The following is a 144,179-nucleotide window of genomic DNA, read 5'->3' on the forward strand; positions in this document are numbered from 1 at the left end:
GTGTTGGTAAAATAACCACGCAACCCGGGGCTGAGGGGGCGGGGTGAGCCAGGCTGGAGTGTAAGAAAGCAGATGTCCCCGCTGGCAGCAGCCTCAGCCTCCAGGGAAAGCTGCACGGGGTTGGGGGGGAGGGTGAGGGGGGGGGACGGGGGGCCCTCCCGAGGACATTCACCTCCCACTTCTCAGGCATCCTGCTCACAACTGCCTCGCCTCGGCGGGGGTGGTTTTTTCAGACTCAGCGTTTCGCGTGTGAAGCTTTTTTACCTGGGAGCTGTTCTTACCCGGCCACGCGTAGCAGATGCCAAGATGCAGCCCCTACACGACTCAGGATTAAGAGAGGAGACCCGGCGGGTGCCCGTTCCACTTATCAGGCTGCAGACAGCGCCACCTCTGCAGCGCCGGCTTGGAGCCTGGCTTTCCAGGCGGCCTGTCCCTTGGCCCGAGAAGGCCTCTGAACCTTACAAGTTGGAGCTTGGGGTAGCACTGGAACCTAGCAAAAAACAAGAGTTCCCCGCCTACTATAAGTGGTGGAGGTGGGAAAAGGGTGGACTGGAGGAGTCAGTGATACACTCTGAGTCCCTTTCTGGGCCATAATCTCCTTCCCTTGTCAGTAGGCTAGTAGATGTCAACTGTGAGAGAGGAACTCCTCCTCACCTAGGAAAAGAGAAGGGAAAAGAATCCCCTTTCACCAGATAGATGCAGTGGTATATTCTGGCTGGAACACGTTGGGGAGTTTTTTTTAATTTTGCGTGTGTGTGGGAGGAGTGAGTGAGAGGGGAGTTGGGTGGGCGGGAGGTAGGGGGAAGGGAAGAGACTTGGATAATTGTCTAGGCATTTCCATTCAGCTCCAGTGGCAATGAAAGAAAGATGGACATGGCTCAGAACCCTTCACAGTGAATGCCTAATAATCACTGTCACCTTGGTGAGGAAGATGTCAGTGTGATGTGCTTCGCACCCTGAGAAGTCGAGGCACCACTCTCATTCTTCCACAAGCTAAGGCCCTTCACTGAGGCACAGGTGAAATAGGAACAAACTGCTCCAAGCCCTTATCAGAAACCCTCCCTCCAGCTTTCTAAAACACTTGCTCCCAAGAAGGCTTAAATTTCTGTTTTGAGAGTTGCAAATCAGTGTTTACTTCATAAAAGAGAAGCCATGCCTCAAACATTTAAAAAAATTGAGAGTGGGGTGGGGGAGGGAAGAGAAACCTAAATGACAAGAATCATAGGGAAGTCTCATTTTAAACAAAATTCTGCAGTCTTCTGAATTTGGTATCCTCTCTCTTAAATATTCTCCACTGGTCATCAATCAGGCTGCTAACAATGAATTAACAATTTCTCAACAAGAATGTGAACATTTCTAATATAAATTAATAAATATGAATAATCCTTACAAGGTTTTATATTTGCTCCCATTAAAGACAAATGTGTTCCTTTAGAAAGTTTATCCTGAAAAATAATTTTAAATTTCAGTGTGATCTATTAGTTGTAATAAAATGTCACCAGATCTGGTATCACCCTTCTCTCAGATTACTGGAAAGAAACATGAATTTTATGAATTTTCCCCAAATGTGATTTATTTTTTATTCAGGAACAAAGAACACATTAACTATCACAACATAAGTAACTCTTAATATTTAACTAACTTCATCATGTAGCTATACATACAGAAAAAATTAAACCTATGTCTATTATTAAAGAAAAAGAACACTAAAGTCTTTAAATAATCCCACCAGTGATTTTTATCACTGAGCAACTAATGTTTTAAGTTTGGTATTTACTCAGATATTTATCTTGTCTGCTATTCTCTATTATAGGTTTATTCAAAAAGAACACCCAATGCATAAATAATCTAAATTTTAAAATGAAAACAAATTTAAAAAACCCTATAAACATTTGACATCACCACATTCAATAGTTCTAACTAGAAACCCAAGCAATAAGCTTAGACATTTGAAAAAACATAAATTATTGTTACACAATTGCATAATCCCATAATAAACACTGTAAACATGAATACAATGAATTACAGCTTTGTACAAAACAATCTTTTAAAAGGCAATAAAAGACAGTTACAATATTGTTTAGAAATTCAAATAGCAGTGACTGGATTTTTCAGTAAATGATCTTGAGCTAAGTTTGCAATCAAGTATTAATATATAATATTACAAACCCAAAATCATCACGTAGAACTTGACATGTCTGTTTTCAATGCATCTTAAGTCTCCCCATTAAAGTGTGAATTAAGATGCCGGAGGAAATCCCCCCTGGATGTAATGGATGGTGGGAAAACTGCTTGACAGAATTCACATACGCGAGGTATATGCAGTTCGGAGCCTGTGCCACTTAGTACCGATAAGTCACTGTCTTGATTAGGAAAGGGCTTCCAAATGGGCTGCAGGAAACAAATAAAAACATCTTCTGTTATTTGTATTTAAAATCAACTTGCACTGAATTTCAAATTCAAATTTTTTGAATGGGATATATAATATATATGAAATTCCCTAATATGAAAGCAAATTACCTTTCCATAGAATTAGCATGAGGACATGACTCAATTCTCTTTTTCATAAAGGGTATAGCTTAACTTAAAGAATCACTTAAAATACACATTCACACACTTTATCTTCACAAACTAAAAAACTTTCAGTTTTAACACCAGCATGTTTTTAATACCCATTATCACAGTGATAATAGTTTTGGAGCAACAGTCAATACTGAGACTTTAAAAAAATTAAAATTCTATCTTTTTTAATTGGAAACTTTCAGTTATAGGACCTTTATTAGTACACAGCACACTAGACCTGATGTGTGTGAACATGCATTTTGATCAAGAGTAATTTAAATTTTACTACTATTTACCAGCAAATCCACAATGAATAAATCATAGAAATAAGTACTTTAATTTTTGAAAATAATTTTTTTAAGTATGAAATGAATTTTATTGATCAGTTCTTTTTTGAAACCTCAAATATTTAATCATTCAACAAAACCCAACACTGGATGCATTTTTTTGACTTCTTATTTTGCCTCCATTATACAGTGCATACTTTGGCCTTCTTACCCTTTCTTGTGGCTCAATAAAGTGAAGCCTGTCAACAGTTGCCCAATTGAAGAATTATGGAAAAGCATAATTCAACAGAACTACCTCCAGTATAATAAGCAGCATATACATACTCTTAACTGTATTTACTATTAAAAAAATATTTAGAAGGGCAAGAGAAGGCATTTAGTTCAGAGTAGGTGCTCTGTTAATGTTTGTTGACTAGAATATCTTATTTTCCTGAAATGCTATAAGCCTAATTATTTCTAAAATTTGCTTTCTTATCTTAAAATATCTAAACTCTGGCACTTTGAGGAAAATCACCTCAAAAAGCCAACTTAAAGAGATCCCTTTGTGCTCCTATTACTAATTTGCTCTTAAAATAACAACCTGATCCAACTCTTGACACAGTGTTAGTTTTCATTCCTTTAACCAATCTCTTTCATCCTGGTTAGCCAATCATTATGTAAACAGTATATTACTAATTGAAGCATTTGGGGTTCACATCATCACTGTCTTCTTATAAACATTTTACTGGACAGCTGTGTACAGTTGGTGTAAATATACAAAGTCTGTCTAAGCATCCAGATACATTCAAGTATCAGTACAGAGGGCTTATAACATTGACTCAAATCCTTTTGTGAGAAGTGGCAATTTTATAACAAAAAACAGTAATATTTAAAATACATATTTGAAATTTGGAGTGAAATCATTTCCTTTCTCCCATGATAAAAGAAAAGCAGTACTAACTGTGAGTACGTAAGAGTTAACTAGACTTAAATTTTAGTGTTGGCAGTTTAAACAAAAAGTACAACTAAAATAGGTACCATTCTAATGGGAAATTGATATGGGTACAAATAAAAGATTATTAAGTTAAAGATACTTTTAATTAAAATATGTAAAATAGTAACAGGCTCAGGAGCAAACAGTTGATAAGCCAATCTTCTACTGCCAGTTTATTTTCAAAGTCCATACTTATCCTTCTCTGTTAGGAGCTATTAGTTCAGATTTGATCTTTTCACAGAATTTGGTTGGGACCCCAATGACTGACTCAGCAAAAGTAGGAAGAAAAGAAAATCACATAGAGCAAAATAAATAGCTATACTTTAGACTTTATTATGATAGCTGAATATATAAAAAAGTAACTGTTAAGTAGTAATGATATAAAAGTAAAAATCTGAATTATGAAACCAAAATTTCACTTCCTTTTGTTATCAACAACTCAAGAATTCTGTATTCCTCATAGTAGCTTTACTAAAGTAAATAAAACAAAATGTTTTAAAAAACCCATTTTAAGAAATATCCTTTGAATCCTAAACTGTAACACAGCATTCAAAACAGACGAATTTCTCTGCCTTTTCTGCCAAAATATCAATTATCTAACCTTATGCCCCATGTCTTGTGACAGCTCAACACCAATTCTCCTGCATTTTTTAAGCTGAATACTTTTCCATCAAGTTGTAATCACATACCAGCTGTTTCCCTTGCTGCAGCATAGAAAGCAAATGCACAATGCAGGGTGCCATCTACTGAAACATGACTGTACAGACTAGTAAAAGAACAAGCAGGAGATATAATGGAGAAAAAGTAACAAGCATTAGAACTGATGCACTTCACAGCTCCACAGGAATTCTACTTGCAATAAACGAAATTGTGTAATTTGTTTCATTAAGTAGTAACTATAACTGTGACTATGATGTAAAATAAGGTACAATGTAGAACATAAGTGAGTCAATAATTAAAGCTTATTGTCAGAGCTGCCTCCTTTTCTCCACTGCTAAACTATACCACAGCTTGACTATTGCCTTCTTTGTATGTGGATTTAAAAGTCTATAACCTATAAAAATACTGACAAAGCCAAAGAGTATTAATCAAGTTGTTGGTGTGTTTTGGTTTTCAGTACAATATCTCAAAGCAAAGGGAAATCAAACAAATGTCCTCAATTTGTTTTAGACACTTGTAGCAATCTGGATTTTTAAAAACAAGCTTCTGTTTATTTTAACAACTGTATATTTTTCAGTTGTCTTCAGGCATTAAACACCGCCCCCCCCATTTTTTTTAAACTTAAAGAATCATTTTGTAATAGCACCTGAATAAAAGGGAGGGTAGGAGGGGACTGGGGTGGCATTAAGGATGGGCTGTAAGTAGTCTGCAAGCTTTAGAAACATTAAAGAATTTGATAAAATTTATATATATGTAGAGACTATTTAAAAAATATATTAGGCTGCATGTTCAGGGCCAGATTAGAAACCAAAACCAAACCCTCCAGATCCTAAGTACTGTATAAATGAGACTGCACAAAAGTATTATTTGAAAGACATTTCACTTATTTTCAGAAATAGAAACATACAATGTGATTATTTACTTATTAAAAAATGATGCATTCTTATAAAGGTAAGTATAACATATACAAGTTTTTGATAAAAAATGACATCTGCTTCACAGAATGAAATTTAATAAAGAATCTTATTATAACAATGGTACTGAGTAAACATCTGAGTAAGGGACTATGTAAGATAATGACACACACTAGATATAGATAAGGTTACATGTATTTTAAAATGTGCCATAAATTTTAAGGTATTTTATAACAGACCTTTGCCATAATCATCTTTTAAATTTCATGTCATTTATTACAAGACCTGGATTTTGTTAGTTGAAAGCTTAACTTTGGCTAGTCAGTAGTTTAAAAAAGATGTCTGATAACCTGAAAGAGATGCGTATCTGTGCATGCATGGCAAAATGTGTGTTCACACATAATATATTTGTTAATGCAAAACAGTTACCTGCTGTGGTCCTCGGATAGCTTTTCCTGGGGAATCGAGTGAAGGAAAAGGTGCATCAGATGGGTCCTGAAGTGGGAATGTATTTACAAATAATGCATTATGGTCTCCAGGTGGCAAACACGGAGCTCTATCCAGAGATGTCCTAATACAAGTATTTGAGGGTTTTGTTTTGTCAGTTGTTTTAAGGTTTTGTATAGCTGAAGCTATGGGGTCAATTCCCTGAATTTCAAATAAAGTTTCTTCTGTTTTGACAAAGTTTCCTGGATTGTCTCTGGGCTCCATATTAAATTGATCCTGGCACACAGTCTCAGATGTGACAGAACCAAGGACATCGGGTCTTTCTGGAGTGCTATGTAAGAAAGTAGAGTCATTGTCTGTAGGTGGAAACTTGACATTGAGTTTAGAAAGTGATTCAAAAGATGTGTCTTCCTCATCTTGGCCCAGTCCTCTTGGTGTGACAGATGTGATGCACGGTGCACCTCTATTTATATCATCTTTTGCCTGAGGCTTAAACAGCACTTCTTGTTTATCTGTTTTATCCGTACACTGTATAGGCATAGAGCACTGTGTCTCTGCAGGGAAAAAAACACAGAAGGAAAACAGTCGCATTTCAATCATTCTTACAAATCTGAATGTTCAATTAGCTCTGGATAGATGAGTATTACTTTTTCTATTGGTTTTTATAGTAAGTGAAGACAACTGGCATTTTTTTTACATTTGCGACCATCTTACACAGAAATATTAGCAGTCTCCAGTGTGTGAACTGGAATATAACGTACTAATCACAGTTTAACCACTTTGTCTTTTCCTAGGTCTTGTGCTGTAAGCCTTGAGTCTTGTTCACAGTTATTCTGCTCTACACTTAAAAACATTTGCTTATAGTATATACATTTCAACATTTTGTCAGTAATGGAAGCTGCAACTGTTAGCTTGCTTAGACAAGTAAGTTATTAAAAGGGAAACTCCTTACCAGTCATATATATATTAATATACTGTCCAGGTTAAGAATCTATATGAATTAGGTCATTTACTCCCCTATAACATGTCTGTGTGACAAATATCAATATATCACCAATCAGCTTAGTCACTGTCTACTCTATGTGAGGGAGTAGTGGTGGTGGTGGGTGTTAGGGAGAGAAAAGATTGGAAGCAACCAAGAAGGATGAAATTTTAGGATGCATGTTCAGAAAACTCTACGTGAAGATAGGATTTTCTCATTTAGAAAAGGCCTCTCTAGATAACAGGTAGTTATCAGGTATATATTAGAAACTCCGAAGCTCATTTATCTAGAAGATACTTTTCCAACAAATTCAGCTCTCAAGGACACAGGCAAAAGCTAGAAAATAAGAAAATAGTGCTTTTGAGGAGTCAGGTTTAGAGCCACAAGGCCCACAGATGAATTTTGCTCTTATTCTTATTTTAGATTCATTCTAACAAGCTTGATGATGTCTGCCTGGTTCATAGCTGGTTAGAAGCAGCAAACTACAAGGTATGGACCTGAGTTGTTAAAAGCAGATGCAGTTATCAGTAAGAGCTGAAAGCATGAGACAAGAAAAACAAAAAAGCAGAACTCAGAAAATACTACAGTTCAGCATAGGGCCAACAAGGGCTACGTTTTTCAATGCAAAAAAATAATGATCAAAGCACTCTCCATTGTTGATGATATTGAGAGATTAGAAAAAGCTAAATTATGCCCCACAATGTTATTTCTAGAAGACAGTGAAATTGGAGGCTGGTAATATGTGTATTTTCATTAAATGGACAAATGGTAAAAAAAAAAATTTTTTTTTTTTTTAAGTGAAAGTGAAGTCGCTCAGTTGTGTCCAACTCTTTGTAACCCCATGGACTGTATGTAGCCCACCAGGCTCCTCCATCCATGGAATTTTCCAGGCAAGAGTACTAGAGTGGGTTGCCATTTCCTTCACCACTGGATCTTCCTGACCCAGGGACTGGACTCAGGTCTCCTGCATTGCAGACAGACGCTTTATCGTCTGAGCCACCAGGGAAGCTTGGTGATTTTTTTTTAAATCAGCATGCTAAAAAGGTAGTCATCAGTGAAGCTGTACATTAACCAATGATGCCAATTTAAGCAGACAGGGTATAGAGAGCACTGTGCAATACAGCGTTTGCCCAGATCAGTAAGCACTTAACAAATGTCATTCTTTTCCTTTCCTTTTGGTGTTTACAGTCTCATAACACCTTTCTCTTCTTTGCCAAGCTACACTCCAACACAAGATGTTTACTGTTTGGACATGATTGTAGAATGATGCCAACAGCTTCTTTAGTTCATCCTGTTGCATACCTCTGCCTCTCTTTAGTATGTGCCATCTTCTCTTACTGGATTAACTACTACAGCAGCCTTTGAACTGCTTCCTTGCATCTAAATTTTTCTCATATCCACTCCACTATCTACACTGCTTTCCTCTACCCTGCCTTAGTTTTCCTAAAATATGTATTTGGTCAGGTTATTTTCTTAATAAAACCTTTTCATGGCTCTCCAAGACCTTCAGCCCTAAAATTCGTATAAAACTGTGCATGACTGATCCTTGATCGCCTCTCCCTGCTGTCATCTCTCACCACACCTGCTCCACTCCTTACTCCAGCCTGAATGAACTTTGGTACAGTTGTCCAAAAGGCCATACTCTCTTGTCTTTGGGCCTTTGCACATGCTGTGCAGACTATTTGAACTGCCCCCTTCTGGTATTCTTTGCCTCACTCTTATATGCTCTTCATTTCTTGGCTTAGACATTCACTTCTCTGGATGGCTGGCTGTGGCTTCCCAAGACTGGTTTGGTAATGACTCGTGGGTGCCCTGAGGACTAAACACTCTGCATTTTATTTGCAAATTACCTCTTTCTCCCATTACGGTAGATTTCTTGAGTTCCTGAACTGTTTTGTTTCCCACTTTCTCCAGAACCCTGCTCAGAACTTGCACACAGTATGCCTTCAATAAATGCATTCTGAATGAATCTGAATCTCTTTTCCATGGAGCTTAGTATAATAATCTACATTTGCTAGATAATCTGTCTATAACTAGGAGTGAAAGTGAAAGTACAAGTCTCTCAGTGGTGTCCCACTCTTTGCAACCCCATGGACTATACCAGGCCAGAATACTGGAGTGGGTAGCCTTTCCCTTCTCCAGGGGATCTTCCCAACTCAGGGATCGAACCCAGGTCTCCTGCATTGCAGGCAGATTCTTTACCAGCTGAGCCACAAGGGAAGTGGTACAGTAATTAAGATAAAGCACAACTGGTTGGCAGGATTTCTTTGTCCTCTGAGGTTCTTAAAGTCCATTAACTCTCAAGTAGTCATTTTTCCTGGTAGTAGACTTTAAAAATGGTAGGAAATTCTAGGAAATAGTACTTTCTTTGTAGATTACACTTACTAATTGCAAATAATAAATCAGGAAAACCACCTCTTGAAGTAACTAAATTTTGTTAACACCTGAGGAGGAGGAAACACTTATCTAAATGTTCTTCAACAGGAGAAAAGATGAATGCAGAAGAATCTGCTGCTGCTGCTAATGACAACTATTAACATTAACAGAACTTCTATGTGCCTCACACTTATAACCATTGTATATGTGTTAATTCAGGGGTTAATTCCAGGGCTACACAGCTAATGAATGAATGGCAGATCTGGAACTGGAACTCAGGCAGCCTAACTCTAGAGCCTGTGTTCTGAATCATTATGACACACTGAACGTGCTGCTTTCTACATTATAGAAAAGAATCTCCAAAATGATAGAAATGTGCTTTAAATTTCTTTTCCAGAAGTAGGTCTATCCCCTTTGTGAACAAAACATAGAAAACCCAAACAAGTGTAAAAAAGCATATATTTTCTTTCAGTATAGCTAGTTGGCATACCTCTCAGCACATTAATCTTGTGAATTAATCTGTTCAAGCAATGAGAGTTACTATTTACAAAAAATTTTTTTTTGTTTAAATCTAAGATTTCTAAGGCTACTAGAAATCTAAGCTTAGAAAATTTAAAACTCAAGCTGCATGAAAGTGCTTGTCATTCTGACACTATACTAAGAAACATGATTAGGTGAGCTAAGTGTCTTTCTACTTTGTTTACTTCAAGGACACTTATCTCTAAATTTTAAGAACAGGCTGTCCATTTGGACTACTTCTCAGTTTAATTATCTGGTATATGACAAAAGAAAAAGATCTGATGGTTGTTTTAACTTATAATCCTATATCCTCATCTCCTGATCCCCACTGAAATATGACCCTGCTTCATGGACCAAATAAGTACTTCTTCCTGAAGCCATAATTGTTTAAGCATACATTTCATCTTTATCCTTTCTCAAGGTTATTGTCATATGTGGATGAGAAGAAAAAATTAAAATTTATAATTCTACTAACTCAGCAATTTATGAATTATATCTGTTTCTTAAAAGTAAAAATCAAATTTTAACAAAAAATAACACAGGGGACAATCATGTTAAATATACTCTTTCCAGCTATATTATGCAAATCACAGTAAAACAGTTACTTTATATTTGTATTCAACGTAGTGTTCACCCTTAAAATAAACCTGAACAGGCAGGCGTCTTCCCCAACCCATCTCCAAACATTTCTTTTTCTTTTTTCCCCCTTTGATCTACTCCTTTCAGAAGCATAATATTTGATACTGTGGTTTATTTGGAGTCAGAAAACTTCACTGGAGTCTGTAGCACAAAAGACCTAAAATATTTCAAGAATAATGCTGTATTTATTATTTGTGACATAGTTAATATAAAACGTTAAGAATATTGTTATGAAACAGTTTTAGTGGGAAAGAAATTGAAGTTAAACACTCCAGTTGTTAAGTATTCCAGTTGACAGATACATACTCAGATTTAGACCTGTGTAACTTAAAAATGGTCAAAGTGTTATGCCACTGATAATGGGTAGGTTCTCTGTTTAACAATGAATATGTCACCATTACAATGTTTTGATAAGACGCTGATGTTAAAAGAGGCATGTTTATGAATTCTTAGGTACTACATCTCTATAGCTAGTAGATTTTAAATAAAGATAATTCTTTTACTTCAGAAGTACCTAGTGTTTTCAGTCTGTAGAAAAGATCAATTTCTCATGAAAATGACAGAAATTAAAGTGTAAAAAATCAGAGCTCTTTCTGGGGAAGTACAGCAAAGAGAGGAGAAGTAAACTGTGTCTGTCTACGAAGATTGTTTTGCTTTTCCAACAGAACACTGTGTACCTTTTCTGAAAACAAAATGGTAGCAGTAAGCAAAAAGTAAATTTTCACAATAAAATGATTTCTTAAATAGCCTAACTATGAGTTTTAAGAAACAGGAAGTGATCTTTAATTAAAGGGGTGTTAGCACTGCTGCAACAGCTTTCAGATTGAAAACTGTAAATCAATCATATCTCTTCGGAACTGTATGCTGAATATCTCAAATCACAAGGGCAAAGGAGAATTTATCATTATAAATGATCAGTTTACCTTCCTTTTGTTTACAGAGGTGCTTGGTAGCCAAATTCAATCCTTGGTATTTTGCTATTCATATTTAACTACTGAAGCAAATACCAGGAAACCTGTCTGGGGTTTTAGGGAAGGGTAGGGCTTTTAAAAACCACACCAAACTATATCTGTAAAACAGATATTCCTTTTGAGTTGTATTTTATACTCAATTTGCACTTTGTGCCTTCAACAGAACTGGACTCATGAAATGTGAAATGTTCATTTCTTCAATCAAATTAGAAGAATGTATCTATGGTGTCCAATTAACTTTCAGGCAGAAGTTAAAAAGCAAATCTAATGTTATAATTTTATTTAGCTCATATATGATAGTGTAGCTTCTAGGTTGTTTACTAATATATCAATTAATTTTAATAAGACACCCAATAGCAATTGAAGATTTTGAGAGATATAGCCTATATGTATTTTTCCAAGGTAGGACTTCTTATTAAGAGGATTAGTAATTACGTCAATCAATTCAATCTGAATAGCGCTACACAAAATAGACAGGGAAGAGGCCAATAATTATATAATGTAATAATTACAGAATTAAACAGCACTTACCCACTATAAGTGGTGAAAGGCACAAGTCACAATCCTCAGCACTTAATAAGCATTTAGAAATATTTTCACAATCAAAAAGAAATCAATTTCAACCAATAAAATTAACATTACTGTATATTAAATCAAACCTTACCAGGTGCAGCGGATGGTACATTAAGTTTGCTTAAGTGGTCTTTTTGTGCTTTAGCTAGCAAGCATATTCTATGAAATTCTTCTTTCAGATCCCGGAAAGTCTTCTCTATATAGCTTCTAAAAATAAATTAACATTTTAAAATGTAAAGACTATATCTTCAAATTTAAAAAATCATGATTGAATTTACAAGCACCTTTGACTCTACCACAAAATAATTACTGAAAGGTTCAAATTTAAAAATATCATTTTAAATTCCTAGACAATATTTCCTAAAACAACTTTAATACTTGGCAAGCCAGGCACAAAGTGAGTGATAAAGTTCTAATACATACATATTGCACAAACTAGCACGTCTCCTGATTCCTATATTTCACTTATGCTGGCTGTCTCATTCTTACATTAGAAGCTGCAGTGTATTGCCTTTTTGTCCTCTGTAGATATTTGAAACAGAAAAAACTTAATTTTTTATTTTTTACATTGAAAAGATTAAAGATCTATCCATATAGAATGATGTGGCCATAATACTTATTCTACTGAAATAGGAGAACTTCAGAGAGTTCAGCTTTTAGAGCATCTGTGATATTAACTATATGACTTATTTAGGTCATTTTAACATGGAGAAGCCTTGAGTACATCTCTTCTGGTTTTAAAAGGCTGCTGTTTCTTACAATTGCTAAAAACTTAAGTATGTAAATAAACTTGTATTTCAATATTTATAATTTGTAGAGTGGGCAAAGAAGGATACAGAACTACCTTTCATGGAATAAAGGAGTGCCAAGATTCCTTGGTGAAGTTTCTTTCCTTGGAGAGGAAACCTCTTGTCTTCTTACCTTAAAGATATAAAATGATTACCACTTTAAATTGCTTCCAAACTCAAATGAGAATGGATTAACAGAAAACAATGGAAAATTTACCTTCCTCACTGAAAGGTAAGTTTAGTTTTACATATATATATTTGTATTAAAGTCAAAGTGTTAGTCCCTCGGTCGTGTCCAACTCTTTGTGACCCCATGGATTGTGGCCCTCCAGGCTCCTCTGTCCATGGGATTCTCCAGTCAAGAATACTGGAGTGAGCAGTCATTCCCTTCTCCAGGGGATCTTCCTGACCCAGTGATTGAACCCTGGTCTCTTGCATTGCTGGCAGATTCTTTGTTTACTTCAAAGGTAAGGCACCAGGCAGGGAAGCCCCATATATATGTATATATTACAACAGATTTTTAAAAAATGAGAACATTCAGTAGAAAAAGGAAAATGAAAGTAGAAAAATAAGATGAAGTCATGAAGTATTTCTGGTAACTTCAATACTATTTCCAGTACTGCTAATATCTTGATGAAATTGCTACTCTGATCACCAAGCATCTGACATGACTAGAAACTTCAGGAAAAAAAATCCATGTGAGTTTACTTCTTTTCCATTATTGGCCTATACATCTAAATCAATGTCTTTGTATTTTGCTATAGATTCTTTGATGAGAAATGCAGCTGTATAAGAGGAATAAAGAAAACCAAGTTACAGTTCTTTAGCATTTAACAAGCATTTTTAAAGACTGTGCAATTATGAATTTAAGCTCCTTTAACACAAGTTCTTGCCACCACCCTGTGGTTTCCACTGGTATTACACTTATCATGACACACAAGTCAACATTAAAGAACATGTATCCATGGCATAGTTTAGATTTTTTTAAAATCTTCAATCACACCTAGAGAACTTTGTGTACCTTTTAAAACTACAAATTGATAAATTCAAATATTTGAAAAATCTTAATATTATTCAATTATTTATAATTTGGCCAAACTGCATGGGATCTTATTTAAGTTCAAATTCAAACGAGTATTTTGTATTAAGTGACTTTTCAGATTTTATTCAATTAAGGGCATTGTAGCTATTACTAACATGGATAATTTTACTTCATTGCTTACCACCTGAGTACATCTCCCTTATAACCTTACTTTCCAATAGGTTCTTTCAGTTTCTTAAGAGTATTTGTTTGTTCTTTAGGGAAAAATCTGATTCTAGTTTGTTTTTCTTAAAATTCGTATCTTCTCCAATTTCTTCAGTTTATCGTTCTACTTTTCCAGCTTTTTCTAAATACTAGTGTTTGCTTAACATTTCTAAAATAGTGTTATTAGTAAGTAGTAAAATATAATCTTGGCAACACAAACATTTGCGATTTTATGTATTATGTTTTCATACTGAGGTAAAACAAAGATCATTTGTTGATGCACACTTTTTGTCTGCAATATTTAGGCCATTTCTTCTTCTGGATTAAAACTGCTTTGTTGAGCTTTATGGCTTCCCAGGTGGCTCAGTGGGTAAAGAAGCCACCTGCAAAGCTAAAGATGCAGGAGAATGGATTTGATCCCTGGGTCAGGAAATCCCCTGAAGAAGGGCACTGCAACCCCTCCAGTATTCTTGCCTGGAGAATCCCTCGGACGAAGGAGCCTAGTGGGATACTGTCCAGAGTTGGACATAACTGAAGTGACTAAGCATGCACGCATGCACACACTGAGCTTTACAAAGCAGTCATATAAAAGACATTTTCACATTCACAGTTTGTTTTTAAAAGTGGTAGACAATGTTTTCCTTTAGTGTTATGTGCAATTAGAACACCAGTAGATTTTAGTGTAGATGAGGCAAAAAGGCAACATTTTAAAGCTAACCAATCATGTCAGGACACTGCAAGAATAAAAACCTCTGAAAAGGTTATATTAAATCTATAGCAACAAAATAGAGAAGAGGTAATATTAAGAGAACAGAAATATCTGACAATTTAAATAATAAAAAAAGATGATTAAACTAATAATCTCCTTTTAAAATTTAGTATCTGAGATTCTCAACATGTAAAAAAAAAACCAACTCTCTTAGGAGCTAGAAATAACCAGAGAAGTAACTCCTATAATTTTTGTCTGAAAATGAAGATAGTTAAAAGAAAACAGTGATGAAGACTATTCCAGTTTTCAAAGTATACTGATTCACACATAAAGTAGGAATGATTGCTTCTGAAACTAAAGCCTAAAGACTAATGGGGCGGGGGGGAGAAAGAGGTGAAGAAAAGGTAGAAAAAGAACGATGAATTTTTGTTTTGCTTGCCAAATAACTCGTGTCGACTTACTTCTGAATTTATCTGGAAAAGATTCCTGGATTGTACTGGCAGGGGGTAAAGGAAGACAGACTTACTGAAGAATCTCTGAAGCATCTAAATTAAGGACTTCAAGTTTTCTTTGGAGTTAGGGACAGCTCTACTTACTATTATTTCTGTTACTATTGATATATTTCAAATGAAATTTTTATGTCCCACATCCCAAGAGAAAATTCAAGAGATCTTAACATGCTAGTTAAAAAAAATAAAGGAAAGTAATTCTCTGACATTTTGAAGCAGGGTTTATCTAGAATGGGTAGAGAAAGTTAATGTTATTTTCCATTGTAGCTATCAAATGCAATTTTCTGAAAAAGATCATCTATTTTCTCATAGGATTTAAGATTAGTATAGTTAATAGCAACTCAGAAGCTCAGAATTTCTTTTAAATGGTAAAATTATCTTACCTAATGAAGACTACTCAGTTTTGTGAGCATATCAGAGAGTAAGTGAACATTAGAAGAGATAACTAATATTTTGCTATTTTCAAATATTTTCCAGGTGGGTCCTGCACTGCAGGAAGTTGAAGTTACTACAACTTCAGATAAGGAAGCAAGAAAACTCTGAACGTTATATTTTAGGAGATTTTAACATGAAATCATTCAACAAATGAATTTATTTCGAGGTACTAAAACTTAAAATACTTAACATTATAAACTGTTCCAAGTACTAGTTTGGAAATGGCGAACTTGTGGAATGAATACTGAAATAAGAGTTTTACACGTCGTACTTTCATTTACACTTCCAGTATGGCACTGGATAAGTCATTCAACTAAATCATTAAGATAAACCCATTTGAAACAGTTGGAAGACGTTGTGAAATGATTCCTTAAATTTCCTCTTATGTAAATTGGGAGAATTTGTTTTAGTGTAAATCAATTTAGGTTTCTCATAGATGAGTAGTATATATAAAAAAATGTTCTGTTCAAGACCTAGTTAAATATGCAAAGATATTTAAGAAGGAGAAAAATGAAAAAGTGCTAATATTTCATTAGTCCAAAACCTTCTTATTCTTAATGCATATGATAATGGCAAATATTTTTGTGTTGGAATCCAAGACTTGTCACACATCAACATTTCAAAGAAAGAAATGTATATTTCCCCTAATGCCTGCCTTTTTAATATTTGGCACTAAAAGTATTTTGTTCTTTTTATAAATCGATGTAAAAAATACAGAAATGATTCACAATAGCAAACATATGAATTCAATCTATGTGTCAATTGATGATGGATGCGTAGTGAAAGAAAATGTGGTATATATGCAATAGAATATTGTGTGTACACACACACACACATATTTTAAGGCTGAAGACATCAGCTTTAAAAAAGAAGAAAATTCTGTCATTTGAGACAATATGGATAAATCTAGAGGACATTATGTTATGTGGAATAAGATAAGACAGGCACAGAAAAACAAATATAGCACAATCTCACTTATATGTGAAATCTAAAAAAGTCAAACTCATAGAAGCAGTGTAGAATGGTGGCTGCCAGGGTTTGGGGGAAGGTAGTGGGGGGAGATTTGAGTACAAAGTTTAAGTCATGCAAGATCGATCAATTCTGGAGATCTAAAGCAGAGTATGACAACTACAGTTAATACTACTATACTGCACACTTGAAATCTGCTAAGAGTATAAATCTTAAATGTTTTCACCACAATAAAATAGAAAAATACTTATATGAAGTGATAGATATGTTAATTAGCTTGACTGTGGTGATCATCTCATAATGTATACATATATCAAAACATGTTATACATTGTAAATATACGTAATTTTTATTTGTCAATTTATACCTCCAAAAAGCTAAGGGAGAAGAAGAAATGCAAAAAACAATTTTAATCAGAATCATTAGTTGACTCATTAGTTTTTCTTAAAAATCATTAGTTTTTAAAAATTTTGAAGAACTAAAGTCAGCAAAACTAAACTGAGTTATTTCAAACTCTTCAATACTTTTAGGGTATATTCTCTCATATGGAGGGAATCTTACCTTTACAAGGCTAATACTGAATAAAGGTGGTAAGTCTTCAATGATACGTATTTGAACTATAGCAATGACTATCACTTTATTCTAGGATTCATATCAAAGATTCTCTCTAAATTTAGCTGAGATCCTTTCATGCAAAAGGAATATTTATTTTCCAATATCTCAGGCCACTGAGTGTAGGGTATATTTGATTTTACTTCTGAGATTATGTTTTTAAAACAGAAAAGAGAGCTATGTTTTTACTTGGAATCAATATCAACCAAGAAGTCAAGGTGAGATGGGATGGATCAGTAAAGGGAATATAGACTGTGGAATAGTTATAAGCACTAGCTTAATAAAATTTACTACAGAAAAAGAAAAACGAGCAATGGAAAAAGAAACTGAAAATAAGGATTCAGTTATCACTTAGATTTCTGAAACTAAGAATGAAATGTTAAAGGAGAAACTGAGGTTGCGTTTATTAGTGTAGATATACTGAGACAAAAATGGACTGAGAAAGGGAAGAGCTTCAAGTAGAAACAGGAACAAAAAAGTTACAAGAGATTGGATAAGAATATAAAAGCATATTAAAAGTTTAAAGACAAAATATAATTTTAAAAAATACATATAAATTGTGTTTATAAGAACTTATGGCCATGTGAAATCTATGGTCCTCTCACTCTCAGTAGTATTACTGAAAATCTAGAAAAGCAAAAGGAGCACAAATTCTAGGAGCCTTATTGGTTCTGCATGATGCAGTATGCTAGGCAGATCCACTGCTGGTGCAGGAACAATTCCAGGGCAAGATGGGATCCATCCCAGAGTTCTGAAGGAAGTGACAAGAAAATAAACAATATAAAAATAATATTAAATATCCCAATTATTTCCAAGTGCTTCATAGGGTTTTGGTTTAATGTTAATACCCTCAAACTACTATCAACTCAATGTTACAATAAAACATTAAAAAAAGTTGTCTTGCTGAATTTTCTTAACAAATAAATATATCTAATTGTGGGAATGCCTTTTTATATGGAACAGAAAATAAATGATTAATTTTAAAAAGTAAGATTTCCCATACTTCCCTCACCCCTTTGCTGAACACTACATTTAAAACAAAATAACCTGGGAAAATTCTTTTCATTAACTACTCATTTTATGTTTTGTTATTACCATGGTGAACAGAGAATATCTTCATGAAAATAGCTGTTATTTAAGCAACTTGCATATATTAACTTAATCCACATAATCTTGTGAATTGTTGTTATTTAGTCGCTAAGTCGTGTCTGACTTTGCAACCCAATGGACTGTGGTCCACCAGTTTCCTCTGTCCATGGGCTTTTCCAGGCAAGAATACTGGAGTAGGTTGGCCACTTCCTTCCGCAAGGGATCTTCCCAGGAATTGAATTTGCATCTCTTGTATTGGCAGATGGATTCTTTACCACTGAGCCACCAAGGAAGCTCAATCTTGTGAATTAAGTATTAATACTTGAATTTGATTTTAACACTTGCTAGAGGCTTTGCTAGAGGCCTCCCTTGTGGCAGAAGACGCAGGTTCGATCCCTGTGTCCAGAACATCCCCTAGAGAAAGAAACGGCAACCCCCTCTAGTAATCTTGCCTGGGAAATCCCATGGACAGAGGAGCCTGGGGGGCTACAGTCTATGGAGTTGCAAAGAGTCGTACATGACTTAGTGACTACAACAACAGTTACTAAGGCTTTGGAAAGGTCAAATAATTTGCCTACCGTCTAGCAGAAAGAGAAGCTACAATTGGAACCCAAATCTTAGTGCCCCAGGCTCCCAACTTCTTGGTTTATAGGTCCTAATTGCTAGAGAAGTAAAATAGTAAGGTTATCTAACCTGGAGAAGGGAAAGGCTACCCATTCCAGTATTCTGGCCTGGAGAATTCCATGGACTATATATATAGTCCATGGGGTCACAACGAGTTGAACATTACTGAGCGAACATTACTGAGTGACTTTCACTTCACTTCATTTCACTTCATCTAGCATGATGAGGAAGATGGATAACACTTACACATTGCACCAATGGAAACTAATTTTAAGATTCTAAAACTTGTCTGTCATATAACAAATATAGTTCTCAGTGAGGCATAGTTATAAGCCAAGTTTTGATGTTTAAATATTACCTGGGGGAAGAAACTTTTGGTATAGCCTTTTTTTGTGCTCAAGAATATCAAGAAATTTAAACCCCAAAATTACCTGGATAGATTTACTGAAGCTTTACAAACCAGTTCATGTATTCTCAGAGGCAATTTGCCAACAGTTTCTTAACCAAAATTTCAGTTTAAGTGTTTCTCAACCTTGTCATTAAAAGCTAACCATCTGACAACGCATGACAACTGGAGTACCTTACTGTTAATTCTATCCTTTCAAAACCTTACTTCTCTACCTGCCTTCCTAAATACCTCCTAATAGACAACTGGACATAGTTATAGTAGCTGACTGAAAATCCTTGTCTGATAATCTCAGTTGGTACATTATTTCATGATTGATATCTGTTCCCTTGAAACTGGGTGATATTTTCTTGACTCACCATACGTTGAATAATTTTGGACTATACCCCAAACACTGTGAATATTACATTGGGGAGACATTATTTTATGGTGCCAAAGGGTGTTGATGTTTTTTGTTTTCGCCAGGTAATTAGATTGTTTAGACACAGACTCCACACTGTCACTCCTCTGAAGAGCAGCAGCTCAGTTCTCAGCTCATTCCTTTATGCTTTAGCTGCAAACTGCTTTCAGTGTGCCCACACATCCTTGGTTTTGGGGAGATCCAGAGACTTAGGCTTAAACACAGAACTTTGAGTTCATTTTTTCTGGCTCTCTCCTCTATGGGGCTCCTTCCCTCTCTGGTGACAGTTGTTATTCTGGGCTCATTTTCCTTTCTGGTTCTTGCAGCCAGGATGGTGGTAGGCTTTCGATTGGAATTTCAGCCACTAGAACTGTGGCCACCCTCAAGACAAAACCACAAAAAACTTGTAAATTTACTCTGAGCCAATTATATGCTCCACATTTTGACTCCTCTCCAAAATATGCAAAGTTTATACCTAAAGTCCTCAGATAATTGTTTTGTTTGTATGTTGCACAGTTATACTGTTATTTGTAGAGGACTGGTTTGCTCAGTACTCATTCCTCATTGTAACATAAGCTGAACTTCAAAACTCAATTTTCTTTTGTTAACCCCTCCATTCTTTTGAGGATTTCACCATGGTTTTCTAGAGATGTCTTCATCACCAATCCAATGACCTTTCCTAAAGTTCACCTTCTGCTTAATGCTCATTTGACAGTTTTCCACCCTAGTGAGCAGCTTTTCTTTCTTGATAATCTTTTGGCTACCAGTATAATATTTAGGTTTTCTTAAGTTCTGGTGTTTTCACTGGTCCTTATTCTTCCAAGACTAAAAATGAGGGTATTCTCCAAGATTAAGACATGAGGGTACACTGTTCTTCCCTCATTATACACCTTTCTTATTATTCATTCTCATGTTATGTCTATCGAGTATTCATTTCTTAAAGTCTATCTTCAGGCTCACCCTATCTCTTGATAGCCACTCTCAATCTTCTTTGAATCCAATATATTTTTACATATTCTGTTCCCTATTGTAGAGCACCACATTTTAATATATAATGTAATGACCATTTCCTTAAATCTGATTAACACTGCTAATCTTTATCTTCCTTTATTAATATAAGGCCATTCTCCTTAGCATCAAAAAACCTTAGAGAAAGATAAAACCTTAAGGAAACTGAGATTAGGCTTTCCTGGAATAGTAAAATTCAAAACAAAGCTAGAAGTCTGATAAAATGCTACCAACTTTTTATTTTGCCAAGAAAAAGCTTAGTAAAAACAACTAACTATAAAGATTTCTTATCTTTTTCATATAAATGAGAAATTGAGAGACTTCCTTGGTGGTCCAGTGTCTAAGACTCTGCACTCCCTAAGGAGGAGGCCTGGGTTTGATCCCTGGTCAGGGAACTAGATTCCATATGTTGCAAATAAGAGTCCACATGCCACAACTAAAGATCCCACATGCTGTAAATGAAGACCAAAGATCCTGAGTGCCACAACCAAGAGCTGGTGTAACCAAATAAATGTTAAAAAAGAGAGAAAAAAAAAAGGACATTTATCAAAAAAGTAGAAGGGAGAGTTTTAGATTTAGCTTTACCAGAAAGTTTTCACTCTGTCCTCAGGACAAGGTAAGAAACAAGAGCTGGGACAAGAACAGGGATTCTGTGACTGCAACATGGGAAAAGAGGAGGAGGAGAGAAGGTTCAATGAGCAGCATCAAGAAGGAAAGCAGGGTCTACTGTGGCAACTGACCACCCAGCAGGGATATATCCTAAATTACACTTTCAGGGAATCTGGACAAGTCAGTGAGCCCTTGCAGCATTATTTGGATGAAATGTAGAAGGAAACATAATACTGAAGAGCAATTAGAGGTAGAAACAGCAGTGGGTAAACCCATCCAATATGGAATACAGAAATCACTACTGATAAACAAAAGAGGAGAGAGAAAACAAAAGATAGCCACCTCAGAATTATTTGGTTTTCCAAAAGGAACTTAACAGAGAAGGAGAAAAACAAATCACATTTAATAATGGCTTAGAGAAAGCCCAGGAACTAATTTACAATAGTTTTATTAGGATTCTAGGATCTTTCTATTTTAGAGCAAAGTATCAAGTGTATGGAAAGATGTTTAATTGACAAAGAAAAAAAAATCTTTCAGGGAAAAAGTCAGCTTTCATAACAGGGCAGGAGTGCCTTAAGCAAGCAACAAAGACACTGAAAGAGCATAACATATTGGCTACAAATGATAAATTAGGTGTGCCATCCCCATCTCTTCCCATCAAATTCTAGCAATAGCTTAAAGAAGACTACAAATTCAATAAGAGTTGTTAAAGTAGCAACTTTCCCGGTGGTCCAGTGGTTAAGACGCCATGCTTCCACTGCAGGCCACAGAGGTTCGATCCCTGCCTTGGTCAAGATAAATTAAGGATGAATAGAATCCAGTAACTCTGTGTTGTGGACTCTGGAGAAGAGTAGAAAAAAGAAAACAGGGAAATGTAAGAAAGCGTACAAAAGTGGGAAATAAGGGGAGAAAAGCCACATTTGAGATATTTAAATTTGCTTAGAAGTCAGAGAAAAAGATTTAAAAAATAATATGCCACGTCTCATTATCTTCTCCCCTCAAAATTTATTTCCAGTATAATAATAAAGCAAAACCTAAAATTACATATTAAATTAAAAACCAGAGGCTCACCAAGATTAATATAGAGAAATCTGTTGTGTTTCTTTACATTAACAATAAAGTATCAGAACTGGAAAGTATCAATAAAAGAATAATCCCTTTTAAAATCACATCACAAAATAAATAAAACACTTAGAAATAAACCTGATCAAGGAGGTGAAAGACTTACATGCTGAGAACTAAAAAACATTAATAAAGGAAACAGCAGATGATTCAAGGAAATGGAAAGACATTCCATGCTTTTAGATTGGAAGAATTAATATTGTTAAAATGGCTGTACTACTCAAAGTAATCTACAAATTTAATGTGATCCTTATCAAATTACCCATGACATTTTTCACAGAACTAGAACAAATAAGCCTAAAATTTATATAGAACCCTAAAAAACCCAGAATTGCCAAAGGAATCCTAAGGAAAAAGAACAAAGCTGGAGGTATAACGCTCCCAGATTTCAGACAATACCACAAAGCTGTAGTAATTAAAACAGCACTATTCTGGCACAAACAGATGGATCAACAGAACAGAGCAGAGAGCCCAGAAATAAACTCACACACCTACAGTCAATTCATCTTTGAGAAAGGAGGCAAGAATATACAATGGAGAAAAGAGTTTGTTTAGCAAGTAGTTATCGGGAAAGACAGAAATCTATTAAGTTAGAACACACCCTCACACCATACACAAAAATAAAATGGCTTAAAGACTTAAATATAAGACATGACCCCATAAAGGTCCTAGAAGAGAACATCGGTAAAACATTTTTTGACACAAATCGTACCAATGTTTTCTTTGGTCAGTCTCCCAACAGAAATAAGACCAAAAACAAACAAATGGGGTCTAATCAAACTTATAAGATTTTGCATAGCAAAAGAAAGTATAAACAAAAGGAAAAGATAACCTATAGAATGGGAGAAAATATTTGCAAATGATGTGACTGACAAGAGCTTAATTTCCAAAATATACAACCAGCTGACACAACTCATTAACAGGAAAAAAAAAAAAAAACCCCAATCAAAATATGGGCAGAAATATATATGGAATTTAGAAAGATGGTAACAATGACCCTATATATGAGACAGCAAAAGAGACACAGATGTAAAGAAGAGACTTTTGGACTCTGTGGGAGAAGGCGAGGGTGGGATGATTTGAGAGAACAGCACTGAAACATGTGTATTACCATATGTGAAACAGATCGCCAGTCCAGGTTCGATGCATGTAGACAGGGTGCTCAGGGCTGGTGCACTGGGATGACCCTGAGGGATGGGAAGGGGAGGGAGGTGGGAGGGGAGGTAGGATGGGAAACACATGTACACTCATGGCTGATTCATGTCAATGTATGGCAAAAACCACCACAATATTATCAAGTAATTAGCCTCCAATTAAAATAAATTAAAAAAAATATATGGGCAGAAAACCTAAATAGACATTTCTCTAAAGAAGATGTAAGATTGCCAATAGGCACATGAAAAGATGCTCAACATTATTAATCATTAGATAAATGCAAATCAAAACTACAGTGAGGTACCACCTCATACTGGTTAGAATCAGTTCAGTTTAGTCACTCAGTTATGTCCAACTCTCTGCGACCCCATGGACTGCAGCACGCCAGGCTTTCCTGTTCACCAACTCTCGGAGTTTACTCAAACTCATGTCCATCAAGTCAGTGATGCCATCCAACCATCTCATCCTTTGTTGTCCCCTTCTCCTCTTGCCTTCAATCTTTCCCAGCATCAGGGTCTTTTCTAATGAGTCAGTTCTTCAATTTTTACAACAGAAATTTCAATGTAAATATTAAAATGATTTGGATATCAATTTTTGTCTTAGAGTTTGTGATATATTTATTACGACACTTTGGGAAAACTTTAAAGAATAAACTTGTTGAAAGCAACCTTCTAATTATTATTCTATCAGAAAGTTTATAAACAAAGACTAATCATCAAAGAAAGTAATATAGAAGTGTTACGTATAAAAAGAAGGCATATTCCAATCTCTAAAAATAAAACCAGGGGGAATGGAACATTTGCTCTGAGAAGGCAAGTTACTATACACAAACACATCTTCTCCAACTCTTTGTAATCCCTAGGCTAGGCTGTGATGTGCCATTGTATAGTGAACATTTCTATCTAATAAAAGATGAATCAAGCCTTAATGGAATAAGGGATATATATATATATATATATATACACACACACATATATATACATACATACATATATATATATATTTTTTCTTTTTACAAAAGTAAGAATGTAAGAAGTCATATTTTTTTTAAAGTTCCTCTCTCAGGAAAGGTATGGTATGTTTGGTGATGTAAATCTTATTTTATTTTGTCATGGAAATCACTTGATAGTTACCTATCTTGACTAATGGTCTAATTTCTGTTCAAATTATAAAACAATATTTATCATATACCTGTATATGATAACTTTTATTTTAAAGCATTAACTATGCATGTAAAACCAGGTACCTGATAATATATAGCAACCTAGCCCACAAATAAATCTAGTTTAAGAGACTTACAACAGAGAAAGTATCTACAGTGGTGAGAGAAGATATGAGGGCTTGAAACTCAGACGGAGATCTCGAAGTGAGAAGTGCACTTGAAGTCCAGAGTATATGAGATATGAACAATTTAAGGATGGAAACCTCCCAAGGCCATCCAAGACCTAGACTTGTGAGGCAAAGATTTTATAAGCTACAGTGCCTGCCAAAATTGTCACACAATAAATGGAGGAACACACCATGGGTAAATGTCTCTCACTGAAGGTCTACAGAATAAAGAAACAAAAAGAAGCACTATCCTCTGAAGTCATGATTATGTCATTTAAAAAAGTTTATAGTAAATGAAATTGGTTTTTCAAAACCCTCAGTTTTAGCTGTCCGTTTATTTTATGTTGTCCATAGTAGCCTGGAATAATATTAGTCCTTGCCTAGAAATTATTATTTTTCAATTAAAATACTGTACAAAACTTAAGTTTACATGTCTACGTATATACTATAAAGATATAAGCAAGTTAAGAATTTATTTTTTTCCCCCCTACTTAAACTAAATGTTGAGTGCCTGATCAAGTGTACCTTTAGCTCACTGGGAATATTTATTTCTAAATTAAGGTTCTATATATTTATCTGTGGGCTTCCCTTGTGGCTCAGCTGGTAAAGAATCTGCCTGCAATGCAGGAGACCTGGGCTCAATATCTGGGTTGGGAAGATCCCCTGGAAAAGGGAAAGGCTACCCACTCCAGTATTCTGGCCGGGAGAATTCCATGGACTGTGTATAGCCCATGGGGTCGCAAAGAGTCAGACACCACTGAACGACCTTCACACATATTTATCTGTACCATAAAATGATAATTAGAATTTCATTTTGTCATGTAATAAGGGTTTCATATTGTCTTATAATTTGCTTGCTATTACTATGGATCTGCAAATCTTTGTTTCCCCAACTAGGCTGCAGCTCCTTAAAAAAGGCAAATTTTACCTCTTTTTTTTTTGGTATTCCTATCAAAGACTAGCAAAACTGGGAAAATAGAAGGGAGTTCAATAAATACTTCTTGTCTAAGTGATTGACAAGTGAATTTTTAGACATGAGTTTTCTTCAAACATGTCATAGCTTCTATATACACTTGCAATTGCTAGGTACAGCATATCTTATTTCCTTAATGTTAGCTCTGATGGCAGCTCCAAGCTCCATCACTGTTTTACTATTCTGAACCTACAAAATTTTTCCTGCTCATCAAAACTACCATATATTTGTAGCTGGTATATCATTGTATCACAATGATAGCTACATTAGAAATTTGCCAAGTGTCTAACTAGCATCTTTCAGCAACAACTGTCTTCTTTGTATTTTTAAACTTTTGTTTAAAGTAAATACCTCAGATGAAAAAAAAGATGCATAAAGAATAAATTATATAAAATCAGAAACAAAGCATAAAAACAGCTGTTTCTACACATGAATACATGGTCTCTAATTAGTTAAAAGTTCAAATAAACTCATACAATATCTACTTTGTATCCTGGATCCTAGACCATTCAATAATGTCTATTTGGTTATTAAATCAGGACTTTAAGTCAGAGGGCAGTTTAGAGGTATTGAATGAATGAGAGAAAAAATTTACTAATATTGCTAAATTCTTTTATGTATTTTACATTATTGCTCCCTATATATTGTGTCAAAACACTCTAGACTTCTGTATAACTTACACACACACACACACAAATGGAAAAGAAAGATGACAAAATTTTGACACACCCTATACACCTAGGATAACATTCACTTTGACAACTGAAGTGGTTCCTAAAGCACTATTACAGAAAATTTTGTTTTCAAGATCATAAAAATGACCTAGAGGATTTTTCTGGCAGTCCAGTGATTAGGACTCTGTGTTTTTACTGCACTTGGCCGGGGTTCAAGTCCTGGTCAGGGAACTAAGATCCCACAAGTCATGTGGTGCAGCCAAAGAAAACCCCAGTATATTACAATCCTAGCTTTTTTACAAAAGTAAATTAAACAATGCCAATTTGTATTTACATTAAAATACAAAATTTGCTAAGTAATAACTGCCATCATGACATATGTTACTATGTCTGACAATGGTGTCCTGCAAACAAGATTGTAGTCTTTGCCAAGAATAAGTATATGTATTTTTGAGTGATTTGATTCTTTACAATTTTTAATTTTCACAGTAATAAAATGCAAGTTTCTTGGTTCTCTAAAGCACTGCTCAGCTAATCTCCCCTGAAAGTCTATATCCATATTAGAATTTTTGAAACTACTCTCAAGATAAATAAACTATGATATTTCTTTCCTCTGAGATGAATAATAATAGAATTCAGGAAGTCAAATTCATTATTACATTCTGCCAGATTCCTTTACCTTTCATTCATATTTATCACGTGGTGAATGAAGCACTGTGCTGTCCCCCCCACACACTTGATCTTTTTGGTACCCTCTTCTGTACACCACAATCTACAATCCCTGTGATACTTTTAAATACAGTAGGTCTACAAAAACTTCGATAATATTTTTTTTTTCGAGAGGAAGAACTTATTTTCCTATCTCTGGAGCACTTAGTGATTCACTCCTAGTAAGCAGAATAAAGCAGAGGCAAAGGTGTGATTTTAGAGACTAGATTTTAGAAAGCACTATGGCCTCCTCCTTGCTATCTTATATCTCCTTCTTTCTTAGTCTGAGTAAGATACCTGTCAGTGTGATGAGAGGCCTGTGTGGCCAGGCCTCTTGTCAACAGCAATCCTGAAAGTGGATCCTCCAACCACAGTAAAGCCTTCAGATGACTGGAAGGCCTTGGCAACATCTTGACTTCAACAACATGGGATCCTGAACCAGTACCACCCAGCTAAATCACTCCTGAATTTCACAGGAAGTGAAATTCACAGGAAGTGACAGTTGTTGCTAAGTACTAGGGTAAATCTGAGGTGGTTTGTTATTATGATAGATAATATAATGAATTCTATCTCATCAAGAAACACTGTACAAACTACTGTGGTGAACAAGAAGTGAAACTCAGGTTTTCTTTTAAACTGAGGACTTCTCCCCTAATGTCTCTACACTGTAAACAGAATACTAAGGGTCATTCAATGATACACTCTGCTATCTTGACTCTTCATATCCTTTTAGAAATCAAAGGATTCTTGCATATTCTTTGTGTAAAAAAAGTGAAAGTGTTAGTCCCTCAGTCATGTCTGATTTTTTGTGACCCCATGGACTTGTGGCTGTCAGGCTCCTTGTGTAGGATTACCATAAACAGAGACTGAACTATAAATTTCATATTTCTCAAATACAATTTTCTAAAAGGGCCTCTTTTCCCTTCACTCTGTGTCTCATTTTCCAAGGCAGCCATAGTTGACATTTACTGTAATGTCCAGAGATCTTTCCCTTTTCAAATATGGTAATCAAATCCTAAACAAGATAAATATTCCTCAAAACTACCCACCAAAACAGAGGAGGAAAGGGCTGTGAGTGGTTAGTAGCAGCTTCCTTCTGTTACTGGTTCAAAACATTTCTGTTAAGTCACTAATTCATTAGAGACTTGGCCAACTGATCAGGAATGAAATCAATTAAGAGTTTTTTATAACACAGAGGACTATATTCAGTATGATAAATCATAATGGAAAAGAATATACAGAAAAGAATGTTTATAGTATATGTATAACTTTGCTGTACAGTAGAAATTAAAAAACAACGAAATTAATTAGTTTTTGAGAAGGGTAATAAACATAAAGTCACACTGAAAACAGGAAAAAAATTGTACCACTATCTTAGCCATTTCTGAATACTACCTGCTAGGTTTTATCTTGTGTATACATGCATACTTTTATAAAACTGCAAACAATATGGAATTTTTTCATTTTGGAAAAATCTTAAATGTATCCATACAATTTAAAGTTTTTAGGAAAGAATTTCATTTGTATTAGCCAAAAGTGTATTTAATTATAACTTAATAAGCATAGGCCAACATATATGCCACTGGAAAAGATTTTAATTTCAACTGGCCAGTATTTTTCTAAATTAGGTCTAAAGTTTCACAATGAATATATATCTAGCTCTTAAATACTCATAAATCCAATTTATTCATTCCTTTAGAATATATGTGTTCTCTTTAATCCTTTATATGTTTAGTGCTTATTAGCACTTTGGCTCTAGATATATAAAAGGAGATGAAAAAACTGAAATGGAAAATCATTAATTTTTATTATAGTACAAAAAGACTGAATTGAAGAGCTATTCAAAGTATTAAATACATGTGTGTGCTCAGTCACTCAGTAGTGTCCGACTCTTTGCAACCCCATGGACTGTAACCTGCCAGGCTCTGTCCATGCAATTCTCCAAGCAAAAATACTGGAGTGGGTTGCCATTTCCTACTCCAGGGGATCTTCCCGACACAGGGATCGAATCTGCATTGCTTGCACCTCTTGCATTGGTAGATGGATTCTTTACCACTGTGCCACCTGGGAAGCCCATTTTTAATGTATGTGTGTGCTCAACTGTGCACATTAAATATACAGTTGTCAAATATAGTAAGGAGAATTAAGAGAACTCAATGAATTTTAGATTTATTTCTTATTTGAAGCTTTCTATATTTTCCTCTTATCATCTGTCCACAAATATAATCAATGCAACATTATTAATTTTTTGATAATAAGCTACCTTTGACATGATTCCTGTTACACTTAATTTCAGCTCAAGTGTTCATAACTGACAGATGCTAAAACTTTCAAATAATGACAAATTATCCAAATTCAAAATAAACTAAATTAGTAACACATCTTAAGAGTTTTTCACATTACCCCTTTTGTTCTAATCAAGATTGCTATTTTCAAAAATACCTTCTATGTATTTTGAACTGGAGATATTTTATTATCTTCAAAGATATTATAATTAGAATAAACATAAGAATTGTGACTAAAAATTAATAGTAAATCATGACATTTAGAAGTCCTTGCAATAAGAAAATGGTCTGCAAATATTACTTACTTAAGCACTACCTTTATAAGTCAGCATTTTATAGTAGTTTAATGATTTTAAAATGTACTTACTAGGCTCTATCATAAAACTGTATTCTAAAAGTCAGAATCACTGTTTCTGAATTTTATGTTTGGCAAAATAAATCTAAACATATTCCAGTGGCATGGTTTCTTGTGTTTACTAGCAGTTTTAGATAAATGGAAATTGGCGTGAGGGTGAAGAGAGCTCAATGATTCAAATAAAAAACTAATACTGATTCTTAATAAAGAACTATGAACTGAGAAATACTGTAGGAAATTTTTCATTCTAAAATTTTTATTTATAGGGTATCAAACAGGATTTCTCAATTTGATGTTAAATAAAAACAAGATAGTCTTAGTTCTCCCCATCTTTATTTTTCTTAAAAATGTACCCTTCCTGCATTGTATTTTTCTACTTTTATTATGCATTTATGTTTCTATAAATGATGTCATGCATTACATTTTTTAAAAATCTAAATAAATTATTCCTACTTTATCATTTTGTAATCTCCATTATTTATTCAACACTCTTTTGAAATCCAGGTATAGTAATATGTAAATATTTAGTTTAATTTTTCTAAAATGTTTAACTGTAATGATGTACCACTGTGCTACTGATGGATGTTTAGGTTATTTCTAACCAAAGTACCATGAACATCCTTGTGCATGTCTCCTCTGCAGATATGCAATATTCATTTTTACACTGCTTCAGTGAAGACTTTTGCTTAAGCTAGTCAGGTGGATTTTGTTTTTTAATTAAGCAAAGGCAGATGAAAAAACAAAAATGCTATTTTCTTGCCCAGAATCATCTGTGTATTACTATATTATTTTTATCTTTCTTTGTTAAATCTTTTATCTCTTTGGTAAACACCTGTGACATAGACAAGTAAATACTAGAAAATAAGAAATTTAAGCCTTTATTTTACTTGGAAATAGTGCTTCAAATATATTTAGGAACATGTAAGTTACTTGCTTGTATATAAAGAACTTCTATTTAGAATTCCAGAGGTGGATTCACTTCAAGAAAACAAAATGAGGAAGATGTGTTATATACTAGCATTTAAATTCTACTTCTTGTAATAACAGTGTCAGGGTTGAAAAGAATCTTGTCTGCTTTCTCCAACTTTCCTGCCCACCCCAAATGTAACAGAATATTGACTAAATAATTCAGAAAGTCTGATTTCTCATTTATTTTCTTTAGGGAATAAAATTGCAGCACAGTCTACCTTTGATTCTTTTTCTCTCGGTATTCCTGATTTTGCTTTATCATGAGGCTGATCAAGAGTCAAATTATTCTTCCTTGCTTCACTGTCTTCAAGCAGGGGAACATAGCCACAACTGTTATCTGTAAGACAAAAACCTCTTGGACCTAAGTAGGAAATCCTTGTTTTGGGTACCACTTAGAAAAGTAAAAAGAATATACACCCAAACCCCTAATTTTAAAGAGCAGAGATTTTGAACTATGGGTTTTAAAAATTCTTTAGATAATAGTTACTGTAACAATTTAGTTTTGCCCACTTAGATTTTGGCATATTTGATTCATATTTTTAAATTTTCATTTCTAATAAACACACAAAATTCCTACACTTCCAGTATCAGCAGTATACAGAATCTGTAGAATTTAAAAACTAGAAGTATGCCGTTTGTATCTTATCATCAGCAACCACAATTAAGTTTTTATTTAAGAAATATATTCAGGTATGCATTTGTTGTTTATTTATTTGAATAATGACTCTATGCTTATTATTAAAAAATCAGAAAATGCAGACCTGCTGAAAAGAATAAATAAAAAGCTACTCACAGTTTTTATCATCTGTGAATGATTCCTATTAACATTTTGGTTTATATTTTACCAGAATTTTTCTTTTTCAATACATATAAATTCACAAGAAACAATTTTTTTGCATAGATAAAATTACATGTTTTTTATCTTGCTTTTCTCATTTTGCTATATATCATGAATATATCTCATGTTTTTAAGTGAACACCTATTATCATCACTTTACTTGGCTACACAGCTGTTTACTACATGAATGACTGTAATTTAATGGTTGAACATCCCATTATTAGAAATTATTACTGTGATGAGCATCCTTGTAATATATACCTTGAGTACCTGAAGAAATATTTTTTATGATACACTCTTAGGACTCAAATTTTTGGTTTAAAAGGCACACACATTTCAAAAGCTTTTGCTATTTACTAAAAAATTGTCTTCTAGGTATCAACTTAAGAGTGCCACCATATGGTACATGTGGCTGTCCACTTTCCCATTTCCTGCATGTGTTCATTTCTTAAATAAACATAAACCTTAACTGCACCACAGTTATTAAGATACCAGAAATACTGAGAAACACAGGAAAAATAAAACAGAAAAACTTAACTTCCGTCTTTCTTTTCCACACAGGTTTAAGAAATACTTAAAAATTTAACATGAATATACCTCGACTGGAATTCACAAGAAGTAACTGTGATGTTAGCTTGTCAATAATAGTTTGTTGAAGTGACAGCTGTTCCTGTTGCTCACGTATTCTCTGCTCATAGTTTTCAGTCTGCTGACATAAAAACCAGTTAGCCTGATATTTACTGATAGACATGTACATACATTTAATGTCCATTAGTGATTACATATAGATATGAGTTACCCACATTGCCATTTCCCAGGTACAGGGGCATTTATTTACGAGCTAAAAACAGGATTCAATCATGTACTTATAATCATTACAAACAAAAGTGATTTAAAACACTTTAAGCACTGTAAAATTTTAAAAATCACCTTAAAGAAATTTCAGTTAAGAGCTCAATGTACAGTTCTTGGATAAAAATTGTAATTTAGAATTTAATCTGTAATGATAACAAAAAAGCATGAATGGTAAAATGGATGCTAAAGTTATTCTATAAAAATACTAACTTTAAAAAATTAAGATTTCATGTTCTTAAAATAAATGCACTTTTGAGTTTATTTTTAGAGTATAAAAACACAAAGGAAGTAGTTATAGCTAAAACACTGTGAAATTCAAAGGTACAAGCACAAATTATAAAATTACACTGATCAGAAACTTCTAAGATTAAGATTTAAGAAGTCAAGAAACCACATGGTTAATTTCTAATGGACATCTTAAATACCACAATTTCCCTTATATTTTTTAATCCAGTCACCTTACTACTATTACAGTGGCTGTGAGAATTAAGCAATGAAAGAGTTTATGGCCATATCACCCTGAATGCGCCCGATCTTGTCTGATCTTGGATGCTAAGCAGGGTCACGCCTAGTTAGTACTTGGATGGGAGCAGTGAAAGAAGACACAAGTTCACATTTTGCAGCACACAAATGTTGCAAACCTGATATATGAAAACACTTCATTACAATGATCAAATTAGCACAAAGTCTGAAAAATATATAACCAAAAAATAATAGAGAATTCTTTACCAATTTCTATCACTAGAACATATAAATGACTAAATTGTAAATTCTTTGAAATATGAAATGGGGTTCTAATAATCTTGGAATGTCCTTCAATAGATACTAAATATTTGATTTTGAATTGATTCTTAATGATCAAAATTAGTGAAGCTCTAGTATTTTCAGAGATCTATAAACATTAAGTGCTTTATATATGACACAGCTGTTTCTAGAGTCCCAAAAGAAATTAGCTTAAGAAATGAAAGCAAAATAGCACATTTTCCCAGATAAAAGGTGAAATTTTGTATTACATTTTAAACATGAGTAACTGACAAAGCTGGTAAGTAATCCAAGTGGTGTTTTGTCTTACATGTTTCCTGAGGGTAGTCTCATGTAACTTGATATTCCTATGCAAAGTAACTTATACACAGGACATATTCAGTACAAGCTTATTGAAAAAAAAAAGAATCCAATTAAAATAAAATTCAAGTAAATTTTATTATTATAAGAATGAATCTTTTGAATCTGTCTGAACCACACATCCTATGACTAGGAGTGTGATAACAGAACCTTGGATACCAAATTCCAGCCTAGGGCCAGGCTTCCTAGAACAAGACTTATTCCTACATAAATTTGCATCCAAGCCCCTAGAAAGAGTGGGTGGGTTGACTATAAGAAGGGTTTAAACCTCTAATGCTAATTCTGTAATACTTTAAATTTGCCTGTCTACACAGAGCTACCAGGACTGAGGAATCAGCAAACATGCCTGATATTATGGTTTGTTCTATCTACTTTTGTGTATTTAGAACATCCTCTAAAGAACTCCAAGCTTTTCATAAACATTAACCAAAAATTATCCATTCTTTCACTATTTTTTGATAGGTATATATATTTTACTATCCAGCATTAAATGACCAGTACAAAAAGCTTATTAAGGTAGAAACACACTCAGAATAAATGTATACGTTATTCAAACCTCAGCCCATTCTCTATCTATTACATATTTGTTCCCAACCTTAATGAAAAAACAAATGACCTGTATTTTCTTTTGGAACCAACTCAGAAAGCCTCTGCCAGGTAATTTTCATCTTCTAGTCTCTGGCTTAAAAACATATTTTAGCACATCTCCATATAACATATTATAATAAATGAATAATGCTGAAAATGTTTTCATTAGCAGGGAAAAAAAAATCAAGAGATCAACAATTTCAAGTTGAAGTTTTCCACTATTTAGTAAACCACTTAACAAAGTAGTTTATAAACTTAAGCAAATTCTGTAATAATTTAAAAAACTGATACTCTGGAAGTATAGCAGGGGAAATAGAATAGCAATAACCCATGTTCTCTTAAGTTCTTTCCACACACTTTCATTATATCAATTATTATTCTAGCCTAATTGTTTATATGTATGATTTCTCTTTAGACTATGACCTCCTTAAGGACAGAGACTATTTTCTTCTGTTATCTCCAGAGTACCTGGCACATACTGAAATGCTCAATAAATATTAGTCAAATAAATAATCTAATTAAGTTAAGAAAATATAAGAGAAATAGATATGTCTTCAGAAGTTAACCTGAAGGAATGGAAATAAGGTTTTGCTTACATTTCTGAAGAAAAATAGGAAAAATAGAGATAGTAAGTAAATAAGACCAAAGAAAATTAAGTCTCAGAAGATAGATGCAAAAAAACTGTCTATGTCTGAAGATTTTTTTCATTTTCCCTTTTTTTGGAAAAAAAGGGAAGCTTATACTGTCAGAAAAAAAATTACTAATTTGAGAAGAGAAAATATTTAGAAACAGTATAAAGACTTTGACCACAAAGCCATGAGAGGGAAAGTCCAGAGGAGGATATTGTATCAAATTGGGAAATAACCAGCAGAACTGAGTTTACTTGCTATGTTTGGAAACTAACAGAAAGAAGAGGCTTTTCTTTTTAAATGCTTCTTGTTCACTGAATAGATGTACATAAACTTATTATCTGAAAACTCCTTTTAAAAGGTCAGATAATTGTTGCACTGTCATAGTATTCACACACACAAAAATCAGTACAATTACAAAGCAAGTACATTCTAGCACTACCAAAGACCCTACAAAACAGAAAAATTACTAACAACCACATTGAAAATGTACAACAGCAATGTCTTGTCAACACTTCTGTACAGAGCACAGACATGACAGCTAAAACAGACAGAAGAGAAGATGCTTTTGACAGCCAGTGTGTGTGAATGATTCTTTGAGTCAGATGGCAGCAACAAGTTACCAACTAGGAGATCTGCATGACAACTAACCATCCATCTGTATCAAACACCATCTGGCCAAGATGACTCTGGCTTCTGTGTATCTGACACTCCTTCCAATTCCAAAGACTAGCAAAACAAGTGGTCTACCAGCATCTAAAGAGGTAAACAGGTACTGAGGTACTTGTGCCAGAATATACTTTATATCCTTTCTCAGTGTTGAAAAGCAAAACTTATAACAATGGTGATCAAATACAGCACAGACCTTGAATTTACTAAAAATGGTTGTCTATACGCTCTCTTGACTATCATAAATAAAGCAAAAAGCTTAAGAAAAGTCCCTTTATCCTGGCAAAATTTCAATCCATATTTAAAATTAAGGCAGCATATTTTCTATAATTTCAGACATACAGCTACTCAAGTTTTCATGGGTTTCATAAATATTAAAAGAGTTCTATAAACTGAATTTTTTTCTATTGCTGACATTGAAAATTCTCATTTTTCATATTTTCCAAAGCACTTATTTCCTAAATGGGAAAAAAAGGTCAAGTGTCCTCAGTCATCCATAATACTCTAAATACGTCAAACATAATCTCTCTCATCCTCAAGAAACTAATCCCAATATTCTGAGAAATACCATTTTTTTTCTTCCAAGTATAAAAAAGAATAGAAATTTAGTAAATATTGAATGGATTCAAAGAAAATGTTTAAAAACCTTCCAAATTATTGCAAGATTAACAAATAGAACAAAAGCTTTATTGAAGGGTTTCCTTCGTTACCACAAAAACTCTCAATAGGGAACTCCATAGTTCATGAAGGAAGATAATTAAATATTAATTATTCCAATACATAACATTTTAGACAAAAACTATCCTGAAACTGGTAAACTAAAAACATCAACTTAAATTTTAGGTTAAGAAAAAGAGAGACTGCACAGGATTATCAACTGGAGATCTGGTTTCTACAGCTCATTTCTAAACCAAACTCTGTTATATCCTCCTATAACTAGGGAGTTATAAATCCTGCCCTCTCCCACCCTCCTGATACCAAGACTTATCCAGGAGATCTGCAATCTGACAGTAGATTATCAATCTGATTATCTACTATTAAGTGATGGTGCTGTCACCAATTTCTCTGTATGCCAAATGGTAAACTATTTTTACTTCACAATATTGTGTTTTGGTACTAATTAATTTACTTAGGTTCTTTGAGCCTTGGTTTCTTTCACTTTGAAATAAAAATAATATTTACTTGAAGTATTGAAGTAGATGGCATGTATAAAATGTATGGTATGTAGTAAGCTCTTTGCAAATGTTAGTTCCTTTCCTGTAATAATGAACGAGGTTTCTACATACCATTATAACATGTGTGCATATGTCCATTAACTAAAGCTCTGATTATCACTGATTATCACTACATATACAATTTGTCACCAGACTTACCACACAACCATCCCATGCTTTATGCCAGTTTTTTCAATTCTTCTTGTAGTTCACTGTAATTTAAGACTCAGAAGCTTTTTCTCTGAAAAACCAGTGTGGTATCTTCATTGAATCAAAAACATTCTATGAAGCAATAAACAAATAAATTAATTAATAAACAAACTCTGGTTGTTCAAAGTTTACAAAGAGACAAAATAGGCTCAAAATGATTAAGAAACAAAATGGTTGTTAAAAATTACAAAAGTAGCACATTTGTGAAAAGAATGCAAAAAACAACAAAATGTCCACCATCACAACCATATCAAAACCTGAGATGTGTACAAAGTAAAAAAATCACAGTCTCTTCCTTTACTTTGCCCTTCATTCCTTAGAGGTAATTCCTATTGACATTTTGGTATGTGTTCTTTTAAAACTTCAGCGTACATGTGTATGTATCTTTTTAAAAAATGTGAATTGTTCTGCAACCAAATTTTTCATCAACACATTATTATATGATCATTTCACTGACTACTATGCACCAGAATCAGAGAGCTTTATTTTCCCTATTTGACTTAAAAGCATTAAATTAACCTCCTGAGATTATTTCCCACATTTTATAGATGAGAATACTGAGGCAAAGAGCTAGAAAATAATCTGCTCAAAGTTTCTCAGTAGGAAGTAGAGCTGGGATTTGAATCCAGGTTAGCCTGACTGCAATGCCCAAGCCCTTTGAATAATCACCATGACTAGATTCAATGGCACCCCACTCCAATACTCTTGCCTGGAAAATCCCATGGACGGAGGAGCCTGGTAGGCTGCAGACTATGGGATCGCAAAGAGTCGGACACGACTGAGCAACTTCACTTTCACTTTTCTCTTTCATGCACTGGAGAAGGACATGGCAACCCACTCCAGTGTTCTTGCCTGGAGAATCCCAGGGACGGGGGAGCCTGGTGGGCCGCCGTCTATGGGGTTACACAGAGTCGGACAGGACTGAGGCAATTTAGCAGCAGCAGACTCACATGAGTTTATCTAGCTCTGCCAAGATCCTCTTTTTGCTATTTACTCTCCCCTTGGATATGTAGATGACACCACCCTTAGGGCAGAAAGCCAAGAGGAACTAAAGAGCCTCTTGATGAAGGTGAAACAGGAGCGTGAAAAAGCTGGTTTAAAACTCAACATTCAAAAAACAAAGATCATGGCATCTGATCCCATCACTTCATGGCAAACAGAAGGGGAAAAAACAGAAACAGTGGCAGATTTTATTTTCTTGGGCTCCAAAATCACTGTGGACTGCAAGGAGATCAAACCAGTCAATCCTCAAGGAAATCAACCCTGACTATTCATTGAAGACTAATGCTGAAGCTGAAGCTCCACTACTTTGGCCACCTGATATGACGAGCTGACTCACTGGAAAAGACCCTGATGCTGGGAATGACTGAGAGCAGGAAAAGGGGGCGAGAGAGAATGAAATGGTTGGATGGTATCACTCAATCAACGGACATAAGTTTGAGCAAATTCTAGGAGACAGTGCGGTCCATGGGGTCCCAAAGAGTTAGACAGACTTCCAAATTGTCCTTCCAGCAGAACTCTCCTTTGAACTCTCTATTTATGTGGCCAAGAGCTACTGAAAAAGCATTTGTTATTTGTAGCAATGGGGAGAAAACAGATGGAATACCTGGAAAGGGCTGTGATTTAACTAGGTTAGTATAATGATTACGAACTTAGAGGAGTCAGATAAGCTCAGTTTTTAACTAGGTTAGTATAATGATTGTGAACTTAGAGGAGTCAGATAACCTCAGTTTCAGTATCGATTCTGCCACTTATGTTGCAATATTGATTTATTTCTGAGTCTCAGGTTCTTCATTTGAGAATGGGGCTAATAATGCCAACTTTGTAGGGCTGGGCATATTTACATGTAAAGGATGTGACATTTGTAAAATATACTTATTCATAAACAGTTAATTCTCCTTTCTGCTTTATGAAGTAATATGAATTTAAGGATTGAAGGAGCAAAAAGAATACAGTTGGTTCAGTATTATCTGGGATTACCTGGCATTTTAGTATGGTCATTGCAGATGACAGCATCCTTATGGCAGAAAGTGAAGAGGAACTAAAAAGCCTCTTGATGAAAGTGAAAGAGGAGAGTGAACAAGTTGGCTTACAGCTCAACATTCAGAAAACTAAGATCATGGCATCTGGTCCCATCACTTCATGGAAATAGATGGGGAAACAGTGGAAACAATGGCTGACTTTATTTTTGGGGGCTCCAAAATCACTGCAGATGGTGACTGCAGCCATGAAATTAAAAGACGCTTACTCCTTGGAAGAAAAGTTACGACCAACCTAGATAGCATATTCAAAAGCAGAGACATTACTTTGCTAACAAAAGTCCATCTAGTCAAGGCTATGGTTTTTCCAGCGGTCATGTATAGATGTGAGAGTTGGACTGTGAAGAAAGCTGAGTGCTGAAGAATTGATGCTTTTGAACTGTGGTGTTGGAGAAGACTCTTGAGAGTCCCTTGGACTGCAAGGAGATCCAACCAGTCCATCCTAATGGAGATCAGTCCTGGATGTTCATTGGAAGGACTGATACTGAAGCTGAAACTCCAATACTTTGGCCACCTCATGTGAAGAGTTGACGCATTGGAAAAGACCCTGATGCTGGGAGGGATTGGGGGCAGGAGGAAAAGGGGACGACAGAGGATGAGATGGCTGGATAGCATCACCGACTCGATGGACATGAGTTTGGGTAAACTCCGGGAGTTGGTGATGGAAAGGGAGGCCTGGCGTGCTGCGATTCATGGGGTTGCAGAGTTAGACATGACTGAGTAACTGAACTGACTGAGGATAAAGGCTATCCTGTGAAGAAAAGCTAAAAACAGTCAAGTTTTCATAAAGACTACAGGTCCTTAGACAAACAATTTAATGTCATGGTGGCAGCAGTGTCTAGGTATAACAATGGAAAATTTGGTATCGAGAAGAACACCTCTCAGGTCTCAGGGAAAGTGAATATACTTGATGACCAACAGGACATTAGTAGCAGTGTCAGCAATCATCCTTGGAAATTTAAGTGAGATAATTTAGGATAAATAAAAGACACTATTATTCCACACAGCAGCTTATAAGACTCATTACTCTTTTAATATGGTATAGGTGGGAAAAAATAAGAGGATGTATAAGCTCAGGTCTGACATTCAGTAAAATATGGCTTTTAAGTGACAATGACACATATGGATCTAGAGCTCAGAGGGTAAATCTGGAGTACGGAGATAAATTTAGGAGTTATTGTCTTAAGTATCTGAAGCCACAGAAGATGAAATAGCTTATACAAGAATATAAAGTAAGATACAAGGAAGGGCTTGAATAAGTCTAATATTTAGTGGCCTGGTGGTACAGAATAAACCTACAGAGAAAAATGAGGAATTGCAACCCAAAAAGGAATGAGAAGAATCAAATATGGTGTCTGAAACATTAAGGAAAAATAGTACTTTAAGGAAGAGGTAGCACAAGAGATATAATCAGTTATTAAATGGAATAAGGTAGTTTTATATGTGTGAACTTGAAAGACTATCAATGATTTTAGGCAAAGGAGTTATAGATATGAAATCCGTGGTCAAGCAATTTTTTTGAAATCATAGTTCTACTACTTATTAGTGGAGTGCTTGTTATTTCACCTTTTTGCACTTCAGTTTCATTTGAAAAACTTAAATAACAACTTACTCATAAGAGCCATATAATAATTAAATGAGATGACTGTAACACTTTGCCAAACGTAAGCCTCAATAAATCTTAGTGATGATGATGGTGAAGATAAACATAGTTTTAAAATTTTAAAACCTTTTTCAAATTAGCACAACTCCATTTTTGAAAAGATATGATTCACATATTCTGAAAGGATAAAGGTATGTTATTATCAGTGGTTACCTCTGGGAAAGAGGGAGAGGACTATCACTTTATACTCTGTATATCTTAGATTATCTGCATTTTTTTCAATAAGCATGTGCTGCTTTTGTAATTTTAGCTAGTAATATTTTTAAAAAATCACTTACCTGTCTTATTTGTCTTTGTCTCCTTTATTGATTTGGAATACTCGGATGTCTCTGCTTGACAGAATGTTCTAAAATGGATGTAGCACACTGACTTTTCACAGAGGAGCTTCTGAATCTTAAACTGAAGTGAACTAGAAGAAACACTGTGAGAAGAACTGGCCTGGAGTGCGGACAGCTGAGTGGTAAAGGGTGGGCAAGTATAAACTAATGAATGACAGGTGAATAGCAGTAAAACATAGAGAACCTATGCTAAATTTTTAGTAATAGATTTTTTTTTAAGTTTGGTAAAATAAATATAGCATATAAAATTTGCCATTTTAATCATTTTTAAGTGTATAGTTCTGTGGCATTAAGTACAGTCACACTGTTGTACAAGCATCACTACCATCCATTTCCAGGGCTTTTTCATTTTCCCCAACTGAAATGCTGTCCTTTTCAACATGAATTCCCTACTCCCTTCCCTCAGCCTCTAGGAACCACTCTACTACTTGATGTCTCTTTGAAGCCAACTACTCTATCCATTCTCTCTCTCTCTCTCTCTCTATATATATATAGTCTTTTTGCATATTGTATATACATATACAAAAGGTAGGAGAAGGCAATGGCACCCCACTCCAGTACTTTTGCCTGAAAATCCCATGGACGGAGGAGCCTGATGGGCTACAGTCCATGGGGTCGCGAAGAGTTGGACATGACTGAGCGACTTCACTTTCACTTTTCACTTTCATGCATTGGAGAAGGAAATGGCAACCCACTCCAGTGTTCTTGCCTGGAGAATCCCAGGGACAGCAGAGCCTGGTGGGCTGCCGTCTATGGGGTTGCACAGAGTTGGACACGACTGATGCGACTTAGCAGCAGCAGCAGGACCATACACAATGTATGTATATTTTGTTTATCTATTTATCCACTGAGGGGCACTTGAGTTCCTTCTACCTTTTGACCACTGTAAATAAGGCTGCTACAAACATAGGCATACAAATATCTCTTTGAATCCTTGCTTTCAGTTCATTTGGGTATCTATCCAGAAGTGGAATTGCTGGACTATATGGTAATAATCCTATGTTTTGTTTTGAAGAAACATCATTTATCTTTCACAGTTGATACACCATTTTACATTCCCATCAGCAATGTACAAGAGTTCTAATTTCCCTACATCCTCACCAATACTTTTTTTTTTTTATTTCTTATAATAGCCATCCCAATGGGAATGGGATTAGTGTGGTTTCAGGGCTTTCCTGGTAGCTCAGTTGGTAAAGAATCTGCCTGTAATGCAGGAGACCTTGATTCAGTTCCTGGGTTGGGAAGATCCCCTGCAGAGGGTTAGGCTACCCACTCCAGTATTCTTGGGCTTCCCTGGTGGCTCATATGGTAAAGAATCCGCCTGCAATGGGGAGACCTGAGTTCGATCCCTGGGTTGGGAAGATCCCCTGGAGGACGGCATGGCAACCAACTCCAGTTTTCTTGCCTGGAGAATCCCAGGGACAGAGGAGCCTGGTGGGCTACAGTTCATGGGGTCACAAGGAGTCAGAACATGACTGAGCAACTAAGCACAGTGATCTCAACTTGCATTTCCCTAATGATGTCGAATTAATGATGGCTTCCCAGGTAGGCTACCCACTCCAGTATTCTTGGGCTTCCCTTGTGGTTCAGCTGGTAAAGAATCCGCATGCAATGTGGGAGACCTGGGTTCAATCCCTGGCTTGGAAAGATCCCCTGGAGAAGGAAAAGGCTACCTACTCCAGTTTTCTGGCTTGGAGAATTCCATGGATTGGACCATGGAATTGGATTGTGTTCATGGGTTGGACCCTTACCTTTCACCATATACAATTCCATGGATTGGACCAATTCTCCTGGAGAATTCCATTGGATTGCACAGTCCATGGGGTCGCAAAGAGTCGGACACGACCAAGCAACTTTCACTTTCACTTTCCAGGGTGACTCAGTGGTATAAAGAATCTGCCTGCCAATGCAGGAGACACAGGTTCAATCCCTGGGTTGGGAAGAGCCCCTGGAGGAAGAAATGGCAACCTACTCTAGTATTCATGCCTGGAAAGTCTCACGGACAGAGCAGCCTGGCGGACCACAGTCATTAGCATCGTAAAGAGCTGGACTCGATGGCTGAGTGATTGAAAAATGATGTTGAGCATCTTTTCATGTGCTTATTGGTCATTTGTATAACTTCTTTGGAGAATGTCTATTCATGTCCTTGGTTGATTTTTTAATTAGGTTGTTTTTTGTTGTTTTTGAGCATAGTTCTTTATACACTCTAAGTATCAACCCTTCATCAGATACATTTTTGCAATTATCTCCCCACATTCCTTGGGTTGCCTTTCACTCTATTGATAATGTCTTTTGATGCACAAAGGCTTTAATTTTGATGAAGTCCAACTTAATAATTTTCCTCTTGCTGTCTGTGCTTCCGGTGTCATAGCTAAGAAAGTGAAAGTGAAGGTCACTCACTAGTGTCCGACTCTTTGCGACCCCATGGACTATACAGTCCATGGAATTCTCCAGGCCAGAAAACTGGAGTGGGTAGCCTTTTCCTTCTCCAGGGGATCTTCCCAACCCAGGGATCGAACCCAGGTCTCCTGCATTGCAGGCGGATTCTTTACCAGCTGAGCCACAAGGGAAGCCCAAGAATACTGGAGTGGGTAGCCTATCCCTTTTCCAGCAGATCTTCTTGACCCAGGAATCAAACTGGGGTCTCCTGCATTGCAGGTGGATTCTTTAACAACTGAGCTATGAGGGAAGCCCATAGCTAAGAACCCTCTCCCAAATCCAATGTCATGAAGCCTTTCCCCTATGATTTCTTCTAAGAGCTTTACAGTACTGGCTCTTGCATGTAGGTCTTTGAGCAGGTTTAGGTTGATTTGTATATGGTGAAAGGTAAGGGTCCAACCCATGAACACAGACTTTCCCCCAAATGTTCTTTTCTTTTTTTGAGTACACCATGTAGCTCATGAAATCTCAGTTCCCTGAGCTGGGACTGGACCTGGGCCATGGCAGTGAAAGCTTGGAATTCTACCCATTAGGGAACTCCCTCTTTTTAAAATTTCTTTCAGCAACATTTTGTAGTTTTCAGTGTATAAGTCTGTCGCCTACCTGGTTAAGTCGATTCCTAAGTATATTATTGATTTTGATACTATTGTAAATGGAATTTTCTTAATTTCCTTTTCAGGAAATTTGTTTAATGTTAATGTATAGCAGTGCAGTTGATTTTTGTGTGTTTATTTTATATCTTATAACTTTGCTGAATTTATTACTTTTAACAGTTTGATGGAATCTTTAGGGTTTTCTATACATAGGATCCAGAAATCGGCAAACAGAGAGAGATAATTTTTCTTCTCCCTTTCCAATTTAGATATTTTTCTTGCCTGACTGCTTTAGATAGGGCTTACAGTGCTATGTTGAATAAAAGTAGTGGACGTGTACATCTTTGTCTTGTTCCTTACCTCAGAAAAATAAAGTTTTCAGTCTTTCACCATGGAGTATTATGTTAGGTGCGGTTTTCTCACACATAGCCTTTATTTATTTCTTTTTAAACTGGTTATTTATAGCCTGAAGCAAGTGGCTGGCTGTTCACTAGAAGCCAAGATTTTTTTCTTTTTTTAAAAATTTATTTATTTTAGTTGGAGGCTAATTACTTTACCATATTGTAGTAGTTTTTGCCATACATTGACATGAATCAACCATGGGTGTACACGTGTTCCCCATCCTGAACCCCCCCTCCCACCTCCCTCTCCATCCCATCCCTCTGGGTCATCCCAGTGGACCAGCCCTGAGCACCCTGTCTCATACATTAAACTTGGACTGGCGATCTGTTTCATATATATGTAATATACATGTTTCAATGCTATTCTCTCAGATCATCCCACCCTCGTCTTCTCCCACAGAGCCCAAAATACTGTTCTATACCTCTGTGTCTCTTTTGCTGTCTTGCATATAGGGTTATTGCTACCATCTTTCTAAATTTCATATATATGTGTTCAGTTCAGTTCAGTTGCTCAGCTCTGTCCGACTCTTTATGACCCCATGAACTGCAGCACGCCAGGCCTTCCTGTCCATCACCATCTCCCGGAGTTCACTCACACTCACGTCCATCGAGTCAGTGATGCCATTCAGCCATCTCATCCTGTCGTCCCCTTTTCCTCCTGCCCCCGATCCCTCCCAGCATCAGAGTCTTTTCCAATGAGTCAACTCTTCGCATGAGGTGGCCAAAGTACTGGAGTTTCAGCTTTAGCATCACTCCTTCCAAAGAAATCCCAGGGCTGATCTTCAGAATGGACTGGTTGGATCTCCTTGCAGTCCAAGGGATTCTCAAGAGTCTTCTCCAACACCACAGTTCAAAAGCATCAATTCTTCGGCGCTCAGCTTTCTTCATAGTCCAACTCTTGCATCCATACATGACCACTGGAAAAACCATAGCCTTGACTAGACGGACCTTTGTTGGCAAAGTAATGTCTCTGCTTTTAAATATATATGTTAGTATACTGTATTGGTGTTTTTCTTTCTGGCTTACTTCACTCTGTATAATTGGCTCCAGTTTCATCCACCTCATCAGAACTGATTCAAATGTATTCTTTTTAATGGCTGAATACATATTGTGTATATGTACCACAGCTTTCTTATCCATTCGTCTGCTGATTGACATCTAGGTTGCTTCCATGTCCTGGCTATTATAAACAGTCACATATAGCCTTTAATATATTGTAATAGTTACATAATGTCTGTTTGTTGAGTGTTTTTACATTAAAAAAAAAGGTGTTGAATTCTGTAAATCCTTCTGCATCAACTGAGATGGTCCTGTGCTTCTGTCCCCTCTTCACTCTGTTAGAGTGGTGTATTACGTTCACTGATTTGACCATTCTTGCAATGTAGGAATAAGGTGTATAACTGGTTTAGGTGTATAATCCTTTTAACACACTGTTGAATTTGGTTTGCTAGTATTTTGTTGAGGATTTCTGCATCACTGTTGATAAGGGATATCAGCCTGTAGTTTTCTTGTAGTGCCTTTGTCTGGCTTTGAAATTAGAGTAATGCTGGCCTCATAGAATTGAGTTAGGAAATACTCTACTTTGATCAAATTTTTGAAAGAGTGTGAGAAGGACTGGTGTTAATTCTTTGAATGTTTGGTAGAAAGCACCAGTGAAGCCATTAAGTCCTGGGCTTTCTTTTTGTAAACTTTTTGGTAACTGCTTCAATTTCTTTACTAGGTATTGGCCTATTCAGATTTTCTAGCTCTGCACACCACTTTGTTACTGATGTCACAAATTACATCTTTATATATTGTAAACCCATTAATATAGACTTAAAATTATCTTTATATCTTGTTCTAAATCTGGCCGTAGAAAATAAAAAGCAGAGCTACAAACCAAAATTACAATAATACTGATATTTATATTTGTCTATTATTTACCTTTCCCAAAGGGTTCTGTATTTTCACCTGGCTTCAAGTTACTCTCTAGTACCTTTCCACTCCAACTTGGGCATTCCTTAGAACTTCTTATAGGTCAGGTCTAGGGGTAATGAACTCCTTCTACTTCTGTTTGTCTAGGAATATTTTAATGTCTCCCTCAGTTCTGAAGGACAGTCTTGCCAGATATAAAATCCTTGGTTAATAGTTGTTCCCCCCCCTTTAATACTTAAATACAACATAGCATTGCCCTCTGGTCTGCAAGCTTTTTGTTGACAAATCCACTGACAGCCTTAGTGGTGCTTCCTTGTACACGAGTCCCTTTCCTCCTGAGGCTTTCCAGATTCTATATCTGTCTTTCAACAGTTTGATTACAATTTGTCTTGATGTAGGGCTCTTTAGATTTACCCTACATGAAGTCTGTTGAGCTTCTTGGATTTATATATATATATATATGCATATATATATATATAGTTCCTCAAATTTGAGAAGCTTTATTTAATAATCTACTTCTTCAAAAGAATCTCTCTTCTCCCATAGTGCATATTGCTGTACTTGATAGTGTCCTGTAATTCCCTTAGGCTTTGCTAACTTTTTGTTATTCTTTTTTTCTTTTTGTTCCTTGGATTCCAATCTTTCAAATTACCTTTCAGCTCACTGATTCTTTCTCTGCTTGTTCAAGTATATTCTTGAACCTCTAGGGTAAAATTTTTATTTTCTCATTTTGTTCATATTATTGCTTTCCTGATTTACTTAAGCTCTTTGATTCTGCCTTACATTAGCTCTTTGAGCATGTTAACAACAATTCTTTGAAAGTCTTTGTCTAGTAAATCTGATGCATGTATTTCTTCAGGGGCTGTTTCTGGGAATTTATTTTTCTCCTTTGAAAGGGCCACATTCTCATTTTTTTTAATGCTTTGCTATGGTTGAAAACTGGGTGTTTGACCTGCAACCTCGTGTGGATGACTTCACTAATTAGCAGGTCCTTTAACCTTGACATTAGTCCAGGGTAAAGGTTTAAGGTTTTCTCAAGTATCTTCTGGGTATGTATCCTGTTTGGTTCTCTGTGATTTTTTCCCTCTTGATTTTTCCTGGCTGTTTGGAAGTGTCTGCTCGGGCCCTCAGATGTTCCATTATATTCCTTTTCCCACATCTCTTGCACCACATGTTCACTGCAATCCCCTCCCTGCAGTTTCCATATGTTATGATGCCCACCACTGCTTTCCACAGTTGCCAGTCTGAGACCTAAACTATGCAGTCATTCCCAACTCCAAGCTTCAATTCAGATTAAGACAGAAAACAGTCCCTTGGGTAGTCCACAGACTGGCCAGGATGTTTCAAAAATGTTCCACTTTGCTTCTTCCTTTCTTCCCTCCTGAGGGAATCAGGAATTAGGCTGCTTCCTTCCAAATGAACAATGCCATACTGGGGATGAGGTGGGTCAAGGGTGAGTAAAATGCTGTTAAATTTTCTCTATTTTCAAGGTAGGTTTTTTTTGACTAAGTGTTTGCTTTGTTGCCATACATCACAGACTGATTTCCAAAATTCCTAGAAAATTTTTTTCAGTCTGTTTATTTGATGTTTTTGTGGAGAATCAGGGGATTGGAACTTCCTACTTTGTCACCTTGCTGATGTCACTCAACAGACCAATTATTTTAAGCTTAACGTTCGGAAGCACAGCCAAGGTCACTCAGAGTACAGCTCCTGGGGCCTTTTCAGAAGGCCAGGCGACTTCTCCAAGGTTATTTTCTTGCTTCCCTTCTTCCTTTGCTCCTCTTTCTTAGTACGTCCTTCTCCTATCACTCCAAGTATCATCTCTACAAAGATGATTCCTAAATTTGTACTTTCAATTGGTACTTTACTTCAAAGACCCATAACTCAATAGTCTGCTGATAATTTTCCCCAATGATCTTCTAATTCTTGAACTCAAAATATCAGATAAAACCAAGTAACTTCCTTTATCAAAATCAGCACTCTCTTTTTCTGTGCCTGTATCATCAATCTTCCATTTATCCAGGCTAAAAATCTTGGAAGTGATATTTGTTCTTATCTTCTCATACTACAAGTTTGAGAATGTGTATATATCTTATTACTAAAGATTATGAAAGGAGAATACCTAACTTGCTTGAACTTTTCAAAGTTCAATCTCACTTCTGAGAGTAGACAGATAAGGAGAAATTAGTGATTTACACTTGGTACATTTGAGTCTATAATTAAAAAAAATAAATGCTCCATAAAATAAAATCCAAAAAATGTCAAAAGGACGTATAAATGTTTTCTCACAAAAATGTTTTGGAAAAATGTTCATTTTTTAAAAAGTAATGAATGTGATCAAATTTCTAAACTCTTATTTCATTGTACTTATTTCAATGTAATGGCCAATAAAGTTGAATTTTAGCAAGTCTAGCATCTCACGTTAAAATGGGAATAATTATGTTGTCTCCTAATAATTATAGATGCCTCTGTAACCCCCTCATATAAAGCTGTCTAGTGTTATGTCAAACAGGGATTGGGCAATGGAGTTAGATGCAGGAGAACAAAAAGGTAAGTCATTTGCTTCATTATTGCCACTTCTGGGCCATTATTCCTTTAAACTTAAGCAAAAAGCTATTCACAAGGTATTTTAATTATACCAGTCTCTCCTCAAAACAGTTATCTTCCAAGACACTAGTCACTTCCTTACATTCAGGAATTTTTGCTCTTTCCTTCACAATATCACTCTAAATGTTCTTAAATCTACTACCATTCTAGGAGAAGTGCTCTAGTCTTCATTTAAGAGTTTCCTGAATTCCTCAATCTCATTCCAGCTATCCACTTTCATGGCTCATTATGAAAACAGATGATACTAAACATCAATCTTTGCTCAACGACAATAATCCATCCTTTGAACTCACATTCTTCTACTCCCTCTGTATCTGTCCTCTCGCTTCATGAACAATTCATCCATAAACCCTCTTTTTGTTCTTAGTCTTAGACTCCTCCTGGATTAGCTTCTTTCTGATTTTAGCTTATATCTCAAAGCACATAACTTCAATTGCTTTTGTATGTACTTTCTGGTCACCTAACCAAAATTCTTTCACTTTAACTCTACAATCTCTTAATCTTGGATCTGGCCATCCAATTACTTCTACATCAAGAAAGCTGCTGAAAGAATAACCAGCAAACATTGATTGACATCACCAAAACTTCATGATAAAGGCTGGATGCCACATTTTTCTTCTCTCACTTAACTGAAGCTTTCAAGTCTTTATTATCACTTTCAGACTATCCTAAAATCCTAAAATCATTTCACTCAGTAGATGATCTTATCTTGTATTTCACAGGAAAAAAACGGACTCTCATAAGAAAATCCACTCTTTTTTTGTTTGATTTTTTAAATTGAATAAATTTGACATATAATATTATGTAAGTTTAAGGTGCATAGTGAGTTACTTTGATACATTTATTTTGTAATACTATTGTTGTAGTCATACTTAACACATTAAATAATTATACAATATTACTGTTTATATCATTATAACATGCATTAGATATCCATGGCTCATTTACTACTTGTTATAAATTTAAACAACATCAATCTTCTCTGCCTCTCTCTGTCTCCCAAGTAACCACCATTTTACTGTTTGTTTTTTTTTTTTACAGGTTTGACTTTTTTTGGATTCCAGATATAAGTAATACATGATAATTCCTTTAAACTTCCTGCCATCTCCACTTCTTCCATACAAACTTATTTTCCTTTGAAGCTATTTTTCTCTCTTGTACCCTCCAATTCTCAGAGGAATGTGTGTTTCTTCATGTTCAGAGTAAACTCCTTAACCTATTTCTGAATCTCTAGCAACCAACTAGTTGGCCATATTTTCTTCCTCTTCCTTTTCTGTTCTTCAAATATCCCTTCACCCTACACATTATAATTCAGAAATGTACACACTCGGGACTATAATGAAATTGTTGTTCTATAATCTGTATCTATAATCTCCAATTCAGGACATTTTCACCTGTATGTCCCGAGGTAACCAAATGATTGCCATTCATTTTTCTTTAGTAAACTGAAATGTAATATTCAGTTCAGTTCAGTCACTCAGTTGTGTCTGACTCTTTGTGACCCCATGGACTGTAGCATGCCAGGCTTCCTTGTCTATCAGCACCTCCAGGAGCTTACTCAAACTCACATCCATTAAGTCAGTGATGCCATCCAACCATCTCATCCTCTGCCATCCCCTTCTCCTCCCGCTTTCAATCTTTCCCAGCATCAGGCTCTTTTCCAATGAGTCAGTTATTCGCATCAGGTGGCCAAAGTATTGGAGTTTCAGCTTCAGCATCAGTCCTTCCAATGAATATTCAGGACTGATTTCCTTTAGGATGGACTGGTTGGATCTCCCTGCAGTCCAAGGAACTCTCAAGAGTCTTCTCCAACACCACAGTTCTAAAGCATCAATTCTTTGGCGCTCAGCATTCTTTATAGTCCAAATCTCACATCCATACATGACTACTGGAAAAACTGTAGCTTTGACTAGATAGACCTTTGTTGGCAAAGTAATGTCTCTGCTTTTTAATATGCTGTCTAGGTTGGTCATAACTTTTCTTCCAAGGAACAAGCGTCTTTTAATTTCATGGCTGCAGTCACCATCTGCAGTGATTTTGGAGCCCCCCCAAATAAAGTCTGTCACTGTTTCCATTGTTTCCCCATCTATTTGCCATGAACTGATGGGACCAGATGCCATGATCTTAAGTTTTCTGAATTTTAAGAAATGCAGGGTTTTAAGCCAACTTTTTCACTCTCCTCTTTAACTTTCATCAAGAGGTTCTTTAGTTCTTTTTGCTTACTGCCATAAGGGTGGTGTCATCTGCATATCTGAGGTTACTGATATTTCTCCCACCAATCTTGATTCCAGCTAGTGCTTCACCCAGTGCAGCATTTCTCATGATGTATGTAATGTATGTATATTAACAGGTGGGCTTCCCCGATGGCTCAGGGGTAAAGAATCTGCCTGCAATGCAGGAGACACAGGAGATGAAGGTTTGATCCCTGGGTTAGGAAAATCCCCTGGAGAAGGAAATGGCAACCTGCTCCAGTATTCTTGCCTGGAAAACTCCATGGACAGAAGACCCTGGCAGGCTACAGTTCGAAGGGTCACCGGACATGACTAAGCACAGGTATATAATTATATACTTATATATAATAAAGTGCAAATTGATGGTTGCTACTTATTTTTATACTCCTGATCTTACACCACTGCTTAGCACCAGTATGTTTGTTGAGCCAATTCCACACTACTCTCTATCCTATCTATCCTCTATCCCACTGTCAGGAAGACTTTTCTAAAGCACATATCAAGTCCTTCAATATATTTTGAATGAATAAGAATATAGTACAAAACTACTTAGTTATAACCATCATGATAAGGCCCTAATCTATCTTCACAGATGCTTTTCCTGTACTGCCCTCACTTCTGAGTTTTTACTATATATATTTCTCCCCTGCTTTCAGGATCCATCTTCCCTAATTTGCCCAGCTCCTCCTAATCTTGACTCAAGGGGTGGGCTTAGTGGTAGGCTTATGACCTGATCCTCCCAGAGTGAGTTAAGTGCCTCTTCACTGTGCTCACATGTTATCCTGTACAGATCTCTACTACAGCACTTAGCATGCTACAGTAATAACTACTGATCTTTTTTACTTATTGAAAGTCCTTAAGGACATAAACCATATTTTATTTTAGTATTCTCAGAACCTTATTAAGAGCTCAGTACATAGCAGACACTCAATAATGTCTCTTAAATAAATTCAATGTCTAGAGTTTAACATTTTTTCTTCTATTTTTGAGAAACATAAAAAATATTTTCCTTTCCCCTCTTTAGGATAAGTGCCATAGTGAATAAAGGTTTCTTCCATGGCAGAGATTGAATTATACGAGTTTTCAGTTGCTTATTACTGGCCAGGGCAGAAAGATCAGGAGACAGAGAAATACCTGTCTCTGTCTTATCCCAAGAATATCTCAATATTCCTATTCCCTTATTCTATATTTCCCAATGTTCCTAGAATAGGCACAGCATTGTTGAAGTTTCTTAATGAACCTAATGAGAAAATAAGAATAAAAGGTGGGAATTCTTGATACTCTTTTTAAAAAGTGATTATGCCTTATACATGAATTGGAAAGGAAAACAAATCCAAATTTTAAACTTCACTTCAATAATTGAGAAAGTGTCTGTCATTATCCTATCTCTGTTTCTCTTATGCACCCCTACTGAAGATCTCTAGACCATTAAATTTACCTACATAACTGGGAGTATTCTTTTGTAAATCAACATGAGAATCACAAAAAAAATGATAATTTTTGAGAAATGGAGTGCAGTAGGTATAACACTAGTTTTACAGTAGCTGTATCAAATAGAAAGGAGAAAGGGAATTGTGTATTTCTATACTTATGGAGGAAACTAAGAACTCCATGGCTACCATATTTCTTAAGACTTCAGAATACCAGACGAGTAAAAAAAAATTTTTAATTGAGAGAACCAACATAAGATCCTCTACTTTCAACAGCCTTACAGGAATAATTTAACATAGCAGGCCTTAAGTTATTTATCTTCAGAGAGACCTATTTGCAAGGCTGGCCTCTTGACTGGCATCTGGGAATGTAATCTTTGAAAACATTTCTTAAGTGATAAGATTCTAAGTGCTGTGCCAACCTACTTAGACTACCATGAGATTTATGGTGAATAACTACTTTCCTTCTGACACAGGGTGCCTATGTAACCAAGCCTTAAAAATATCCCAAGCTCTTGAGTCACAAATGGAGTTCCCTGTGCCAAAGCACTGCATATATGCTGGGTGAACTTCTGGAAGCTGGAGAGAGGGTGCACTCTGTATGACTCCTCACAGAAGGGAAAGAGTATAGGAAACCTGCACATGGATTCCTCTAGACTCCACCAGGTGTCTTTTTCCATTAATGATCTGGCTGTGTTTTTTTACTAGTCTCTGTAATAAACCTTAGCTCTGAATATGACAGTTGTACTAAGTCCTGTAAATCCTTTTAGAGAACTGCAGAATCTCTGGGTGTACTGGGGACTCCCAAAACACTAAGTAATGATACTAACTAAGCAGAAACAAAAACAAAAACAAAAACTCTATGATCATCATTTGACAAATGGATATGTTGACAAAATTTTGCTCTTTATTCTGATAGTACAGAAACATAGAAACAGTATCAGAATAAAGGACAGAATTTTAAATGGAATAAATTTAGCATTATAGGAAGTTCATTACCTTATTCTTATTTTTCTCATTTTACTGTAGGTTGGTGAAAACCTTATCAAGGACCATTAACAGACATGCCTAGGAACTACTTAACCAGGTAATTTTTGCCTGGATATACTTTTCTTCCAATTTACTTTCTTTAGAAACTGAAAACACTAAGCAGAAATTTTATGTGAACAGGAGTATTTTAAAAAGCTGAAACTTCTGGTAAGACATTAAAGATTTCACTGAAATAATAGTTTATTTTTAACTTATAGTTAAAGAATAAATTAATAACAAATTTAGTTCCAGGACATTTTAAAATCTGTATAGTCTTCCAGTCAGCCAAGTAACAATATGAAAAAAATGAACAAAAAAACTAGATGAGATAGTGATACTCTGACTTTTAGTTTGTCATTTTACTTAAAAATTATTTATGGAAGATAACATACTTATCTTTCCTCAATACAATTATCTTGAATTCTTTCCATAGGTCACACAATATTCTTTAAAAAGTTAGCAAATAAAAACTTCAAATTTTATCTGTTAATATATCCCTGCGTTTTAGTTCTTCAAGAAGTTCTTTCTTTAGTTCTAAAAATATTTTTTCCATTGCAAAAGATTCAAATTCCATTCACCAGGATAAATAACAACTTTCAACTAAAACCACATACCTTCTGCTGTAGTTCCTTTACTGCAGAATCTCTATCCATGCATGCCTGTCGAAAGGCTTCATAAGCTTTATTGAGTTGCTCGCCAATGTTTTTATCCATTCCTCTATGTCCTGTTGCATCACTATAAATGATGAAGTAAATGACAGATCTGGAAAATAATCAAACAATTTAGATAGCTATCAAGTAGTATAAATCATTTTTAAAATGTGCCTCAAAGACAGTTCTGTATTGTTTATCATGAACATTACAGAATCAAGTACTATAGTTTTTACAAGTATATTTATTTATTTCTTTGGCCATGTCAGGTCTTGGTCTCAGCACACAGGATCTTTCACTGCAGCACACAGACTCTCTAGTTGCAGCGTCTGCGTTCCCGAGCCACAGGCTTCAGTCATTGCGGTGTGTGGGCTTAGCTGCTCTGTGGCATGTGGGATCTCAGCTCCCCAACCAGGGATTGAACCCATGAACCCTTTATTGCAAGGAGGATTCTTAACCACTGCATCATCAAGAAAGTCCCCGTATAAAACAGCTTTATAAAAGCAAAAAAGTCTCATATAAAATCCTGATATTTTAATCCTGGAATATTGTAAAACCTTAACTTCTACAATTTTGAAATATTCTTTATGAATGTTTAAGGAGCAATTAGGGTTCCAGTTCATAAAGATGCTACTTTGCAAATGGTATTCTATAAATTCAAGTTAAAAATGGAAAAATATAAAAGGCCATTTGTTATTAATCTTTTATTATAGAAATGTACAACAGGCTTAGCAATGTGAGAAGGGATTTCTTTTTACTAAATGGACAGTTACCTCCACTTATAAGGTGAATGCTTGCTATACTGAAATTAGAGCAAAATTAAGTAGATAATAAATGTTTGTGGATGGAGTTCACACTGTTGTTATCACACAGCAATTAAAATGTGTGAAAATGCTCTTATTTTAGCACAAAATCTAGGGAAAACTGCCACTGAACTGTACATTAAAAAAGGAAAATCACACCCCGTCAGTCTTACCCCTACTCTATATTAGTTTTCTGACTTCTCTGCTATTTCTGAACTACAGGTAATTTCCTCAGTGGAGGTAATATAGTTTTATCATCTCAATTTGCATTATATCTCTAAAGACATTCCCTGACTCTGAGCAGAGGATCATCTACCTAATGACTGATTTTTCTTGTTAAGTTGTAAAAAACCACACCACGGAGCCTTTTCCTTAATTCTCTGAAAGCCACAGAATAGACAAAATTGTCTATCAGTCACAGGGGGTTTTGGGGATACCAAATTATTTCACACCCTTTATGACTGGAAATCCTTCATAATATCAGTCTCTTTCATAACATCTTTGAGTATACCTGCTTTCCATATTTTACATTAAGATATAATTCATATAAAATAAATTCACCATTTTAAAGTATACACTTCTGTGGTTTTCTGTATTCACAATGTTGTGCAACTATCACCAAAATCTAATCCTAGAATATTTTTATCATCACAGGAAGAAACTCTGTACCTACGAGCAGTTAGTCCCAATTCCTATCTCCTTTGTAACCCCTGACAATCACTAATCTGCTTTCTGACCCTAGGGATATGCTTATTCTGAATGTTTAGAATCATAAAGTATATGCCAGTGTGTCTGGCTTTTTTCATGAAGCATAAAATCTCCAATCTTTAAACATGTTGTAGCATGTAATAGTATTTCATTGCTTTTTATGTCTGAATAATATTCCATTTTATGGATGTACTACATTTATCCATTCCTCAATTAATGGATATTTGGGTTGTTTATACTTTTTGGTTATTTTGAATAAAGTTAGAATTTGTTCACACATATCTGTGTGAACACATGTTGTCAGTTCTCTTAAATATATACCTAGGAGCAGAACTGCTGAGTCAGATGACAGTTATGTTTAACTTTTTGAGGAACTACCATTACAGCCATTTCCACAGAAGCTTTATCATTTTATATTTTCACTAGCAATGCCCAAGAGTTCAATTTCTCCACATTTTCACCAATAAGTATTGTCCATTTAAAAATATGTTAGGATCCTATGGGATGTGAAGTGGTAGCTCATCACAGTTTTGATGTTGAGCATCTTTATAGTGCTTATTGGGCATTTGAATATCTTCTTTGGAGAAATGTCTAATCAAATTCTTTGCCTACTTTTCATATATATGTGCATACACACACATATGTACACATATATATGTGTGTATGTGTGTATATGTACATCAAATGTCTAGTCAAATCCTTTGTCCACTTTATATGTGCATGTGTATATATATATAATATATATGCATATATGTGCCTATTATGTGCCTGTATGTGCATGCTAAGTCATTTCATTCATGTCCAACTCTTTGCAACCCCATGGACTGTAGCCTGCCAAGCTCCTATATCCATGGAGTTCTCCAGGCAAGAATACTGGAGTGGGTTGCCATGCCCTCCCTTCTCCAGGGGATCATCCCAACCCAGAGATCGAACCTGCATCTCTACGTCTCCTGCACTGGAAGCAGGGTTCCTTACCATTAGTGCCACCTGGGAAGGCATATACACACACATACATACGTGTGTGTGTATATATACATGTGCATGCATGCTCAGTTGTGTCTGACTCTTTGTGACCCCTATGAACTGTAGCCTGCTAGGCTCCAGAGTCATGGAATTTACCAGACAAGAACACAGGAATGGGTTGCTATTGCCTTCTTTCATATATATATATATATATATATATGTGCATGCATATATATAATTTCCAATATTTTCTTCCATTCTGTAGATTATCTTTTTGTTTGATAGTGTCTTTTGACAAAGTTTTAATTTTGATGAAGTCCAATTTATCTTTTTCTTTTGTTCTTGTGATTTTCATATCTAAGAAACCCCTGCCTAATCCAACCAAGATCACACAGATTTTCACCTATATTTTCTTTTAGAAATTTTATAATTTTAGCTTTTACATTTAGACCTTTGATTTGTATTGAGTTAATCTGTGTAAGACAGTATGAGGTACGGCTCCAGATTCATTTCTGTTTATGTGGCTGGTGAGTTGTCCTGGCATCATTTGTTCAAAAGGCTATTCTCTTCCCACTGAATGCCCTTGGCATCCTTGTTGAAAACCAGCTACCCATACATCACAATGCCCTTAAGTACCCAGGTAATATTTTAATCCTATCAGCCAGTCTTTAGTAAGATACTAAGCACACTCCTACATCATTTTCTAGACTTGTTAAAGAAGAATTTTCAAGGATTTTTTTATGGGGATCAAACTATGGAAACTCTTCAAGAGATGGGAATACCAGACCATCTTGAGAAACCTGTATGCTGGTCAGGAAGCAATAGTTAGAACCTCGTATGGAACAACTGACTGGTTCAGGATTGAGAAAGGAATACGACAAGGCTGTTTATTGTTACCTTGTTTATTTAACTTACACATAGAGCACATCATGAGAAATGCCAGGCTAGATGAGTTACAAGCTGGAATCAAGATTGCTGGGAGAAATATCAACAACCTCAGATATGCAGATGATACCACTTTAATGGCAGAAAGCGAAGAGGAAATAAAGAACCTCTTAAGGGTGAAGGAGGAGAGTGAAAAAGCTGGCTTAAGACTCAATATTAAAAAAACTAAGATCGCGGAATCCAGCCCCATCACTTCATGGCAAGTAGAAGGCGAAAGGTGAAAGCAGTGCCAGATTTCACCTCCTTGGGCTCTAATCACTGTGGCCGGTGACTGTGGCATGAAATTAGAAGACAACTGCTTCTTGGCAGGAAAGCTATGACAAAGCTAGGCAGTGTGTTAAAAAGCAAAGACATCACTTTGCTGACAAAGGTCTGGATAGTCAAGGCTATGGTCTCTCCAGTAGTCATGTATGGTTGTGAGCGCTGGACAATAAAGAAGGCCGAGTGCCAAAGAATTGATGCTTTCGAATCGATGCTGGAGAAGACTCCTCAGAGTCCCTTGGATAGCAAGGAGATCAAACCAGTCAATTTTAAAGGAAATCAACCCTGAATATTCATTGGAAGGACTGATGCTGAAGCTGAAGCTGCAATACTTTGGCCACCTGATGTGAAGAACTGACTCATTTGAAAAGACCCTGATGCTGGGAAAGATTGGAGGCAGAAGGAGAAGACGACAGAGGATGAGATGTCTGGAAGTCATCACTGACTCAATGGACACGAACTTTGGCAAATTCCAGGAGATGGTGATGGAAAGGGAAGCCTGGAGTGCTGCAGTCCATGGGGTCATGAAGAGTTGCGGACATGACTTGGCGACTGAACAACAACATTATGGGGATCACAGTGTTTTTACCTTGTGAAAGAATGAAGTGACTGAAGTAAGTGAAGTCGCTCAGTTGTGTCCGACTCTTCGCGAACCCATGGACTGCAGCCTACCAGGCTCCTCAGTCCATGGAATTTTCCAGGCAAGAGTACTGGAGTGGGTTGCCATTTCCTTCTCCAGGGGATCTTCCTGACCCAGGGATCAAACCCAGGTCTCTCGCATTGCAAGCAGACACTTTACCATCTGAGCCACTAGGGAAGCCCTGAAGCAATGAAAGTGATACTTTTTTAGGCATTCCAGTTAGAAGTCTGTTTTTACTGCTACCTCTGATAGATGGAAAAGATGAAATACTGTTAAGATAATTAATTAACATTGCCAGGATCTCTTAACATACCACAGACACTATGGAAACAGAGTAATAAGCATTAGCACAAAGCTTCATTTTGAGTATTTATTTAGATACTATTATCATTCAAAAAAGGATTTAGGGTGGTTTTAAAAAGCACATGAGATTAAAAGTAAGTATATGAGCAGGAAAAGAAAAATAAGGGTAGGGAGCTATAGGGAGTATAGTATACTATAATACACTCATACAGAAATCAGACAATTTAAGTAGTTATGTGGCTTGATTGCCTAAAACTGTCTTAACAAACTGCAGATGTCATAATAAACTGTCAATGTAAACCACACTTATATTTTAAAATCTGGGACAAACAAGAATCTTGAACTGGGAACTCATCTAGTTTCTTGTTTTATTCCGTCACTGACTGACCGTGGGACCTTAGTTCAGGGCTACTAAATCTTTTTGGACTCAAGTTTCTCTCCCTTCAAACAAAAAAGATGTTTGGATTTGATTTCTAAGAAACTTCTTTGTTACACACCTCTTGCATCTGTGAATCGAAAAATGCATGTCTGTTCCATCAAGAAGGTGCATTCTTGTTTTTAAAAATGTAAATACAGTACTAAAAATAGCTGCATCATATGCAAGTAAATCATGTGGAGTCTTCATTTAAGGTCCTTGAATTAGATCACACAAACGTCACGACGAAGAGTTACTGAGTAAATTCCACATTCTATTTCCTGAAGTAAGAATGTATGCTGGGGAGATATGATTCAGGTCAATACAACTAAATAAATGATACATTTAATTCCTATCTCACAGCCAAGAAGAAAATTGGGTGTCAGATCAGTGACACTGACTAGAGAAAAAGGAAACAGTCTCTGGAACCCAGCTAGTTAAACTGGACAGATTTCAAATATTAACACCCTGAACTTTAAAGCCACTTGTTCCTCTATTTTTTTAAGCATTTGTTAAGTATAAAATTAATTTCACAATTCAAGAGATAGTCACATTTCAATTACATTTGGGTATCCCTTAAAGTTGCTGGACTCCAAGGAAATGGTTTTATTTATAATAAACATGTCCAAACTCAAATCTAATGGCCACTGTGCTGTGCTTAGTCGCTTAGTCATGTCCAATTCTTGGTGACCCCATGGACTGTAGCCCCCCAAGTTCCTCTGTCTGTGGGGATTCTCTAGATTAGAATACTGGAGTAGGCTGCCATGCCCTCCTTCAGGGGATCTTCCCAACCCAAGGACTGAACCCAGGTCTCCCACACTGCAGGCGGATTCTTTACTGTCTGAACTACCAGGGAAGCCCCTAATAGCCACTACCACCCCCCAAATCCAGAAGGTCCAAGCTAGAGCTGCCGTGGAAACACTCTTTTTAGTTATGGCTTCACTCTTTTAAATGTATTTTCAGGAAAGCCTTCTGTGTTAATTTATTTCTGGGTATGGTTTGCTGGTTTCCTTATACTTACACCTGGAAGAGATTAACTCACTGATGCCCAACACTATAGCTGGGTGGGCAAAACACAAAGCATAGGGCAATCCTCTTGAAGCCAAGGTAGTCTTGTCATATCCACCTCTATTACTCTGACAGTATTTCCTTTTTTCCTTTGGGTACTTCCTGTAAGATGGAAATGGAGAGGGCAGCAAGTTCCTGTTCTACCTTCCAGGTCCAGCAGGTGCTCGCCCAGGAGGAAGCACTAAGAAAACTCATGGGCATCAGGCTGCTTTCTCTTTTCATTGATCCTTGGTGCATAATGAAAGTGTCCTGGAGTAGGAAAGTCAGCGTGCACAAGGGTGATAATTTTATTTTCCCTTGGTAAAATTTCCCAGCTCCAACAAAGATGTATCGACTACAAGGGCCAAATTTTAATTTTATAAAATATATACCATTACTATCCAATTAAATGAGAAAAAGTAAAGCACGTGTTTGCTGAATGCACGTAAGGCACTGTGCGGGATGCAGCAAGGAGCTTTAGGGATAGTGCCACCTTAGTTTTACGTGCCTTTTACGAAGTTTTTTCCCACCAGTTCTTCATTTCTTATTACTCATATTTCAATTTGACTGACAAGGCTCAGAGGAGTTAAATGACCCACGTATAGCTACAAAGCTATAACTGAGGTGACTAGGACTAAGTTTCTGAAAATCTTAGTTCAAGGATTGCTTACTACAGCTGCAAAATATTCTCCCAGGATGCCATGATGGATATTTCATTCAATAAAACAAAAAACAAAGCCTGGGCTTGGCACCACTGATGTTCTCACCACTGTGATAACAAAACAGACACGAAACCCACCCCCATGAAGACACCACTAGCTGTAATTTAAAGAATATATATGAGTACCTGAATATATCTAAAGGCTAGAGTTCGGAAAGCAGAATGCTCACATCTAATATTTATGAGGTTTAGGAAAGGCTTTGAGAGGTAGATGTCATCTGATTTGGGTTCTGAATTATAAGTAGGAATGATTTCACCCATTCCTTTTAATGACTATCAAATAGCAGTCATCCTTTCTAAAACAGGTTCCTGGTAGCTATAAAGACGTTTTTAGTGCTATATAACACTCATTTGTCACTAAAACAGGCCAGGATTATATGTATTTCTTGTGCATTGTCTAGCCTGAACTTCCAGATCAGAACAACTCTGCAAACCTGAGACAACTGTTAAGTATACCACTGACAGTTACTTAGAGAAATGATGACCTAGGCTAGTGTTTGTCCTACGAAACTTGAGATGAAGCAATGGTGGTGTTGACATCAAGGGCAAGTCCTGCCTCCTCTGGACCTCGATTTTCCTTGCTTTTAAAATGAAGGGGTTAAAGATATCAATACAAGATGGTCAATACCAAAATCAGATTGATTCTATTCCTTGCAGCCAAAGATGGAGAAGCTCTATACAGTCAGAAAAAACACCACCAGGAGCTGAGTGTGGCTCAGATCATGAACTCCTCATTACAAAATTCAGACTTAAGTTGAAGAAAGTAGGGAAAACCACTAGACAATTCAGGTATGACCTAAAACCAAATCCCTTACGATTACACAGTGGAACTGACAAATAGACTCAGGGGATTAGATCTGATAGACACAGGGCCTGAAGAACTGTGGATGGAGGTTCATGACATTGTACAGGAGGCGGTGATCAAAACCATCCCCAAGATAAAGAAATGCAAAAAAAAATGGTTGTCTGAGGAGGCCTTACAAATATCTGAGAATAGAAGCAAAAGGCAAAGGAGAAAAGGAGAAACATATCCATTTGATGCAGAGTTCCAAATAATAGCAATGACAGATAAGAAAGCCTTCCTAAGTGATCAACGCAAAGAAATAGAGGAAAACAATAGAATGGGAAAGGCTAGTGATCTCTTCAAGAAAATTAGAGACATCAAGGGAATATTTCGTACAAAGATGGACACAATAAAAGACAGAAATGTTATGGACCTAACAGAAGCAGAAGATATTAAGAAGAGGTGCCAAGAATGCACAGAAGAGCCATACAAAAGAGATCTTAATGACTCAGATAATCACGATGGTGTGCTCACTCACCTAGAGCCAGACATCCTGGAATGGGAAGTCAAGTGGGCCTTAGGAAGCATCACTACAAACAAAGCTAGTGGAGGTGACAGAATTCCAGCTGAGCTACTTCAAATCCTAAAAGATGATGCTGTTAAAGTGCTGCACTCAATATGCCAGCAAATTTGGAAATCTCAGCAGTGTCCACAAGACTGGAAAAGGTCAGCTTTCATTCCAATCCCAAAGAAAGGCAATGCCAAAGAATGTTCAACTACCACACAATTGTACTCAATTCACACGCTAGCAGAGTAATGCTCAAAATTATCCAACCGAGGCTTCAATAGTATATGAATGGAGAACTTCCAGATGTTCAAGCTGGATTTAGAAAAGACAGAGGAACCCAGATCAAACTGCCAACATCTACTGGATCTTAGAAAAAGCAAGAGAATTCCAGAGAAAATATCTACTTCTGCTTCAATGAGTGCACTAAAGCCTTTGACTGTGTGGATCACAACAAACTGTGGAAAATTCTTAAAGAGATAGGAATACCAGACTACTTTACCTGCTTCCTGAGAAACCTGTATGCAGGTCAAGAAGCAACAGTTAGAACTGGACATGAAACAATGGACTGGCTCCAAATTGGGAAAGGAGTACATCAAGGCTGTATACTGTCACCCTGTTTATTTAACTTATATGCAGAGCACATTATGCAAAATGCCAGGTTTGATGAAGCACAAGCTGCAATCAACAGTGCCAGGAGAAATATCAATAACCTCAGATATGCAGATGACACCACACTTATGGCAGAAAGCGAAGATGAACTAAAGAGCCTCTTGATGAAAGTGAAAGAGGAGAGTGAAAAAGTTGGCTTAAAACTCAACATTCAGAAAACTAAGATTATAGCATCCAGTCCCATCACTTCATGGCAAATAGATGGGGAAACAATGGAAACAATGACAGACTTTATTTTCTTGGACTCCAAAATCACTGCAGATGGTGACTGCAGCCATGAAATACACTTTACTAGGTAGAATGGAAAAGAAAGTACAGGCTTTGAATTCAGATCTCAGACCTGCAATTTTTCTGGCTATTTACTTAGTTTCTCTGAGTATTAGTTTTTTATATATAGTTTGTAGGTTTATTGTGAAGACTGAGATCATATGTGAAACATATCTGTTAACTGTTTCTCAATATCCATTCTCTGCTCTTCTAGTATTCCTGAATTTTAGCTGATGTGGTCATGTGACTATGTTCTGGTCATAGGCCAGTGAGTGTAACTTCCAAGACAAGCTCTCTTTTTTCCCCCCTTTCCTTTTCCTTTATTGTGTGAGTCACCCGAAACATTGTGGTGAGGGCAATACTTCCGGATGGTGGAACAACAACGGGATGTGGAACGACAGGAATAAAGACGCCTAGGTCCTTGACCCTGTGGAGCTGCTGTATTGACTCTGGACATCTTATACTTTGAACTGTCATACACAAGAGAAATAAAATATCCGTCTTATTGGTTTAAGCCACTGCCATTGGGGAGTTCTTAAAAGAGAAGCTGAGCTGTATCCCAACTGGAATCACATTCAAGACTGACCCAGCACTGAAGACACAGTAGGTTCCCTTTTTTTTCCATGGGAAAGAGACAAACTTATATAGTCTTTGCCTTTTTCTCTAATTAGAGCTTATAATTTAGTAAGGTAAAAATACATGAGCTCACCCAAAGGTCCACTCCAGATTTGTGCATTTCACTGTACCTAGGTTTTATCTCAAAGGAAGAAGAAAAGAACTGTTAAGTAAAAGTGTAAGCAGTAAAAAGGTATAATAGAAGGAACAATTAAAAGGAGAGAATTGTGGAAGGCTTCACAGAGGATCTGACACTTATACTGGGCCCTGAAATACGAGAATGATTTCAACAAGTAGAATGAAAGGAGAACGAACATTCACTCTGAAAAAGTAGACGCTCTGAGAAATCACTTCTGCTGCTGCTGCTAAGTCGCTTCAGTCGTGTCCGACTCTGTGCGACCCCACAGACGGCAGCCCACCAGGCTCCCCCATCCCTGGGATTCTCCAGGCAAGAACACTGGAGTGGCTTGCCATTTCCTTCTCCAATGCATGAGAGTGAAAAGTGAAAGTGAAGTCGCTCAGTCGTGTCCGACTCTTTGTGACCCCATGGACTGCAGCCCACCAGGATCCTCCTTCCATGGGATTCCCCAGGCAAGAGTACTGGAGTGGGGTGCCATCACTAGTATAGTGCATTTAGGGACTGGTGGTGAGTACAATATTTACGCAAGTGAGGTATGTATACAGGAAGGATGGAGAGGTCAGGGTGCTGAGACAGGATAGTTGGGGCCACCACATATGACTGTCCTGCACTGAAAAAACCCTATGGGTCCCAATCATGTAGACCATAACTGGAATGAAGCACCCGGCAGTTGCAGAGTGTACTAACTACATGAACTGTACACAGCAGACTTAGATATGGCCAGACTGCAAGAGACCTTGAATGTCACTCTAATTTTAACCTGCTGACATTAAGGAATTTTCAAGCAAGAGATGAATATGTTTTAGAAAGATAAACCGGATACCAGCAGAATACAAACTAATGAGGGAGACAAAGTGAGTATATCCATAGCAAACCATTGTTGTATTCTGGTAAAAGCTAAGGGCTTGAACTAGAGTAAGGGAAATGAAAGATAAATGGATTCAAGAGACATTTAAAAGGCAAATTTAACAGGATTCACTGGCCAACTGGATGTGTACAACAGACAAGAAGGAAGCATTCAGCAACTCTGAGAGAGTTGGCCTGGGAAGGAGTCCTAGCATCTGTATTTTAATAAGCAAAGTAACCGGTTTATTTTGTCAAAGGTGTCTGGCCAGCCATATTTTTCAAAATATAGGGCAAACAGCAATGCCAGTCAGCCACAGAGAAATAGGAAGAAAAACTGAGAGACAGGAGAGGATACTGAATTTAATTTTGGACAAAAGTGCGAACAGAGACATAATTAACAATAAGGCAGGAAAAAATGTACCAACTGAGTGCTAACGAAATCTAAAGGAAGAAATGATGGCTAAGTAAGCCTTCCATCCAGCTACTATTCTTAAAGTCCTGTTTTTAATGTCCTCTGACACTGGCTGACAGTCAACCAGGCCAAAATCTTTCTACCAAAAAATAAACAAAACCTCTACATTGTTTTAAAAGAAAACAGTGGAGAGAGAAAGAAGCAAAACTCACTACTGTACCACTTTGTGTCACAAGATATACACCTTTCTTTCTCCCAAATACAAACCAAAATATAGGCGGGAATATTGTCTAGTGCTCTGCTGTGTTAACCCTTATATACTGTTAAATAACGAGAAAAATAGCTTTCTGGTAGAGCGTTTGAATGTGTGATTTTTCTTAAGTCTTTCTAGTCTACTCTACCAAACTTATGATAATGAAATAGTATTAGTAATCATCTTTCACAGGAATAGAACAGTTTCTACCTATTTTCTGGTTTTAACTTATAAAGTTTGAAAAAAAGTCCCTCCATCCCGAAGACAACAGTGTAAGAGATGTCACAGGCCGTACCAGATTCACAAAAGGCAAAGTTTTTCTTGAAAAAGTAGTTAAAATTTCATGAGTTAACAGATTAGGGGCCCCTCCAACAACTCTGAGTCATTTACTAAATCACAATCACTATGAAAGGACAGAGCTCGTCTATGAAAAGAGAATGAAACTTCAGGAGACAGAGGACCTTTTTCACAAAAAGGCCTATTTCCTCCTCTTAAACTGCAGTTTAAATTGCTGGGCAGTCATATTTAGCCTTGAGAATATTACCAGTGATAAATGGGAACAGGCAAAAGTCTACATAATAATAAGCTATATTCTGTGCTCTTGATCACTGGCACAGAACTCTTCAAACCCCGGCTTTTAATTTCCCTAAGGACAGCTAGAGGCTGTTGGGCCAATGCTTGCCAAGTCACAACTTGTTTTATTAGAAGTAATTGAGAGAACTCCAGTGAGAAAATAAATAAGGTTTCAGAGATTTCCAGATCTCCATTTCTAGGCATTCCCAAGAAGTTTAGGATGTGACTGTAAATGTATAATATGATAAAAGTTTAAAACCAGATACAATATTTTTATACCATGCAACACACTTTCTTATTCCTAATGTCAAATACTCCTGAATACAGGACCCCAAATCTCTGAGGAACCCTACAAACCAACTTCTCAAACCTGTCTCTGTGCCAAAATTACCCACATTTCCACTCTTTTCAGGGCCACCCGTTTTTCTCACATGTGAATACTCAGATCTACTAAGTCCTAGCATTTACTATGCTATCCTATTGTGGAGAGGCAAGAGTTTATTAAAAATTTTGATTTGACGTTTCATTTCCTTTTGCATTTGGAAAAAATAAAAAGATGCTATAAAATAAAAATTCCAAATCTTATTTTTAACTGAGGCCACATCTTGTGTAAAATATAGTAGCTTCTCTTAATACAAATCAGAGAATCAAAATTAAAAGCCTAGTCAACCAAAGATAAAATCAGAGCTGGAGTGCAGAATCCCTGTCCAAACTAGACATGCTTGTTGATGGGTGAGAGTGAATAAGCTATAGCCTTTCTGTGAGCCTCAGTTCCCTCATCTGCCCCAGTTTAGAATGTCTGGGGCACAGCATGCTGTAGGACAATGGTTCCCAACCTGTCAGTACATCAGAATAATCCAGGGCAGTTAAAACAAACAGACAGACAGACAGACAAAAAAAACACATCAGCAAACCCTGTCCAAGACTTCCAGGACCATAATTTTTTTGGGGCATGGGGTGGAGTACGGGGGAGGTAGGCGAGGGTAGAAAAAGAGAGAAACAAGTGTGAGAGATTTCGAATCACTGCCGCAGAGGGCCAAGTCATAATGGGAAAGCACTGAACTCTGAAAAATACTACACAAATATGTACTAAGGCAGGGAAATGGGCTTCCATAAAGTGTCCTTTTGTTCCATGGTGATATGCTTTTTTAATTGTTCTGGAAGTGCAGAGAATTCAGAATCAAAAATAGCAGTTGCTAAGGTAGATGTTCTTTAAAAAAAAAAAGGTATTTTGATACTTTGGCAGATGGTTCAGAGCAATAGCACTCTTGCTGATCTTGGTTCATGAAATCTCCACAATTCACCAGTCTATGTGACAAGTGTTTTCTCTATTAATGGAAGAGACACCATTAATGGCATTTGCATTGATGTTAGTGTTGAAAGACAAATCTGAGACCACAGCTTTTCTCCCACCAAGCAGTCCTTATAACTTGATTCTCCCTGCTACCAACATTCCAAATCATCTTAATTCTTTTTAAATTCTCTATCTACAGATAGTTGATAAAGAACAGAGATCCCAGTGACAGGCCTTCAATCTGAACAGGCACATACACAGCCATGAACCAGAAGATTCTGAACACTAAGAACCTTATATCTGAAAGGTAAGCATCCCAACAATGGTGGTCGTTCCCTATTTCCTCCTGGGAAACATTAGGGACAGGGGTAGAGTCTTACACCTACTGAGATAAAAATTACTTGCCAGCTACTTTACATAAACTACCTTATTTTAATCTTCCCTCTCCAGATAAGGAAACTGGGATTCAAAAGGTTAAATAAGTTGCCTAATGTCAACAAATTAGAAAAATGGAAGACCCAGATAAATCCAGGTCTCTTTGATGTGAAAGACCAATATCTTAGTTCTTTTCACTGTAATTAATTTCTATTTATTTTTAATCAAAGCATAATGCATCTATATTTTAATGAGACAAATAACTTTATAAGGTTTAAGAAAAACAGAAGTCCCTTACTCTCCTCTTCTCCCTCCCCACTTCCTTCTTCACCCTGGCAACAATTTTCAGCTCTTTTGATTCTTTTTGGTATTTATCTTTGTATTTCTAAATAATTTGCTAATATTGTCACTACTGATTTCTATTTTACTTGTCTTCCCATTATGCAAGACAAGGATTCAGCTCTCTTTTAAAGTCTCCCCTCCCTTTATGCCTCCTCATCCTTCTAATATTTATGTACTATTTATTAGATTTACATTGCACTTTTACTTTCTTATGACTGTGTAATGTTATTCACTGCTGAGCCATATAATATACTATGGCTTCTTTTCCTTTCCTTAAAAATATTGTCATTACTCTATCAATTTCATGTTCTTACAAGTTTCTCTCCTTGAGCGTTCTGACTTGCTCAAGTTTAGACTTGTTCATCTCTGTGCAGAGAGGAAAGCCTTCACCTTGAGACCTTCTTTCAACCTGAATTTGATGATTCCCTTTATTCATCTCTCTCTCTAGCTGAATCTCTCATTCTCAGTATCCCAAATCTTCATCCTCCCTGTTTTACTCCTCAATTTGGTGGGGTAAACCCTCCAGTAGCTTTCTGATGAAGTGCTTACAAAGTAAATTTTTTGAGACCTTGCTGAAAGTATATTTTCAGACTTTGCTGAAATTATATTTCAGATAACTGAAAATATCCTTACCCTGAGGTTTAACTGACAGTTCGCCAGGTTGAGTCCCAGGTTGTAAGTAATTTTTCCTCAGAATTTTGTTGCTACACTCCCTTTTGTTTTTGTTGAAGTTCAGGGCCATTTTGATTCCTGCTCCTGTACTTAACCCATCTGGAAGTTCATCCGTCATTGTTGCAAATTTTCTTGAATTACTTTTTGGGCCATTTCATTCCTTCTCTGTGCCTGTTTGGGACTCCCACTATCGGGATGTTAAATTTTCTGAAGTGGTACTCTAACTCCTCCTACCTCCTTCTTTTTAAACAAACATTTACCCCCTTACTTTATAGATACATATATCTTAAATTTGTTGTCCTTGACAACAAGCACTGTGATGACAAATGGTGTCTAACCAATCCTCAATAAAAAGTAATAATCAAGGAAAATAGTGTGCTTCTGGAACTCCACTGAGGCTGTGGGTGTGTAGCCGAACAATGCTCTACTACCAATTACTACCAATTGCCCAGCTCAACCACAGCAGCTCAACTTTGATTAGTTATACACATTTGGATTTCAAGTTTGAAAAGAATCACGTGCTTAAAGGTAGATTTCCTCCACCCCTTTTGCTTTTCAGTCGCCAAGTCACGTCTGATTCTTTGGACCCCATGGACTGCAGGATGCCAGGCCTCCTTGTCCCTCACCATCTCCCTGAGTTCCCCCAAGTTCATGTCCACTGAATCGATGATGTCATCCAGCCATCTCATTCTCTGTCACCCTCTTCTCCTTCTGCCTTCGATCTTTCCTAGCATTAGGGTTTTTTCCAATGAGTCGGCTGTTTACATCAGGTGACCAAAGTATCAGAGTTTCAGATTTATTATTATTTTTTTTTAGAGTTTCAGCTTTAGCATCAGTCCTTCCAATGAGTATTCAGGGTTGATTTTCTTTAGGATTGATTGGTTTGATCTCCATGCTGTCCTAGGTACTCTCAAGAGTCTTCTCCAGCACCACAGTTCAAAAGCATCTTTAACAAGGTCTCCTTTTTGTGGACAAGTAGAGACAAGTGTGGGTGATTTAGTAAGTAGAACAAGGGTCCTCTCCTGGGTTTTCCCCACTGCTGAGATTATTATGCTTCTGGATAAGTGTTCTACCAGGGTTGACACTTGTGGTAAGAGGCCAGTTTAAATCTAAAGCAGTTTCAGGATGGGGTGATTCTAGAGTAACTGTTTACCTCTTCTACTCTGCCCTAGAAAAGAAAGTCACCTGCTTTTCCCAACCCCTTGGGGTATGAATAATAACAGTTCACATTCTACTTCAGAAAAGTTGCCATTTTAGCAAAGGAAGAGGTGAGCAAGTGAATGAGAGATACATCCTGTCTTTTCTATTTAGCTCTATGTTTGACTCCTCAGCCACAAAAAGCAACAAAAGCAAAAAGCAGAAAAAAAGTCAATAATGTAGTATATACACATAAATAAAAGGACATCTTCTGTCTTAGATGGTTAAGGTAAACCTTTGACCACACTGAAAAGTATGTGTGTTTCCTTACTTGAAGAAAGGAAATGGAAGAGAACTGTCACTCCTGACATTTACTTCCAATCATTTCCCACTTTTAAGAGACTTCCATTAGTACAGCAGCCAGTTCCCCAAAATGACAGCTTCCATTTCTATTCTCACTCTCCAGGTTGTAAACTTCGGTTATGGATATACCCATAGCACACTGCACTATGCTGTCACTGTGTACCACTGTTCCAAGTTTCAGGCAGCTGAAATCACAGAAACTTAAATATCACAGATCCAGCAGAGTCAGAATTTGCATTTTGCATTTTTTTAAAAAATAAGCTGGTTAGCTAAATGCATCAGGATAGATAAGGTAAGACAATCCCACAGATCAAACCCAAAACTCACCAAACTAGGTTCTCTATTTTTCTGGATGTCAGAACTTGGTGAAACTTTTTTTATCTTCTAAGAGTTAAAAGGAGACTTCATAGCCAAAGACCACACCCATGAGTCTCAGCTTTGCCTCACTTCCTTTTTTATCTCCAGCAGCACTTCTTTCCCTCAAGTTGTATAAAATTCTATGGGTTGAAGTGCAAAATGAAATAGTGTAACACCAAAAGGGAAACTGGACATGAGATGTTCTACCCATCTGAGGTATTGCTCAGTTAGCTTGCTTAGCCATGTTAAGGGGTATCCTTTCCTCTGAGTAGGGGCCATGTTAGAATCTGGAGATGTGGGAGAAGAATTACCAGTTTAAAATGGTTACCTAATATTTAAAAAATCTGTCTTTCATAAATCATATAAAGTAGGGCTCTACAGAATATTCTTGGATGGGGAAAACTTCAAGAGGAAGTTTACATTGAGTATGAGGAGGTGTAAGACCTTTGTGGGAAGAAAGGTCACATATTTTTATCTCCTAGGATTTGTGGTATTTTAATGTTTATAAAAAAGGAAATATGGATTTAAAAAGGCTGAAAAACATCAATATGAAGGGAAAGGCATTTTAGTTTAGGGATAGCAAATATATAAAGTCATGAAATTAATCATGGTAAAAGCCATATATTTACTGGCTAGAAATAGTAAAACCACTTACATATCCCACAAGAATAGTTGATTTTTTTTCGAGTAATTTAAAATTGTTATCTTGAAGGGACTTGAATCCCTGATTTCTGTCCTTAGAGCAAATCATTCTTCACAGCAAAATCACCTGATTGAGTTTGTTCTGCTGCTAAAGAGAACAATTCTCCATACCTAATTCTACTGCAAATATCTCAAGGATTCCTATAACTTCAGGTAAGTAACCCTCAAACTAGAACTCATTATTTTTCTTAGTCCACTCAATTTCCAATAATTCATAACTACAATGACTTGTAGACAGACTGTTTTCACTGTTAACAACATGTTTTCAACAGACCCTTCTTTTTTTGCCAAGAAAAAAGCACGGTGGTAAGTGAAAGCTACTACAGATCATTGCTCAAAATGTTTACCCTCATAATTTAGTAATGATAATTACCATTAAAGAAAGTATATCTCTGAAGTTAAAAAGGAAGAAAACAAGGTTACTGTTCAGGACACTTCTCCCATGAGACAAACAATTAACATTATTATTTACTTCCCAAACTTTTTTCTTAAAATAATTTAAAAAGTCTCTTAAGAAATGCTTTTCTTGCTTGAACAACAATGTGAATACATTCAACACTACTGAATTGTACACTTAAATATGGCTAAGGTGGTAAACTTCACATTATGTGTAATTTTACCACGATTTTAAAAAATGTTTTTATAGATTAGGAATTGAAAACTGTAACATATACAATTACATAGGTCCCAAAGGCTTGTTTTCAGTTGCCAAGGCTCTGGTACCACTGCCTGTTTCAATCGTCCTCAACTTTTTTGAACAGTTTTCAAACAATGCACACAGTTCAAAAGATTGCGTACGCTAATTTGCCACCCACCCACAAGGGAGTTGAATCCATATTCTGTTATCCTTTTCTGAAAATGATTCAGAATCTTGGTTTTGGACTACAGAGAAATTTTGTTACCAATTTTGTTAGCTATTCTTGCTAATAGCCTCCTCTTTTCCTCTACCCATGATTGAAAACCATAGCAGTAACCGTAAGAGACAACATGGGATGAATGGTAGCCACAATGTAAATCCTACAGAAAATAGAAACTAAAACTTGGTTTGACATCATTACACACAATCAAGTTGAAACTGAATAGTAATATTCATGCTTAGAAAGCTGTTAGAAAACAAAAGGATATTGAGTAGCAATAGCTAATCAGCTAAAGCATGAGTATATGGCTGGCTCTTGAACAACACCAGTTTGAAGTGCACAAGTCCACTTATCCATGGATATTTTCATGAGTAAATACTGCAGTACTATATGATCTGTCATTGGTTGAATCCCTGGATGTGCAATTGCCGATATGGTGGAACCACAGATACACAGGAACCTTGGATACAGAGGGTTAACTTTACATGCAGATTTTCAATTGAGCAGAGGGTTGCCATGCCTAACCTCCGTGTTGTTCAAGGACCAACTGTTGTTAGAATAGTGTTTTACATCAAGAGGCTATGTATTCTTTTTTTTTTTAATCATTTTCTGACAGATAACTGGTATGCTTTTTAAAAATATGCAGTCTTTGTCTGTTATAGGTTGTTGTTTAGTCACTAAGTTGTGTTTGACTGTTTGTGACCCCATGGACTGTAGCCCACCAGGATCCTTTATCCATGGGATTTCCTAGGCAAGAATACTGGAGTGAGTTACCATTTCCTACTCCAAGGAATTTTCCCAACCCAACTCCTGCATTGGCAGAAGATTCTTTACCAGTGAGCTACCAGGGAAGGGCATGCCCCCAAATTATGCCAATAATCACGTGTTCTAGATTAACAGATGTTTAAGATACTCAAATATCCACTGACAGAATACCTGCATTCCTCTGTAAATAACATTTATGAGCGTCTTGAAGTTTCCTCCAGTTCACAGATGTATACTGCTAAACTGCATTATCTAAAGTAATAGTCTTACTTGAAAGCAATCAAAAAGTATTTAAAATAATCATTTATAAAAGTGAATAGCTCTCCCAGAGATTACATAATACACTACTATCCACATATTAACAGTAAGCCATTCGTTAGCTGAGCCAAACAGAGGGCTGTGCTTATATGGCTTCTATGCCTCAGAAGCCAGCCCTGTTCTTAAGTGTGTCCACAGGCTATGTACATACCTAGACTGTTGCTGATTTTCACTTCATATTCAGTAAGTCAAAGCATGCTGAGCTTGTATATTTTCTCAGCCACTCATTTTGAAACTCCCCTATAGGATTTGGCTAGAGTAGAATGTCAGCTTGGTTACTACCTCTAAAGCAAGAAATTTCCTGGGAAAATTGGGAAGCTGATGACAACAAAGTGAAACTGTTCTTTCAGGGCATAAAAGCTTGCCCATGTAGAAGCAACACCCTTTCCTTTATAAATTGGAGGAGAGAAAAAACCGTAAAGCACTTTATTAGACCCTCAGTGTACCTACAGCATTTTCCCTGAAAAATAAAAAAAGGTGGAGGATAAAATGACCAGGATCAGTACAGCAGTTCTTCATTCTCTACATTATTGGTGCTTCACACCCCTTCAATTATAAGGATTTACTCTAAGGAGCTTTTGTTTGCCTTTTAAAGTTCTGGATCTTTCTGCTGAATATTACTGTTGCCTTAAGAACAATGTACAGTTGACCTTGAACAACATGGGTTTTAACTACATGGATATACTTACGGGCGAATTTTTTTCCCCACTAAATACATACTACAGTACTACACTATCTGCAGTTGATTGTATCTGAAGATGCAGAACCTCGGAAAGAGAGGGCTGACTATAAACTGCTTGCAGATTTTCAACTACTGGGAGCTGTGGCACCCCTAACCTCCAGGTATTATTTAAGGGTCCACTGTACTTTCAGATGGTTTCATGAATTAATTCTTTCAGACTTTCAAACAGAGAGCTCTTAAACTATTTTAGGTTTCACTGGTGGCTCAGCAAGTTGAGCTAAGTCTGGCAATGCAGGAGATGCTGAGTTCAATCCCTGAGTTAGGAAGATCCCCTGGAGAAGGAAATGGCAACCCACTCCAGTATTCTTGCCTGGGAAATCCCATGGACAGAGGAGCCTGGTGGGCTACAATCCATGGGGTTGCAAAGAGTCAGATACAACTTAGCAACTAAACAAGCTATTTAAACTACCTCAAATCATAGAAAGAAAAAACTATTCTAAATTCTTTTTAGAAAATCAGCATAGCCTTGATATTAAACTCTGGCAAAGATAATAGGAACAAAGATGACTACAGATGTAACTCAATCACTGATTTTAAATAAAATTGTTACCAAAAAGAAACCTATGTGCTTAAATTCAACACAATGATGAAGTGTAAGGTTGGTTCAAAAACTAGAAATCAAAGATACAAATGAACTTATTTACAAAACAGAAGTAGAGCACAGATGTAGAAAACAAACTTACAGTTAACATGAGTTAAAGGGGAGGGATAAATTGGAAGACTGGGACTGATCTATACACACTATATAAAATAACTAATGAACCTACTGTATAGCCCAGAGAAATCTATTAAATACTCCATAATCAATATTCAGGTCAAGAAGCAACAGTTAGAACTGGACATGAAACAACAGATTGGTTCTGAATCAGGAAAGGAGTATATCAAGGCCATATACTGTCACCCTGCTTATTTAACTTATTTGCAGAGAACATCATGTGAAATGCCGGGCTGGATGAAGCACAAGCTGGAATCAACAGTGCCAGGAGAAATATCAATAACCTTGATATTTGGTGGTGGTGGCAGATGACATCACTCTTATGGCAGAAAACGAAGAAGAACTAAAGATCTTCTTGATGAAAGTGAAAGAGGAGGGTGAAAAAGTTGGCTTAAAACTCAACATTCGGGAAACTAAGATCATGGCATCCAGTCCCATCACTTCATGGCAAATAGATGGGGAAACAATTGAAACTGCAGGTGGTGACTGCAGCCATGAAATTAAAAGATGCTTGCTCCTTGGAAGAAAACCTATGGCCAACCTAGAGAGCATATTAAAAAGCAGAGATATAACTTTGGCAACAAAGGTCCATCTAGTCAAAGCTACGGTTTTTCCAGTAGTCATGTATGGATGTGAGAGTTGGACTGTAAAGAAAGCTGAGCACCGAAGAATTGGTGCTTTTGAACTGTGGTGTTGGAGGACTCTTGACAGTCCCTTGGACTGCAAGGAGATCCAATCAGTCCATCCTAAAGGAGATCAGTCCTGAATATTCATTGGAAGGTCTGATGCTGAAGCTGAAATGCCAATACTTTGGCCACCTGATGGAAAGAACTGACTCAATGGGAAAGACCCTGATGCTGGGAAAGACTGAAGGCAGGAGGAGAAGGGGACGACAGAGGATGAGATGGTTGGATGACATTACCGACTCATTGGATATGAGTTTGAGCAAGCCCTGGGAGTTGGTGATGGACAGGGAAGCCTGGAGTGCTGCAGTCCATGGGGTCACAAAGAGTCAGACACGACTGAGCAACCGAACTGACTAATGGCCTATATGGGAAAACAAACAAACAAAAAAAGTGGATATATGTACATATACTTTGCTGTACACCTGAAATTAACACATTATAAGTCAACTATACTCCAATAAAAATTAAAAACAACAACAACAACAAAAGTAGAAATCTACTAAAACAATTTGCCACTCTAAAAGGTCAAGGAAGAAAACCACATGATTGGCCACATTAGATGCCAAAATGTCATATACGACAAAACTCAACTTCCACTCCTGATAAAAATGTTTAGTACTAAAGTAGCAATGAAAATACATCAAGACAACAAGAAATATATACACCAAATGAAAACTCAACATCTACTGTTCAAAACTGCTCTCAAAGTGCTAGCCAATGCAAAAGAAAAAACAAAATAAAAAAACCCCAACTTTAGACACAATCCAAAATCTATTCCCTGTAAAAATCCCCAAAGCTAGAAATATTAAAGACACTTCTTCGATAAATTAAATTATTTGAAATTTATTATAAAATTCATACTCAATGATGACACAATAAAAATAACTGCAAATGAATAAATATGATAAGGATGGCCAGAATCACTGTTATTATATATCACTGTTTTGGAGAAGGTAGAAATTTATAAAAAAAAGAAAGAAGTAAGTATAAAGAAGGAGGTAAGATTATATTCAGAAGACTATTTTCCTAGAAAATTCAAGAGACAATTTATTAAAACCAGTAATTTTAGAAAGTTGGCCAGATATATAAATCATCTACATGTCAGTCACAAAATATTAGTGGGTAGTTAAAACCCCCCAAGGGCTTCCCTGGTGACTCAGTGGTAAAGAATCTGCCTTCAACGCACGAGAATCTCTCCCCTAGAGAAGGAAATGGCAACCCATATCAGCTTTCTTGCCTGGGAAATCCCATGGACAGAGGAGCCTGGTGGGTTACAGTCCATGGGGTCACAAACAGTCGGACATGACTGAGCAACTATACAACAACAACAACAAAACCCCCCAAAGAAACCTGTTTTAATGAAATATAAATAGTTTACTTTAAATTTTACCTGAGAGAGAACACAATCACCAAGGATATTTAAAGAGGGACTTGCTTTATGAATGACTGCTACTGCTACTGCTAAGTCACTTCATTCGTGTCCGACTCTGTGAGACCCATAGATGGCAGCCCACCAGGCTCCCCCGTCCCTGGGATTCTCCAGGCAAGAACACTGGAGTGGGTTGCCATTTCCTTCTCCAATGCATGAAAGTGAAGTCGCTCAGTCGTGTCGGACTCTTAGCGACCCCATGGACTGTAGCCTACCAGGCTCCTCCATCCATGGGATTTTCCAGGCAAGAGTACTGGAATGGGGTGCCATTGCCTTCTCCGTATGAATGACTACAAAATGCCTAAACAAAGAGAGATTGGTAATTGTATAGGAAGAAGCAAACAGAACAAAGGGACATAAGAATCCAAAAAAGACTCATGTATGCCTGGAAATTTACTATATTAAGGTAGTATTTCTAGCCCATTGGGAATTAATTGATTTCAGCAAATGATTTCAGCAAAAATGGCTAAATCCCTATCTTATAAAATGTTAAAAAATAATTTTCATATGTTTTAATGAGTAAAGCATAACAACCGTAAGAATATTTAATGAATATAGGAAAATATTTTAATAATTTTTGAGTGAGGACCATCTTCTTAAGAGAAAACCTGGGCATTTTAACCCAAAGACTAATAGTTCTTGAAAATATTCGCCATATAATTCACAAAGGGTTAATAATTTGTATCCTAATGAAATATAGATTAAATAATCGTGAAGAACAAGGGCAAAATATATAGACAGGCCATATTAAGAGATGTTTAACTACATTTGGAACATCCAGGCAAAGAAATCCCATGATGACATTAAGGTAAAGCAGAGCTATATATGGTTAAGATTTCCATATATATTCTATCTGAAAAACGAAATCATAGGACTGTATGCACATACAATCTGATTTTCATAAGAAAGCGAAATAACACGTTTATGTACAACTAAGAGAGATGTGCAAGGCGTTGGAGTACCTGTGGCTGGGGAAAGGGCCGTGAAGGAGTTTCATTTTCTGCTTAAAACATGACTGTTAGCACTTTAGGGTTCTCTTCTCCTCCCCAATGAGAGGGACAAAACATTTTTTTCAGCAGACTACAGAGCTCGCTTCTCTGTTCCCCCTCTTTGAAGTGTGTATTCCCGTCGTGGTAGGGAAACAGATCACGCTATTTCCCTTCACTTTCGTGTCACTTCACTTCCTTTACTACCGTTTCTCTCTTAAGATACAACTTGTCAAAAGAATCTGTGAGACACATGACACTTTATATAGCAAAGGCTGCTCTACTTCTTGTTACAGCATAGTAAGAGACACAGAGTCTCTTTGGTTTGAGTATCTTCCCCCTCCTTGTTTCACTTCGTGACGAGCACAGCCTGTTACACGTGTAACTCATCACTAGTCAGTTTACACCGCACAAGGGATTCCGCCTAACGCCCGGTTCCCACTGGGGGCAGGGTTTGCTTCTGCTCTTTCCGCCTCAGCCATCCAGTTTCTCCTTGACCCTCGGGGAGGTTACCCAACTTCTCAGTGACAAGGCTATGATGACACCCCACAGGAAAGCTGAGACAGAAACTGTGCAATAACCTTGGGGAAAAAAAAAAACAACAGAAAGAACCTAGGAAGTTTTTGAAAGAGTAACAAAGATAGTATTAACTTCTGGAAGGCAGCCTTCGGTCCTCAAGGGGGCTGGGACCTCCAGGTGGGGTCTACCGCTCACTCTGACATCACAGGCCTGCCTCCCCGGTTGGCAGGCCAAGAAATCAAGTCACAGAGAGCGGCCGACGCGGAATCGGGCAGGATCCGTCCCCGGCAGCCGTCGTTGCTGCGCAGACGCCGTGGGCCCGGAAAGCCCCTCCCGGTCCGCTCCGGGACAGGGACCCAGGTGATTTCTTTCGCACAAAGTCCCTCCCCACCATGAGAACTGGTTGTCTCCGCAGCTCCGCGGCTTCTCTCCCTGTGGCGCCCATACGGCCAGCGCATCCCTCTCGCTCACACACACAAATTCTCCGTCGCCGTGCCCGACGCATTCGGACACTGCAACTCGCTAGCGAAGTTTCTTACTCACAGCTCAGGGTTTCCGCACCGGTCTCTCCAGTCTCTAAGTCGCCGGCGCCCGGCCGAGTGACTCCAACCGGAAGTTGTTTTCCGTTCCAGTTCAGAGGGCAGCGCCTGCGCGTGGATCCCTTAACCCTTCACCCTCCACCCCTCCAAGCCAGACCGTGCCCCTCCCGCCACTTCCCCCAACCTCACCCAAGCCCCGCCCAGCCCTGCCCCGCCCAGCGCAGCCCGGCCCGAAACTACCGACCCGGAAAGGCACGAGAAGTCAAGTTTAAAGGTCAGCGGAGGGTCTCTTGTTAAAGATATAGATTCACCCTTAGAGATTCCCAGAGTTAAGAGCTCAGCTAAGTAACTTCAGTCTTGTCCAACTCTTTGAGACTTAGTGGATGGTAGCCCATCAGGCTTCTCAGTCCATGGGATTCTCCAGGCAAGAATACTGGAGTGGGTTGCCATGCCCTTCTCCAAGAGTTAAGAGCAACTGGGGTGAATTCCAAGAATCGTCATTTTCAGAAGATATTCATGTGAACGTGATTAGGGTTATTAAGCTCCACATGCTGAGAAAAACCACACACACACACACACACACACACACATACACACACACACACACCCATTTGGGTTTTCCCCAACTAGCAACACCTATCATTAAAAGTACTTGCTAAAGCTGAATGATTGCTACATGCAAGTAGATCTCTATTTAAAAAATTTCCCCTAACTTAGGATTCTCCGTTATTCCATTTCCTACCCATGCTTGAATATTTTCCAAGATGAAAATTTTAGACCGATAGCTCAAGAAAAGTTTTAGCTCGGATATCTACTATCTCAGGCAAGTTGCTTAATCTAATGAATCTTGATTTTCTAAAATCTGACAGCAGAGGACAAGGATAACCTACTTCACTGGATGGATGGTTGCAGGATCAACTGATAATGTAAGCCAAAAAAAAAAAAAAATGGTAAAATTCAAAATGCTCTGCAAATGAAAGGGGCTGTCTGGAGTCAGTCATGTCATCCTGGCTCCTTCCCACCATCAAGCACATTCCTAGTATTCCTTTTAGGAAAAGAGTAGTCAAATCCACAGCATATAAGTATATGGACTCTCCCTGAGAACACTGAAGGTTGGGACTCTCCACATTGACTGAGGTATAACTGTATTTGGCTGAATGCATGTAACACTTCCAGAAGCCTACTATTTATTTAATTAAAACAATATTTTTAAAAACTATCACTATTTTTGCATGTATCTGACAAGAGTTGGTGGTGTTTGAAAAAGACTTCATCACCAAGCACAAGCATATTAAGGGTGTTGAAAATAGCAATTTCAAAACCAAGATTAAAATGACCATGAATACTATATATGGTTGTCAGGTAGAACCCACTCTAGAACATAGCTTTATATCCACAGACTTGATGAAATTTCCAAATTTGAGAACATGCCTGTCCTAGTGATCTTGGACAAGCCATGCTTAGACAGGTCTTCAGTCTATCCAAGATTCTTTCTTCATCCTGAACGTTTCAAACCTAGCTCTGCAGTCTTGAGCTCCTTTTTTTCTAGTTGTACTGCTGCATATTACTTAGAAGCTGCTATCCCTCCAGGGGAGTCCAGTATCTTGCTCCTCCTAGGATAGTAACTTTTCTCTGTTAGAGCATAACAATCAAGTTCTGATTGCCTCAATTTCTCCCTACACTTCTGAATCGTGGACGTTTACACTTCTTTCTTTAGGCCCAGTACATCTAAGGATTTAAAGACTTGCCAAATTACAGTGTATTTTACTGGATTATCTTGAATATTTGGCTTATTTTTTAAGTCAAAGCCAAAACATAATTTTAAAAACATTGTCTTTTTAAAAAACAGAAACTTTTTGGTAGAGCATTGTGACCAGTTGAACAGTTTTCTTGTAATAAGTAATTGAGTTAATCATGATAGTACAGTACTTTTTAAAAAAAAATTTGTGAGTGATTTTAAGTTCACAGCAAATTTGCAAGGAACATATAGAGATTTACCATACACTCCCTACTCTGAAACATGCATAAGACTCTTCATCATCAACATTTCCCACCAGAGTGATACATTTGTCACAACTGATGAAACTACATTGACATATTATCATCCAAAGTCCATAGTTTACATTAGGGTTCACTCTTGGTATTATACATTCCATGAGTGTGGACAGAAGCATAAATGACATATATCTATCATTATAGTATTATACTATACTGGAGGATACCAGTATACTCTATATACTCTGACGTGTATCCATAATTGTAGTACCATAAACACCAATACTTTGGCCACCTGATGCAAAGAGCTGACTCATTGGAAAAGACCCTGATGCTGGGAAAGATTGAGGGCAGGAGGAGAAGGGGACGACAGAGGATGAGATGGTTGGATGGCATCATCGACTTGATAGACATGGGTTTAGGTGGACTCTGGGAGTTGGTGATAGACAGGGAGGCCTGGCGTGCTGCGGTTCATGGGGTTGCAAAGAGTCGGATACGACTGAGCGACTGAACTGAACTGAACTATAATAGAATAATTTCATTATCCTAAAAATCCTCTATTCTCCACTTGTTCATCTCTTCCTCTCCCTAATCTCTGACAACCACTGATCTTTTTACTGTCTTCATAGTTGTGCCTTTTCCAGAATGTCATATGTTGGAACCACACTTTATGTAGCCTTTTCAGATTGGCTTCTTTCACTTAGTAATATGCATTTGAATTTCCTCCATGTCTTTTTATGGCTTGAAAAATCATTTTTTTTTTTTAATGCTGAATAATACTCCATTGTCTGGATGTACCACAGTTTATCCATTCCTACTGGAAGACATCTTGGTTGCTTCCAACTTTTGGCAATTATGAATAAAGCTACTATAAACATTAGTATGCAGGGTTTTGCATGTGTTTTCAGCTACTTTCACACTCCTAAATATAAAGCAGTGTGATTGTTGGGTTGTAGAGCAAAAGCCGGAGAAGGCAATGGTAACCCACTTCTGTACTCTTGCCTTGAAAATCACATGGATGGAGGATCCTAGTGGGCTGCCGTCGATGGGGTTGCACAGAGTCGGAAACGACTGAAGTGACTTAGCAGCAGCAGCAGCAACAATGTCAGAGAATTATTTTTGCTTCATATCCTCATCAGCATTTGGTGTTGTCAGTGTTCTGGATTTTGGCCATTTTAAAAGGATTGTAGTGGTATCTCATTGTGTTTTAATTTTCATTTCCCTGATGATATATAATGTGGAGCATCTTTTCACATGGTGATTTTAGTCTGTATATCTTTTTTGTAAACTATCTGTTAAAGTTCTTGATCCATTTTAAAACTGGATTGTTTGTTCTCTTATTGTTGAATATTAAGAATACTCTGTATATTTTGTATAACAGTCCTTTATCAGATGTATCTTTTGAAAATATTTCTACCAGTCTGTGGCTTGTCTTTTAATTCTCTTTACAGTGTCTTTTGCAGAGCAAAAAAATTTAATTTTAATGAAGTCTAACTTATCCAGCACTGCTTCTGAGCAAATTGAAGGAGCTACTTTGACTATTTCTAATTTAAATAGTAGAATTTAATAATATACTCAGAATCTAAAACTGAATTCATGAGCATTTTGAAATACGAAAGTGCTAAACATTTTAAATAAAGAAAGAAAAAAATTAAACATATCCATTTCTTAACTATATATTTTTATCTTTCCACTCCCATAATGTTGTAGTCATGAAGAGAAGTGGCTGCATACTTCTCCAATGGCTGAAATATGCATAAATGCTGGGCTAAATGGATGAGTTTTGTGCTAAAATGGTGTCAAACATTTTCCTTTTTTATAATGATTTTTTAAAAATTTATTTTTGGCTACGCTGGGCCTTCACTGCTGCGTGGGCTTTTCTCTAGTTGTGGAGAGTGGGGGCTGCTCTCTAGTGGTGGTGCGTGGCTTTTCATCATGGTGGCCTCTCTTGTTTCAGAGCCCAGGCTCTAGGGCACATGGTCTTCAGTAGCTGTAGCTCCTGGGCTCCAGGGCACAGCCTCAATAGTTGTGGCACATAGGCTTAGTTACTCTGCAGCATGTGGGGTCTTCCCGGACCAGGGATGGAATCCGTGTCCCCTGCATTGGCAGGTGGATTCTTTACCACTGAGCCACCAGGGAAGCCCCATGATAAACTCGTTAAATACAATATGTTTTATTAAGGTTAGGAATTTGAGGAATAACCCTTTAAAAATGATGTAATTTCACTCTAATTTTCCTTATATTATTATGTACCTAAGGTTAGCAAGCAAGTATTGGAGGGTAGGATGAAATGAAAATGAGAACTGCAGGCTTATTAAAACCATTTCAGAACCTATTTTCAAAACTGCTAAATATTTTATTGAGAGTTCTGAATATAAATCCAGAAACAAGGAAAGCTGCCAGTATAAATACTACTACAACTTGGAATGTCAGGTATGCATCAATGAGCTCAGTCAAATCTTTGATGTGAAATATCACTATTAATAGAATCTGGTTGACTTCTGATTTAGGATGACATCTGGACTAGCTGTGTTTGTCTCAGACTCTCTGAATTAAATGCCTTATGAAAAATCAGAAAAATATGAGAACTCATAATAGCATCAAAAGGCAGGATTGATGACCAGACCCACTGCACATGGCTGAGAAGCTATACCCTGTACAGGACCCTCAATTGAAATAGGCATTCACTTGCCAAGCTTTGCTACCTTGGGACTTAACTCTTCAAGAGTAGATGTAACCCTGTTGACAGGCATCCTACTGACAGAATTTGACAAGATTTTTAGCCATTTTCAAGAACCATAGGGCTGAAATGGACATCAAGCTTTGTAGTTTGAAGGTGAGCACACTTGTGACTTTAAGGATAGTAAGCAAGCTATCTGCCCTATGGCACCTACTAGTGAAATGGACAGTAGTAACTCCACTAGTACGTATTACCTCCAAATGCTATTTTTTTTTTTTTTTACACATCTTGTTGCCCCATCATTCCCCCATTAGTACTTCTTTTTATTATCTATTGATAGTTTGGACCTCTGGTTTGGAGAATACCAACATGATTCCAATAGGTGTAGACACACGTGATATTCTGTATCTAAGGATATGTGAAGCAAATAACGGAAGGGCCTGGGCAGACAGACTGGTGTGTTTGACCCTCTGGGAGTTTAATTTTCATACATGGTGCCGGTCAAGGAAAAGATGAATGATTTTTTTTTTCTAATTAACCAGGAATTCTCTCTTCATATTACAATAACTCGACAATAAGGGTGAGGGATCTCGCCTTAGGCCAGTACTCATAGTGAGAACATTGATAAATGTTAGCTTTAGATTCAAAAGTTAGATATGAGCTATGCATGTCTTTATGTCTCCCAGCTCAAGACCTATGCTGAGGAGCTAGTAGAAATCAGGCAGATAATGAGAAGAACCAAATAAAATCCACACATCTAGTTATAAGGGCTACAAAAAACTTGCCATGAGTTTAATACAAGATAAACTTGTATTAATAAGTGTAATACAAGATAAAGCATCCTTTTGAAAAGATTGTGCTGCATAAAGGAAGAAGAACAAAGTCCCCCAAAATTTGGGGAAAGTGAACACTTTAGAAAATGGTTTGCCATAACCATAAGTAAACGGAAAGAATTGGATTTGTATTCTCTGTGATACAAAACTTGAAATCTAAGATATCATATTAGACTAAGATAAGGAGGGAGAAATAACAAAGATGGGTAAGTTAAGGCTGTAAGGATGTAGAACATGCAATGTCAAAATCTGAATATTTATTTGAACATAAGAAAGGGAATCCATACTACAGAATATTATTAGAGGAAAGATAATGAAGTGAAACAGAGAGGGCAATGGCAACCCACTCCAGTACTCTTGCCTGGAAAATCCCATGGACGGAGGAGCCTGATAGGCTGCAGTCCAAGGGGTCATGAAGAGTCAGACACGACTGATCGACTTCACTTTCACTTTTCACTTTCCTGCATTGGAGAAGGAAATGGCAACCCACTCCAGTGTTCTTGCCTGGAGAATCCCAGGAACAGCAGAGCCTGGTGGGCTGCCATCTATGGGGTCGCACAGAGTCGGACACGACTTAAGTGACTTAGCAGCAGCAGCAGCAATGAAGTGAAAAAGAGAAAATGTCAGTTGCTCAGTCATGTCCGACTCTTTCTGATCCCATGGACGGAAGCCAGTTTTCTCTGTCCCTGGAATTCTCCAGGCAAGAATGCTGGAGTGCGTAACCATTCCTTTTTCCAGGGCATCTTCCCAACCCAGGGATCGAACCTAGGTCTACCCACATCGCAGGAAGATTCTTTACCATCTGAGCTACAAGGGAAAGGATAAATGGATGGAAACAATTAAATGGAAATAATAATAATGGAGAGAGAGTGCTCCATCTTCTGAAAAAGAAATCTGAGGAAATGGAACAGAAATAGCAGCTAAAGATATATCAGAATATATCTGAAGTAATACTTTGATATGAGGCAATCAGAGATGAAAAAAACCTCAATGAGTTTTGAAACATACCAATAAAAAGAGATCAAACATTTTGATCTATCCAGAGAAAAATTTTACTATTCAATGATGTATCAATTCATTCATTAATTCTGGAACTATTTTGTGAGTGGTTGCTGTATGCTAAAAGTTAGAGTCACAAAGACTACCAAGACACAGTTTTACCTAAAAAAGAATTTAGCGTCTATTGTGGAGGATATGCATATAAGAAACAGGCAATTGCTACACAATGTGGTATTATAACATTACAATGGGGTAAGAATAGGGTGCTCAAAAAACATTGGAGAGAGGAGGTGAGGGAAAGCTTTCTTGGTCTCAAGTATGGAAACAATTCAATAAAAATCCAGAGAAGAGACTTCTCTGGTGGTCCAGTGGCTAAGATTCCCCACTTCCAATGAAAGAGGGCCAGGTTCAATTCTTGGTCAGAGAACTAGATCCCACAACCACAACTAAGATCCCACATGCTGAAGCTAAGACAATGCAGCTAAAAGAAAAACAGAATTCAGAAAAAATAAACTACTTTCAAAGGAAGAAAGGAAAAATAGACTTATCTTGAACATTAAACTTCAGAAGCTGAATAGAATAACATATACATAGCCTGAAATAGATTTGACTTACAAAGTTTATACCCACACAAATTATCATTTGCATAGGAAAGGAAACCTAAGGCATTCTTAGATACCTCATAGTTCAGAAATATATCACCTCTGTACCGAAATAATTGAACATACACTTTAGTAAGTCAGGAAGGAAATCAAAGTACAAAAACTAAGATGAAATTCTGTTATAAAAGAAATACCTATAAATATTTGAAATAATTTAAATATTGGATGAGACAAAAACTTGTCACAAATATAATGAGAATATTAAAAGTGATCTTTAACATACAGTCCAAGTATAAATAAATAATTTAGTAATAATGTGTTCTAAACTTCCTGATTATAGCAACAAGATCTCAAGTGGTTGGAAAAGAGGTGGCAGGAAGGAGAAAGTTCTAATTTCCTCATTTTCTTATTTTCTATTTGTGAAAACAAGGAAATGATAGGTTCTCATTCTAGCAATGACATTGTAATTGAACATATACTATTTTATGTTTTTTTAAACATAAAGGTAAATAATTACAAATAGAATTGAAAATTATATGTTTATTTTTTCATGTTTGTTTATTTATTTTTTTTGCCACATCTCATGGCTCATGGGTTCTTAGTTCCTTACCAGGGATTGAACCCAGACCCTCGGCAGTGAAAACACAGAATCCTAACCACTGGCCCCTCAGGTAATTTCTTATTTTTTCATGTTCCTCAATAGAGGAACAAAGAAAGGAAAACATTGCTCAGATAACAAAGATGTAAAACTCTCATCCCAGTGGTTTATCAATCATCTAATAAGCAACTCTTGTGAGCATTCCTCTACAACATTAAAAAAGATTTTTTTTGGCTGCACCACATGGCATGTGGGATCTTAGTTCCCCAACCAGGGATCAGACCCATGCCCCCTGCAGTCAAAGCTCAGAGTCTTAACCATTGGACTGGCAGGAAAGTCTGAGTTTGTTTTTGTTTTTTTTTGCAAGCATATACTCTGCCCTTGGGCTGCCCTTGTGGCCCAGCTGGTAAAGAATCCGCCTGCAATGCGGGAGGCCTGGGTTCGATCCCTGGGTTGGGAAGTTCCCCTGGAGAAGGGAGCGCTGCCCACTCCAGTACTCTGGCCTGGAAAATTCCATGGACTGTGTAGTTCCTGGGGTCACAAAGAGTTGGACACGACTGAGCGACTTTCACCTCACTCTGCCCTCATTGTCACTTTCTGTCCTCACCACCACACTGTTTCTATTGACACTCTTTGTTCAGACCATCTTCAAATTCACATTTACCATGTTTGTCTTCTAATGTTTCCCCTAACTTTCTCTCGGCAAATTCCAATTTTTTTCTTTTTTAAAAAAATTCTTTTTAAAAATTTTAATTGGAGGATAATTGCTTTGCAGTACTGTGTTGAAAGAAAGAAAGTGAAGTCGCTCAGTCGTGTCTGACTCTTAGCGACCCCATGGACTGCAGCCCACCAGGCTCCTTCGTCCGTGGTATTTTCCAGGCAAGAGTACTGGAGTGGGGTGCCATTCCCTTCTCCAGGAGATCTTCCCGACCCAGGGATTGAACCTGGGTCTCCTGCATTGTAGGCAGACACTTCACCGACGAGCCATGTTTCTGCCATATATCAACATGAATCAGCCATCGGTATAACATACATTCCTCCCTCTTGAACCTCCCTCGCACCTCCCACCCCATCCTACCCCTCTAGGTTGTCACAGAGCACTCAGTTTGAGTTCCCTGAGTCTGACAACAAATCCTCACTGCTGTCTATTTCACATATGGTGATGGATATGTTTCAATGTGACTCTTTGAATTCGTCCCTCTCTCCCCTTCCCCAAGTCTGTCCTCTACGTCTGTGTCACCATTGCTGCTCTGCAAATAGGCAAATCAGTGTCATCTTTCTAGACTTCACATGTATGTGTTAATATATTTGTTTTTCTCTTTCTTTAGTCTGTGAAGTAAGATACAGACTTACTTCGCTCTGTATAATAGGCTCTAGATTCATCCACCTCTTTAGAACAGACTCAAATGCATTCCTTTTTATGGCTGAGTAATATTCCACTACGTATATGCAATGGAATATTATTTATGTATCTTCTTTATCCATTCATCTTTTGATGGACATTTAGGTGGTTTCCATGTCCTAGCTATTGTAAAAAAAAACAGTGCTGCAATGAACATTGGATTATGTGTATTCTTTTTCAATTATGGTTTCTTCAGGGTATATGCCCAGTAATGGTATTGTGGGGTCATATGGTAGTTTATTCCTAGTTTTTAAAGAATTCTTCATACTGTCTAAATTTGATTATGTTCCTTTAGCACCCAAGGTTACTTCCCATTAACCTTAGGACAAAATCCAAACTCTAAACAAAGAGTCGGACACGACTGAGCGACTGGACTGAACTGAACTGAAACATAGTATAAGGTTTCTTCTTACTTCTCTATAGACTCATATCCTGCCTCCTCTTCTGGCTTTTTTCAATACCTCCAATGCTCCCTGTTTTGTTCTTTTCAGACAGAATAGTTCTGTCCTGTTTGCTAGTGTGTTTTCTCAATCGCAGAACGTTGTTTCCTTCACATTTTGCTTGGTCTGTTAAGGCCTCAGCTGAATGGGCTGAGTCAAAGCAAGGGCCTCACTTCACTTCTCTTCCAGGTTAGAACTACGGGCTCATATTTCACCCTATCCGTTTCCCTTTATGATATGCACCACACTTTAAATTCTAAAACACTTATTTAGATGTTTTTGAAGTTAGAATGGCTATTAAAACTGATATTAAAGAAACTTGCAATACCAGTCTGAGGCCTAGATGGCCATTGCCCTCACAAAGGCAAACTCAAGTTGATACAGCCTAATGCAAACAGACTATAAATGAGAGCTCTCATTAAAACTGCCTCATTCGTATGTTGGTATTGCCATTCACTAACCACATGACTTTACCAACTCTGAGCTTCAGTTTCTTCTCCTGTCAAGTATAAATTATAATATTACTGGCCTCAAATGTTGTGTCTATATGTGTGTGTGTACAGTGGGATAATATATTAACAGGACCTAAATTATAGGAGGAACTCAGTAAACATTAGCTGATTCAGTTGATAGTTGAACAACCAGAAGATTGGGACACCAACCCCGCTAAGGAGTTGAAAATACACATATAACTTTACAGTCAGCCCTCCATATCCATGGTTCTGTAGCTGCAGATTCAACCAACTACAAATCATGTAGGACTGTAGTGGTGGTAGTTGGTGGTTTAGTCACTAAGTTGTGTCTGACTCTTGTGACCCCATGGACTATAGTCTGCCAAGCTCCTCTGTCCATGGGATTTCCCAGATGAGAATACTGGAGTGGGTTGCCATTTCCATCTCCAGGGGATTTTCCTGACCCAGGGACTGAACCCAGATTTCCTGCATAGCAGGCAGTCTCCTGTTTTGCAGGTGGATTTTTTACCCACTGAGCCACCAGAGAAGCAGTACTGTAGTACATGTTTGTAAAAAAATCCAGGTATTAGTGGCCCCACCAGTTCAAACCCATGTTGTACAGGTAATATCTGTAACTTAAGTAGCTGGTTGTACATGCAGTTGATTTTTAATTTTACTAAGTAAGTAGTCAGAATTATCATTTAAAAAGTCTTTAAAAGTTTACCTTAAGGAAATGTAGAGATTGTACTTAGTAGAAAAATATCTTACTTTAAATTAATTGTCTTACATATGCCCAAAGAGCTAAAGGAAACCATGGACAAGCAACCAAAGGAAGTCAGAACATGGTATATGAACAAAATGAAATTATCAGTAAAGGGATAAAAAAAATTGTAAAAAGAAACCAAATAGAAATTTTGGAGACAAACAATACAATAAGTGAAATGGAAAATTCATTAGAGGAGTTTGACAACAGATTTGAGCAGGCAAAATGAGTTAGTAAATGTGATGATAAGATAATTGAAACTATCCAGATAGAGGGACAGAAAAAAAAAGAAAGAATAAAGAAAAGTTCATAGAGTCTAAGAGACCTATAAAACATCATCTTGCAAACCAAAATATACATTATGGAAGTTCTGAAGGAGAGGTGAGAGTAAAGGAGCAGAAAATAAATTTAAAGAAATAATGGCTGAAAACTTCCTGATATGTTGAAAGACTGAAGCTGCACATTCAAGCAGTTCAATGAACTCAAGTAGGCTAAACTCATAGATTCACTCTGAGATACATTATAATCAAAGTGTTAAATGCCAAAGACAATAATAAGAGAATCTTGAAAGCAGCAAGAGAGAAGCAACTCTTTATATACAAGGGATCCTCTGTAAGATTAACAGCCAATTTCACTTTGGAATCATGGAGGCCAGAGGCAGTGGGATGACATACTTAAAATGCTGGGGAAAAAAAATAGGTGTCAATGAAAAATTCTGTATCTGGCAAAACCATTTTTCAAAAATGAAAGAGAAATTATGACATTCTGAGATACAAAAAAAAAAAAAAAGCTGAGAAAGTTTGTTGCTGATAGATTTACCCTTAAAGGAATTATAGAGGGTCCTTCAGATAAAATGGAGAAGGAAATGGCAACCACTCCAGTAATCTTGCCTGGAGAATTCCATGGACAGAGGAGCCTGAAAGGCTCCAGTCCATGGGGTTGCAAAGAGTCAGGCATGACTGAGCAGCTATCACTCAGATAGAAGGGTTGTTAGACAATAATTCAGAGCAACACAAAGAAATACACTTTGGTTGAGGTAACTATCTGCTGCTGCTGCTAAGTCATTTAAGTCGTGTCCGACTCTGTGTGACCCCATAGACTATCTAGGTAGCTATAAAGACTGTCATGATTTTGTTTTTGGTTTGTAACTTTTTATTTCCTACATATTTAAAAGAAAATGCTTAAAAATAATTTATCAATCTATGTTAACAGGCACACAATGTATAAAGATGAAATTTGTGATTACAAGGATGTAGAAGAGGGAAATAAACTGTATAGAAGTAGAGCTTTCTGTATTATTAAGGCTAAGCTGGTATTAACTCAAATTAGATTGTTATAAATGTTTCAAATTATAATCCCCATGATAACCACTATGACAATATCTGAAAAAATACATAAAAGAAAATGAGAAGGGAATAATATGGTACACAGAAAAGAATCAAACACAAAAGAAGGCAGTAGTGGAGGAAGTGAAGACCAGAAAAATGGTATAATATATATAGAAGTCAAATAATAAAAATGCAGAAGTAAACACTTACTTATCAGTAATTCCTTAACTGTTAATAGATTAACCTCTTAATCAAAAGGCAGAGTTTTGTGGAGTGGATAATATAACAAGATCAAGCAATATACTGTCTATAATAGACTTGCTTTAGATCCATAGACACAAGTATGTTGAAGATAAAATAACAGAAATAAATTTTTCATGCAAATAGTGGAAGAGAGATGGGGTGATTAAATTCATATCAAACAAAATAGATTAAGTTAAAAACTGTTACTAGAGACAAAAAAGAGACCTTATGTATGACAAAAGTGTCATTTATCAAGAAGACATAACAATTACACACATATACACATCAAACAGTAGAGCCCCCCGCAAGTATATAACACAAAAAATGATAGAACTGAAGGGAGAAATAGAGAGTACTACACTAGCAGTTGGAGACTTCACTACATCACTTTTAGTAACGGATAGAAAAGCAGAAGACCAAAAAGGATGTAGTAGACTTGAATAATAACATAAATAATAGATCTAACAGATATATATATATAGAATATTCCACCCAACAGCAACAAAATACACATTCTTCTGAAGTGGATATAGAACATTCTCCCGTCTTAGACAGATCAAATGTTAGGCCACAAAAAGTCTCAATATATTTAAAAAGATTGAAATCATGCAAAGTATATTCTCCAACCAGATGAAATGAAGCTGGAAATCAATAACAGAATGAAAAATGAAAAATCCACAAATAGGAAGTCAACCAACACATTTTTAAATAACCAATGAGTTAAAAAAGGAAATCATATTAAAATCATGAGTTAAAAAAGGAAATTAGACTTAGAGATGGGTGAAAAAAATTCAATCATACCAAAATTTATAGGATGCAGTGAAAGCAGTGCTCAGAGGGAAATTAATAGAAGTAAATGTCTACATTAAAAAAGAAGAAAGATCTTAAATCAGTAACCTAACTTTACAGCTCAAGGAAGTAGAGAAAAAGAGCAAACTAAATCCAAAGACAGAAGAAGGAAAGAAATAATAAAGATTGGAGCAGAGATGAATAAAATAAAGAATAGCAAAATAATAATATCAATGAAGTCAAAGTCAGTTCTTTGAAAAGATCAAAAAAATAGAAACTTTAGCTAGACTTAAGAAAAGGGCAAAGAATAACAAGTAACTAAAATCAGAAATGAAAATGGGGACATTACCACACCAAACAGAAAAAAAAAAAGAATTATTTATAAAAGAATAGTGTGAATAACCACACACCAAGATATTAGATAATCTAGATGAAATATATAAAGTCCTATAAATACAAAATACCAAAACTGAATCTAGAAAAAAGAAAAAAACTGAATAGATTTGTATCAAATAAAGACATTGACTCAGTACCAAAAACCTCCCAACAAAGCAGTTCAGGACCACATGGCTTCACCAGTGAATTCTACTGAACACTTAGAGAAGAATGATTCCCTTGTAGCTCAGCTGGTAAAAAATCTACCCCCAATGCCGGAGACCTGGGTTTGATCCCTGGGTTGGGAAGCTCCCCTGGAGAAGGGAAAGGCTACCAACTCCAGTATTCTGGCCTGGAGAATTCCATGGACTGTATCCATGGTGTCACTAAGAGTTGGACACGACTAAGTGACTTTCACTTCACTTCACTTGTCAAACTCTTAAAAAAATAGAGGAGGAGGGAACACTTCCCAACTCATTGTATGAGGCCAGCATTACTCAGATACCAAAGCCAGACAAAGATACTACAAGAAAACTAAAAACCACGTTCTTTATGGATGCTGCTGCTGCTGCTGCTGCTGCTAAGTCGCTTCAGTCATGTCCGACTCTGTGCGACCGCATAGACGGCAGCCCACCAGGCTCCCCCTTCCCCAGGATTCTCCAGGCAAGAAAACTGGAGTTGGTTCTTTATGGATGAAGATGCAACAATTCTCCACAAAATACTTGCAAACTGAATTTAGTAGCATATTAAGTGGATTATACATCATGATCAAGTGTGGTTTATCCCTGGAATGAAAGGGAGGTTAAACATAAGAAAATCATTCAAATGCACAATTACACTGTGAGGCAAATACTTAAAAGAATTGAAATTAGGTACTCAAACAATGCAAATGCACAGTCATAGCAGCATTGTTTACAACAGCCAAAAAGGGAAAACAGCTCAGCTACCCTGTCCATCAATAGATGAATGGATTAATAAATTGCATATACACACTACATAGATGTATCTTGAAAACTTTATGCTGGGTGAAAAAAGTCAGACAGAAAAAGTCACATATATGATTTCACTTACATGAAATATGCAGAATAGCTATATTCGTATAGACAGAACACAGACTGGTTGTCCCCAGGGATTGAAGAGAACAAGAAAGCAGAGCAACTGCTTAATGGTACAGGGTTTCCTTTTGGGGTAATAAAAATGCTTTGAAACTAGATAGATGTGGTGGTTGCCCAAGATTGTGAGTGGACTGAATACCACTGAATTGTTCACTTTACAATGTTTAATTTTGCTCTGAATTTTACCTCAATTTTTTAAAAGGAAAAAATAAGGAAATTTAAATAAACTATAAACTGAGTTAATAAGAATGTACCAATATTGTTCCTCAATTGTCACAAGTGTACCATACATTAATATGTTAATAATAGGGGAAACTATTTGTCTTGGGGAGCAGGGGGAAGGATGGGGAAGAGGCAGGGTTGTACATGGAACTCTCTGTAGGGTTTGTTCACTTTTACTCTAAATCTAAAACTGTTCTAAAAAAATCTATTAGCTAAAGAAAAAACCCTTTGTTTTCCTAAATAACTCTGGGATAAGAGAGGAAATAAAATGGCAACTAAAAAACAAAATAATAATGTGAAATTGACATAGCAAAAGTGTTTAAGAGTTGTTAAAATAGTATTCAGAAAATTCCTAGAATTAAATACTTTGATTCCCAAATAGGAAATAATACAAATAAATGAACTAAACATCCGACTCTAAAACTAAGGAAAGGAAAAGTAAAATAGTTTAAAAAAAAGAGGGAAGGGCAGTAGGAAAATAGAATAAAGATAAAGGCAATAATTAATTATTTAAAAAAGAGCTAACCATAAAAGTGATACATCCAAGAGATTCATACTTTGACATGTCATATCAGGGAAAAAAGAGAAAACATAAATGGACAAAGTTAATAATGAAAATGGTTATCCATATGGTTATGAAGATGATCAGAAATACAATACTTTGCATAATAATACATTTGAAAACTTTCATAAAACTTTACTTATAAAATACATAAAAAACCTAAACTGTGTGAAAAATAAGCGTAAAACTTGAATAGATCAATAACAACAGAAAACATTGAAAAGTTTTTAAAGAATTACTTCCAAAAATGTGTGCCAAGGACAAACGTGCTAAGATTTTCTCTTTAAACATCTCAAGGAGCCACTAAGTCCCATGAAACTTTTTTAGAACATGGAAATGTTTGGTAGTTTTATCAGAAAATAAAAATGAAGATTAATTTCACTTATAAATAGGAATGCAAAAACTCTCAATAAACTATAGGCATTTCTTTTTCAGTATGTGTTTTGTTAATATAAACTGGTATAAGGTGAATCAATTTGGACACACATTTTGCACACCACTTTTGGCTGAACTGTGGCCTGCAGATAGCACTGCTAAAATAGGAAGAAAGCTTTTTGCACAATGTGTAGGAGCAGCTGCTTTGTTTGAGTAATGGTTGCTCTGCCTTGATAGGGTTCCTTGGCTATGCCACATTGTTTTCATTCTTTTCTGTTAATTTGAGTTGTGAACTGAATTGTGAAGCCAAAATAATAGAGGAGAGGCGTAAAGCATGTGGACTGAAGAGAAAAGGAGGAAATGTGTAGGTTTGGTTTGTTTTGTTTTGATCAGCCAATTTATTATCTAGAGCGATAACAAAATACACTTTATAGTTATGAACCTACTTTTATTACTGTGGGATGATTTCTATAACATGTACTTTAAAAAATGCAATTACTGTATCATGTAACTACAGGACCCATATAGTTTAAAAGTAGAAACACTTGTACGGTTGTCTCTAATGATATAAAAAAGACAATGAATATAGTTTAACATGAAGTCTTGATTCACTTTTAGCAAATTAGGGTTAGGAGTATATTTGGTAGTTATTTGGTTTTTATGATTAAGGTGTTTATCTCAAACCAATAGCCAACGTCATTCTTAATGTTAACCACTAGGGAAATTCCCACTGAGATCAGAACATGATGAGGTTGGCTGCTATCTCCTGTTATTAAACACTGTTCTAGAAGTTCTTGCCAATGTTACCATCAGAAGAAAAAAAGAAGACAAAGTTATGTTTTTCCTTTCTGGGCATTGCATGTGAATTACCCAAAATAATTTAGAATAAGTAAAATATCAATGCAATGACTGGATGCAAGATAAAATTATTACATCAAGAACTTTCCTAAATGTCAGCAGTATTTAGTTAGAAAATACAATGGAAAGAATGTCCTTATCAAGATTGCATCCCTATTAACCTCATGAAGAAGACAAAATGCATTGGAATACATTTTATAATAAACAACCTGTTTCCTGAGGCCTTAGCACATGGAAAGAAAAAATGTTTGCAGACAGGAAGTTTCTTTCCTGTAAAGAATGATTGTTTTCTTCAAATTAGTGCGTAAGTTTCATGAAATTCCAACCAACACTTTTGGGGAGGAATTTTAGAGATTTCTTTGAATCTTCCAGTTGGCCATGTCTTTCACTGTCACAAGTGTTTAAGAGAAATAATTGGACGTTGCTTTAGTTGACTGCTAGCAGGAACTTCAGTCAGGTTAGACCTGGAATACATTCCCAGGTCCTTGTCCTGCATGGGGGCAGATAAATGTGACAACCTGTGCCCAGGTAGAAGAGAGCCCTGGAGGGAGTGAGGAGATGGGGTGGGCAAGTAAGGACAAGGAAGACCTAGGAATGAATTATCTGTTTCTGTAAATGACTTGGCTCTCCTGTGACCTTGGCCCAGTATTACCCTTCCCCCAAAACCCCATCCTTTTTGCAGTTTGGATAAGATATCCTAAAATATCTTTCAATGTTGTAAGAAGGTAAGGCAGTGGTAACAGAGAGCCAGAAAAAAAGAAGTGATGTGGATTTATGGTTAAGCCCTGGCTCTGCTAGTTACTCAGAGAAGTCAATGGCAACCCACTCTAGTACTCTTGCCTGGAAAATCCCATGGATGGAGGAGCCTGGTGGGCTGCAGTCCATGGGGTCGCTAAGAGTCAGACACGACTGAGCGACTTCACTTTCACTTTCCACTTTCATGCATTGGAGAAGGAAATGGCAACCCACTCCAGTGTTCTTGCCTGGAGAATCCCAGGGACGGGGGAGCCTGGTGGGCTGCCGTCTATGGGGTCGCACAGAGTCAGACACGACTGAAGCTACTAGTTGGAAGGTCCTGTAATCATTTTCCCTCTGGCAGACACAATAAATGGCAAGTGCTTATATAACAGTAGTGATGACCGTTGTAGTTTCATCTTTTTTGAAGAATCAACTTATTCTTAAGAATACTCTACACAATCTTTAATATTCACTTCTTGTGAAAATAAAGGCCAACTGATAATGAAATAAGACTGGATTGCTATTGTGCAAATTTAAGTGTTTGAAGATAGGTAATGCAAAGTTTTCTATTAATATAAGGAAAATACTGTAAAGAAATATTTATAAACATATTTCTTAGAAGATGGAAAGGAACACACTGAATCAGGTCAGAATTGATCTTTAAAAATTTAACCAAAAAAGTATGAATATATATATATAGCATTTACTTTTCAACCTAATAAGCTATATACAACTTAACTTATGCCAAATATATACCTTTTAAGTTTTACGTTATAGAAACCACTCACTGGAGAAGGCTGTATTCCAGACATAAACTTTAAAAAAAACATTTCAAATAGAGACATAAATTTTATCTTAAAAGTTGGGACAGTAGCAAAAGGATCACAGTTTTTAAAAATTTCTTGTAATCTTGGCTAGGGACCACATTTTTTAAAAGGCTGAACTTCCAACTATGGCAATGAACAAAAGACGTTATTGAATCACATCATAAATTACTCACTTAACAGAATCAATTGTAGAGCGAATCTGCAACACAGCGGTTTAAGACATCCAGGCTACCTTGCTAGTTTGTGAATTGGTAAGAACTACTAAAGTTCTGATTACCTCTTTTGCAGGTTACAAGACTCCTTCGTAGACTACTGCTCTTTAAAGTAGACAGCTACAGAGTCTGGAAGTTTTATCTGCAGGCTCTAGTAATGCTGCTTAAACTGTCCTGAGATCTCCCTTGTGTTAAACTGGGAACTTCCACTGAGAAATCCCCCAACTTGAAGACTTCCTTTTTTGTAACTATCAACAGCCAATCATGGCAAGATATTGAAATGAAGCAAAGGCTACCAGAAATGTCTGTAAACCACCGTGACTGTAGCTTTGACTTCCTTTTGAAGCAAAGATGCTTTACTTGAAGAGCTAGGACATTTTAACAAAAATCCAGAAATTGTAAATCCCAAAATACATTTGGATTAAGCACATTTTCATGTCAGAAAATTTTAAAGAAAGCATATTTGATAAATGTTTTTTTAAGGTTTTAGGAAATCACTTTTGGACCTAAGCAGTATAGTTATAAACAGCAGGTGAAGACAAGATTTTAGTATAGCTGTCTTTGCTACATGGCCTACAGAGGTCACTAGAATGAAGCCTCATAATAATAAAGTTTATGCTGGATTCCAGAGTCTGACCACAATTTTCTGCTTTCTTAAGAGTTTTCCTCCCAGGGAATTAAGATTTGCTCTTCTATGGATAAGTGTATGTGCCAGAACACTGGGGAAATGCTTTACAAACACATAGATTCTTCTCAGGCTACTTGGAGCAAAACATCAAGTTCTACATGCAAATAGAAGGCAGCATGTGCACCCCAGATATTTTCCTTTGTTGTAAAATTTCAGAGCTGGTGTCCTTAAACACCATCTGTTCCATTTCCTTTTTATTACAGATGAGGAAACAGGAGAGGGCAAATGCTCAAAGTCACCAAGAAGGTTAGAGGCAGCACTCAGATTAAAATCTGTTTTTTGAATCTGAGTGTATTTTTCTCAGTGTAGCAGGTTATTAAACAGGAAAAGGACTGTGGCAATGGAGCCCTCTCCTCGTTCAGCTCCTGCATTTTGCGGATAAGAAATCTGAGATCTTACTCAAAGCTTCCCAGTCAGTAAAAGACTAGAATTTAGAACTTCAGATTCTTGGTCTAGTTTTTTTTCCACTTTAAAACACCACCCTCTCTTAAGTGTCAAATAAGCCTGAGATATTTCTATTCCTGAAGAAATTATTGTATAAAAAGGAAATAATTCTGAATTAATCTAAAATGATGAATAAGCTTATGATTAAAAACATTCCATTTACTTATCTAACATATAAGGAAGTATTAATATCCTTTAGAATCTTACATTGTCTAATTAGTTTACTGATATAAACCTCAAATTCTCTTGTGTATAATGGGAAAACAAAGCCTATCTAATACTATAAATATAGCCAACAAAAAAGTGAACTAGCCATTGGTGAAAGGAAAACTTTTCTCTAAAGAATTTACTTTTTGGAGTTGGATTTTATAAACATAGTTTTGTTTGTTTGTTTTTAAATCGCTGTTGATGCTTTAACTGGGAAATGCCCCAATGATCCCTCCATTCTGGGCCCCATCCCTCTTCTCCCCCCTCCCCCCCGCCTTTTTTTTTTTTTTTTACTTTGGTGTATGAGCTTGGTATGAGCCCAAGACACAGCAGAACCAGCTAATTCTGGGTAATCGGTCTCAACTTGATGGAGCTCTGTTTGCAAGAAGGTCCTGAGGCCAAGACACACAAAGACTCTTTTGGAGGAAATTTTGGCTGTGTGTGTGGAATGTAGAACCTATGCTGGTTCTGGCTCTAGGCAAAACATGTGAGGCAGATGGAAGCTTTTGTTGTCTCTAGTGGTTCCTTTTCCTATTCCCTCCCCCTCCTGTTTTCCTCTCAGAGTCACACACCATGTGACTAGAGCAGACAGAAATACAGTGATTTCTGCAGGGGAGGAAGGAGCAAATTGGTAGGGAAAGCCAAGAGAGCCAAGCTGGTATTGACAAGGGTTAGAGTATTATGTTTAGGACTGGAGGGGACTCAGTGGGTGGGGAGCTCCAAGTCCAAATTAGGGGTTGGGAGTCACAAGTCAGGTTCCCATTCAGGCAGAGGTGAACGACCAACAGTTTGCTAATCAAAGAATTAAGAGACTGCCACCATAGGACAACAAGGTTCTCTAGGCAGGTCTGGGTGAAAGACCTCCCGAAGAAGAGTTCCTGGAAAGCAGAGTCTACCCTGGAGGAGGTGGAAGTCACAAAAGCTGGTGTTCCTCATTGCTGACCGGGATTTAGAGATAGGCTTCTTCCTTCAGGAGGGGACCCAGGTGCCTGTAACTCTGGCCAAGGAGATAAGCAGCCAGGCTGCACGGGTAGGTGTTTAATTGGGAAACTTAATGACAAAGACACCTGCAGTACAAATCTATATTCCAGGCATGGTATTTGTGGGAGAAGCAGAATTTTCTAGCCTCTACTTGCTGGTGGGCTGATGCTCTGGGATTTCATTGGCCAATGGCCACAACAGGGCTGGCATTTGCAGGGATGACGGATACTCTTTTTTCACTACCACCTCAATCGCTATAAATGGCACTGGGAGGAATGGTTGGTATGGATAGTTCGCAACATAAATTTCTGCCAAAGTATTGCTCCAGTATTGATTTGTATGTTTTCTGTCATAGAGACTTGTAGAATCAAAGTGCCCTTAGAGTGAAGAGGGGAAGGAGATTTGGTGGAAGTAGGGAGGAGGTAGGCATGCTTATTCAATAAACATATATTATCTATTAAGTGTTGGGTTCTATGCTGGGTGTAAAAATCATTAAAATGCTTTTTCTTGCCTTTGAGGGGCTCATGATCTTAAGGAACAGACAGATGGGCAAACAACATTTTCCTCCGCCCATTGCCAAAGATGAGAGCAGAGATACGTACAAGGTGCTGTGTGGGCAGAGAGGCAGTTCTCAGAGCCAGAGCGACTCATGAGAAGACGCCTGCCTAGACGTCCAGGAACTGAGCAAGCAGATCAAGGGTTAAAAATCAATTTTGTACCTTTTGCATATTCTCAGTAAGTTCATTCTGATTTCCTTTAGGCTAACCTATTGGCTTTTTGTTCATTTCTATAGATTTATAAGTAAAAATTTTCTAAAATCTTAATTTGGCCTTTAACATTCTAAAGGATTATTTATAGTCTTGATGATAGATAGACACCATTTTAGTGTTTTGGGTAACTATTGTTACAAACCAAAGCTGCAAGGTACCCAGAGAGCCTGAGCATGTAAGAAGTATGTTAAGCCTGTTATTTTAAGACTAGCAATAAAAGTAGGACTCTACCTTTCCCAGTGCTCTGTCATCCTCATTGTATGATGGCTACATATTTTTGGCTATCAAAAGAAAGAGGACACTTCCTTATGTATGAAGAAATAAAGGTTGATAAAACTAAAATCCAAAAATATCTTGACAAACTCATGTTGTAGGCTGATGCCTTATGAGCTATAACAGGAGTAACTATAAAGTTGTCTAGTTACTACTTTTACTTACAGACTACATTACTCTACAACCATCCACCATCCTATAAACAAACCAACAAAAAAAAACAGGAAAAAATTGCATATGGTCAGAAAGGGATGATGAGATGCAATTTGTAGCAGTCATACAAAAAAAGACTTAAAACTTTCACCTGAGGTGGATATAGAGGGATGCTAATAAAATCCCAAAATGAATAGGACCTTTGAATTCCCTGTAGAATGAGGGAAGCACTAGTTCTTCTTCCAGACCCATCTTTCCAGGTGTTACTGTTTAAAAACATCATAGACAAACTAGTTATAAACTCATTCATGTTACATATGTGTGATTGCAGGAATGGAAGATGTTTAGCTTATAGCAAGGAAATAACTGCATTTAAATATCAATTATATTCTTCTATAGAGTTCCAAGGTAAACCTCAAGGTAAGTAGGAAACAAAAAGAACACAATTTTGCTTCACTGTAGAAAGAAAGAAAGAAAAATAGTAAGTTACCTTGGGAGATAATGAGTTCCATGATCTGGGGAAAAATCAACATAGGATAAATGACCGTTGCTTGGGAACATTGAAAGGTTATAAAAAGTCTCAGCTAATAATGACTAATACCTATATAGCATTTCCTGTGGTCCTCGCACAATTCTAAGTGATTTACATGTATTACCTCATTTAATTCTTTGAAGTACCCTACGAAGAAGGTGCTCTTTTACAGATACAAAAACTGAGGCATAAAGAGAGCTAACTAATTTATCCAAGGGCACATAGCTAGTATGGAGAAGGCAATGGCACCCCACTCCAGTACTCTTGCCTGGAAAATCCAATGGACAGAGGAGCCTGGTAGGCTGCAGTCCATGGGGTCGCTAAGATTCAGACATGACTGAACAACTTCACTCTCAATTTTCACTTTCCTGCATTGGAGAAGGAAATGGCAACCCACTCCAGTGTTCTTGCCTGGAGAATCCCAGGTTCGGGGGAGCCTCCTGGGCTGCCATCTATGGGGTCGCACAGAGTCGGACACGACTGAAGCAACTTATCAGCAGCAACATAGCTAGTAAGCGTAAACCTCTGTCTGCAATGCAGGAGACCCCGGTTCAGATTCCGGGTGAGGGAAATCCTCTGGAAAAGGGACAGGCTACCCACTCCAGCATTCTTGGGCTTTCCTTGTGGCTCAGCTGGTAAAGAATCCACCTGCAATGTGGGAGACCTGGGTTGGGGAAGATCCCCTGCAGAAGGGAAAGGCTACCCACTCCAGTATTCTGGCCTAGAGAATTCCATGGACTGTATAGTCTATGGGGTCGCGAAGAGCTGGACACGACTTAGCGACTTTCACTTTCACTTTCTGACATTTGTCTCTAAAGTCCGTGTTCTTAACAACTTCACTGTAGTGCATCTGGGATGTCCGTTACAGTGTACTTGATTGAATACAGATTCCTTCAGTCATTCCTTCAGTCACTGAGAGCACGAAATCTTAGAGGCAGAAAGAAATTCAGATGTGTTCTCCACCACTTTTTATTTCTTCTCACGTCCAATTTGAAAGCTTCCAGCCTGCCAGGAAGTTAACAAACTGAGCATGTGTCACCTCCGATCCCTGCCGGATATCTACCAGTTTGGTCTTAGGATGGGCATGTAAGGATGATATTACTAGAGACAGCAAAAGAAGCATGGGGCAGGAGTAGGGATCATGGGGAGAAGTGGAGGAGGTTGTAGGCTTGCTGCCTTTTCTCAAGTGTCAATTTAGAGCAGCCTTGGAGCAGATGCAGTACCATTAGTTAAGGAAGATGACAGTGCACATTTTGTTTCTGCAGATTTACTTAGCCTTCAATTTTCCCCCCTTCTAACCTGTTATGGATTGCTCAGTAAGTCTCATAAAAAAATCCATGATACTTCCTACCAGATACAAGGTGAACGATCTAAGTCTCCATAAAAAATCTCTATAAGTTGACAGAATTTCATCAGGGAATGAAGGTACCTCATCACAGAAAGGTTTGTTTCAGTATTATACATTCTGCTTTCTCTTTTAGTGGCCAGTGTAGCAATATATTTAGTTTATTGCCAACTGGTCCTTTCATTTTGATCTATGTACTGGGGTTTCTCTTGTCTGAGGTTAATGAGAATCACCAACCAAAAGAATGAGTCTCACAGGCACCTTCTATCAAGCTGAGAAACCCAGAAAATAATTTAGGTATTAGAACAGAGAAATTAGAAATTAGAAATTATTTGGATTCTTTATGAAGGTCAAGAATGTATAAATGGTGGAAAGCAAATTTTGCACTACCTGAGACATTTATTTTGGATTTATAAATTTATGAAATTGAAATTGCTCTGAGGTACTTAAGGTGCATCAGTAATTTTCTATGCAAGCACACGGCACAGTAATTTAGTCCTGATATAGTTTCTAATATTAGCAGGATTAATAGTTCCAACTTGTAATTCCATATAAATGAGATAAAAAAACATTTTACCCCATCTATAACCTCTAAGACATGATGGCAGTGAGACGAGAAGAGAAAAGAGGGAGAGACAGGAAGGATAATCCATAAACTCTGGATTTTTCCTATGGCTTTAATAAAATAAGTCAGGCTTTCAAAGATCTGACCTTTGAAAATGGTTTAGCTTGATTCCAGGAGGGTGTTGGGAGGATTAACTAGCTGAATCTTGCAGAGAGATTTCATGATTTCTTGTGTGTTATTTATTCTTTGGTTTACCAGTTAAGTTCCTTTTTAATTTTATCATATTTGGAGAGATGCCAGAAACATGATAAAAAAATTCAATAAACATGAGTCCCAAGTAAAATCAGGAGGAAAAGTTGAGGTCGTAATAGAAGTGTAGGAGTAATTGTTTGTATATGTGTACAGCTGTTCTTTAGATAACCTAGTTGTAGTCCTCTACTTCAAAGGATAAGAAACTGAGATTCAGATTGACTTTTTCAGTATCAAGCAGCTGATTGATAGTGTTGACAGCTTTCCTGTCTTTAAGAATTAGAGATTCTAGATCCCATGTACCGATCATCTTTGACTTTATAATGTGAGGATGCCGTTAAGGTTTGGAAGCTGAGTGGAGGTGACTAGAGAACTTTAGATTACTCTATAAGTGAATGGCCTATGTGCTTTGTCTTTTGTCATTGGGTTTCAGGCTTTGAATGGGGAAAATCACTGCTTTATTGAGAGGTAGTCTAGCAGAAGGGTAAGGCACACAGTTCCTGGAGACTTATTGTCTAGGTTCCAAACCCTAACTCCATGGATAGCTCCTTGCCTAAATCTTACGGTAGTTTTGAGGACTGAATGAGTGTATCTAAAGAATTTAACCACTTAGCAGTAAATGGCAACCCACTCCAGTGTTCTTGCCTGGAGAATCCCAGGGACGGGGGAGCCTGGTGGGCTGCTGTCTATGGGGTCACACAGAATCGGACACGACTGAAGCGACTTAGCAGCAGCAGCACATGATGAGACTATGTGAGATTTTTGTTGTTGTTTATTCACTGTCTCTATAAAATCACAATGTGAATTTAAATGAACTTTATAGGAAAACTAGGCAGAGGGAAATTAAATTATTTAAGCAAGGTCTTTTTATATCTCTGTGTAGCATCCATATTTGTTTTTTCTTTTTCTTATAGTCTATGCGCAGTTTGGGAAAACTCCACCCTTGATTCCATGCGTAAACTAGGATTGGCTTAAATCAGTCAGCATATAACATTTCCCTGAACTTTGCTATTGTGGTGAGCAGATCTATTGGTGAGAGCTATTAAGTGACTCAAGTCAATCTAATCTCAGTGAATTCCAGAACTCTGGTCTGGAATACAGAGCTTACTTTCCTTTATCTCTTGACTTCCCTATTATGTAGCACTTTAAAAAATTGTTTAAGCTAATTTGAGTTGGCTTTTCTGTTACTGGCAACCAAAATCTTCTTGCTATGATACTCGTTATAGTAAAAAAAGAAATCATGAGTAACAGCAATAGCCATCAAAAAAAAAAAAAAAAAAAAAGACTTTTGGAGAAGTTGCTATGTGGCAAGCACTGTCCTAGGTACTGATCTTTATAATAACTCTGTGAGACAGTCAGGAATCTCACGAGTCAAAGAGTGAAACTCTGAACACCATGTACAAAGTATCATGACAGTAGGCCTTATGCTTCCAGCAGATCCTGTTTGTGGCATTCAGTTCAGTTCAGTTCAGTCGCTCAGTCATGTCCGACTCTTCACGACCCCGTGAATCGAAGCACACCAGACCTCCCTGTCCATCACCAACTCCCGGAGTTCACTCAGACTCACATCCATTGAGTCGGTGATGGCATCCAGCCATCTCATCCTCTGTCGTCCCCTTCTCCTCCTGCCCCCAATCCCTCCCAGCATCAGAGTCTTTTCCAATGAGTCAACTCTTCGCACGAGGTGGCATATTTTGTACTAATATTTTTGCAGAAAACAAATATAAAAGTCTAACTAGTTTGGCTTCCTTTTCTTTGATCCCTCAGATGATTTTTTAAAAATAAGTACAGAACATAATCATTCGGGCACAACAATACTGAAACTTGACAATTGATTAGGGCCCTTGTGTATTTAGGTTTGAATTTTTAATTTTGTTTGTTTATTTTGCTTTGTTTTAGTACAGGCTTAATATGAGAATCTTAGAATTTTTTCTAAGATTTGAATGTTCATTGTTTTTTTTTTCTACCTCATTTATTATAATCAAGATATTATGTTCATTTGTAATAGATTGCTGTGGCAGAAAGTCAAACTGTCTGATTCTTTGCATTCTTTGAGTTTTTAAACAAATGCTTTGATAGTTTATTCCTCAGAAATGAAGATATTTTCCTCCCCCTTCTTATATCAGTGAGAAGCCAATAGGGGAAACAGACACCATAGAGTAATTTAAACAGGAAAAGTTTTATATAAAGAATTATTAATTGTAACAGATGGTGATTTATAAAGGATAAAGATAACTCAAAAGAATAGCCTAGAGTTCAGGGAGGGTACCCAAAGAGAGAGCAAATGTGGAAAATATTCCTCTTCCCCAAGACTGAGATTAAGGCCACATTGGAAAAGGTATGGCTGTGGACCACTGGATTGCAGAGAACTTTGCAATCCAGTTGCCCAGATTAGGACTGATCTGTGGACACTGGACAAGCAGGAACCACTCCACTCCTCCAAAGTGCAGATGGGCCAAGGCTGGGTAACTGACTTCTGGGATGCCTATGAGACTCAGGAAGCTGTCAATCAGGATGCTGCTGAAACTTGATGAGAAGCTGTCTGTACATGTGCCGCAGTAACTTGATGGAGATGAGTGGCACTGGATGAACTTCAAACATGAAGCTGGCAGCAATGAGCTGGGAACAAGAAGAAGCAAATGGAAAGTTCCAGAATCAGTAGGAGAAGCCCTGTTCCTCTCATAGTGTCTCTCCAGTTCTCTACACTGACAAAACTTGACATTGCGCTTATTGAAAGAAGAAATATTCCAACATTTCAGCTCCGTTTCATAGGGCATACAACAGAGTGGTTTTGGAACTGGGAGGAAATATACAGTTTTACCTAGAAACTTTTGAATGTAAGGGATTTGTTTTCATTTTAGCCTGTTATGACAATGTTCAACAGTAGCTTTTATTGAAGTATATTATCTATATTACTTGAAGATAGATATAACACGTGTTAGCTCTAAAATGTTTTTTCAGCTCCCCACTGAAGCCTTGTTGCTGCTGCTGCTGCTGCTGCTAAGTCACTTCAGTCGTGTCCGACTCTGTGCGACCCCAGAGACGGCAGCCCACCAGGCTCCCCCATCCCTGGGATTCTCCAGGCAAGAACACTGGAGTGGGTTGCTATTTCCTTCTCCAATGCATGAAAGTGAAAAGTGAAAGTGAAGTCGCTCAGCCATGTTCGACCCTCAGCGACCCCATGGACTGCAGCCTACCAGGCTCCTCCATCCATGGGGTTTTCCAGGCAAGAGTAGTGGAGAGGGGTGCCATTGCCTTCTCCGCACTGAAGCCTTGGGGCTCCCCAAATCCTCCTTGACTGGTGTCCAAAATAGGCTAGACCTTTACTTGTAATAGAAGTCTTTTACCCCAATTAAAATGTAATTCATAAAGGAGAAACGTTATACTGTTATGGGCCATTAAACCTTAGGGTAACTGAAGACTCTAATGATAACTGTTGATAAAGGAAATGAGAAATTTTTGAGGAACTAGGATGGAGGTGGTCAGTGAAGAAGAATGTGGGCTAAGAATGAAGAGGTTAGGAGTACCAAAGAGTTGTATCCATTTCTCAGTTTTGTTTAACCTGATGACATAGAGAAGGGGCAGGAGATAAGATTCTTAAGGAAAAATGGGATTTAGCAGTAACTACAGTTACTTTGTATATGGTAGGGTGGCTTAGATATTTTTGAAGTGAAATAATGAGTAACTGAATGGTAGTGGAAGATGGAAAGTCCTTTGCATAGAGTGGATGAAGGGAAGGGTAATCTATGATGTCTAAAATGACATCTGGCTCTAACACATCAATACTTTATCATTCTATCTCTTGTCATCATTGAAACTTCTAACACAGAACTTGTTTACGAGGGGTAGGACATAGGAGAAAACTGAGAAGCAAAGACGGTGGAGCACAGGTGAAGGTGGGGGATGCAGATGCGAACAAGGACGGCTGAGTGCAGGCGGGCTGCAGAGATGGGCTCTTGCCCAGTGTGCAAGGCTGCGGTTGGGCTTCTTGAGAAGAAAAATTAAATTATCCAACTTGTAACAAACATAGTTAATTTAGTATTTGATGACACATTCATTGTGAATATTCTGTTCTTGAATTGGAAATCTTTTTCGTTTTCCCTAAGCTGAAACTTTCCCCTATCGTTAGGGAGACTTTCCTGTCTCTTTGGGACTTTTCTAAGCACCGAAATTCTGAAACACACAGTTTAGCTATATCTTATATATTCTTTTATTGTTCTAGAATTATTCCATGTATTTTGAGAGTAGAGGCCATGACTTGCACATAATTTGTACCCTCACAGTACCCAGAAGTCCTATGAGGTTAATTATACATTTGAGTTAATGATATATCCAAAGGAAGAATTTCCTATTGGCATTACATGTTAAGAAAAACTTCCTATAGTAACAAGACTCTTATTCACAGAAAAAAGAGACTGAAAGGCTTTGGATAGTCCTTATTTTCTGGAATTGAATCCCACCCAGAAACTTGAGGAAACTATACAATTGAATACTTTGGTCTTACCCATTTATAAGAATTATGGTTCAAGATATACAACAAAGAAACTTTATGACAATGTTCATAATGAGTCATCACTGGCAGGACTCCAGGCTTTCCCCCAAGATCTTGAAAATAATTCAGGGCACAAGACAAGAGAGACAAAAATAAATATTAATAAAGAAGATAAAGAAACACATTTACTAAGCAACTTTGTTGTGCTGGATGCCATACTAACTGCTCTGTATTATCATTAATGTCATTATCTCAATGACTCATCTCAACCACACTATTAAGTAGATTTTGTTCTCGTTCTGCAGATGATAAAACAGAGATGGCAAGGTCACACAATTACTAAGTGGAACCAGGATTTGAATTGAGGCCTGTCTGATTCTGGAGCCCAGGCTCTTTCTACCATATGATGTACTCTTTCTTGAGAGGAGAATCCATAATAATCAGAATGAGTGGAAAATTCCCTTAGTTTAGGTGCACAATCTGAGTCTCCTCTAAAACCAGAGAACATTTCCGTGGGGATTGGGTTTGTAGCTTTGAATGAAATTGGTTGTAATGAAGTGGGGGCTTGTCAGGGAAGCTGCCTGCACAAGAACCAGTTTTCAACCAACTGGTGACCCAGCAGGCAGGGGTGTACTGGGCAAGGTTTTTTTTTTTTTTTTTCCAGTTGAGTGCTCCTTTCTAGAGTTAGGGGGCCATGCTCTGGAAACAGGTGGAACCACAGCTAGAATAGCTTTGGAGTCTTGAAAATTTCTGAGGTTAAACGTACCTTGGGTATTTATTTATTGGGATTTCCCATCATGTTTAAAAAATTTCTGTCATCTAGTTGAGACATCTTTTGTGTATACCATTCTCTTCTGAGCCTTCAGAGGAAATGGTTATGTAATGGCTGAAAGCTCTGAGTAAAAGAAATTACTTTGTACTAGTTTGTGGGATACAGAGAGGTATAAAATATTATAATATAACGAAGAGAAGAGGTAAGGAGGTCAGTTAGGAATGATGATTTGACTGTAAAGTTGGCAGATTGTGGGGACTGGTTGTGGAAAAGCAAGGAAAGGCAGTTGTTGACGATGCTACTGCATCTGTAAGTAGATGATTGGAAAACTGCTAATGCCAGTGACTGAGAGAAACTGCTGTGCCAGACAACACTCTAGATACTGTATGCACATCTCTCATTTCACTGAAACTTTGTAGTCACTCTAGAACCTAGATGAAGGATGTAGAGAGAATGGGACTATGGTGGTGAGGAGATGTTCAGTTTTATGCAAGTTGATATTCAGCGGCAATCAAGCATCTGTGTGGAGATAAATTCAGTTTAGTTCAGTCACTCAGTCATGTCCGACTCTTTGCGACCCTATGGACTGCAGCACGTCAGGCTTCCTTGTCCATCACCAACTCCTGGAGCTTACTCAAACTCATGTCCATCAAGTCAGTGATGCCATCCAAGCATCTCATCCTCTGTCGTCCCCTTCTCCTCCTTCCCTCATTCCTTCCCAGCTTCAGGGTCTTTCCCAAGGAGTCAGTTCTTCGCATCAGGTGGCCAAAGTATTGGAGTTTCAGCTTCAGCATTAGTCCTTCCAATGAATATTCAGGACTGATTTCCTTTAGGATTGACCGGTTGGATCTCCTTGCAGTCCAAGGGACTCTCAAGAGTCTTCTCCAACACCACAGTTCAAAAGCATCAATTCTTGGGCACTCAGCTTTGTTTATAGTCCAACTCTCTCACATCCATACATGACTACTGGAAAAACCATAGCTTTGACTAGATACACCTTTGTTGGCAAAGTAATATCTCTGCTTTTTAGTATGCTGTCTTGGTTGGTCATAGCGTTTCTTCCAAGGAGCAGGCATCTTTTAATTTCATGGCTGCAGTCACCATCTGCAGTGATTTTGGAGCCCCCAAAAATAATGTTTGTCACTGTTTCCATTGTTTCCCCATCTATTTGCCATGAAGTGATGGGGCCGGATGCCATGATAAATTAGCAAGGATTTAAGACCACTCATTAAATTTAAGGTGGTAAGTCCTATCAAAATCTGAGGAGACTAATTGAAGCTCTGCATCTCAATCGTTATTTCCCTTTTTTTCCCTTCAGTTCACTGAGAAATAATGGGCATACATCACTGTTTAAGTTTAAGGTACATGGTATGATGGTTTGATTTACAAATATTGTGAAATAATTATGATACTAGGTTTAGTTAGTATCCATCATTTCTTATAGACACAACAAAAATAAAAGGAAAAAAGTTCCTTGTGATAAGAACTCTTAGGATCTACTCTCTTCACTTTCCTAGATGTCGTGTAGCAGTGTTAACTATGGTCATCATGTTGGACATTACATCTCTAGCACTTATTTATAACTGGAAGTTTGTATCTTCTGACCACCTTCCTTGAACTCCTTTTCCTCCCACACTCTACCTCTGGTAACCACAAACCTAATTTCTTTTTCAAGGAATTTAGTGAGTTGGTTTGTTTCTTTGTTTTATATTAGATCCCACACATAAGTGAGATCTTATTCCTTCTTTGCCTTATTTCACCAAGTATAATGACTTCAAGGTCATTATGCTTATGGGTGGTAACAAATGATAGGATTTCCTTGTGCTTTTGTATGGGTGAATAATATTCATATATATATATATATACATGTATCTCACAACTTTATTCATCCATAGATGGACACTTAAGTGGCTTCTGTGTCTTGGCTATTGTAAATAACACTACTGTGAACATGGTGATGCAGATATCTTTTTGAGTTAGTGTTTTCATTTCCTTTGGGTATATTTCCAGAAGTGGAATTGCTGGATCATATAGTAGCTCTATTTTTAATTTTTTTATGAACCTCCATACTGTTTTCCATTGTGGCTATACCAATTTACAATCCCACTAATATTGCAAAAGTGTTCCCTTCTTTCTAAATGCACACTAGTATCTATCTTTTGTCTTTTTGTTACCATTTCCTTTTGAAATTTTTCAGTAAATGATTATTCTTTCTGGACAATTCCTTCCCCCACATCCCCCAACCCCCATCCCACCCCCATGCCAAATATAATCTTGTCAGGATTCATCACCTTACTTTTTATTTTTTTAGTAACCTTTAGTTTACCTTTAGTAAACTTACTTACCTTTTATTTTTAAAGTTGAATTTCTGGATTTGTATTTTTGAGTGACTCCTGAGCAAATTTATGATGTGAGCTCTTAACACTGTTCTCTGCTCTGGGACTTCAGAAGAAAACCAGCGGCAACAGGAACAAGTCTACTTATACTGCTACACACATCAGTAATTTTATTATTGAGACAGTTTTAACACAAAGTGTAGATTCAGGCTATATCTATCAACAGAACACAACAGCTTAATTTACACACTTATTTAAAATATTGCTTTAGTCAATATGACCGAACCAGTTTGGTGTGTAGAATCAACCTCAGAGGCTTTCATCATTCTTTCAGGGTAGGTTCCACAAACAGGCAATGAACAGACTGTTCAAATGAGAGTTATTTTTTTAGGCTAGATACAACAGAGGAGCAGATTTCCAAGAGGTCTTTTTAAGGTCTCTTAGGTCTTCTTTTCCAGAAAGCCTGAATCAGGCGCTTCACTAAGCATCCTCCTGCCTCTGGCCTTTTGTGTTCCTGAGTCTCAAATAATGATCTAATGCTGACCTATTGTGTCCCTAGTTTTGGCACTATCAAGACTCACAGCTGTGGCCTGTGCTATTTCTGCTTTACTCTGGATTCCAGTGTCATACTTCCAGTCTTGATGTCACGGTCTTGGCCTGATTCCTGCCATTCCCTTGCTTGAAATCCTGCCACTGCTTCCACAGCCTATCTGCTAGTAAAGATTTCAGAAGTTATTATTTCTCTAATCCCTCCAATTTTTTTCTTTGATTTCATCTTTTCTGTCATTGAGGCCAGCTTAAGACTGGGAGAAAACATAATTGTTTTGCCTTCTTTTCAAAGCCAATGCAGCTTCTTAAAAGCAATGGCAGGATTAAAATCTGACAGAGAGTCAGAAACTTGTTCCTCTTCTAAGTACTTAATACTGTGTGGGCTGCCTCATAAGTGGGTTCATAAAAGCAACCCACACAGTATAAAATAGTCTATGGTGACTTGCTAGAAATCAGAGGTTTACATCCTAGAATAAATGAAGAAAGGGAAAGCTCATTTTGTCCATAACCTGGCCTTTTCCTCAGCAGGTCAGAGAGAGGATTGCCATATGTAGACGTGATAGAATTTATCACTGTGGACAAGCAGACGAGGGAAAGAAGCTGAGATGGAGCAGACGGATACAGGAGCTGTCCCTACAGGGACAGCTGGGTGTCCTCCATATAGAGCACAATACCATGATAGGCACAAGGCTGATTTAGGCAGGCACTGATTTCCAAGTCTGGTTCAAATAGAGCCAATTCATTCCCTGAGCAAAGAAAGACCCTAGTTCTTGTTGTTGATGAGGAAAACATTACCTGCTGCCCAGAGTTCTAAATCCATAGTGCCCAAAGGACAGTATAAAGTCTGTTATCTATGATAAAGTTTTTAACAGACTGTGTGATGAGGAAGATAATGTAGTGATTTTTTCCCTAAAGCTAACTTTATTCACTTTAAAGAACCACTTTTTATTCTGAGAGTTGTTCCCTCCTACTTAATTTTTTTGGTATTAAAGTGTGCTTTTAAAAAATAAAACAGCAGTGTTAGGGTATGGTCATTATTTGTTTTATGTCTTTGCTTAGTAAATTAAAGATGAACAGCTGTATATTGGTCTCCAAAATATTTTTTGAAAATATTAGTAGTGCATAAAATCCAAACGTTTTGGGAGTTCTGATTTAAGCCACATGCTTTCCAGATATACACCCATTGACAAGGAACCAGGAAATGTAGTCAGGGAGAAACCATGTTCTTTGCATGGTAGCAAATGGGGTGTGGAACAAACATTCTAAATGTCTTCTATGGGTTTTCTATCAAAGTTATTTCATAGTGCCATTTGAAATATTGCTGTTTGTTGTTGATAGTAGATCAGAAAGACTAAAATCAAGGATTTCAGAAGTATTGATAAAGCACACATATAATTACATAGTTATGGATAAAATATATATAATGTTATCTTAAGTGTGTGACCATTTAAACATACTAATTTATTTCACTGTCAAGTTGGTGTCACCAAGAAATGTTATTGTTTGGCCAGAATAAATAAAATGCTACTCCCTTTTATGGGAAATGCTTTTAAGGGAAATGCTCTTCTTGGAGTTGTTTCTCATCATATCCATGTCAGGGATGCAAATATTGGATATTGGATACTGTGTTGGGAAGGATTCTAAGACTAAATTTGTGCTCAAAGAGAAAGAATATTATGAATGGTCACTGATATCTGCCAAGGGCTCCAGAGGCGATGTGGTGGTGTTTATTTAGCAACTTGGGTTGATATCTTCATTGGATATAGGATATACTGCTCCTAATTGTAGCTTTCAGTTAATTTACACAGAAAAATTCTTTCTTTTTACCATGGTACTTCCTGTGAACTGAATATAAAAGTGGGTTTTCACAAAATGGATTGTGCTTTTGTGTGGGAGCGATGCTTTAATTGTGCTTTAAATGCTCAACATTAAATATACTGGAAGTAGCAAAGAATGTCCCACAAAAGAAAAAAAAAAAAGGCCTTGAAACAACAGAATTGATTCTTCCTTAGAATTTAAGGATGAAAAAACCATCCTTGTCCTTGCTCCCTACACGTGGTTGATGGACCAGCAGCAGCAGCAGCAGCACCATCAGGCTATTAGACATGCAGAATTTGTGGGCCCTGCCTCTGCATTCTGACAAGATCCCCAGGTGATTCTTGCTCTGTCAAGGAAACCAGAACTTGAAGGACTAGCAGACAGAACAAAATCTCTTGTGACCACAGGATGGAGGCATTCTTAGCACAAGTTTAAAAGAGGAGCCCAGTGCTGTGGGGACATGGAACCAAGCCAAGTCATTAGGAGGGTTGAAAGGAACAGCTGTGTCATAGGAAATGCTTTGGGGCTGAGCTTGGGAAGTGAGTGCAGACTCACTGGGCTCTTTCCTGGAAAGGGATGATGTGGCTCTTCTAAAATCCCATCCAGAGCCTTGGCTGGAGTCGGGACTAGAGATTAATCAGCAGGGAGAGGTGTAATAAACAAAGAGGAGAGAACTAGTCATGGCTTTTCCATACTGCTTCCCTCAGGCTGCTCATTACAATCATCTGGGGGAACCTTAGAAACTCTCCAGTGCCTGGTACCACCCCAAGAGACGCTGATTTAATTGGTCTGAGGTCTGTCCCAAGGGTCATTATTTTTAAAATGTCCCCAGTTGATTGTTCTGTGCAAACAGCATTGCAAAGTCTTGATATTTTATTTCTTTAAAGACTTTTAAAAGAAAACCCTGCAGGAGAAAAGTAATAATAAGTAGTTATACTTCATAAAAAGTGGCTCTCCTATAGCATAAATATATGTGACATAAATTAATATAAAAATTATTGTAAACATTTAATTAGAAATATCTTTTAATTGTGTTAGAACCTAGAAGGATGGGGTGGGAAGAGCATGAATTTGAAGAGCCATTTGTTTTTTTAAAACTACAAATAAAGCCTTTGCACTTCAGGTTTCCTGTTGGAAACAGATACTCAGAAGTTAAGTTGGATTAAGAATGAGGAGGCCTGAATCTGCTGTGTGACCTCCTCCTAGTGATTAACCCTGTTGAGACTGATGAACACATGGGTGAAGGTGAAGAGTGGGTGTTAATTGGAGTACCTTGAAGTGGAGCCACTCCACAAAAGGCTAATCTTGGAAATTCAGAGATTATTTTTTATTACCTTAACATCTAGTAGGCAAACTCCTATGAAGGAAAAGAGCAAGAAGCTAACATCTCTCTTTTTTTTTTTTAATAAGAAGCTAAATTTTATTGAGAGCCTATTCTGTGTTGGGCTAAGCTTTCTCATGGCATTTTCACAACTCCCTTGTGAATTAGATGTTTTTCAGAGGATAAAACAGGCTCTGAGGGACCAAGTAACTTGGAGGTAGTAAATGGCAGACCAGGATCTGAATCCAGGTATGTCTGTCTCTAGGGCCTGTGATCTTTGTATGGCATACATGCTGTGTTCCCCAGAGGGGAGAAGGGCCTGTTAGATCATGTATTTTGATATCCATAAAGATATTTCTCAAACATGATGGATGTCTGACAAGTATTTCTTTAAGAATCCATAGTCAAGTTACACCTGACACACACATTAGGTAGGTGTGTCCAGCTGTGTTTTATATCATGGCAGTGAGCTGTGATCTGCTCCTCCCACTTTCCATCATCTCTTATCATTCTCTTTCTGATAAATCTTCATCTATTCCAGTTCTATGATATGCTCCTTCTCTCCCCGTGGAGATGAGAGGCAAATGCCAGTCTAACTCCTAGACTGTCTATAAATCCTATACCTACTAATTCTGGCCTGATAGCCTTTGCCACTTTAGGTGGAGGGTCAGATTGGACCAAGCCTGGAGACACCAAGAGAATTCAATGAGCTGCATGGTTTCTGAGCCTTGATTTGAATTAGATACAGGTGGAACTGGGATAGACTCATAACTTCAAACAGTCTAATTCAGAGATTTATTCAGTCTTAACACTCAGTAGTTAACATTATGGGTTTCTAAGACTCTTCATATTTCTGAATTATTGATGGAACTGAATAAAACTGTTGTCAAAGGTTAACTCTGGGGCTGCTTCTTCTGTATAATTTGATGTTGAAACTGCTTGAAAATGTCACATGGCACTTGAAAATATGTGGGTTATTTTCAAATATCTTTTGATATTGATTTCTAACACAATTCCACAATGATAAGAGAACAGACCCTGTATGATTTTAATACCTTTAGACCATGAAATTTTGCACCTTGTTTTATGTCCTTGGATATGTTCCAGTGTCTCCTAGTTTTATAGTCTATGGGAACTTGAATAGAATTTGTATCCTACTGTTGTGTGAAAATTGTATAAATCTTAATTATGTTGAATTGGTTCACAGTGATTTTCAGGTCTACTATATCCTTCTACTTCTCTGTATATTTATTTATTTATTCTATTTTTTAGATAGAATAATATTTATTCTATTAATTTTTGAGTTTGATATTGAAACTCCAACTAAAAATCTTTATCTACTTAAAAATTAATTTTAATATATAGTGGAACTATATGTAATTTTGTTCTGTATTTTCCAAGTCTCCTGTAAATGTTATCATATTCATAATTTAAAAATGTAAATAAAAAATAGACTGCTTGAATCACTAAGATGAACTCATAGGAAAAGTTTTCTGATAGTAACCACAAAATGGACACTATTAAATAACTAAAATTAAAGCTGTAGTTTTTGTTAGAGTTGAATTAGAGAGAAAGCTAAAAATAAGTAGTTCTATAAAAAAAAGATCAGTGGTTAAAGAATTGATAACAATAAGATGGGTTTGGTGGTAGAAGCAGTCTTGTGGTGGTTTGGGGCAGCTGTGTGGGCACATGACTGTCACAAGTTACGGTTTCAATACTAAGCATGATATGAACATTCATCAATATAGGTAAGGGTTAGCTAAGCGGAAAATACAGTTTTGGAACTAGTCTGAAACTTACCCAGTGCATTACTTTGTGTTCTTCCCACCTACAATTGAGTGTTTGACTGGTTTCCTCTTTACTAAAAGTTTAGATGAGAGAGACAACAGTGATGAGAATACTTGTTATTCATTAGATACACAATGGTTCTGGATTTTGTCTTAAGCACTTACATGCACACATTATTTCTGAAGTTAAAGCTCATAAGGAGAAAGGACATTTTTTTACTTATATTTTTTTCAAGTTTTATTGAGATATAATTGACATACAGTAGTGTAAAAGTTTAAGGTATACAGAAAAATGATTTAATTTACATACATCATGAAATGATTACCATAATAAATTTAATGAACATCTACATCTTACATAGTTGCAAAATTAAAGAAATAGTAAAAATTTTTTTCTTATGATGAGAACTCAGGATAAACTTTCACATATATTGCAGTGTTAATTGCATTTATCATATTGTACATTACATTCTGAGTATTTGCCTATTTTATAACTATGAGTTTGTATCATTTGATAGGGAAGACTTATTGTAGGTACAAAGAGCCAGCTTACCTTTTGTTTTCAATATCCTGAAGGAGTTATGGCATTTTTAGGGACACCAATATCATTAGTATTGAGCTTCCCTGGAATTGTGCTTGAGTGGGACAGATGCTAGAGTTAAGTCAGGTAAACATGAGTCGTATTCTGTTCAGGAGTCTGTATTCCCTGAAAAAAATTGAGCACCAGGAGTAGTCTTGGGAGGGTCTGATCTAGTTCCTTTCTTTTCCAGTATGGTTAAAAGGACAGGTGGGGGAAAAGTGCTAAGAAAGGGAACAGTTCTGTATTCACAGGTTGTCTGCTATATTTAAGTCTTTCCTGGGTAGGCATTTTGATGGGGTGAAAACCATGCAATCAAGGAGCTTTAAAAATAAACAAACTTACGGAGGCTTTCATCTCCCAGTGGAGAATGTGAAAGTGAAAGTGTTAATCACTGAGTCATGTCCGATTCTTTGCAACCCCATGGTCAGTAGCTACTAGGCTCCTCTGTCCATGGAATTCTCCATGAAGGAATACTGGAGTGGGTAACCCATCCCTTCTTAAGGAGATCTTCCTGAGTCAGAGATCGAATCCAGGTCTCCTGTATTGCAGGTAGATTCTTTACTATTTGAACTACTTGGGAAGCCCGGAGGAGAATGTACAGTCCCTTAAACAAAGGAACAGATCTAGCAAGCAGGGTTCTGACTCCATGTTGGCCACCACTTAATCTCTTGCCTAAGCTCTTGTATGCTGCACCTCCTGAACAACATTTCATGGCATCCCTGACACAAGATTTTATTTTATTTACATTAGTTTACTGCTTATGAAAAAGGGGGTGGTTGAAGACAGGTATTTCATCTTCAGAGTCTCAATATCATGTTTTCAACTTGTAAATTGAGGGATAAAATTCTTTCCTCCTAAACTGAAACTCTAAGAAGAACCAAAAATCTCTAAAAAAAACCCCCCAAGTATGTCTTATTTTCGTAGGTCAGTCAGGTGACTTTTGCACTGCAGAGCAAAATTTATTGTGAATTCTATTGTGGGTTTCCAGAGAGGGGAAATGCAGGTACTTTTTGGAGGGTAGATCATGGTGCTATCCCTTGAGAGACAGTGGACAGATGCAGGAACCTTAAGCTACTGCGGGAGGGAGGAGAAAAGGGAGAGTATTTGGCTTCTAGTTTGAGAAGTGAGTTAAAAGTCTTAAGGATAAGTGTTTGGATGTTAGGGGGAAGATGATGGAAACAAAAAGACCTTAATACTTTAATATGAAATCTAGGCCCCATCAGCAATCAAAATATACAGAACTAGTCACTTTCACTTATTCCCATTTCATAATACTTATAAAATAGCACTGTTATTCTACTTGGTAGAATTATCAGAGGCTGCAATTTGGAACCCCAAACTCTATCACAATCTATTTCTTTAGCTTAAATTGTAGAAAAAATACATTAAATATATTTTTGAAAAAATACAAAGTGGCATATCCATGCGTAGTCTTATAACTCTGACCTTTTCTCTCTTAGTTTTTCCTAAACTCATACATATATTTAGTTGTAGGAATTACATGCATGCAATTTTGTACTCTACATTTTTGTATATCTCTCATAGATATTTTTATATTGCTTAATTAGTTTTCATAATGATCATTTACAACAACTGCAAAATATTCCATAGAGTGGACATATAATACTTTATGTAACCCTTTTCCTATTGTTGTTAATCAGGCTATTTACATATATATAATTAAGATATACTTGGTCTTTAGAAGTCATTCTATTTAATTAAAAAACAATTATTTTCTCTTTCTTGGCCTATGCATCTGTCTTGTAGTCCATAATTTAGAAAATGAATATAATTACTGAAATTCTATTGGTGGTTATTTTAAAGGTTTGTTTCTCAAACTTTAGTGACTTCCAGAATCACCTGGGGCCTTTTAATAGGCACATTTCAGGCTCTATCCTTAGATGTATCGATTAACTAGATCTAGAGTGTGGCTCTAGACTTCCTTGTGTAGGGGATATAGAGTATATGTGATGAAGAATCATTGTCTTCAGGAAAAGACAAACGGATGTGGGGAAGATGTTGTAAGGAGAACCCAGGGTTCCTGAGCTATGCAGCAATGTTACAGACAACAAATGTGTTGGCTTTCTTAAGAAATCCAAAGAGTGATTTCAATAAAAACAGAACATTTAAGCACATCTAGTCAGCTTTATTGGAGAAGGCAATGGCAGCCCACTCCAGTACTCTTGCCAGGCAAATCCCATGGATGGAGGAGCCTGGTAGGCTGCAGTCCATGGGGTCGCTAGGAGTCGGACATGACTAAGGGACTTCACTTTCCCTTTTAACTTTCATGCTTTGGAGAAGGAAATGGCAACCCACTCCAGTGTTCATGCCTGGAGAATCCCATGGACAGAGGAACCTGGTGGGCTACAGTCCCTAGGTTTGCAAACAGTTGAACACAAGTGAAATGACTTAGCAGGCACACAAGCAGTTAGCTTTATGGCTTCCCAGGTGGCTTAGTGGTAAAGAATCCGCCTACCACTGCAAGAGATGCAAAAGAGGCAGGTTTGATCTCTGGGTCAGGAAAATCCCCCTGGAGGAGGAAATGGTAACCCACTCCAGGATTCTTGCCTGGGAAGTCCCATCGACAGCGGAATCCGGCAAGCTACAGTCCATGGGGTTGCAGAGAATCAGATGTGACTGAGCAACTAAACAAGTCAGCTTTACAGTTTGATGAAATTAATGGCTTAAATTCACATTCAGCATTAAAAAATTAATATTTTCACATTATTAGAATCAAATATCTGTATGCTTATCATACTTCCTTCAAGGGCATCAGAGAATAAAAGTGTGATTAGAACCCAGAATGTTTTCATATGATGCTCTTCTATTTCAGAGTGTCCATCATGAAACTCAGAGCATCTGTCAGACTGTTCTTTTTCCTTTGTTTCTCAAAATAAGCAGTGACTGAGTAGATATGATTCCTATTTCATAATCACAAGAAGAGAAGCTCTGGAAAATGAAGTTTTCTGTTTCACAAACCAGCTAATTGGTTTCTTTTACTGGATTATTTTAGAGTTGAGGTCATGTTAGTTTTTAGCCTTTATAAATGCTACAGCAGGCTCAGCACTGTTTTCTGTGTGTCCATCACATTTCTGCATGTCTCAGGAGCAAAGACACGGACTGACCTTTGCTCCAAAATGTCTTTTCAAGAAGGTTTGTATAGCAAACAGTCTTTGAAGACAGAGTGTTTCCTACCAGAACAAAGGGCAGACATGCTTGCTGTCCAGTATAAAAGATCTAAGTTCCCTAAGTTCAAAGATCTTTTTCTGAAATGCCACCCACACATGTGCGGCATTGTTCTGGGCTCATCTGCATGGCCTCCCTGGGATTTGAAAACAAGGAAGAACTGACCTATGCTACCCATGATGCTTGCTGTGCTGTGAGTAGTAAGTCCTTCATCTTTGACCCAAGAGTCTTCTGTCATCAGCCAACATTCATGAAACTATGGCAGGCTAACTATTGTTATCTAATCAATAAGTAAAATCTCACAGCCTTCACAATTCTTGACAACCACAAAATGGTGTTCAATTAACTAAAGACCATAGAACGGAATCAAAGCCCAGATAATAGAGTCTGGGTCTTCTGATCACAGAATCGTGGTCCTTGGAGAAGTCGGCACTACCCTTCAAAGTATAACCAAATAAGAAATAAAAGCAGCCACACAACCCATGGGAGAAAAAGACACCTAAGTAGAATGCACTGCTAACAAATGTGCTTAATCTATTTTGTTTGTATTTGAACCTGTCCAATTTAGAATCATACATATGTGTGACTAAGAAATGTTGTATTACTTTATTTCACAGAGACCGCATAGTCACCACTGATATGCACTTTGTCTAAGCCTGTGAGTGTCTCCTTGAAGCAGCCAATCCTGCTTTGCCATGACACCTGGCCCTGGACATCGTCTCTGCTGAAGCTCCACGTAGGGTAAGCGGTACAGGTTGTAAGCTCCTCTCTTCCCAGATGAGGGAGGAAGGAACCCCCTTTCTGTCTCAGATCAACTTCTTTCTCATCGTCCTGATGACATAATACCATGATACCTTCAAGGAGCTCTAACGGGTTGACAAACAAAGTCAAAAAGGAAACACTGAGCTCCTGCAACAAAGGAATCTAAAGGGTGTGGCTCTTTTTCTGGAAATGGGCTGAAGATGGAAGTGTAATTTGAGAATAAAGCATACTTCAGTAAATTATCCTGCCAGACTGTGTTTTATATGTTTTCTTTCTTTGCATTCTCCTTGGACCCTTTCCTGTAATACAAGTGGATGACCGGTTTGAAAGTGTTGCATGGACCATGTTAAGCGTACAGTTCCCGAACAGTAGCCTGGGGGTGGGAGCAGGGTTTAAGGAAAGAGGCAGCACAGAGAATGAGCAAAATGAATAGGAAACCTGTGGGTTGGCACCTGTGGTTCTAGTCCTCTTCTCTTCAACTAGTAACCTTTCATCCCTCTATCAGGCTCTCAAGGTAAAACCAGCCAGCGAATTGCCTGCTTAACCAACCCTTCTACACTTGAAGACTATGTAAATGACAATAAAACACTGGCGGTTTGTGCAGATTCTCTTGCATACTAGATTCAGCAAGGAAAATATGGTCTGTCTTGACTCTCACTGCTGTCAAGTGTTTAAATTGTCCTTCCAGCATATATTTAAAACACATTGTCATTGCAATGTTACCAAACAGTGAACAAGTCAATGTATCTGAGACCACACAGTGATTGACACTCTCTAAGTCAAACAGAGCGACATGGAACCTCAGCCTGTGACTGCTGTTTCCAGCTTTGAGGACGCCTGACGCCGTTTCTGACAGTGTGGAGAGATGTGTGGTGTCGGTTCACAGCCACAAGCTGTAGAGTCAGAAGGTAGCTTCCGCTCCTTGGTTTCTTGGCACACATTGCTTCCTTGAGTAGGAAAGAAACGAGGCAGAGGGCAGTGATGTTATGAACATATTTTTCAAGCAGTTGTTCTTTTCAATGTGAATGTTGGGGAGGTTTCTTACTTTATTGATTTGGGTCTTTAACTTTATTTTGTTTGGAGAAGGTGAGCATATATGGGTTATATGCTCACTTAGGATTACTTACAGGATCACGGAGCAAGCCTTCTGGGTCGCATCGTCAGTATGTGAGTGAGCAAGGTCCTTGATCTCAGTTTAAATCATTTGTTAAGTTTCTTACAAATCATCACAAGGACTCCACCGAACTGCAACTTTAGAAACTGGAACGCTGGCACTTGAGATAAAAGGTCAGGCTAACCTTCTCAATTAGAATGAAGTTCTGTCTAAGCAGCTGCCCGCACTACCACTTCAACTGAATTAGGGTGAAAACAATTTTTCACCCCTAGATTATGTGCTGTTGTGGGAGGCAGAAAACAAACTTTTCATCCTTATATTCTAGAAGTGTGTCTCAGTGCCTGGCACAAAATACATGTTTGTCAAATGAGTAAAGGAATGGATGCCAACAATTAAATAGCAGTGCAAATAAAAAAAGAGCCTTTCAGGTTTCCTGGATCTTGTTTTCAGAGGTTACTCTTTCTAGGCTGTTTTTTTTTTTTTTTTTTTCCCAGCTCTAATGACTACATCTCATTTTATTACATCTTTCATTTTTTTTTCTAATTAAGCTTAGCATGGTTCACAAACCCTGAGAAAATAGCAAGGTTATCCACTAAAGAGTGTTTTTCGACCCTCATTCCCTTAATAAGTGTTCCTGGCAATGTTTTTGACTTCCCCAAAGAGTGGTTACATAGATTTTATATTATTTAGATGGAGAAAGAAGAGAACAACATGATCAATGAAATTAAGGCTTTTGCATAATTAGGGAAAAAACACCCTTTGCTTGGCACAGCTTCAATCTTCTTTTTCACCAGCTGCTAAGTCATTTTCATATCCCTAGCTGCTTCCTTCAAGCGCAAACACACCTGTTCTCCGAGCTCAGTACCCATTTTATGCTGGCTCCTTGTGAGCAGGAGATGTGAGTGTTTTGACTTGCATCAGAGAGCTGAATAATCATCTCTTTATTATGGGATGACAGTAGTTGTCATTGGCAGAGGAAGGCAGCTGTGCAGTGGTCAACGTCAGAGTTTTCCTCCTGAGACTCTGAGCAGGACGGTTCACTTAGTAGCTTTTAGGTAAAGCTACACGCTTGAATTTCTCTCTTTTGGGTCAACTTGTTGCTGTATCAATCTGTGAAGGCACCTCTGGCCCCGGTTGGACTTTATGTATTGCCCAGAGCCAAGTATCTGGTGGTCAGTCCAGAGACAACCAATCTTGTGCTTCCATGTCTGCTGCAAGTGAAGTCACCAACAGATTGGGTGACTGGCAGCCTAAGGGACTCCTCTGGCTCTGGCACTTGACGAAGGAACTTAAACTAATGCATAAAGCCTGCACAGGTTATGTGTAAATGGGAACAAAGCAAAAGCAAACGTCAGGGATAAGATTAAGTGAGATCAAAGGCAGAGCAGTGTGCTGACTGGCAGTGATATTTGGCAAAAGTAGGGGCTCTTTCCACCTCTGCTATTACTGTCATACCCCCATCAAGTACAGATGAATTACAAGGAAGTCAGAAGTTTCGGTTCTCAATAGCCTTAACGCTTTTACTCTCAGAATGTTCAAGAATGATTGGCTCATTTTTATCGGGAATTACTTATAGGCCCCCAGCACCCATCTGATTCATAACAGTTTCCAAAATAATGGTGTCATTCTGAGGATTTCTCTCCATTGTTCTACTCTGTATTCTTCCCATCTGGTTAGCACACCACTCATCTTAATTAGTAAAATGCCATCCTGTCTGGTTCTTCGCCAGCGAGTCATTCAGTTCCCAAATCACTTCTTCACCTCTATCTGATAGTTTAGTGTTTTGCAGCAGGAAAACTGTAACATACCACGTTCTTCTCCTAACAGGAAAAAGTGAAATCCACTACAGCAGTGCTAATGAAGCAGAATTTAACATTAGGTTTAATTTAAAGTGGCCCTCCTGAGACTTCCTAGCATACACTCAGGGTGTCATAAACTAGGAAGCCACACTGCCTCTCAATTAGCATCCATTTATTTGGGGTCAACACCAAGCGGCAATAAACAGGCACAACCTGTTCCTTTCTCCCCTGTTCTGCCCAGCAGCAGCCTGCTCATTGGAGACTTGCTTCAGCAGCTTTAGCAGCATCCTTTAGGTGCCTGAGTTAAAATCAAACTGGGACTAAATAATGTGTCTTTCTTGGGGCTTTCCAGGTGGCTCAGTGGTAAAGAATCTGCCTGCCAAGCAGGAAATGCAGGTTCCATCTCTGGGTCGGGAAAGTCCCCTGGGGAAGGAAATGGCAACCCATTCCTGGGAAATCCCATGGACAGAGGAGCCTGGCAGGATACAGTCCATGGGTTCGAAAAGAGTTGGACATGATTGAAGCAACTGAGCACGCATGCACACAAAGGGTCTTAGTAGGCATCTCTCTCTCTCTCACCTTAGCTGTGTTTTACAGCTTAAAGTGCACCATGTCAGTCCGTCATCTGTTGAAATTACTTGTATCAAAAGGAAGACTCAGTCACATTCAGGATGGAATTGGTTTGGTCATAGGTGATTTTAGGCAGAGAATAAGCAGGCGATGGAGACTGCTGGGAGCTTGGGTCTATGAATCAAGCTGCCGTTTACAAACCTCCTGTGTCTCTGCTTTCACACCTCCGCCTGCTAGATCACACCTCCAACCCTCTCCTTCTGTTTCTTAGTGGGCAGGGCCTTCATCACCAGGTTTTCCTGATCCCCTCCTTCACTGAAGTGTAAATGCTCAGTGTATCTCTGGCCAGTAGTTCAGTTCAGTTCAGTCGCTTAGTTGTGTCCGACCCTTTACGACCCCATGAATTGCAGCACGCCAGGCCTCCCTGTCCATCACCAACTCCTGGAGTTCACTCAAACTCACGTCCATTGAGTCGGTGATGCCATCCAGCCATCTCATCCTCTGTCGTCCCCTTATCCTCCTGCCCCCAATCCCTCCCAGCATCAGGGTCTTTTCCAACGAGTCAACTCTTCGCATGAGGTGGCCAAAGTATTAGAGTTTCAGCTTTAGCATCAGTCCTTCCACTGAACATCTAGGACTGATGTCCTTTAGGATGGACTGGTTGGATCTCCTTGCAGTCCAAGGGACTCTCAAGAGTCTTTTCCAACACCACGGTTCAAAAGCATCAATTCTTCGGCGCTCAGCTTTCTTCACAGTCCAACTCTCACATCCATACATGACCACTGGAAAAACCATAGCCTTGACTAGATGGACCTTTGTTGGCAAGTAATGTCTCTGCTTTTGAATATGCTATCTAGGTTGGTCATAACTTTCCTTCCAAGGAGTAAGCGTCTTTTAATTTCATGGCTGCAGTCACCATCTGCAGTGATTTTGGAGCCCCCCAAAATAAAGTCTGACACTGGTTCCACTGTTTCCCCATCTATTTCCCATGAAGTGATGGCACCAGATTAGTTTTCTGAATGTTGAGCTTTAAGCCAACTTTTTCACTCTCCTCTTTCACTTTCATCAAGAGGCATTTTAGTTCCTCTTCACTTTCTGCCATAAGGGTAGTGTCATCCACATATCTGAGGTTACTGATATTTCTCCTGGCAATCTTGATTCCAGCTTGTGCTTCTTCCAGCCCAGCATTTCTCGTGATGTACTCTGCATAGAAGTTAAATAAGCACAGTGACAATATACAGCCTTGACGTACTCCTTTTCCTATTTGGAACCAGTCTGTTGTTCCATGTTCAGTTCTAACTGTTGCTTCCTGATCTGCATATAGATTTCTCAAGAGGCAGGTCAGGTGGTCTGGTATTCCCATCTCTTTCAGAATTTTCCACAGTTTATTATGATCCACACAGTGGATCATAATAATAATAATTGACTTTGGCATAGTCAATTAAGCAGAAATAAATGTTTTTCTGGAACTCTCTTGCTGCCAGTAGTTAATGCTACTCTATTAAAGTGTTTACATTATACCTTCCAGATAAGCATTTTTAGTATAGGTAGGGTTCAAAAATCTTTTTTTAATTTTTATTTTATAAGCCCCAAACACCTAAAAAGGAGATTTTAAAAGAAAAGAAAGAAATCCTAGCATATTTATAACATCTTAATCCAGTTGTGTCTGTTGTTTCTCCTGGTAAGAACTCAATGCATTTAAAAAGGAAGAAGTGGGGACTTCCCTTGTGGTCCAGTGGTTAAGACTCTGCACTTCCCCTGCAGGGGTCATGGGTTTGATCCCTGGTCTGGGAATTAAGATCCCACATGCTACACAGTGTCACCAAGGGGAAAAAAATGCACTGGAATAATACATTTTTAAACTGCCTGGATAAGGTGATCTTTGCAAATTCAGCCCGAACACAGAAGCCTTCTGTTTTCTTCTTGTTATGTAGATGAGAGCTAGAATTTTAATAAATAATAAATAAGAGAGGTGGGAAGAAGAAAAAACTCCAAGGGAAATATCAATAGTATCAAACATCTTCTAGGTCCCATCTGTTGCATCGTCCATTAGCTGAAAAATTGCAGAGAGCCCTAATAATAATACTTGTGATTTAAATAGCACCTTTCAAACAAAGAGCTTTGCTATCAGTAATCTCATTTTTTTTACAACATTCTTACAGGAGCACATGGGACAGGAATTATGATCCACGTCTTACAAGTAGAAACACTGTGGTGCAAGGGTTAGTGATTTAAGCAAGATCATGCTCTTGGCTGGGATTCAGCTGGTAGAGAATCTGCCTGCAATGAGGGAGACCTGGGTTCTATCCTGGGTTGGGAAGATACCCTGGAGGAGGGCATGGCAACCCTCTCCAGTATTGTTGCCTGGAGAATCTCCATGGGCAGAGGAGCCTCTCAGGCTACGGTCCATGGGATCACAAAGAGTCGGATATGACTGAGCGACTAAGCATGGCACATGCTGTTGGCTGGGGCAGATAGAGGATGTGGAGCCTATGCCATGACTATGATACACCTTTGCAGCAGCTACACTGTTTAGATCTGTGCAGACTCAGACGCAGTGTAATGACCCCAACAACATTGTTCATAAGCCAATTGTAAGCAAAGATCAGGTTCTCTGCTTAAGGGAACACTGGTTGCATACATAATAATATACATTCTTTCTAAATGCATGATGAGCTTCTTTTGCCTAGGTGAAAACACTTAAAGGATTATCACTTAACAGCTTTTCTCTAGCACAAATTTCTTGTTTAGATGGAAATATATGTTTATCATGGCCTGAGTTCCATTCTTTCTGCGTGTGTGATGTGTGCATGTTTGATATGCTGGTCAAATCTGAGCTAGTGCTAGTAGAACAAATTTATACAAAAATCAACAGTAAATCTGGTCAGAGATAAATATGTAACAAAGTTCTGTCAGTCTTAGATGCAATCCAGCAGGTTTCTCCGGGATATGCAGTTGGGTGTCATCTTCCAGTAATGGAAAATATTTCAACCAGAGGTCCATATCTCCTTGGCTATGGGCACGACCACAGTGCTTCACAAGAGAAGCTATAGGGAGACCAGTAGCTCCTTTAATATTTAAGAAACATTTAGTACTTCAGAGAAGGACAAGTAACACATTTTTTTAAAATGTCATCTGGATTTCTCAGTTTTTCTTATTTTATAGCTCCGGAAACAAGTATTCAACAGATTCAGTTAGTTCATTCAGTCAACTGACAATATTAATGAAGCCCCTGCTGTGTGTCAGGGCTTTATGAAGGTGCTGAGGCCAGAGCATAGAACGAGATAATCCAGGTCCCTGTCTGCATGGAATTGATATTTGAGGGGAGAGGTAGATAATAATGGATCTTCCCAGGTGGCTCAGTGGTGAAGAATATGCCTGCCAAGCAGGAGATACAATTCGATCCCCGGATTGGAAAGATCCCTTGAAGGAGGAAATGGCAACCCACTCCAGCATTCTTGCCTGGAGAATTTCAGGGACAGAGGAGTTTGGCAGGCTACAGTCCGCTGGGTCACAGAGTCAGATGTGATTGAATATGCATGCATGTAGATAATAGCAAGAAGAGTGGGGACTACAGAAAACAAACACATAGAAAACAAAAGAAAGAAATAAAATAGAGATTTTTAAAAAGTGCTCTGAAGGAAATAGGGTAAAGAGATTCACACCTAGTAAAAGAGAAGGAGGAGAGGAGGAGGGAGAGGGATGCCCCTTTGGCTGGGGGTGGTCATGGAAGATTTTCTAAGTGAGTGACATTGAAGTTGAGGCCCAAAGTCACTGTTAATATGATATCTGTGCTATTTATGTGTTCTTTCTCTCTACTCAATCCTTAATGCTGTAAAAGTAGAACAATATTTTATTGTTGATTCCTTTGCTGTAAAGCTTGCTATACAACACATGCCTTGGTTCTCACAGGCCAGTGGTTCTCAGGATCCCTTTACACTCTTAACAACTGTTGAGGACCCCAAAGACCTTGGTTTATATGGGTTATATTAATATTTAACACATTAATAGTTAGAGAAATTTAAGCATTTATTTAAAACTAATATATGATGGACTTATTATTTCTAACATAAGTAACATATATTTATTATACATTCACATATAAATATTATTTCTTAAAATAAAAAATAGAACAGTGGCTCACATTGTTCTGCATTTTTGAAAATCTCCATTTTTTTTTTTTTTTTTGGCTTAATAGAAGACAGCTGGATTCGCATGTCTGCTCTTGCATTCAATCTGTTGTGAAATGCTGTTTTGGTTGAAGTGTATATTTTAAAAAATCCAGTCTTATACAGCTTTGTAGTTGGAAAAGGGTGAATCTCGTGTGTCCTCTGAGAACCTACTGTCTGGAGTAGCTTTAAGTACAATTTTGAGAAAAGTGAAAAATATTCATGGGAATTATATATCTGGTGATCTTAATCATCCTTACAGTTATTGTTTTCAAGTGGTTTATCTCCCCCATTGTTGTGGGCATGTGTTGGGTTAAACTCAGACAGCTATAAAACTCAAATCTGACTTTCAGTAGCTTATTTCTTTTTGAGTGATTTACAAACTGACTTTTACATTTCTGAACATAGAAAATGTAGCAGGTGGTAGAAATTTACACACGAAGACTCATATTTTCACTTTATTTCCTACAACTGATTTCATGGTTCTCTAGAGACCTCATTCCCACTGATGGCAGAGCACATTGGCTATACCAGTAACACATACCTTCTTCTCTGCAGGTTCAAAATAGTCTCTTTTCTGTAATTACTCAGTTTTTCAGGGTCCCTTCCCAGGGGTGAATTTAGGAGAAGCCTATGCTTCAGGGGATTCACTTGCCTGGGACCCTCCCAAGTCCCTGGGAGTCACCTTAGCAATTTTTCATTTGTATTTTGCATTCTTTTTCCTGAACATGAGTCTTTATATTGTAAAAGCTTCAGGTACTATAAAATCTGGATTTGTCTTTCCCTTCCCCTTCTCGAGAGTCTCTCCTTCTTTCTCCTTCTCAAGATGGGTGAGAGAAGATGCTATTATCCTTTTGGCAATGGGTGAGTGATGTTTGCCTTGGCCTGCCCTCTGGATTCTTGCTGAAGGAGCTCTGAAGTGCCCTTGGCCTTGTAACACGGTTTTTTGCTGACTTGGCCCTCTCTTTAGTTCTAGTGAGAGAAAACGTCCGGGGTCTGTCTGAAATCCTGGATTAGCAGTGGCTCTGTTACAGCTTCCTCCCCCATAATGTTAGTGAACTGCCCATGAGCATGACAGCCCACACCCTGAACAATCTTCTGTGATCACCCAGCCATGTGCTGGCCCTGGGGGAGAAAGTGCTCTCCTAGGCCTGCCTGTCAAGTACCTCCTATAGTTATTACTCTACTGCTCAGGGTTCATGTGACTGTGAGACTTTTTCTGAGAGGCTTATAGCTGGTCCAGGAGAAATGTATCTATTTTATACATGTGTGTGTGTGTGTACATATATATATATATATATATCCATATGTACATATACATATATATATGGGCTTCCCAGGTGGCACAGTGGTAAAGAATCTGCATGCCAATGCAAGAGATGCAGGAGATTCGGGTTCAACCCATGGGTTGGAAAGATCCCCTGGAGAAGGCAATGGCACCCCACTCCAGTACTCTTGCCTGGAAAATCCCATGGACAGAGGAGTCTGGTAGGCTGCAGTCCATGGGATCTCTAAGAGTCCGACACGACTGAGCGACTTCACATTCACTTTTCACTTTCATGCATTGGAGAAGGAGATGGCAACCAACACCAGTGATCTTGCCTGGAGGATCCCAGGGACAGGGGAGCCTGGTGGGCTGCTGTCTATGGGGTCGCACAGAGTCGGACACGACTGAAGTGACTTAGCAGCAGCCAGTATTCTTGCTTGGAAAATTCCATGGACAGAGGAGCCTGGCAAGCTATAGTCCATGGGGTTGCAAAGAGTCAGGACTGAGTGAGCAATATATATTTAAGAAATATTAGAATAGGGATACATAACATTTTGAATAAGTTTCTTGATCCTAAAAATCAATGTAAAAATTAATAAAATTTGGAGAGTGAAATAAAATGAAACTATGTGGTTCATACCTATAAGAAATTTGAAGTCTGCTAACAATTTCATAGCTGAGTTCTAGTAAAATGTCCTAAATAGCAAGGAATTATGTAGAAAGAGGGAGTCATTCTATATCTAATTTCATCCCCATGTATTTTAATAAAGTGGGTGCACTGTTTTCACTGTCAGTTTCTCCTTGTCTCAGACTAATGATCCAGGTGCTGAATCATTTAGGGCATTAAGATCTTGATATTTAAGAGACATTCTTCCTCACTTTACCATGACTTAACTTTGCATGCTGAACCAAACATGGTGGAATAAAATAACACATAATGTACTATATTTTCAAAGTTCTTTATTTACTGAGTTGAGTATCTGTCTTGGACTTTAGCTCTATCTCCCATCATGGTTGACCACCAGCATTATTGTGGCTGAGGTTTACAGAGCCCTGCTGCTTTTTTCTTTTTAATATTTATTTAATTGGCTGCATTGGGTCTTAGTTGCGGCACACAAGACTAAGTTGTGTCGTAGAGGATCTTTGCTCCATGGCATGTGAGATCTTAGTTCTCCAACTGGGGATTGACTTTGCATCCCTTGCATTGCAAGGCAGATTCTTAACCACTGGACAACCAGGGAAGTCCTATAGAGCCGTTTCAGCTTCACATGTTATTTCCTCACATGCTCCTGTGTCTTAAGACTCCTCAGCCAGTATTTACCAGGCAGGGAAATTGGTGTCATCTCTTCAGTGTGACTGTTCAAAGGGCTACATACCTGTAAGGTGGCCTCATTCCTCTGTTCCCTGCCCTACATCTGTGCCTTTGACAACTGACTCCTGAGGGGCCTGAGGATTGGTTGTAGATGTTTACACCATCAGTAATATCTTAGAGCTCAATTTGAAAACTGGCACATCCCCTAAGCAGTCAGAGACAGATGTTTCTCCCATTTCCTTTCTTTACTGCATTTTTGTCCTGTTCGATCATGTGTTTTCTAGAATCACGGTTAGATAAACATTGGTTGTTGTTTTGTTTTACCTTACTTTTGTAATCTAGTCCCCAGACCTTGAGCACATCCTTAGATATGGGAAATCTGGGATTTGTGCAGGTTCTGATCCTTACTGAGTAAATTTGGATAAGTCATTTGACAGATGCCTCTGTTTCTTCATCTATCATATAGATTTCAAGATTTCTTTAAAGTTTTGAAGAGATTATTTGTGAGCATGTGCTTTGAAAGGTATAAAGTGCTGTACAGTTTGGGCTTGGTATTATAACATATCTTTGACATATAGCTGGTAAATTTCTGTTGACAATCGTGTGAATGAATTTTTGTTGTAATAACCAGCTCTTTCACCTAAGTCAACCAAACACCTGGTGGAATCCATTGTAATGTTATTTTGACTGAATTGATAAATAGGCATGAGAATTAATCTCTCCAACACCTGTAGAGAAAGTTCAAAATAGCCTGGAAATTTAACTTTGCTATTTAATAAAGAAGCTTTCTATTTATCTCCTTAATGGCACCTGTATTACTCACTTTAGAGACAGATGTTGCACTTCATCATTTCATAATGTGTCATTTTTGCACACCGGATTTCTTTTCATAGTTTCTGAAGCAAAATCTATTTCATCCCATCACCAGGATATTGTTAGTGACAGCTACAACACCTGAATATGTAGCTTCAGCTTTCATATGGACATAGAGGTGGAATATGTTCTCAAAACAGAGCCGGTAGGGAATGAAACATATGGCTGGAAGTGGAAGAAGTGGAGAATAGTTTCTGTAACAAACTCCTGCGAGTTTTGACAAGGCTCTCTGATAGACTGTCACACCACCCCAGGCTAAGAGGCAGGTAACACTTCTTCGTCTCTAGTCTGAACACTAAGGTTTGCCTGAGGAAAGAACTTTCTTACATTGTTATCCAAAAATCTGTTGGGAGGCAGTGAGTTCTTCATTACTGGATATAATAAAGAAATGGTTTGTAACCTTCGCAGCTCATCAGATCCACCTGTGTAGATGTTTAGACTATTTCCACCCACCCACCGCAACCCCACCTCCACCCTTAGATATTTAATGCAGTAGATCAGGGATGGGGTTCAGGCATCTATATTTGTAAGAAACCCTTCTGATGGGGTTCAGGCATCTATATTTATAAGAAGCCCTTCTGATGTTTCTGATATGCCAAAATCTAGGCAGAAATGTATTAGATTATCTAACTATGGTGTTGGAGAAGACTCTTCAGAGCCCCTTGGACAGCAAGGAGATCAACCAGTCCATCCTAAAGGAAATCAGTCCTGAATATTTATTGGAAGGACTGATGCTGAAGCTGAAACTCCAATACTTTGGCCACCTGATATGAAAAACTGACTCATTTGAAAAGACCATGATGCTGGGAATGATTGAAGGCAGGAGAAGAAGCGGGCAACAGAGGATGAGCTGGTTGGATGGCATCACTGACTCAATGGACATGAGTTTGAGTAAACTCCGGGAGTTGGTGATGGACAGGGAAGCCTAGCGTACTGCAGTCCATGGGGTCGCAAAGAGTCTGACACGATTGAGCGACTGAACTGAACTGAACTGAATTACCTAGTGAATGATTGTTCTAGGTGACAGACTTTAAGGTTAAGTTCATGTGAAAGCATGAAGATAAATCTTCATTTGAAGGGGTCAAAATCTGAAATGTATACAGTGAGTAATAGATAAGAGAATTGTGTGTGGGGGTGGTGCTCAGGAGGGAGGGGATATATGTAAACTTGTGACCGATTCATGTTGTTGTATGGCAGAGGCTGGCACAGCATTGTAAAGCAATTATCCTCCAGTTTTTTTAAAAAAGTAAATTGTGAAGTGCTTCTGTGAAATATAATATATAGTGGTGCGGGTTTTGGCAACTGAGGAATGATGCTCTATGGAAGGGCTTCCCTCCCTGGTGGCTCAGATGGTAAAGAATCTGTCTGCAAGGCAGGAGATCAGGGTTCAGTCCCTAGGTTGGGAAGACCCCCTGGAGAATGGAATGGCAACCCACTCCAGTATTCTTGCTTGAAGAAGTCCATGGACAAAGGAGCCTGGTGGGTGACAATCCATGGGGTCGCAAAATTGCTCCATGGAAAGGCACCCTGGTTAACAAAACACACCTGTGGACAGATTTGGCTCCTGGGTCTCCACTTTTACCTGAATCTAAAGTCTTCTGGGAGTTGAGGGGTTGGGGAGAGTCTTCTCATGCCTAGTGTTTTCTTCAGATTCTCCAGTGTTTTTAGGGTTTTTTAAGTGAAAGTGAAAGTCTCTCAGTCATGTCTGACTCTTTGCGACCCCATGGACTATACAGTCCATGGAATTTTCCACGCCAGAATACTGGAGTGGATAGCCTTTTCCCTTCTCAGGGGATCTTTCCAACCTAGGGATTTAACCCAGGTCTCCCGCATTGCAGGCAGATTCTTTTCCACCAGAGCCACAAGGGAAGCCCAAGAACACTGAAGTGGGTAGCCTATCCTTTCTCCAATGGATCTTCCCCACCCAGGAATCAAATCAGAGTCTCCTGCATTACAGGTGGATTCTTTACCAACTGAGCTATCAGGGAAGTCAGGTTTGTTTTTTTTTTTTCAAAAGCTGGGATTTTTGAAACAATGTTAAAACATTAAATGTAAGAAGTACATCTTTTGCCTTTTATAAAGATGGAGGAGAGGGATATGATTAAAATGGATCCATTTCCTTCTCTTGTTTTATTCCCCAGCTTATCCCCGCTGATGACATGTTTGGAGGTAATGTGAATTACATGTGGATAAGCAGTGTTCTTGCCTGGAGAATCCCAGAGACGGGGGAGCTTGGTGGGCTGCCATCTATGGGGTCGCACAGAGTCGGACACGACTGAAGCGACTTAGCAGCAGCAGCAGCAAGCAGAGTATGATGAACCTGAAGTTCAGTTTACCTTGATTTTTCTCCTGGATCCAGTCCTTAATTCTGTAGGACACTGGTAAAAAAAAAATGTTAATAAATGAAAAGAAATATAAGTGAATAGCAAGCACTTCAAGAAGATTTAAAGAACTATTTTAAAGTTAGAAGTATTTTAGGGGCATCTGCTGAAAACGTTGCCTAACTGTGGTATTCATTTTTTTCACTTTGGGGCAATGAAATTTTATGAGTCACTAAATACATATTTTGACATCTGGCTTCACTGCTTTTTTTTTCCCTTGAATGCTGTAAATTCTCATCATAAAAGTTTCCTTCTTGTCAGTCTTTTGATACTACACTTTCAATCATTTTCTGGATGATTTACAGATGGTTATACCTAATTGCCATGGGTCTTAGTTTCCTATGAATTCTTCAGGCTAGGGTAAGGCTTTAGAGCAAGGAATGGAAATGAATTATATGTGAGGACAGGCTAAGTTTTAGTCTTCCTTAACTGTGTCATTTTTATCCTCGTGCCTGTTTCATTTCCTAATGTAAATGCTTATATCTAGCATTATTCAGGCATGATTTCTTTCAGATTTAAAGATTCTCTTGCCTTAAAATTTCTTTCTGACACCTCTAGTCTTAATTACAGCTACCAGTTTTGGAACTCTGATCCATGTGAAATTCTCAGATGTTTTAATTTTGAATTTGTCTGCCGATTTGTTTTGTAGAGAAATTAATTTTACATTGACATAAGGTAATGAAAGCTCTTTTTATGCGTAAGTTTAAAAAATTTAAAAGATTTTAAATAGGAGGTTTGTAACCAGAAGAGAGTTTTAATTTCTATAACTGAAGAAGTATGTCTGTGCTCTTTGGTATATGGGGTCCTGGTTCTGTATTTGTGGATTCACACTTTGATGTATGAACTTTTATATCAAGAGCTAGACAATCCAGACTTCCCTGGTGGTCCAGTGGCTAAGACTACTTAAGACTCAGTGCATTCAAATAAATAAATATATTTTTTAAAAGGCTAGATAATCCAGTGGAAATGATATCAAAACTGGTTGCCTAGAGAATGTGTATCTTTTTTTTTTTAATCTTATCTCCCACTTCTCAAATTTTATAAATCTCTCTAGTAGTACCTGTAAAAGTCACATTAAAACCTGATCATTAAAATCTCCTCATGAGGAGAAGGATTTGTGAAGAGGTAATCAATCATATTCTCCATTAGAAAATTTCATGAGGAGGTACACTAAGGAGGTGCTAGGATGCTACGGTGAGTTTGCAAATCACACATGCTGGGACATTTAGAATAATGTGAAATCCCAGCTCTCTAATAACCACCTTAATTAGTGACATTGAGAAAATGGGAGGAATTCCTGCCTATGTATATATACTTCTAAGAAATTAGCTCAGAATCCCTTTGGACAACCTAACATCAAGGCCTCGCTGATTACAGAGGAGGAAATGGAAACCCACTCGAGTATTCTTGCTGGGAGAATCTCTTGGACAGAGGAGTCTTGTGGGCTACAATCCATGGGGTCACAGAGTCGGACATGACTGAGCATCTGAGCACTGGCTGATCACACTAATTCCTTAACTAATATTCCCTAATCTTAGACATTGCTGCCAGCATCTGATAGAATGTGTTTCGAGTGGGTTGTTCTATGCATTTGCCAGCTATACCCTTTGGAGTAATTGCTGAAGTAAACTGTAAGAACTCTGTAGCTCTTAGGGCTGCAGTAAGATGCTTGGCGGAGAAGGCAATGGCACCCCACTCCAGGACTCTTGCCTGGAAAATCCCATGGACGGAGGGGCCTGGTGGGCTGCAGTCCATGGGGTCACTAGAAGTTGGACACGACTGAGCGACTTCACTTTATTTTTTCAGTTTCATGCATTGGAGAAGGAAATGGCAACCCACTCCAGTGTTCTTGCCTGGAGAATCCCAGGGACGGGGGAGCCTGGTGGGCTGCCATCTATGGGGTCGCACAGAGTCGGACACGACTAAAGCGACTTAGCAGCAGCAGCAGCAGCAAGATGCTTAGAATGGGGTATCAGTCTGAATTGCTAACATTTCCCAGCAGCTCTGATTTCTAGTTAAGAACAACTTGGCATTTATTCTAGAATTGGTTGAATGGCTTTCACTTTTTGCCTTGTTTTGGTTTGCTTTCACTTTTGACCTTGGAACTGGGGAAGAAGGTTTTGCCAGCCTGTTGTTCAGTCACTAAGTCATGTCCAACTCTTTGTGACCCCATGGATTGCAGCACCCCAGGCTTCCCTGTCCTTCACTATCTCTTGGAGCTTGCTCAAACTCATGTACATTGAGTTAATGATGCCATCCAACCATCTCATCCTCTGTCACCCCTTTCTCCACCCGCCCTCAATCTTTCCCAGCATCAGGGTCTTTCCCAGTGAGTCAGCTCTTTGCATCAGGTGGCCAAAGTGTTGGAGCTTCTTCAGCTTCAGCATCAGCTAGCCTAGAGCCCTGGAACTCCTTGTTAGTTGCTTTTGGACAGTGGACATAACAGTCCATTTGCCTGAGGCTAAATGGCCAGTTTTGCTTCCCTATTTTTCTGAAAGAGTACTGCTTCATTATGTGGCCTAGCTTTGGCTGGGGCCAGAAGTTAACAAAATTGAGACCCAACTCCAAGGGCCAATACTTAAGCTACTCGAAGTCAGTTATATTTTTTGTTTCATCAGCTGCCTGCACGCCACTCATTGGTTTTTACTCTCACTAACATCACGTATACTCATCCCATAAAATTTGATTAAAATGTTAGAATACATTTTTATTTGATTGCTTTCTGCATCTGAGAGTAGCTTCCCAGACAGCCACATCACATTGAGCACATTATTGATTATTCATGAAGACGCCCTAGGCATTGTAATTATTAGCTTTTCTTCAAATCAAATAGGCCTAGTCATATAACTGAAAAGATTAATAGGAGCTGGAGCAGCACATGAAGAAACTGGGAAGGCCAGCTTGCAAATCTGATTAAAATGTCTAGTATATTGAAATTGAGGAGAAGATGTAAAATTAAGAAAGTTACAAGCAGGAAATGGCAAACACCAGCTGAGGCGATAGGGAATGCCATATGTTATATGTTCTTCATGTTTTTTTTTCTCTTGCTTTTTTTCAAAAAAGACTATATATAAAACACATTATATATATACATGCATACTCTTGGCACATGTATCATTAAGGATCTCCTTGGAAAGTCAAGTTGATATATTTATTTTTTGGAATAAAAAAAAATCCAAAGTTATTTTCCGCAGCATCAGGTTTGCACTGATAGCAGTAATCCCACGACTCTATTCATTGTTAAAAGATTTAAAATTCTAGTCAGTTTCCTTTTGGTTTTCCTGTTGGATTTTATCTGTCCAAGTTCTGAGCTCGGCTGTCTCTCTGTGTTTCTGTTGATGAGCATCCAAGGAACGGTTTTGGAGCCTGTTCCCATCTATTCTTCCCACAATATTTGTTTAACACAGGATAAACAACTGATCACAAAGGATAAACAGTGATAGAATATTTTTAATCTTATTGTATTAGGGCCATGCGAATCTAGGCAGCATTTATTACACAGACGCCAATGTGAACTCTATTTTATTTCAGAATGTATAGTTTCGAAGGTCAAAGTGAATTATCTTATGTATGTTCCCTCTTCAGATTTATTTTAAAAATTTGACATTTCCCCCTCAAAATCTACCATTCTAAAACCCATCTGCATATTTAGAGTCTTTCACAGTGTTCTGCTATAAACAATGATCAAGAAAGCATCCAATAAAAAGTCTACAATTGCTAGTTGTTAAGAAAATCAACAGCATTTGCAAAAGGAGCAGCTATTCATCGTATTGCCTCATCTACATTTTTCCAGGCTTAGATGTCTTTGACCTTCCAAGTTTGCCTTCCAGATGGCAATAGCAACTAAATTTCCTCTACATGTTCTGTATTCATAATTTCATAGAGCTTATCTTAAAAAAATCTTAGCCCTGATTAACAATTTATTATCAGTTCACAGATTTGCAAAATTTATATCAAGAATTTGCCTCCTCCTTATTATAAAAAAATAGCAATGATGCTTTCTTTCTGTTTTAGAAAGGAGGCTACCATTTAAATGACTTAGCCTCATTCCCCATCTAAGCTCTCTGCTTTTCTGTCCCCTGGAATCAATGGGGACTGTTTTCCTTTGGAGAGAACAATGTCTCCTATGGGAGACAATGGATGTGGGCTCTAGTAAAACAAAGAAATCTGTTTTAATATCATCAAACATGTCATTCTGGATATGCTGTTCTCTCCTGGAAGACCCATTTGCTAGAAAGAAAGGATTCCTAGTTCAGCCAAAAATTGGTGATGATCTAGCATATTAACTCATGCTAAAAATAAACTGCAACAAAGACTATTGTTAAAATGTTTTCTAGACAGTGATGACTTTAGCTAGCACAATTGCCAAATTTAACATTTTCAAGGGAATTTACTGATAGGAATACAAACATAATTCCTAATTCAGAAGTCCAAAAGCTCTAAGACCTGGAGAGTGTTAAAGGGTTAGGGATTGTAAGAAGCTGTATCTACAAAGATAGCACTAATCTTTAGATTATTCTACAAAGCCTTGAGTTTCTGGGTGTTTCAAGGAAGTTTCTCCCCTTCCTCCTCTTCTTCATCTTTTTTTTTTTTAATTATAAGGTATCTACCTATATCTTAGTTGTCTATTGTATTTCATAGATGATAGGGCTTCCCTAGTAGCTCAGTTGGTAAAGAATCTGCCTGCAATGAAGGAGACCCAGGTTCCATCTCTGGGTCGGGAAGATCCCCTGGAGAAGAAAATGGCAACCCACTCCAGTACTCTTGCCTGGAGAATTCCATGGACAGAGGAGAGGGACAGGCTGCAATCCATTGAATTGCAGAGTTCTACACAATTGTGCGACTTTCACTTTCATTTCGTATGTGATAGTCTAGGGGACGAAAATGAAACCTGGAAGTAGGGAAATAAATAAAAACTTACTCTTTTTATATTATAAATAAAATAGTAGTTATAAATACAAAATCCCAGGATAATTTGGCAGATAAATATGTCAGATTTAGCTGATTTTTTGTCTCAGTCTTTACAAAGAGATGCAGAACAGCTGTCAGGAATCAATGTAATTTATTTTTCTCAGGGGAGAAAGAAGAAAAACTGTAGGAAAAAAGGACTATGCCACAGCAAATGATTAGGAAATCACAACGTTGTGAAGTTTAAAAGAATTATAGTATCAGCAGAACAATTGAAGGAGAAAGTAAGTGAGCTAGAGTAGAGCAGTCAGTAGGTTTTGTAGGTGGGAGATGGAGAAGAAAGAAGATATTTTGGAACTTTAATGTAAGATAAGAAGTGAAACATAACTTATTCCTATTTGTCATTGTCTCTCCTCTCTTCCTTCTTCCCTATGTCATCAACCATCACATAGGTCAGGTACCCCATGAAGGTGTACACCAGTTTCCTAGGAGCTCAGTATCCCTAATGCAGAGTGATTCTGATACACGTGTTTAAAAAAATACATATTCCTATTTCAATTAAATCATCTGGTGGGACTCACAGAGTAAAATGCCATACTATGAACCATATCAGTTGTGCCCTGAAAAAGTGAAGGTGGCATTTTTGTTCTTATAAATACTGAGAGATGATGTTTCTGTTAGTGGTTTTTTTTTTTTTTTTTTGCAATGATATTTGGATTTCCTGTGATGTTCAGGTATGTAGTATTCCAGGTGTAGGAAGGTAAGCAAGAAGCGAAAAAAATAGAAGTATTTTGCAATTTTATAACATTTCCACTGTACTGATGCCTACTGTTTTCTTTCTTTGAAGTTTGCTTTCCTTAATTTTTCTCTGTTGTACATGCTTCTAAACAAAGTTGTCTTTGAGCAAAGTGTTACTTTTATGGCTTAAATGTTACTGGGAGAATCCTATTTCTCCCCTAATATTTTAATTTCTTACTCTTTCGGTCTCTATGGTTTGATTATTCAGAATTTATTTCTTCAGGTCTTCAAAAATGTCCCGTTGAAATTTCATTATACTGGGAAAGATGACATCTTGAGCCTTCTACAGACAAACCAGGGTGGGTGGGTGGGGGTGGACTTAATTCAGTGAGAGAAACCTACTAGAATGTAACACATATACGCTGAGTATGAGGCTGGAAGAGCCAGCGAAACTCCAAGAGGGTAGCTGAGCAGGGAGGTGAGAAGTTGTTATGTAGATGGGGAGAGTTGTAATCTACTAGGAAGGAAACTAGTTAGCAGTTGAATATAGCTTCCATTCTGGAATGGAACAGACTAATTGCTTAAAACGGTAGCTTTGGGGGGCAGGTTGAAAAATTTCATGTCGTTCACCATTTTACTGAGAGTGATACACAAACAGGCTTACTTTCTATTTTAAAACCAAGAAAACAGAGGGCTCTGACAGAAGAACACTGTAATTGTGACCATGTGTGAAACCCAAATATAGGCCATAACACTATTTCTACCTGCCCCTGTAGGAACTAAGACATTTGGTGAGCTACTTTCTAAGACTCCAAATAGATTATAAAAAATTTAGAAAATATATAAAGAAAAAATTACACATAGTATCATTTTTCAAAGACAACTTATGATAATATTTCAGAATATTAATTTCTAGTCTTTTTTCTTTTAAATTAATAATGTTTATCATTATCTTATGAATTAAATAGATAACAACTGTAGAAACTTTAGAAAATTTAGAAAGTAGAAAGAGAAAAATTACACCCAACCATACTAGAGATGGCCACCACGAATGGGTATATTTCCTTCGTTTTCTATTTTTTATTGTATATAATGTGATGTGGTAGACTACTGGTTGACCTCAAAATTCATTCTGCTCTTCTTCTGGGGTACATGGCCATCCAACTATAATATACATTTCCCAGGTTCCCTTGAGGCTGGATGTGGCCACATGATGAACTTCTTACCAATGAGACGTGAGCAGAAGTCATATGTGGAATTTTTGGCCATTTACTCTGAGGTGATTGCTGGAGCCCTGAGGAGCTGTTTCTTTGTTTCATTGCCATTCACAGTTCCTGATTGCTACAAGGGAGCAGGGAGTTTCAGGCTAAGAGGGAAAAGGCACATGCATCCACCCCAGCCTGGGCCCTGCCCACGGTCTTCATCTTGGAGCATCTACATGCTCTTTGAGTTCTCCTAAGGGGCTTCCCTGGTGGCTCAGATGGTAAAGAATCTGCCTGCAATGCTGGAGACCTGGATTCCATCCCTGGGTCAAGAAGATCCCCTGGAGAAGGGAATGGCAATCCACTCCAGTATTCTTGCCTGGAGAATTCCATGGACAGAGGACCCTGGCAGGCTACAGTCCATGGGGTCACAACGAGTCAGACACGACTGAACAACTATCACTTTTCACTTCAAGGGATATTCAGCAGATGGAAGCCTGAGGGTTTGTAACTTTTAAGTTAAGAGCTAATGATCCCCAAAGGGAACTATATTCACTATTTTATAATAAACTACAATGGAAAAGAATCAGAAAAAGAATATATATATTTGTATATGTATATCCCAATCACTTTTCTGTACACCTGAAGCTAACATAATATTATAAATCAATTATACTTCAATTAAAAAAAGAAAAAATTTAAGCTGCAAACAATATATTAAGCCAAATAAAGGATATTTTTTAAAAAAAGATCTAACAAGCCCTTGGATAATGAGTCCTTTCCTGTAAATAAATTGAGGGGACTTAGGGGAAAGTTGGATTTATATATTGACCTTTTAATGAACACTATGCATTTATAGATACTCTGTAAATATTTTAATAAATATATTTGTTTTGGTACATATCTCTATATCATTGATTAGTCTTTGAAAACATTCTCTTTACAGCTATGTAATAATTTGTCCTATAGGTCAACAGTTAAATAACTGTTGGACATTTTAGTTGTTTTCCTTTTTTATTGTTAGAAATAATTTTTGACATATATAATTTTTGTTTTCTTTGACTTACTAATTTTGCCCTTTGGATAAAATGCTGGAAGTGAAATTACTGGGTTAAAGGGCATGTGTATCTTAGGACGCTTCATGTTATTTTGAGGTTAGTAAACTGTGACCACAACTGTGAAGTACTAGGAATGGATCTGTTAAGTCTCTTTTCAAAAGATATGTATATGTCTCTTATACGTATGGCAGCAAGGGAAGAACTCATGTAATGTTTGTCCAAGGATTACAGAGTGAAGTGGAATTCGCTCAGTTGTGTCCAACTCTTTGCGACCCCATGGACTATACGGTCCATGGAATTCTCCAGGCCAGAATACTGGAGTGGGTAGCCTTTCCCTTCTCCAGGGGATCTTCGAAACCCAGGGATCGAACACAGGTCTTCTGCATTGCAGGCAGATTCTTTACCAACTGAGCTATCAGGGAAGCCCTAGGATTACAAAAATCCCATCATTATCAAGAAATTATGCCTGTTTACTCTCTATTGTTCTATTAGTGAACAGAGTAGAACTTGCTTTTCAGTGCATTGAACAAATCAAGAAATTTGAGATTGATATTACCATAGTAAGACCCCTGCTGCTACTGCTGCTGCTAAGTCGCTTCAGTCGTGTACGACTCTTAGCGAACCCATGGACTGCAGCCCACCAAGCTCCTCTACCCATGGGATTTTCCAGGCAAGAGTACTGGAGTGGGTTGCCATTGCCTTCTCCGATAAGACCCCTACAACCTCCCAATTTCTGCTTCCGTGGAGGTAACAGAAGAGAAAGTAGTCCTTTTCCCACTTGAAGCAATTGCACGCCTGCCACCTTGGAGCTTGGCTGTTTTCTGAGATCAAAAGTTTTCCTGACAGCCATTCCTAAGACCAAGAGAAGCAGTCTAGAGGGGTCTTATATGCAAAGTGTCCCAACTTCAGCAAATGCCTAGGAGTTGGGAGGCATTGTTTGAATATTGTTTAGTGCTGTATGCGTCAGGGAAGAAGAGGAGAATAGAAGCATTTGGTTTAAAACTTCCACTTCACTGTGATGAGAAAACCCAAATGAAACTTTGCTTTGGTGCTGGGGAAGCAGCCCTAGTTCTGGTAGTTCATAACAACATTAGAGGCTGTTTGGATGCTTCAGTTTCACAGATAAAGTCTATAGCCTGGGGAAGGCATCTTGCCTCCATTGTACAGGTGTGCCATTTGCTCCTACTCTGAATATTTTTTTCCAATTTTAGATTAGAACTTGCAGAATCACCTTTGATGTGGAGTTCACAATGAGATTTTCCAACCACACTTCATAAAAAACCCAAATTTTATATTTTTTCTAAAAAAAGAAGTCTAGTTAGTAAAACTGTATTATTGCAATAACTGTAAGTGTTCTCCATAGTGGGAAAGGAGATAACTTCCTAGTAAATGTACACCAGACCTACTTAGGAGTGTGCAAGTCAAATTCTCCACTTCCTCCACTCCAAGTTGGTTTAAGCCATTCTGAATACAAAGCCATTCTGAATAGCCCATTTATTTGCCC

At 37.6% G+C, this 144,179-nt stretch overlaps 1 protein-coding gene across 6 annotated transcripts; it reads right to left on the bottom strand.

Moving 5' to 3' along the window:
• Positions 1-1,546: 1,546 nt before the first annotated feature.
• On the bottom strand, positions 1,547-97,557 carry TANK (TRAF family member associated NFKB activator). 6 transcript variants are annotated; one of them, XM_027559501.1, is made up of 8 exons: positions 97,540-97,557; positions 54,301-54,448; positions 32,313-32,424; positions 31,096-31,214; positions 12,748-12,824; positions 11,995-12,110; positions 5,826-6,397; positions 1,547-2,391 (listed from the first exon to the last, which is right to left on the bottom strand). In XM_027559501.1, the coding sequence occupies exons 2-8, from the start codon at positions 54,397-54,399 to the stop codon at positions 2,215-2,217; spliced, it is 1,272 nt and encodes a 423-aa protein (XP_027415302.1). In that variant the 5' UTR covers positions 54,400-54,448; positions 97,540-97,557; the 3' UTR covers positions 1,547-2,214. The 6 variants fall into 6 exon arrangements, with proteins under 6 accessions (XP_027415302.1, XP_027415318.1, XP_027415294.1 ...); XM_027559517.1 differs by lacking the exon at positions 97,540-97,557 and adding an exon at positions 79,071-79,210 and having other exon boundaries at positions 32,313-32,421; XM_027559493.1 differs by lacking the exon at positions 97,540-97,557 and adding an exon at positions 79,071-79,171.
• Positions 97,558-144,179: the final 46,622 nt, after the last annotated feature.

Source organism: Bos indicus x Bos taurus, chromosome 2 (genome assembly GCF_003369695.1).
Source record: "Bos indicus x Bos taurus breed Angus x Brahman F1 hybrid chromosome 2, Bos_hybrid_MaternalHap_v2.0, whole genome shotgun sequence".
In the NCBI taxonomy this organism is placed as follows: Eukaryota; Metazoa; Chordata; class Mammalia; order Artiodactyla; family Bovidae; genus Bos; species Bos indicus x Bos taurus.

Coding starts and splice junctions, on each gene's coding strand:
- TANK (XM_027559501.1), bottom strand. CDS start 54,399: ATGGATAAAAACATTGGCGAGCAACTCAATAAAGCTTATGAAGCCTTT. Junction 12,111..12,747: donor ACTCCTTTATTCCATGAAAG/GTAGTTCTGTAT, acceptor ATTTATTTTTAG/AAGCTATATAGAGAAGACTT. Junction 6,398..11,994: donor TGTACCATCCGCTGCACCTG/GTAAGGTTTGAT, acceptor TTTTCCCTGCAG/AGACACAGTGCTCTATGCCT.